The 144,179-nt window shown below is 38.5% G+C and overlaps 3 protein-coding genes and 2 long non-coding RNA genes across 15 annotated transcripts; 3 read left to right on the top strand and 2 right to left on the bottom strand.

Moving 5' to 3' along the window:
* Nucleotides 1–43,928: 43,928 nt before the first annotated feature.
* ANAPC10 (anaphase promoting complex subunit 10) lies at nt 43,929–83,600 on the bottom strand. 4 transcript variants are annotated; one of them, XM_075035504.1, is made up of 5 exons: nt 83,464–83,600; nt 76,330–76,446; nt 74,827–74,917; nt 73,909–74,029; nt 43,929–44,310 (listed from the first exon to the last, which is right to left on the bottom strand). In XM_075035504.1, the coding sequence occupies exons 2-5, from the start codon at nt 76,442–76,444 to the stop codon at nt 44,080–44,082; spliced, it is 558 nt and encodes a 185-aa protein (XP_074891605.1). In that variant the 5' UTR covers nt 76,445–76,446; nt 83,464–83,600; the 3' UTR covers nt 43,929–44,079. The 4 variants fall into 4 exon arrangements, with proteins under 4 accessions (XP_074891605.1, XP_074891612.1, XP_074891587.1 ...); XM_075035511.1 differs by having other exon boundaries at nt 83,338–83,502; XM_075035486.1 differs by having other exon boundaries at nt 83,326–83,480.
* ABCE1 (ATP binding cassette subfamily E member 1) lies at nt 83,504–100,735 on the top strand. Of its 2 annotated transcripts, none has more exons than XM_075035402.1 (18): nt 83,504–83,622; nt 89,575–89,742; nt 90,057–90,142; nt 90,670–90,767; nt 91,163–91,280; nt 93,257–93,394; nt 93,561–93,630; nt 94,787–94,883; nt 95,818–95,907; nt 96,514–96,635; nt 97,325–97,546; nt 98,015–98,074; nt 98,159–98,217; nt 98,386–98,496; nt 98,593–98,735; nt 98,830–98,952; nt 100,087–100,198; nt 100,438–100,735. In XM_075035402.1, the coding sequence occupies exons 2-18, from the start codon at nt 89,640–89,642 to the stop codon at nt 100,483–100,485; spliced, it is 1,800 nt and encodes a 599-aa protein (XP_074891503.1). In that variant the 5' UTR covers nt 83,504–83,622; nt 89,575–89,639; the 3' UTR covers nt 100,486–100,735. The 2 variants fall into 2 exon arrangements, with proteins under 2 accessions (XP_074891503.1, XP_074891494.1); XM_075035393.1 differs by lacking the exon at nt 83,504–83,622 and adding an exon at nt 83,660–83,815.
* A 1,684-nt stretch (nt 100,736–102,419) lies between these two features.
* OTUD4 (OTU deubiquitinase 4) lies at nt 102,420–138,587 on the bottom strand. 7 transcript variants are annotated; one of them, XM_075035364.1, is made up of 23 exons: nt 138,343–138,587; nt 135,523–135,731; nt 135,179–135,382; nt 133,546–133,629; nt 130,560–130,610; nt 128,552–128,598; nt 125,126–125,198; nt 124,570–124,651; nt 123,664–123,808; nt 121,627–121,684; nt 121,125–121,242; nt 120,827–120,891; nt 118,650–118,750; nt 117,205–117,329; nt 116,910–117,090; nt 115,538–115,703; nt 114,048–114,168; nt 111,993–112,048; nt 111,284–111,442; nt 110,572–110,710; nt 109,227–109,496; nt 108,440–108,480; nt 102,420–106,226 (listed from the first exon to the last, which is right to left on the bottom strand). In XM_075035364.1, exons 2-23 carry the CDS (start codon nt 135,535–135,537, stop codon nt 104,979–104,981), a joined length of 3,549 nt encoding a protein of 1,182 aa, XP_074891465.1. In that variant the 5' UTR covers nt 135,538–135,731; nt 138,343–138,587; the 3' UTR covers nt 102,420–104,978. The 7 variants fall into 7 exon arrangements, with proteins under 7 accessions (XP_074891465.1, XP_074891436.1, XP_074891472.1 ...); XM_075035335.1 differs by lacking the exon at nt 138,343–138,587 and having other exon boundaries at nt 109,227–109,341; nt 109,417–109,496; XM_075035371.1 differs by lacking the exon at nt 138,343–138,587 and having other exon boundaries at nt 135,523–135,810.
* Nucleotides 135,225–136,214, top strand: LOC142034395 (uncharacterized). Its single transcript, XR_012651642.1, has 3 exons — nt 135,225–135,400; nt 135,871–136,051; nt 136,159–136,214. It is a non-coding gene; the product is annotated as an uncharacterized LOC142034395 (long non-coding RNA).
* A 62-nt stretch (nt 138,588–138,649) lies between the features above and the next one.
* LOC142034392 (uncharacterized) lies at nt 138,650–143,319 on the top strand. Its single transcript, XR_012651640.1, has 3 exons — nt 138,650–139,009; nt 141,802–141,901; nt 142,574–143,319. It is a non-coding gene; the product is annotated as an uncharacterized LOC142034392 (long non-coding RNA).
* Nucleotides 143,320–144,179: the final 860 nt, after the last annotated feature.

The following is a 144,179-nucleotide window of genomic DNA, read 5'->3' as shown; positions in this document are numbered from 1 at the left end:
AGAGAACACAGGATTAATAACCGCAGGTCCCAGAGCAAAATTTACACATGTTATACATTAATTAAAAAAAAAAATTTCCATACCATTTTATTGACGTATTGACACCACCACCATCACGTCACCAAGTCTCCTAAAACGTGCCACCTAGTGGAGCATATGAATAAATTCTACAACACAGAGGCAGCCAGCTCTGTACCGGCACAGGCTTTGCCGTCTGGTAAAGCCTTCTGCTAACCTTCCGCCTCTGGTCTGGAAGAACAGCGTTGCATTTACCATTTCTCACCCTGCACATCAGCCAATCTCCTTAGCCCACCCTGCCAACTTTGCTCTGCTTCTGCTTAGAATTTAACCGAAAGACTACTAAAATACCTAATACTCGTTAATAAAAACATGTACCCTAAGCCAAGACCAAAATTAGTTCAGCATAGAAAATGCGTAAACAGATGAAATGAAATGCAGCACTGTCTATGCTGTCTAGCTAAGAATGGAATCTGCATGAGATGTTATGCCAGTATAGAAATTCTTGATTTTTTCCCCCTAACCAGCAGAAGTATACAACTGAGAAGATGAGAAAAGAGCTACGCACTGCTAAACAACGAGACACAGGCGTAACTCATACGCCTTAGGAAACAGCCTGGAAAATTAATCTGGAGGGTGAAGAAGAGGGATGAGACCAAATCACATCCAATTTCAGCTATCTAGAAGAGAGTAACTTCTGAGTCTAAAGACTAATTTAACATGCAATTTTCCAAAGGATGACTTTATTTTTCAAAAAACCCCAGCATTTCAGATAGCAGGACTAGTTAATTGCTCCTATAAATTTACATCACAAACCCAATCACCTTCACCTTTCATCAAAAACTATTTGATTTTTTTTCTTGAATTTGAATACTGAAATATAAGGATTCTTTCAATCTTACATTATAATTTGAGCGGATTTTTTTTTATGAAGTGTAATTGTATTAAGTTATAGGAACAAACAAATATTACTTGACTTAAAAAATATGCAAGTTATGAGTTGTATACAATATTCAGTTAAAAGTATGAAGTTCTCATTGATTAATGTCTCTTAGAGTCATACATATAAGACATGTTCATAGATGCTAAAAGACTCTGAAAGTTGTTATGTGCCCTTACCTGTTTTCTAACTGCAACAGAACTTGAGGGTGCTAAAAATAATTGATGATGAGGTGTAATTTCACTATGCGCTTTTTTTTCTCATAAAAATTTTCTGAGTTTAAGTATCTTTATTTTGTGTATTGGAAGATACAGTACACAATAAACCTAAGAAATTTCAAAAGAAGTAGAAAAGAAGTCCAGAGAAATATAAAATAGAGTTACATATTGAGATTCTCTGACAGCTGTACCACCACGCATTTGTAACAAGACCAGACCCATATAGACCTTAGAAGAATCACTTATAGACCATTTCCCCCCTCTTCTTCAAAATTAGTTCTAAGTAAAAGTAACAGTGAAGCAGCAAAGGAACACAACCTACCCTCCAGAAAGCACTGCATGAAATCATTTGCGACTCTAGTCCAACACATTAGTGTTACAATTGTGTCTTTTCAGAAGATGTGTAAGTATGTGTATATGTGAGTGTGTGGATGTGCATTCTCACGTGCATCTATACATTTACATAAGTATAGACATTTGCTTTACTCGTCTGAGATTTATGGCAGTGCACAGGTTTTTAACACAGACCCAAGACAGGCCCCATCACTGCTCTGTTAAACTCTGCTTGTTTATGCTTTGAGAAGGAGTAGTTTGTCCAGAGAAAACAGACTGGGTTTGATGATAACAGGGAAAACCAGGCATTTGAGAAAACATCTATGTGTTAGGATCACAGGGATGGATATTAAGCATCTGGTAAGGAAAATTAACATAAGTTAGATTTTTATCACCATGCCATCTATACTCTGGTAAAGCCCAAACACTCCATTTGATTTGCAGCTTCATTATTCCAAACAAAGAGAAAAAAAATCCTTGCCATGCAGCCAAATAGTCTAAAAGGCTCCATTGGGTGAAAAGCCGGGGAATGCCTTCACACTCTTGAAGTAAAAATGAAACCCCTGCAAAAGAAGGTTGGTTTTGTTTGGTGACACACACCCCCCAAGATACAGCATGTTCTGGGGAACAAAAATAGGCTTTGTCATTTCTTGTAAAAAATAAATTCAGATAGTTATTTTTTCTCACCTGTCTTCAAAAGCCTATGCACTTTTGTTGCCAGGACTGTTAACTTGCAGATTGGAAAGGTAAAATGCTTTCACCTTCGGCAGGTGCAAATATGAATAAGATATTCTATAATATCATGGCAGATGCAAAATTGCCCAACTAGTCTCATGAAGACTAATTTCCTTTGCTGCTGGGTTATGAAATGGTGATTTGCTCTTCTTATAAGAATATTCAGTGTTTTGAAAGTATAAGCAGATCCACAGTATTTTGGAACTTCGTGCATCTCAATTTTCTCCGACGAGAAGTGACACATTCCTCAAGTTTGTAAGAGCTGGAAAAAACTTCTAATCTAAAATGAAGAGCCAATTTTAATGAGAAAGAATCACCAAATTAATCCTCACATCTCTAATGGTTTCTCCATACACATTTGCCCTGAGTTGTCCAGTACTATCAGCCCCCACAGTTAGCACGTGCTTTGAGACACATGCATGTACATTGCATTAAACGTGGACCAGAGCATCCATTAGTAATTAACGAGGGATGAGCAAAGCAACTGGTAACAGTTAAAGCAAGTGTCAGCCGACCACTTTGAATGGGTTGCTCGGCATTCTTTTGCAATGAACAGGGAAAGCTGTGATTGGCTCCATATGACTGGCAAAGGTGATGATAACATGACTTATGAGCAACCTGCCAAAAAAAGTATTTATCTAGCGATATATTATGTGTATAGGACCAAAGATGCTCCTCTAGAGGCACATCTCATGGTAGCTAAACACATAGTTTAGTAAGGTGATTATAAAATCACCTCAATACTCATGTAAGGAAAGAACTTTTACAGCCACAAGGCAATCGCAGATAGCAGAACTGTGAAGAAAGTAGTGGAGTTTACCCACTTCCCACCTTTGAAAACAAACCTCTATTAATCTCAGACCTTGCAACCAGCACAACATGCCAAACTAATTACGCAGGTATCATACTTAAAGAAAGTGATAGAACTTTCCAAGTCAAAAGGAACAATTGTGTTCACATCCTGCTGCATGCCACGTTACCACAAAGCTCTCCTCTTGGCTACTTCTGATCTTTTCCAATCTATTGTAGTCTGGATTCTCTCTTACTAGTTGCACTTTTGGTTGGTTCCTCTTTCAAGTTAGTTTCCAGATGTTGTTGCTTACCCATTTTTTCCCTGCCACACTACATCCTTTGCCTGAACTTCTACACCATTCCCTTCTGTGTTTCCCCCCAGTATTCAACTCACAATCTAAGTCAAGACTTTTGAAACCTGTTGTAAATTACATTAATTGGCAGTTCTTTCCTGCAGCTGTCTGCATTTCTTAAGACCACATATTTACAGGGTGTGGGGGGTATGTCTTTTTTACCTTCTTTGGACAAATTTTATACTGAAACAAATTGCATCTGGTTCCAACACCAGCTGAAGAGTCATGCTGGTACCTTTCAGGGGTCCTGGCAGGGTCAGGTTTATAATTGTTTTGTACAGTATTCAAGTGGAAGAGAGATCCACTGGAAACTTAAAAGGAAAACTGGTTTATGCATAACATGCTTGAATACTTCATGCTATCATGGGTAGCTCACCAATTATTTCCTACTTGCTAAATGCAAAAATACATTAACAAATACAGAGCTTTAAAAAATGTGAGTCATAAGGCTGCCTGGAGAAAAAAGTGAGGCTGCATGAGCATGGGCAAAGGGTTTTATTAGCCCTGCAGGAAAATTTCTCTTTTTATTTAGAATCAACTCAACCTACAGAGTTTAGAAAATAATTTAGGTTACCTTAAAATTACAGTATTAATTTCCACAGATCCCTTTTTAATATGACCTCATAAATTAAAAACAAAATCCTGAAAATATTCAAAGACAATATGATTAAAACCTAGAAGTCAGAGCACAACATTATAGCAGGCCATCCTGAATCTTTGAGTTCTAACAAAATCGTTCATGAAAAGATACTCTGTTTCTATATATTTGCCCTACAAAATCAGTAAGAACGTAACTGGGAAGGGAAAATTAGAGGATAACACTTTTCAGCTTAAATATTATATAGTGACTTTTTCAATTTAAAACTAAAAAAACCCTCTAGCTTTGTTGGAAAGTTATAAAGTGCCATCAGAATACTTCCATTTATACATAGATCTGAACCAGAAAGCTCAAAACCACTGTGGCAGAATGTCTGTAACTAGTAAGGTTGACTGTAGAAGGCACATTTACTCTGACCGCCAATTCATTTTCCCCAGTAAAGCTGACCAGTCTAAAATCTAGATTGCAAGTCCAAGAGACATCTATAGTCATGCAGGAAAACTAAAATTGCCTCCACCTGTTCTTTATGTCCCACATAATTTCCAAGAATGTCTTCCCAGAGTAAAAACGGTCACAGCCTTCTCCTGTCCTCTATCCCCAAACCTGAAAGAGCTGAACACAAGGAAGTAAAAGATATGGAGAAGCTAAGGGTCATACAGATGTGTGGTGGATTGACCCTGGCTGGATGCCAGGTGCCCACCAAAGCCGCTCTATCACTCCCCTCCTCAGCTGGACAGGGGAGAGAAAATATAATGAAAAGCTTGTGGGTCAAGACAAGGACAGGGAGAGATCACTCAGCAACTACTGTCATGGGCAAAACAGACTTGACTTGGGGAAACTAACTTTATTTATTTACAATCAAATCAGAGGAGGGTAATGAGAAATAAGCTCAAATCTTAAACACCCTCCCCCCACCCCTCCCTTCTTCCCGGGCCTAACTTTACACCTGAATTCCCTACCTCCTTTTCCCGCAGTGGCACAGCGGGATGGGAAATGGGGGTTGCAGTCGGTTCATCACACGTTGTCTCTGCCGCTCCTTCCTCCTCAGGGCCAGGACTCCTCACTCTTCCCCTGCTCCAGTGTGGGGCCCCTCCCACAGGAGACAGTTCTCCACATACTTCTCCAACGTGGGTCCCTCGCACAGGCTGCAGTTCTTCACAAACTGCTCCAGCGTGGGTCCTTTCCACGGGCTGCAGTCCTTCAGGCACAGTCTGCTCCAGCGTGGGTCCCCCACAGGGTCACAAGTCCTGTCAGAAAATCTGCTCCAGCGTGGGCTCCTCTCTTCACAGGTCCTGCCAGGAGCCTGCTCCAGCATGGGGTTCCCACAGGATCACAGCCTCCTTCAGGCACTCACCTGCTCCAGCCTGGGGTCCTCCACAGGCTGCAGGTGGAGATCTGCTCCACTGTGGACCTCCCTGGGCTGCAGGGGGACAGCCTGCCTCACCAGGGTCTTCCCCACGGGTGAATCTCTGCTCCGGCGCCTGGAGCACCTCCTCCCCCTCCTTCTTCACTGACCTGGGGGTCTGCAGGGCTGTTTCTCTCACATATTCTCACTCCTCTCTCCCAGCTGCAGTTGTGCAGTTTTCTTTTTCCCCTTCTTAAATCTGTTCTCCCAGAGGCACTACCACCGTCACTGATGGGCTCGGCCTTGGCCAGCGGCGGGTCCAACTTGGAGCCGGCTGGCATTGGCTCTGTCAGACATGGGGGAAGCTTCTAGCAGCTTCTCACAGAAGCCACCCCTGTAGCCCCCCGCTACCAAAACCTTGCCACGCAAACCCAATACAAGATAGAAGTAGAGAATAAACCCAGTGACAGACATGTGTGAGGTCCCAGTCCCGATGCAGCATACAGTATTCAGTGACCAGTGAGGCAAACGAAGCCTTTGCTCACTGCAAGATCTGTGCCCCCTGGCCCTGCTTCCCTTCCCTTCTGCTCTGTAGTACTCTGTGTCTCTCATATACCCTTTCTGCTCTTCCATTCATCACTTACTTTCTTCTCATGTCTTGCTGAACTTCTTATTCTCCTAAATATTTCAGAACATTTTTCACAGCGTTTTTTAAATTTTCTCTCCTATCCCTCTCCCACACATAACTGGAGGTACGTCACACCCCCCATGGCGACTTCCATTATTAGCTGGTTGAACAGTAGCACACGCTACGCTGGCTTGGAGGTACAGCTGTGCTGCTGGAACACATAATACAAATGGCTGTCAAGCTCAAACAAATGCTCGTCCTTCAACGAGAGCGCTAATGGTGGTCTCCATCCTGTTACCAATTTCCACAAAGATTGTAGGAACATGGTATCCTTCAAACCTCTATACTTCTGCCAAACTGATTTTAAATTTAGTTAGTGTTTTAAAAAAATACCACATTTGTTAAATTGTGGAAATAGTGAAAAAGGTAGTATGTACAAATGGTTGTCTCCATGCACAGAAAAATACATTTCATATACACTCTGCTGCATTTCACGATCTGTTCATCTTTACTACACATTTGAAGGTAAATGGGCTGACAAGTAGCTTTCTTTTCATGTCCAGTAGAAGAATGATGCCACTTACCCCAATTCTTACAGCTCTTTGAGCTGTGAGACTTTATTGGCAACCTTTTCACAACTTTTAAATGACAGTATACTAGACAATTTATAGTTGAATACTAAAACGCATCCAAAATAAAAATAAGTTCATCTCAATTGTTTTCATCTGTTTTAACAACAGATTTTATTCACATTTCTTCCAAGAATATATATTATAAAATTAGGGCAACCAGTGCACTATCAAAATGAGTACATATGTCATTGATTTAAATTTTCCTACATACTTTTTCTTTCACTTGCTGCGTTACCAGGTTTCTAAAACAAAGTTCCTGAAAACAAGCAGCTTGGACAGGGTCTTCAGTTTAAATTGACAAATACTTGAATGCAATGAAGCTCCACTGGTTTACACCAGCAGATCTAAGAGTTGTTGCGCACAAAATATTGTGCTTTAAAAAGTAATGTTGTTACAATTAAATTATATGCATTTTTTAGGTTTATATACAAAACCCTGACAAGCGCAACTTATCTGAGGCTTGTCATTGCCCCAACATGGCTTTACAGTGATTCACCAGCCTGCTAGCCAATCTATAATAAATTAGAGAGCTTCAGTTGCATCCAGTGTTCAAAAACACTCGGGTTCAGTTATCATCAAATCAACTAATAAAAAAGATAAATATTTTTATTTTTTAAAAGAACTTGCATTATCGATTAAACTGCGTGGTTTAAATCAGCTTTGGAATTTGGACAAACAAATAAGAAGTGTTTTACATAGCCAGCTGCACATCAAAAGTAATTTTGCAACACAAAAATTTTCTGGCCAGACCTGCCTTTTAGACAGTTATAGATCCCAGTGGAGGCATGGGAAGACCAGAGTTCAAATTCAGTTTACTATGGCAGTTCTCCCAGCTCTGAATCTTAGCCATGTGACTGGCAATGCTTACTGTCACCACAGGGGAGTCTTAAAAGGGAAAAGTGGTAGCTCCAACATTCAAAGAAAAAGCAAATACTACCATACATAACTCATATAAGAGCAGAATGCTTCTCAGTAGAATTTCCAGCTATTTCTTAGCATTGTGCAGGTATCTCATCATTGCTTGAGAATGATAGCAGACATAGAATAAATATTATTACACAGGAAAGTGCATTTGTCAAGCTTGTCTGCCTCACTGATCATAACCTGAATAAACTAGATAGACCATGAGGAAGAAGTAAGAGATAGTACAACAACATCTGCATGAGCAAACAGTGTGGTACCACAGAAGTGGGTCTACTGAAGTAACTAACATTGATCTACTGCAGTAGCAGTTACTATACTGACAGCATCAGGGACCTGACACCCCTGCATACATATGCCTTTTGAGGGTTTCTGTTTCAGAATTGCTCTAGTCTGGGATTGTGGATGAAACACTAGTAGAGTTTGGAATGTATTAGGTGCACTCCTGGAGCACAAGTCTCACTTGAAAGGAATCCAGGTTTTGTCCTCTGGGACTTCACTGTGATACAAACCAAAAATGCAGCAATTCGAGACCACTGTGAGGTTTGTTTCAAAAGCATACTCATGAACTGAACTGTAAAATACACGTACCTGAGGTTGAAAAGCATGAAAAAGTGTTCCCAGGTAAACAAACCAGCACCTATTACAATAATTCTCAAATTGTGGATGTATATCATCACAGCAATGTATCCATGCAATGGGTTGAACACTTCTGTGGCTGTCTTAACGTCAATGCAATATTTGGCATTTGCTTGAATAAGTGGCATTTTAAATTTTGGGGGGATGAGCTTTTCAAGTCCTTTTTTCCCAAACTCGACATTATTCAACCAGTTCTACCAATTGCTGTTCTTTTGTAATTTTTACATTAATTATAATTTAGGGAGACTTCTTTCTTCTCTTAGCTTCTTTCAGTGAATTATTTATACTGTATTCAGTATCATGAACTTAAACATACAGACTACATGTTTTTATCAATATTATGTGAATATTGTTAACCGATCTGGAGTCAAATAAGAAAAGGGAGCCCTGGCATTGCAACCTATTATTGGTCAGATTTACCCTTATAATACATTTCTTTTACAGCTATGCACCAACAAGCAACAGTAACACAGAGGTTAGCTATGGAGAATTTTAAGGGACCAGGCAAAGACGTAGCACCTCTTCATAACTGGGGAGTATCACAGATGAGGAGTGACAATAAATCTACATTCAGGATACTGCCATTATACTGTGCCGGCTGTTTGTGAGATCAGCCAGTCTATACTAAATAAAGCGAGAGTGTCCAAATCTGGCCAGCGCATAATAAAAGCCAAGATGAGTATAAATGCTGTTGTCATAGAAGCTTGTTGAGAAATCAAAATACAGTGTAATAATGCAAATGGTGTAGTGTGATTTGTGAGGGAAAACTGCGCAATTCCCTAGTTGATTTCTATTTAAATTTTTGAGGGAGCTAAGTATACAGCTTTCTATGCCAAAAACACACCAAATATAAGCAGATTGACAAGATACTTATTTTGTAGCAGTTTTTGGGAGCAGTCAACAGTACTGACCCAAATAACCTCTATTAAGACTCCTCAGTTTTACTCATTCATACAACTGGAAGTAATGACCTCTTCTGAGCTTTAGCATAATGGTGGTTAAGCACTTAATCTGAACCTCTGGCAAGCTAGTAAGCATAGCTAATCACAAATTGGAGGAACTGATGTATTCACAGGCTGACCCTGCAATAAGAAACATCATATACTACCTCCTCTGTCAGGTTTGAAACTCTACAAACTCATAAATGCAAAATCATAAAATATAATAGAAGTTTACTGTTAATGAACAAGACAGACACTTCCCATCCAACAAATTGTTGAGATTTTGTACAGGTCTTTTCATAGCCAAATTTATCTAGATACTTTAAAAACAAATGGAAATAATGTTGTCGTATGGCAGCCAATTTGTGCAGCATACGAATAGACTTGGAAAACTCTCCCTGCAACAATCTGCAGCTTTACAGTTTTTTAATAATTCAACATCCTTCTGAACAACAATACAAATGCTATTGACAGGTCTCCTTGTAAAAAAGTGTCTCCAACTCTGTATTGTAGAGTCAGTGACAGCTATGAAAATACGGCTTTGGTATTTAAAGGTCTTTTCGCTATCAAGAGAAAAAAGTCTTAAGCTGAACAGAATGTTTCAAGAGTTTCAGAGAATACAGGAATTTCATCTTTAGGTCACTCTTCACCTCCAGCCAGGCCACCTCTAGCTGGTGTGACAGTGACTCCCGTAGAACAGATTGGTGTTTTAACAGTAACTAGCAGATAATTGAACATACCAATAAAATTATTGCTAGAGTTGCCAGTATTTGTGAAAAGCCAGCCAAGAGTTGAAAGACTGCATGGGCATAAAAAACCCCGAGAGATTATATTTCTTCAAATGACTTTTATAATATATTTTAAATCTACACTGCTGACGGCACTACAGTTTAAGAACATTTAAACTTGTTTCAACAAGCTAACTCCAGGATAAGAAACAACTCTGCCGAGGTATCAGCAAGCATGGTATTTGGTTAATTATCCTGCCAAAAAGCAGAGTGATTAACCTAGCTAAGTGCCAAATATGGGGAACACTGTACAAACACTGCTACGTGTATTGAACCTGTTCTGTACAATCACCAGATTACAGGGCTGTCAGTCTGCTACGTGCAGAGCCTAAATTCATATGCAAAACAATGGAAAGGCTGGTCTACACAAGATATGTGCACAGAATAAAATTATGAATTTTGGCAGGACATAATTGTAATTGCTGAGTCTATACTGTAGTCATATTTCTTAAAACAATGTAAGAGACATATTTCTGACATATAAATTATACATAAAATCATAATTAGGCTATTGCTCCCTATGCACTACTGTCACTTATTTTGAAAACAGTTGCAAAATTTCTTTTCAAAGAGAAAAGTAGACTGCCATTTTTACCCCTCAGATCAAGAAAATTCACAAATCCTGAAGTTCTGTAAAAATATTACAAACATTTCAAATGGTTTCTTTGCATGTTTTTCATCTAAATTAAATTTTCAACATTCCCAAATTGTAAGAGTTGGAAGGCAGTAGGTTCATAAGCAAGGCTACTTCAGGTGCTTCACAGTTTTAGCTATTCTGTGCAGTACAAATTTTTATCTGTGCAAGATTATATTTCAATGATACGGCTTGGTAACTGCACTAGAAAGAGCTATAAAGATGAGAAGGTATGTCACAAGATCATAGTCCTCAGCAAGAAGAGGACTATTACTCTACTACATGTAGTCACCTACCAATCTGATGGCAAAATAAAGCATTACTATTATTTTTAACAAATCAAAAATGTCCCATTAAGGAAAATGCAACTGATTTTTTTTTTCTTTTCATTTCTTCTTAAGGTATTTTCTATAAAGAAAACATTACTGAGAGAGAAACCAAATTTTTCATTCAGAAGACACAAAAAGAAGAATAGGTCTTTCTTCACATACTTTATACTCCATTTTCAGTGGGCAAAATATAGCTTAGATATAGCGTACTTAATATTCTTTTAGATTAGGAAATCCCTACTTGGAATCAGCTCTTCATAATTCAATGGCAACAAACTGAGTCTCCACGTGAGTAAACAGGCTCACCAAGGTATTCATACAGGAAGGAAAGACAAACTCGTTAAAAAGTTAACAAAGTTAAAAGGAGGAGAACATATTTTGATTCATTCCCCTGGTTGCACCACAGCCAAAGGGACTGCTGTCCTCATGGGGAGAGTGAAAAGTCACCAGTTCTATAAAAGCCCAGAGGGCTAGAAGTGGATAACAACCAAAAGTGATGGCTTGAAGCCATCAGTACATTTCCTTCATTTACAAAAAGAACTTCAATATGTGCTTGAAATGCTTTGTTTTAATTTGTTAGCTGTTCTGCAAAGATCTCTTGATAATACAGAATGTTTCCACAATAAACGTTGGCCAGAACAAGTTTACTCTAGAGTTTTACTCTATCATTGAGCGTTTACAAAATAAAATCAATTTAAGTAAGTAAGGTTGGCCAAATTCAAACCACAAATCAGAAAACCACCAAGTAGGACCATCTTCCCTGCCAAAGCTTAATGTGACCTAATGGGAGAGCTGTAAGAGGTTAGAGTTGGTTTTTATGTAGCTTCATGTAATATTTGGCAAACCGAAGGGGCTGGGCCAGGACTCCTGATCCTTAAACAAACATTTGATGTAATTTTTTTTCACTTTTTCATCATAATAATACTCTGCATTCTGCCCTCCTATGACCTCAGCCCCTTTTCCCCAGGGTGGGTCGGATTTAGAACCTCCTTCTTCACTTACGAGTGCCATTTGAATCAGCCCCTTCCAGATGTGTTTCACCTCCACCCACAACAGGCCCTGCAGGTCCAGCAAAGTGCAGAGAGGGAAAGGACCGGAGGGAGAAGGAGCCGTGCCCTGGCAGCACATCAGTTGGCTTGCAACTTCGCACTGAGTTTATTATTCATAGCACTGGTGGGAGGGCAGGGGGCAGGGTGACTCACACAACATCTTGTCTAAATTGAAAACCAATACCAATCCACACCCCTGCAACCGAGAAGCAGAGCTGCGGTGGGTCACTGTGGTCAGTTTTGCTTCCAGTGGATGTCTGGGCCCCAGGGACTTGCTGCTCCAGGCTAAGCAGGTCACTCGCTATCATTAAAACGAGAGAGAATGGCAAGTTTATCTGTCCCTCCAACCCCTTCAAAGAGGTGGTCTCCACTGCCTGTTCCCTCTCAAAGCAGCTACATTAATGCTTGTGACAAAAGTAAGACTCAATGTGAAGTCTCTCAAATTATTTTTTAATTTGTATGAAACATATAGAGAACTGTATAAACCCCCCCAGCATTCCAATTTAGTGCTACTCTAATAATATGTAAAATTAAATAACCACCTTACCAGCATTGATCCAATTGGAAAAAGGAGTGTTACTTAGCCTGAACTCCACAATATTTCAAATGCAAGTGAACAAGAAAATTACAGTCCTAACTACAGATTGAAAGAGTAATGTAGAAAGGCAGAAAAAAAGTGGTACTTTCTTTCAGGTGCTGCTATAGAAAAAACAATAGTTTAACTGTATTGAATTTAATAGTAGAGCATTTGCCTAACAAAGTAAGAGTTAACACGCTGTTCCAATCATAGTTTAAACTAAGAACTCCAGTGTTTTTGCCACCATCAGAGAACTTCACTACCTCAAGATACGTGTGTACCTTCAACAGCAATTATATGACTTTTTTAACTTGCCCTGCTGTCCTGGCTTTCTCTCGCTGTTTAACAATTCTGTATAATCTTGTCTTCAGTGTTATTTTTGATGACCAAATACCTGATCCTGTTGTCGGCACACCCTACCCTGAAGAGGGTAAGGGCAAAGTAAAGAACTACCCAACGCCAGCACCTGGAATAGGTGCTCCTAGCTGGATGGGGAGCTGGGATGGGGATCCATCAGCGCTAGTCCAGGGCTGCCAGGAAACCTGCTTAGCTGAGGAGTGATAGGAAGTTCCCGGGACGCTCGCTGTTGTTTCAGTCACCTGGAGCGAAGCAAAGGCAATAAGGACAGTAGGAAATGGTCCTGTCCATACGCTGCTGCAACTTCTACCTCCCAAGAGCTCCTTCCTGCCTGGGACCCAAGAGGGAGGAGATGCTCCACGTTTCCTGCTCAAGAGTGCCACAGTGGCCCCAAGTGGTAAATAAGGAAAACTTCAAGCAGAAACCTGCAAGTCTTCCTGCGGCAGAGCCAAATCCTAAATTAAAGGAATGTGTGACAAAGCTGCCAAAAGTGTGACACTTGGCAGCTCTCCCAGCTGCCTTCTACTACTTCCCTTCTAGCCCCCAAAGCATCTGTGATGTGAGTAAGGGGCAGTCTTAAGTAGCTGCTGGCCCTTTCCCACTGCAACTGCTTGGAAGAGGGCTCTTGGCTTCTTCAGGCGTCACTGGGTTAAGGTAGAGAATGTGGCTCCTGGGCCCTCTGCCCGATTCCTATTCAGATGGTGGAAAGCAGCATAGGAGATGGCTGGCTCTTTCTGAATTGAGGGAAGCTTCTAACAAAATTAGGCTCCTTTCTTTGCAAAGCTACACAGAAGAAAATAAAGCATCAGCCAAAAATCTCTGCCCTTGCTTTCCCCCAACCCTTATGTCAATCGGAGTTAACTCCCACTGAATTATATACCAGCTAAGGACAGGGATATCTCACTCCATTCACATCTGTTTTGCAAACCAGCATCCACCCCCAGGTACTGACTGTGCCTTCACAACCTTCTTTCAGTACCTTCAATCCTGACGCCTTCAAAGTGAGATATGTAGGCTTTAGCTGTTTTCCCTGTAGGTAGCACACTCGCTCTTCACCCAACTCACAAAAGCCATAATTAGAGAAAAATCTCTCCCACCTCACCCTTGCTTATAAGCTGTTTCCATCTGGCTAAAATTAAGTTAAAATTCTTTCTTCTCAGCTTAGATTGATATTTCTAATATTTCATTTCCAGAGGGGGAAAAAACCAGCAAATTACCAAAGTGTTTCATATTATGTTACACTCTCCATTGAACTGAACATCTCACTGACTCTTTTCCACGTAAGGATAATTGTGTTTTATCCACTCATGTTAAAAAAATGTGAGTATATGCCATCTTTTATCCCCAAAGTAGAACACTGTACAAATATGCAGGTAATGAATCAATACAGCTAGCTATAAACCAATGGAAAATGACTATTTACACATGCAAAAGACACCTCACAGAGGAGCAGAATAAAAATGGAAATATATCATACCTAAGTTATCAAAAGGATAATCTAATTATTCAAAATATAATTTTAGTTGGCACAGATACATGCACACAATATTTATAAAATGTTCAAAATGTGTGGGCAATGCTTTCATATCTTACCAATACCATAAGTGGCACAGGCATGCGATTATTGATGCAGAGGAGAAAGCAGCACTGCATTATTTCACGCCAACTCTTGCAGTTCTTTGGAACATCCCATCCTGCTACTGATCTGATATTACTCTGTTGATTTTGAGATATCTGGCATAAAAAATAGCACACCAAACAAACAGAAGCTCTTTATTTTGTAATTTTTTACAGACCAGAAGATACAGCTTGGTCTAAGGTTTTAGGTTCTTATCCCTACTGAGTCATTGGCTAATTGTGTGAAATCAGCAAAGTCTATTAATCCCCGTAGTAATCCCTACTAGTAAAAAACTACCTTTTGTGACCTCTGACTGAAATGTAAGATATTGTTATTGCTGAGGTGATCTAAGGAATTTACAAATAAGTTTAAAATTGACAGAGCTATGTTAGGGAAACAACTTTTATATTTCTAAACAATAGACAATATTTATATAGAAGATACAGATATATTGAGACCCAAATCCATTCTTCAAGTAGCCTATTATTACAAAGGCCATTCAGAAAGCTGCAGGCCAAAGTAAGACCATTTGTTTTCCATGACAGATGTCTTTGACAATTGGGCACTTCACAGATATAATTTAAAAGTGTTTCAGTATGGAATTCTTAATTGCATCTTGTCAATATATTTTTAATAGAAGTTGTCTTAAGAGGGAAATCTACGTAATCTAGTTTAGTATGGAAGAAAGTCATTTATCTGCTGGAAAGTCCATTGAAGAGTAACTTTGAAAAACCCACACATCTTCCCTTTTCTAGAATTTTGTGTCTCCATTTGGGCCTGAACGCCAGAAATCAAAGGTTTCTATTCCTACCTGTCATCCCTAAACAAGTAATCATACAAAGAAATTGTACTGAATTTTCATATTCCTCACAGTTCTGTAAATGCAGCCTCTTTCCATCTTCCTAAATTCAGAGACTTCACACAAAAGTTAAGGCTGCTGTTTTCCAACAGTCTATCTCCCACTTAGCGACCCAAGTTCCTTAGGAGCATAACTGCTGAAATACTCAATCTCTGTTTGCCTGTTTCCGCATCTAAGGAGCCATTCCTTTTTGAGAGGGATTTCAAAATGGAAAATTGGCCTTCAGTCAAGATCTGACCATTGGCCCTCCATACAGATGGTTCAGAGCCTAGCAGAAAGCTGTCTCACTGGAACGAGAAAGTGGAAACTGGAAATAGGGAATCACTTCCCTTATGCATATATAGCTTCCCTTAATATTCTTTGAAATACTTAGTTAAAAATTATCACCTGCTTATAAATTAAGTATGTTTTTTAAGCATAGGTTGGGTTTTTTTTCTTTCAGAAATTGGATTTCTTCCCTTTTATAAAAATGTATAAAATTTTTGAGGGAATGGGATACTGAGGGGTAGTGCTCTAATACAAAGTGAAGACTACACCATCCTGTACTCAGGTATCTCATGAATTGGTGTTTCCTGTTCAGTGGCCTCCAATGTAAACTTTCTCGTGTAGGTGAAAAGCAGCATATCAGCATAGAGTACAGATGCTTCCCATGAATTCAGTTTGTTTCAGAACCTTGAAAAACACCATAGCTGAGATTGCTACTTACACCACAAATCACCTAGGCATGGCAACCCCAAAGGAGTATTAAAGCACTGATTACTGTTACACAGCCTGCTATTGTACCACAGCACATGAAAGACAGGGACAGAGAACAGTAATTTTTTACAGGTGTACAGAACATTCAAATCTGGTTTAACACAGGGATGTTGTAGAACAGGATCAGAGAATTAAAACTGCTATTCTACACATCCCAAACAAAAGTAGTTCAGCGACACAGTGGTACCATAATTGCATCAGGGGCCCTGTCAGAAAATTATTGAATAGCTGAAGCATTAGGTATTTTTAAATTTACTATATTTTGTGACCAAACTGGCAACTGCAGAGGGGTTGGGACTATATTACAGTGTAATAAAAACCTCATAAAACATTTAAACAAACTCACACATCTGCAGAGAGATGGGAGGTATTATGTAATGTAAGTCATTGCTAAAGTCACCTCTCACCCTACTAGCTGCTGCAGGAGCAATGTTCAGTATAAAGTGCCTCTGTGGTTTCTCACTCTCTGTCTCACTCACTCCCCACCCCCAATACACACACACACACACACACACACACACACACTGTCATGCATGGATGTTATTTACAAAAGTGACACCCTGGGTTTGGGGGTGGTTTGGTGCTTTTTTCCAAAAAAGAAAAAAAAAAAAAAAAGGTCAAAAATAAAAAATTAACAAACCTGGAATGATTTTCGTTTCAAACAAACAAGTGTAGAGGCAAAGGAGACCCAACTCTCATTTTATCTTACTCCCCATAGTAGGGAAGTCTTGGATACAGGTCTTTCCTTTAACTCGTATCTAACAATCTCCAGAGGATTTCACTGGGTTTAATAAAGAACATCCCATGGACAAATCCTTGACCTACATCCTAGGCTGGCATTCCTATTGTGTTTGTTCTTAGAAAATTTAACAACAGTTCTACAGCATTCCTTTTGCAGATTGCCAGCAAGCTTATGTCTCAATTATATGCAAATGTAGATGATAATGTGTGAGGTAGGATCCACAATTTCACTCAAGGGACTACCTCAAAACCAGTCCAACAATCAACAATCCTCTGTCCAAACCACAAAAGACAATGAGAGATGAGTGCTTGGAATGTTTTAAAAAATTATGACCGCCAAAATGTTTGAAGGCAGTCAGGAATGTATACTGAGGACTCATTAGAGTTCCTCCCTGGCTGCTCTCTTCGCTGCAGCATATTCAGATCAGCTCCCAGCAGGCCCTTGATGAAATACTAAGTTACTGAGCTGGAAAAAACAAATATCTTCAAAGTTTCATTTCTTTCATTCTTGATTTCATACTGACCTACTCTGAGACATGACACAACATGGGATATGGAACACTCTGCAATGCAAAACAGCATAACCACCACGTTTCCTACTATTGAAAATATGGTTATTTTTGCCAGCTGGAAGCTGAGCAGAAGCTTTGTAAAACTGAAATCCTTTGTAGCCTGGTGGTTTATGTGAACAGATATTATCTCAGAATGCTGAAAACTTCCATGCACTTTGTTGTTAATTCACTTCTTTTCTCTCCAGCATTTATCTTCTAAATTAAAAATCACATTTTCATTTATAAAGGTGCAGACCAACAGCACCGATAGCCCAAACTCTGTAAGCAGTAAAGCCATTCTGTAACGGGCATTATATGCTTATTCCTCCTCTCCTAGCAACATCTCATCAGTAAGAGAATTCTAGCACAGGAGAAAGAGAAGGGGGTGAATGCCTGAAAAATTCGACATGTAATGGTGATTTCTAGGTTGCTAACTTGTTCCTGAAGAACAATTCAAACACAACAATCTCTTCCCAACTTTGAAAACATTTTTCAGAGCTATCATGAGATAAAACAAGCCATGTATTAAAAAAGCTGCTGAAGACATCTAAACTCTAAATAACTTACCTATGTCTCTCCCATCTACCAGATCAATTTGAGTAATATATGAAAGGATAAACTTACACAGTATCTTTTGTTTACCAATCTACTGTAAAATCATTTTGTGATCATGGATAGAAGGACTTCTGAACTTTTTAATGATATTTTGAAAGAGGCCTTGAAAGAGGAGTTCCAGCTTTATCAGCATACCTAATGAAACCAGATTAGCTCTTCTTGAAACTTTTCCTCTTAAATCCCGAATAGTTTGTTCTTTGCAAAGTCAAGTGAGCTCTGTGCTGCACTGAACAGCTCTCCATTGCATCATATAGTGTAAGAGACACCTGGGTGCAATAGTGTTTGAGGGGCATTCACAACATCTAGTTTTGGGAGTTCTGACTGAAGACTTTTCAATGCCTGTGATCGGTAAAGCTCAATTTCTCCTTCAGTGGTTTTGAAAGATCAATGTACACTTCAGAATTACAGTATAAGACCCATGACAGGAACTGCAACAACTCCAAACCCAGCGATAGGCACTGCAGTTCCTCCAACCCCTGGAAAAACCCATGCGGACATACATCCATTGGATAACTCCCATTTGGGAGCTAGCCTAGCTGGACTCTGTAGGGAATGTGTTATCTCTGCTCAACCCTTTAGGCAGACCATTGCCAGCATGGTTCCCACAAGAATGTAAAATAGTTTTGGACTAGGCATAGCTTCACCAGTTTATAAAGGCATTCAAGGAACCAGTATGCTGGTTTGGGAGTACAAAAGCATAGCAGTGCTGTAGCCATCAAGCCTTCTTTCCTAATCACCTCTTGACATGGCTGCTAAGAGAGTGACTTATATCAATATTTTATGATTATCTCTCAGCAGTCCAGCAGCTCCAAATTAAGCTTCTGTCCAAGATGAAGGCTACATATACAAAACAATAGCTTTAAATTACCTTTGTTGACATTAAAAGATTTGTAATGCTTGTGATGAATTAGATACTTTCTAGGGTCCATGTCATTTTTTGTACTGAATATTTAAAATACATCCTTAGTCTTCTAATGTACAGAACAAAACAAGTCAGATAGACATATATACATGCATATATATATATATACACATATATATATAGCCCAGTACCCTACCTGAAAGCAGTCACGGTGAATGCTTATGGAAAAAAAATAAAAGAAACAGGCAAGCGTAAGTGATACTTCTCAGACATGCTCTCCCACGTCTAGTCATGTGTGACTTAGAGAGTTTCTGGGCTATTCATGTCATCCTCCTTCCCTTTCTAAAGGACCATTAAAAACAATTTGCAGCTCGTATACTACTTATAGTTCTATAGAACAACTTACAGTGATCCACTTCCTGACAGGAAATAGGAGATTTACGGTTCATCATCATATATATAAAGTTGTAGTCAACAGATAATGCACAACACAAAAATTCCCCCTGAATTCAATGGAGATCATGAATGTATTATGGTCCTGTAAAGGAGAGCGGTCTGAATTAAATAAATACAAAATAATTATGAGAAGTATAGTTCAAAACTTTTAACTCGCAGCAACTTAATTTAAAACCTCATGTCAGCTGAGAAGTCTTATGTTAGCTTCAGCGTGAGACGGATCAGGCTCTAAAGATTTGGGTAGCTGGTGCACAACACAACTATTACATCTTAATTCCATAGTAAGGTATGTTCAAGTTATCTCAAAGAATTGCTAACATTCCTAACAGACAACAATCACAGTGTTCTCTTATCTGTGGATAAACTGGTATTTTCTATTTCATTAAATTGAAATTAATTAGTCATTGACTTCCACTTTCTGTTGGAAAGGCCACTTTTTAAAACTTTCAGTGCAAGCTCAGTAAGTTCTTCATATCCCATGTAAGTAAAATGGCATCTTTAGTAAAGCCTCTGATGGAAATGTTTATATATTTTTCTAATGTAGAAACAAGCTGCTTAGATGAATTTTTCTTTTCAATGTAATTTTATCCCACTTCCTGGCTCGGCCCCAAGTACTCAATTTAAAAGTCTTTCTCACAAGTTACCAGTTAGCACACACTTCAAAACATTTGCAGAACTTTTTCTACCTGCTGTCAAGAACCGCATAGAGGCATATAATGCAAATGCCCAGTCATTAGAGAGATGCATCAAATGACGTCAGAAAGAAACCTTTTTTCAGCTTTAACTTAACATTTTCTCAAGAGTGCAAAAGTACAAATAATTGATGTTCGAGTGTGTGCTAAAATATGATTAACGTATATTTATCAACAAAAGCATGTGTTCATTTTTTCTAAGATAGACTAACAATGAGTTGTATCTTGGAGCAATGCATACTCCAGTGATTCATAGGAGCGCAGTATACACTGTTACCATTTGCATATTGAAAAATGTATAAATAGCATTTGTAACACTGAAGTTAATCATAAAACATCACCAGAGCTGCCAGAAAAAAAACCTGAAAAGTAATGTTACATCAAAGATAAAAACAAATACATAGGTATTCAAGGAAAACAGATTTTGCTTTAAAGTGTTTCATCTCCTTTAAGTGAGAGATTTTGCACCCTATTAAGATTGCAGAACTAACTTCAGAGAACAGACTATGTGTAGATTTCTTTCAAACTAAATAACTTAAGCTACATATAGAATATCAGTCAGCAATGTTTTTATTGTGCTCTAAAGAGCAGAGAGAGACTATGTACAAATATTGGTGTCCTACTATTAAAGTAAATGCCATTTATGAAACTATTTTACTAATTGTAGAAATCACACAATGTAGTTTAAAAGACATTTTACAGTATTCTTGGAGGAAATAAATCACTGTTCTCAGTAACAAATCTTGTTCCACTGGTGTGCAATAAGCAGCACAACAAAGTATGACTGTTGTACCTGATCTCCTTGGCTGCTGCAAATTATAGTAATTCTGTTGTAGTCAATGAAGCCACTTCAATCAATATACTTATACCAGTGTAAACCTGGTATCAACTGTGAGAAGATTAGTCTAGCTTAATACTTCTTCAAGTAGGTATAAATTGATATTATCTAAATTAGTATATATAATATTAACATACTTCTATAGGCATATATAAGAGAGAAGTGAGGACTGGAGTTGATGACTTAAAAGGTGTCTTCAATCCTGTATCTCTATCATTACACCACCCCGCCAAAAAGTTTCCATTACTATGATTGTCAACTGAAATCCTAAATTAATATTTAATGATGTTGGTTTGTTTGTAAGTTAGCAATTATGACAGGCAACAGGAACAAAATGAATTATGAACTCTGATTTAGGGTCTGCCTACTCAGTTTTGGAAGGATTCTACAAAAATCTCTTTGAAATTATATTTAAAATGGAGAATGCTATTCCTTCACAGACTATGGAAGGAAGATAAGCACCCCACAGAATAATGTACTAGTCTATTAAATTTTACAGCTTGAAAAAATGCTGTAGAATATTAGATATCTCTATTAAAGTTGTTGGGTTTTTTTAACATCTCTTTCTGCTTTCTTATTTCTAAGCAGTAGAAACATTACAAATTCTAGACTTAATGGCAGTATGTCAGCTTATATTAGCTGAGGACATGTCCTCTTGGGAGAAAATGAGTTCTGGTAGCATCACCAGCTCAGTCTTGCAGTTTCAACAACTGGTCATTACTCCAGTTAATCCAAATCCCAAATTTTGAACTGTTAGAGAACAGCGCTTTACACAACTGAAGAAAGGAAGCAAATCTAGTTTTAAATAGAAAGTATTCAATCTCACTCCACCTACCACCAGTAATTTGAGCTGTTTCGGCAGCTGGTGACTGCTGTGCCTGTATGCCACACCATCTCATTTTTCACCAGTAACAAATCTTACCAGAACTTGAGAAGAGGTGATGCAGGGGCCACTCTGGTACACACGTAGGAGATTATCTATCTAGCTTTTATAGCTGCATAAAGTATGCCACAGTAGTGTCCAGCAGCATATCAGCAGGCCTAATATCTGCTGCGTATGTAAGGAAATTAACATTTAAAAATTCTCCAGCTATTAGTAATATTAGTCCTCTATAAGATGAGAGTCTGACTAGAGATTTGGAATAATTGTGTTGAAAGTGGGAATGAGAAAAGTCTACAATTACAGAAGCTCATCCAAATACCAATTATGCTCAAAACTTTATTGATATTAAACAAACTTGTGAACGAAGAAAATGTAAGTCCATGTTCTGAATTCTTCATTCATATCAATTAGACTAAGTAGTACTGATGCACCAAATTCTGTATGAGTGATGCAGCTAAATCCCCACTGATTCAAGCATATAATCTCAGTCAGCTGGGTCTTCTGCAGCAAGAAAGTGGTTTTTTTTAATTATTGAGAGACTTGTTCTATTTGTACGTAAAAGAGCCAGGACAGATGGTAAGTTGTTAAGTTCAAGCTTATTTAGCCCATTTAGTCCAAGAAAAAAACCTAACTACATCAAAACCTCATATAGCAAGGGACTTAAAAGACTCGTACTTGGTGATTAAATGGCTAACTGTACTCCCACTGCCCTTCAGAAGGATGAGAAATCCAGGGAAAGAGGGTGGAGTAAGCTGAAAAGAAGTTGCTAGCTGCTCAAGAACGGTTTATGCCAATTTGAAAGAAAAATCAGGATTATTTCCAAAAAAAGGGGAGTAAAAAATGAAAGTCACAATCTGTACTTAATCCATTTGTGGGGCATTTCACATTGAGGAATGTATTGCTTACCGTTCAGGAGAAGCAGCCATTGTTAATGTAATCTCAGAAATACATGAACTCTATTAAAACACATTTTAATAGCATGGCCCATAAATTACCACTCCAATTCACAACACAGTTTTGTAGAGTCGCATTATGATAGGGCTTTCCTTCTTCCCTTTTAACATATCTTTCTCCTACAAATAGGGCTGTGAGGACCATCCCCAAGATCCATCCTTGAGAAGGATCTTCTGTGCTTAGTCTTCTGCTCATTTCTAGATGAGGGCTCACTTGCCACTGTAGTAGCATCACCTTTCCTCGGGGCTCTAAACCAAAACAGGGTCAAGAAAATTCAAATTGGTGTCCCTTTTCCAGCTTGCCAGAGCTTGCAAGACAACGACATTGAGCCTGAGTCACAACAAACATGAAGATACAACATCACAGAGCTTTCACAGATAAACAGAGCTATATCACAGAAGGTACTCACTGAAACACCTCCCAAAACTTTGTTGTTTTGCCACCCAGTGAAAACCACAGTCCCAGGCTCAGTTCCCTTCGCAATGTTTTGTGGTAGGCAGGCACTTCAGAAGAGAGTCCTCAAAGGGAGCAAGTTGAGCTTGGAACTGTGTAAGACTTGTCTACAGCAAATGCCTTGGAGATGGATTTGCTTTTCTCCTGAAACTAGAGTATGTTTACACAACGCTAACAGAATTCCAGCCAGCAAATCTACACCACCAGTATGTGCGCTGTGGTTTCCAGTCCTGATAACTTCAGGACTGGTGTGCAGACAGAGCCAACCCAGAGTCTGAGGTGTAGATATGCTCTTACACCCCTAACTCTGGGCTACAGGAAGGGGCAATCCTTGAGAAGGACCCTGCCCTGGGGTTTGACTGGACAGCGGAATTCCCTCGCCTTTCAACCTCACCCACCACCAACGTGCAAGGCCAGAGTTCACTAACCTTTCTGATCCAGAGTGATTTGAATCCATATCTATCACTTGCGCGGCAGGTCAGAGAGGACGCAAGAATCAGGAGAGCAAAGGACGGAAAATAGTTTATTGATTTTTCATGTTAAACTGACTCCCTTGAAGGAAACATTCATTGGGCCAGCGCAGGGAAGAGAATACAATTTTTCCCCATTCCTAGAGACATGCCCAAACAACTAGACTAGAGTATTTTCCTCTGCTCTTTTTCATAAACACACACCTGTGACTCATAATAATTACTAATTAAAATTAGATGTGGGTGATTCCATAGATATCCAGAGGAAATGAACCAGTGAAAATACAGGTCCTGTGTTTTTTTGATACAGCCAGATAACAGAGTGGGCATTCTGAAGATCAAAAAAAGTGTATTAGGAAACAGAGGATGGCTCTTAGATAACATTTAAGCCTCTAAATTGATTTTGTGATCTAGGCCAGAGCTTTCACATAGATATAGGAATAACTTAAGTTCCTGGGGCTTCACAGGGCTCAGATAAGCCCAGTGAAAAATCACTGCAGGTTTTCTGGTACATGTAGCTCTTGGAATTTTGCTCACCTAAACTACATTCCAAAAGATGGAGAAATTGATCCACTGTTGTTATACCTACTTTATATAGCATTTCTGCCAAGTTCTGAATTATCACAGGAGAAGAGATAGCTTTAACTGAAGTACTTGAAGGGCCATCAGAAATCTAGCAAAACAGAGCATTTTTCTGGCATTCTTAGGTTCACCTCCCATGCACAATAAGCACACCGAGACAAGATCCTCTGATCAACTGAACGAAATTGATTTGCTATTAATAGAAACTCTGTTTCTTCCTATCTTCTGAAGCCAGAAGAGCATAGAATCATAGAACCGTAGAATCATTTAGGTCAGAAAAGACCTTTAAGATCAAGTCCAGTCATCAACCCAAACACCACCATGCCCACTAAACCATGTCCTGAAGTGCCTTGTCTATACATTTTTTGAATAGCTCCAGGGATGGTGACCCTGACAATGAATGAGCACTGTCTCCTCTCCTCAAGAAAGACTGTCATAAACTGCACTGGTAATAGCCTGCCTTTCACAGTATCTTACTTTAAATATGTTCATATTACTTTTCTTATTACTTTTATAATTAATTATATTTTTGTATTGCAGAAATTAATTTATTTTTCTCTTGGCTTCTTATTTCCCAGATGTAACTTTCGATAAGTGATATATAGCTTCATATGTGCTATGCACATACTACTAATGGAACAACAGGTGACTCACTCTTTTTCTATCAGTAGATTAAAACTGATAAGGCATTTCATGTCAGGAAAGGGTTGATATGGTGCAATTTACCAGCACTGATCCCTTGTCTTACTCAAGGGTTTCTCGTCATAGTCCCTTCCTCACCTTATATCAGGATCAGGGAGATAGCAGGTATAAGAGAAGGCAGAATTAGTTAGATTTCTGCCATGTAGGGAATATTTTTCCCATGAAAACTTCTATTTCCTAAGTGTTCTTGGTATTGTAAACCTCCTCAGCAGAATGGAAAATATAGTCTTTGGTTTCAGTACAGGTCGGTTTCTGCAAGTTTTGACAAGATTGTCCATAAATGTCAAAGCTAAGCACCTGTAATGTTCGGCACGTTTTATATTCTCTGAATATTTTGACTTCAGAAAATCTGACGCCATTCTATGACCTGTACTCCTTATTTCCAGAGCAATAAAAAGAACTTTCTACTCAATAGCCATCTCTGCCACATGAAGTAAGTCTTGAGCGCAGGCTAGAAATTAGGTCTCTGATATGTCAATACAATATATTAAATACAGATTAACGAGATTGACCTTACTCTTTAAGTTAAGTAATTGATGTACTTGCAACAGTCCTTTAAGACAGTTCTGACAAATATTGTGTGCATTATTTAATGTTAATTTTAGTTGTACTACTGACATTCGTGAGACTGATTCTGCTAAATATTTATGAGTAACAAAAAAAAGCAAACTGTTGTTATTTAGATTAGTATGCCAAGACTAAGCAACTTTAAGCGTAAGATGAAGCATTCAGTGCCTTCTGCATGGTCCTGCAAAGTTCTCTGGGAGAATTAGACACAAAATAATCACACAAATCCTGAAGCTGTAATTTGTAATTAGAAGCAAAGTTCTACAGAAAGGAGCCAGCTTGATTTCCCCTCCCTATAATAACAAGAGGAAATGGTAAGTGTGTGTTTAGGGAAGATTAAAAAACAAAAGTCTGCTGAGTTTCTTTAACAGTCACAAGTGTACTTCAGCAACTGTTTTACTTCCTATTATTTTATATTACAATATAAATAACCTGAAAAATGCTATGTTTGGAGACTTAATGAATAAACCACTGTGGAAAGTGCAGTTCATCATCAAACATAATTTTCATTACACGCATCTGCTGTATCTTCTTGTGTATCAGCCAGCACATCCCTTTATTATTATTTACACAGAAGTCTTTGAGAATGATACAGCACAATGATATCATGTTGTCTTACCCACTCATAGAGTTATTAAAAATGTTTACATTACAGCATTTTTAAAAAAAACAAGTTTTGGTCCTAACCCTTTGAGTGGAAGTGTCCTCAAACACACCATCCCTGACAAAACCCCCTGATTTTGAAAGCTATTTTTTCAGCATTAGCAAAGTGGAGCCTAACAGTGCCTTCACTGTAGTCTTGCATGAAAGTAATCACTTTTCTGTACTTTTCCTATGACAAATTTATTTTTCCTATATGCTTTTCCTGGCTGGTGCAATTGGCATGGCTTGACTGACAATGAGCCAGAAAGATGTGAGTGTAGGGAAAACTCACAGCTCTCTCAGCTGTTGGCACAGTGGAGGGCAAGAGCATAGCAGAAGTGATGCATTCAAGCACAGCCCTGTGAGTTAGTATTACCTGCCTGCCAGCTTGTGAACACTACTGGCAGTGCACGTAAATGCAGATTATTCACACCCTTGTAAACTAAGAGAAGGTGTTGGAAACTAACTGCATAGAAAAATGTAACAAACTTTTGTGAGTATTCCTCAATGGTAGGAGCAAGTGAGTGCTGTTGTTTGATTCCAGGATTTTAAGAGGTAAAGTAAGTTGATTTGCAAACTAAAATGGATCCTGAATCATGCTTGAAATAAAACCTTTTGTTAAGGATGTTAACGGCACATCTCATGTTTTACTGTGTACTGTTACCAGACTAGAACTATAGCCCTATTAGGACACCAGTCTCATGTATTCCCATCATTTGGGAGACCATCTTTGAATCATGATGCTATAGTTGAGTCTTACGGAGAGCATCTTAGTAATTCTATCCACCTACTCTGAAGGTGATACAATGCCAAAGGAAATACCAAAGTTGGTGGTACTGAATAATAAATTCATATGACAACTCATCCTAAACCTCCAGAGTCCCCGTTCCCTACTTGCTGGGCATTAGTGATTTGAACATATCGCTACCTACATTTTTGAGTTTTAAGATGACATTCAAAGAAAGCTTGTGAATTTTCATTCATGCATATGAAGCAGAAATTATAAAATATTTCTCTACTAAACCGGTTCCTCTGCTTTCTAAACAAATCCTAGTTATGCACTTGCCTTCAGAAAAGTAACTTAGAAAAACCTCATGAGTACTGAAAAGACACATTAAAGAATGACTCTCATACTTTGTTAAAGAGGAGGGTGGGGGGTGGGAGGGTGGAAATCCCATTGTCAAGTGAAACAAAAAGTAGTTTTGAATCAAGGAAGCTGATTAAGAATACACCCGTGGTTTTTATGACTTAAGAAAGCCCAGCAGACGTGATAATGTCACAGGGCCATGTTATAGGAGATAGCACAAACATACAAGCAAAATAAGCTCATTATCCGGTCCAACAAATGCCCATAAAGTCTCTTACTTTTTACTTCAGTGCAGCTCAGTAAACTATGAAATCCAGGAGAAAAAGAAGAAATATACTGTAACCAGAAGAAGATACAATTCAAGAATTTATCTCAGTAAACGCTAAAGTAGACATGGACAGAAGAATACGTACATTAAGATCAAAAGCACTTTCTGGAATCAGTGATGACAGAAACCAAGATGAATATGACACTATCTGACTAGCCTAGGTTTAGTTGTAAGCAGCACTGGCCAAAAACTGCATTTAATACAGTACATTTAAGATCCAGTAATGTATGTGGTTGAAAAGGAACGGCAGGGACAAATATAAAAGGATCTGCTGCAAATACCGTCAAGTAGATACCAAAGCTAGAAGTGGAAAAGCTTTAGAAATTAGACTACTTGTGATGTTTTTGAGAAGTGGGAAATGACAAGTAAGTTCTGTGGCACAGAGTTTATTTTAATGGAACAGCAGTAAAAGAAATGACACAGTGGAAGCATTTTGTGTGGTCCTGTTCATATTTTCACTGGATGGACAGAGTGCTGATTCCACCATAAGCTTTTATTAACAGCCAAATCCGACAAAATGTGATTTTAAGCTAAAATATATACATATATAAATTGTTTATTATTTAAATTTCAAAACAATCATAGCATTCAGACTAAGAACTAAGCTCTTGCCAATTTTATAGAACATAACACTAAGAAGGTTATATATCAGTCTAAACATTTTCTCAGTATACTGCAATGAGAAAACAGTTAGGGTCTTCCTCCCTGCCCCCCCTTTCTTAAATGCATTCCTCCCTCTAAAGTTTGCTTAGTGCTTAATTCTCAAATCACAACGTTGCTACTCTCAGCTGGCTTCACATTCTGAGCAAATTTTGCCAACAGCCAAATGTTCAAGAACTTAAACCACTGAAGAATGTATGAATGGCAGCATCAAGTAAAACCACAAGGTCCATTTAGTTCAACAACCTGTCCCTGATAGGAGCCCCTGGGAAGTATCTGCCGGGTCCTTAGATATTTTGAAGCACTTCCCAGTGCTTTGGAGGGTGCTCTGAACAGCGTACCCTCCACTCCGTTGTTTTTCCAGCTTTGATACTTTGGACCTAACACCCCTTCATCACATTTGTTGTCCCCTGTAGTCACTTCATTTCTCCAAGCTTTTGCTTCCCTTATCCCTTCCACCTTTTCCAAGCAAAAGTTCTTTGGTCTTGCTAGGGCTTGACACCATCCTGTTCCTAAAAAGGTACTGGTAGAGACCAATAGCAGCAAGCAAATACCTAGGGAAGAGTGTAAGAGGACAAGCATGAAATGGTATTTCACCCAGTACTATAGAAATTGCTAACAATTTATGGCCTATGTCTTTTGTATTTCATAATCTTCTGTGGACATTTCTCCCATGAATTTGTTCAGTCATGTTTAGAAACCGTGCAAGCTTTACACGGCTCCCACCTGCTGTAGTCAGGAGCTACACAGCTTAAATACAGCTTTGAGAACAACATTCTTTTATTTATTTTGAACTTCTCAGCTCCTGACATAACTTGATATCCTCTCATTCTTGTACTGAAAAAGACATTGAGGGGAAAAAAAGAAATAAAGTCAATCCCTACTCACCCCACAGTATTCATGATATGAATCAACGAATTTGAGAGTGCTCAGTTTTTAGCAGACTGCTTTTTAACAGGTGTGTGAAACAAGAAATTACATTCAATGGAGAGATTGTCTTGAGGTAGCACTCCTCTATCCCAACTCACCCATCCAGATGGTAATAGGAGCTAACAGGAAATAGATGGGGAAAGACTTTCTATGCCTTAATTATCTTCCAGGGTGAACTGACTTTTTTTTTTTTTTTTTTTTTTTGGCTGCTTTCATTTTGGTTTGAGTGCTTCAGGACCACCAGAGCACAAAAAGGCTGCATATGATCAGATTTGTCTTTGTCAAGTACTTCCTTGCCTTCTATAGAGCTTTTGGGTTTAGGGGGTTCAGAGTTTAGAAACTCCCGATAGCCCTGATGTGCAGTATTAAGTCTTGTATTGGAAGGCCAGATAGATAAAGTACATGACGTTTGTACTTTGAGACAATAAAGATGGTTGGAACATCTATCTAGCAAAGACAACCTTGCATGACAGAAGATACTGGCTTTTTAACAGTTTTGAATAGATTGGGCAGGTCACAGCCATACAACCAGGAATCAAGAACCATTAATTAGCCCAAAAAGGCCTGCAGTAATGAATGTAAGCCTGGGTCAAAACCCAGTGAAAAGCTGGGGGGGGGGGGGATGTGTGTAAGAAAAAAGAAAGAAAAGTTTAATAATGACAGAGCTTGAAAAACAAGAGCATGAATAAGTCTGGCTCACACAAGTAGTTAAGGAGAACTGGGCAGGAGGAGTGTACTTTGCTTCTTTTATTACCATACAGACTGCACACTAGGGAAGCAGATTCACAGCATGGTGCTACAGACAGTGGTAGGCTAAAACCGTTTAAGAGAGCTAGCTCTGTGACAGTGCTACTCTAGCACAAATCCCTGGTGTAAGCTATAAACAAGTATAAAAGAACCAAGATATCTCCAACACAATTGCCCCTGACAGACTACACCTATACAGAAAGCTACTTCAACCACTCTGGGGAAGCAAATAAATTCTTTTAAAAACTCTTTGACTCTATAAACCCCAAATAAAAATAGCTCTTCTACTGTACTGAAGCTTAGCTAGTTACTATAGAGAACAAATTTTAAACTAAATGGGAAGGTCCACACAAAGTGACAAAGCATATCGCCCACAAGACGGTATTTGGTGAAACGTGAAACATTACCCAGGGTTAATTCCCTCACAAATCTTTTCCGAGTTTCTTAAAACTTAGCCAGATTGCAACTCTTTTAGCTGAAATTTCCCATACCAGCTGTCTGCCTTGGGCTGAATTTATTTTGGAAAACTCCAGCCAAAACTATTCAGCCATTTCAGAGAAATGCTCTCACAATCTTTTATTTGGAAACTTTTAGCACTCTAATACTTTACAGTAGAGTTTCTGAAATTAGATGGGAAAGGAGAGAGAATAGAAGATATACCTATGGCCATTTATGAAAGTCTGCCCAATTTTGGCCAAGCCTAAAAATGCACACCCCACAAAACAATCACGGACATGATCCGGTGTGAAGCTATAGGGCAAAAATCAACCTTTTGCTATAATAGCTGCTTCCAGGTATTGTATCCTTGGGCTGGGTTGACTGTTACAACCAAAACCAGAAAAATCTCTCCCCTGTGCTCTCAATGATCTCATCATCTTGCTACTTCAGCAGGATGGGAAGAGAGCTCACAGGCAGAATATGTATTATACAACATGGGTAGGAAGCACGTGGCATTAGTTGGTACTAGCTGGGAAAGGAAGGAAAATCTTCAGGATTGGGGGGTGGAAATGGGAAGGTTAGGGGATTCAGGGGGGGAAACTGAGGAAATGGGTATTGGGTGAGAAAAATTATGACAAAACAGGATACAAAATGCTGCAACAGTGAACCTGGGAAAGGGACAGAGACAGATGAGAGCTCTGGGGAAGGAGAACAGGAGTGAGTGGATAACTAAAGGCTAGGGTGGGAAAGCACTCAGACTTGAAGATGAGTCTGGGCCCAGTTTGAAGACTGAGAAGGAAATGAGCACCGCAGCTGGGTGAAGCAGGGTGCAGAGATGCCTACTTCTAGAGCAAGAAATTTAGGGCTGCCACCAGAAGCCAGAGAAATGGACTGAGTGAATGCAAGCTTTTGTCCCCACTATAAGTGAATTACATTGTTTTTAAATTAAAGTTTTTTGTTTTTTTTAAATAGGCCAACTCTTTAGTGGAATAGAATGGACAACGCAAGCAAATCCCTGCCTTCAGCAACATCCAAGAACACTAAATACTTTAGAAAATCTGAACCGGGGGTTTCAGAGTAAATCATCCAAGAAACAGACAATTAGTTATCACCTATGAAAATATTCAAGTGACTTTGCTAGAATCATTGTGTGAGAAGCTAAAGATGGAGTCCAACTTTCCAGAACAGCAATCTGTCTTAATCAAAAGACCATGTCCTCCCTTTCTGCAAGACTTCACCTCATTCACTGTATACTTTTCAAATTTCCAGATGAGCCAGAAGTAACAGACTCCTTTCACTATGCTATTTTGATTCATTCCTAAAACAAGGTAGGGAAAAAAGAATACATAATTACATAAAGACTTCATCATAATTTATGGGAACAAGAAGATGGCACAATGTAGATAACCCTAATTTTTGACAAGATAAACCTATTTGTCATTGCAACCTTTGCAAGATAGTTTTATCAATCTTTTTTTCATTTAATATGCAAGACCTGACTTTCTCCTCACTTACGCTGTTCTGCTGGTTTAATGAGGTTGCCCTTGCTTTATGTTAACATGAGAGCACAATTAATTCTTCTGTCTGGAAGAAATGAAAACTACAGTATCTGGAGGAAAGCAGTCTAAACAGATATTTGATGGGAATGATATACTCAGCAAATAGTATTTCTGAGAGTGCCAGGGATGACACAAACACTTTGTTGGTAAATACCAAAGACAAATCATGTGCTGTTTTTTCAGGTATACCCAGATAAACTATCTCCTTTTAGAAGTACCACTACTGGATAACAAGCCTTCATAAAATCTGAAAAAAGTAAAAGAGGAAAAAAAAAAATCACAGACAGAGAAAAATCAAAAGCAAATTGCTACTGGAGGCAGAAAAGGGAGCTTAGGGAAGATGACAAAAACTTAACAGAAAAAATGATTTTTTGGTTACCTACATCACTGCTTTCTTGTAAGGTTTTATAAAAACCACATTGAATAAAAGTATGAAAATACAGTAGGATTGGGTATGTAGGATACAGCAAGAAGATGTGGTACGTGTGCTTCCACTGAGGTTTACATATCTACGTACTAGGAAGATGTAGAATAACTTGAGACTTAGCTGAGAAGCAACACAAAATAAAGACTGTCTCCTGGTTGTTCAATACATTGAAGGGCAGAAAATCAGAACATAATGAAGGTATACGTAAGTCACTGAAAGATTAGGTAGCTCTGCTAAAAGATTAACAATAGCCCATAAGCATTTCCATGCACTAAGATTTTGGTTTAAATCTTTGCCCCTTTAAACTACCAATCACATTGGTGGTTTTCCAATGGAAAATGTACCTTTAGAAAGTGCTGTAATTCCCCATGTCACCTGTCAAATAATGGGAAATAATATCTGCAACAGACAAAACAGATACACCATAATGTTTGAAATATTTAGGACTAGTCTTAACTAAAAGCAGGAGAATAAGCTTTAATACTGAATACAAGCTATCACAAGATCCTGGCCTAGTAAGTAGGTATTACATTAAACATGACATTGGGTTTAAAGATTAAAAAAAAATAAAAAATAAAAAAATCATACCAGACAGAACATGAGGATTAATTAAAAGACAACTGAAGGATTAGATTGTGTGGTTTTATTTGTTCCTAAGAGTAGAAATTCTCTTAAGATGTGTGGTCCAAGATTAGATTCTACCCTGAAGCACCAGAATGAACACTTATTTATTTTACAACTGATTTTCAATGGTTATTGCTGGCAGGACAGCAACCTGAAGCAGTTGTATTGAAAAACAGACAAATAATACCTTTATGAAAGAGCAGTAAGAGTTTATAGTTCATCTTTTACTTGAAGTTTCTAATCAGTTTAAACAGAGTGAGAAACACATTTTTAAAGGAAACGCACAAATGCAGAAAACAAGACAAATCCTTTCATGACGTGTTTTCCGATTAAAATGCCTAGACATCTAGACATTACTTTTTCATAATTCATTGCTTGTCATGATAGCACTTGTTCTAGGGTGAATGAGAATCAATTTTACAAACTGCTTTCTCCTCTGCTGCTTCAGATTACAGATTATATGAAACTCCAGTACAAAAATATGGTAAATATTGAAATGCAACAGCTATTAGCTATTTTGTTTGGTCAATTCTGTAAGCCAGATATTGTCCCCCAGGCAATGTTACAGTCTTATATTCAAGAAACCTAGGTAACTCCTTTTGCTAAATATTCCTTTTAGTTTAGTAGCACCTTCAGTTAGGAGGACATGAGTTTTTCCTTACAAATCTCATTTTCCTTGAATTGATTAATTAGCTAAATTTACATTAGCTTTAATTTTTTTTTTTACTCAAGTTATAAATATTATTTCTTTTGGAAGTTATTTCCCTTAATTATTAAAGAATAAACTGATGAAAACTAGATAATTTAATTGTTCTTACTAGCTTGGCTTCAGTAACCAAAATCAATTCAAGGAATTGCACAGAATCCCATATAGTTCTCTCAGTGAGCTTTTTACTGATATGTAGTACGAGGCTCTCTGTAGAACCCAAACCCCATGCTTTTCCTTCCCAACTTGCATTCAACTGCCAAACTTCAGTTCAAACAAGTAGCAGTGAAAAGTTTAAACACTACTAATGCTAAAAACCACATCTCCTAGCGCTATACACAGCAAGAGCAAGACTACTGCATCCATGCCCACCCTCAGCTGTAAGTCAAGTCACTCATCACAACCCACCCCACCAGCAGTTACTACCCTTCAGGTATTCCAATTACACAAGTGAGTCATCCCATACATTGAAGAGCAATCCCTAACTCAGTCAAAAGCAAGTGACAGTCGATATAAACTGTGTTTGTAAATCAGCTGGGGGCGGGCTGGGGTGGGCAGCATGGGGAAATCACACTGTTAGCTCAGCTGCCGGATCTAAGTCATCTTTGGGCTTTCCTGAAGATGGGGGAAGATAACCAGTCAACACTGTGATGATGGTAAGCATCTTCAGTCAACACTAGAAATTAATCTATAGCCATAAGCCATCTCAAAACTTAAGTGTTGCAGAGCTCTGATGTTCCCATCTTAAACAAGGACTTTTTACCTTCCAATTTTAAAAGATTTCAACAAATGACATGTTCAATGCTACATTGCATGTGTCTGGAATTCACTCCTAAAGGAGTTTTGTATATTGAAAGAAGCATTCGAGAAAGAAGTTTTCAAAACTGCTCCAGGTCAGCCTGTTTTTATTTACATGGGAAGTCACTGATCCCATTTAATTCACTTGAATTAATGTATTAAATATTGGCTTAACTGTACCCTACTATAATTAACAGTGGTAATTCACTTCAGTGGGATCAGAGTTCAGATATTGAATGCTTTCAGTGATCCCAAACTTACTTTCTCATTTCATATATAATTATGTATGGATTATATCCTCTAGCAGCATCCAGTATTAGCATCATCTTAATTACTTGTGGGTTTTTTTCCCCTCTTCCATTAAACTAAACCACGCTAATACTGTTGACTAGCTGCAAGAAATGTTTATTCTGTGGTGCAAGTGGAGAAACTGTCACAGGTAATTGTTAGGCTGATGTAAAACAGCTTGTTGAAATGTCAGCCTGGAACTACAGCAAATATGTCACGTGAAGGATTACTTAAAATTTACTTCAATGAACAATGTTTAATGATGGTTTATACAGTTTTATAAAAGCACCTTAACACCTTTCTGATCTAAAACAGAACACTTAAGTATTCCAAACCAACAGCAGACCACCCAATACTTTTGCCTGGAAGCCTCAGCAATCCCATCTTTGGAGGGCAGTGTACATACTCTTAATACTATGAACATTTTAATTGCATTTAGATTATTATCTCATGCTCTGGCAAAAACCTATTGCATTTAATTAAAGTAGTAAAATAGTGTGGTTGTTAAATATTAAATAAACAGCTATTTTTGTGTATACATGCAAAGGAATGCAAAGCGTTCTTGTAATCAATCGATCAGTGTTTAATAACCACTTACATATCATGACAAAATTTAGGAATAAGAGCCCAAAGTTACCACTGATTAAACAAGTCAGGCTCTTGAAGCGTAGCATTCTACTGCATGTTATAACCATGTACTCTTCAGAGCCCCAAACCTGCACTTCCCCCATGTAGGCAAGTATCCGCTGATGTCAATCTGGGGTCACTCCGATGATTGCAAAGAATTCTGATGCATTCCGCTTAAGCTGCAGAGCTGGATGGTAAATTCAAGAAAAATATCCACTAAAAACAATCTCCATAATTCATTCACATACCAAAACTCAGTAACAGCAATGATGAACAATTATGCTTTCAGTTAGACCTGGCATAGCAACAAACTCTTGCTTTTTGTGTTACTAATCCAGATCCATCCTGAAAATAGGAGCTATAGGACCGCCCCCCCCAGTCATTTTGAAACAAAGACACATATTTATGGTTGACAATGTGTGAAGTCTTCAGGATTTCCCAAGTTTACTACACTAGCTTCTGACTCTCCTTCTTTCTTTATAGGACATAATGTGATTCAGCCGCAATTACTAGGTCCAGGCTTGTCACCCTGACTTACTGCAAGCGGCACTGCGCCCTGTAGCTAGCCCAACTTACTTCACAAGGTGGCCATATAAGTTGCCTGAGCACCTGTTTCACTTGCAGTTCTTGCCTTAAGACAATTACAATTATAGCTGGCTATTGCTTTGGGAGAGGTGTGGATTTTTCAAGCAACGACCTGCTGCCTAGAGATGTGGGTCACTTTGTACTCGGTGAAGCAAGGATTTGCCTTCCCAATAACCAGTAGCTCTCCATGGTCCTTCAGTCTCTTCAATCGCTTCATTTATTGCACACGAGTTCATGCAGTTTTACTAATCAGTACTAGTGATCTGGACATCTGGTGCTCTCTCTAGTGTATAAACAGATTTCAAGCCTAAATCATGTTTCAATCATTTCCCTTAAATTATTATAACACAGATGAAGAAAAACAAGTCCCAAGAGTAAGACTCACTTCAGCTCTTGATCTCTCTTCGTTCATGTCAGATCAAGCCTTTGATTCTCAGAAAACAACCTACATGCCAACTCTACAATAAACACCTAGTCTGGCAGTCTTCATGTTGGGTTATCAATAACTTGAGCTTGAATTAGAGCTCGGAGCACTCCACAGCCTAGTAGCATGCCTATTTGTGAAGACTAGGGCAACTACAGAATTAGATAGCAAGTGATGCTTTAAGCAGGTCACACATGTCTAAGTAACTGAGGGTCTGGGCAAGAGCCATCTGAAGTCTAAGTAATGTACAGAGTAGCTATAAAAAAAGAATTTTTTTTACATCAATAGAAGTCCAGTATTCTACATTTACACCAAACAAAGCATGGAAAATGGCATGTACACAGATCTTCAAGCCAGACTGCAAGCTAGTATTGACACCATGTGAAGCATCCCATATGAAACGTAAGGTAGCTTATCTCTCTTCCACTAAACAGTATGCTATGCCTTTTTGGGAAGATGAGAGCAAGCACCAAGGCAGCAACTGAAGAGCTTTAGTTGTGCACCTACAGACACAGTGTTGGCACACATTTCCCCTACAGATTGAACTAGAACAGTAAAACCCAAAATATAGTTTAAATTTTAAATGGTATTACATACAGAAATTGCATTATCGCAAACTTTGTGTTTAAAACAGTATCATTATCTGAAAAATCTGCTTCACGGTGAAAGAAGATAGACAAAGGAGATATGGCTTCAACTTCCAGCTCTGCCAGAGACTCCCTATGTGAGCTTAAGCAAAACATAAATGTTTTGCTGTTCTCCATTTTAGAAACCAGGAGCAGCAAATACCTCTTTTCTCCCTCTCCTGCCATCTGCCTTTTTTGTTTACACTGCAGTACTGAGAAGACACACAGACATGACTTAGTCAAAACACAGTTACTCTCATTCATTTCAACAGGAGTTTCTCAAGATCCTGGTCACTCAGTTATGTCCCTCTTCTTAGTGTCTACAAAGAGAATTAAGCCAAGGCTTAATTAAAAGAAAGGCTTTTTCACTTATGCTAGGAATCAAATTTCTGTTCTGCGAGGCAGAAAGGCCTAGTGTGATATCTTCCAAAAAAAGTTTTAAAAACCTTAAATTACTACTATTTGAAGTGATGATTCAGATTACTGCCAAGTCATGATTTCTTAGAACAAATACGTCTTCCATTTTATGTCTCATTTATTTCAATACTACCTTAATCTTATACTACTCAATATTTATCAGATGTTTCTCATACAAGAGAAGAGAAAGACTACTTAGCAATAACATCTTAGATGACAACACAAAAGGTATGGAAAATACAATCCAGTAATCAAGGAGTGATATTTGCTATATAACACAGCTAATCATAGCAATTCACACATAATGTACTAGTAGTCTGTTATTTATCCCTTTTTATGGTAGTCTAGTTTTCCATTAAGTCCATTTAGGATTATAAACTGCTGCCTGCTTTGACAGAGAAGGACAATGCTCCAGCTACAGCTTGCGGGGGGGGAGAGCAGGGAATAAATCCACATTGCACAAGTTAAAACAAGATGATTCCTACCTTTCATTTCTCATCTACCCTATAATTCTGCTTTTGATACTGCAATTAAACATAAAAGTTCAGGATATACTTTTATACCTTGCCTGAAGTTAGAAAACTGCCAACTTTTCAGCCAGGGTGCAACCTGCAATTCTCTTTTTCTTTAATATTAGCAAGTGAAGAAAATGTAAAAAATGCAAAATTTAGAAGATTGAGGTAAAGTTATCATGAAGTAACACTACTAGTCAGACTACAACAAAAATCTGAAAACCTAAGACTTAAAAGTAACTGTAATTCAATATGCAAAAGGACCTAACCCATTACTCTGTTGAAATTAATGAGCACTATTCCATCAACTGTAACCAAAAACAAGTAAATTAAGTGCTCATCCACTTACCAGAGTGCATCTTCAAAAAAGCAAAGAAGGCTTTAGAGATAGTGTTTTGAGTCTTAACTTGAATTTTTCTATAATTCATTCTTAAACAAAAGAGAAAGTTCATGCCTTACTAGCTTTTATAAATATCTCTGTAGTTCCCTTCAGTTTTCACATTAGTCACAGGGGACTATAAATTATTAAATATTTTAAGGTATGGCCACAATAGGCCATCACAGAATAAAGGTGGTCTCCTGGCTACCTCTCCCTTCCCTGATAGCATTACCCTCAGCATATAGCTCTAAAGAGTTTTATAATGCTTGAGAAACAAACAACTCTGAACTCCCTTGGTTAAGTTTCTTGGATTAGTTGCTATTCGATAAACTAGCTGATTTTGATACTGCTGCAGTAGTAACACAAAATCATCCACTATAATCTCAGTCTCCAGCTGAAGAGTACCAGTGTAAAGAAGGTATGTGTCTTCAAAGACAAGGTTTGTAAAAAGAAATTGGGACATTACTTACGGGTCTGCTGGGAAAGTCTTGTGATTTAGGGTACAGGAAAAGAGCCAAAGCCTCTGAAACATCTTTCACACAGGGACATACCTATAGCATACTGCTCGGATCATTGTTTTAGTTAAAAGCTACTCGGGAAGCATTTAACCTTTATTAGCCTAAAGTATTGGCCATTACTGAATACAAATATACACTTTCTTCTCCTAAAACCTTTAGATCCAACATGTCACTGATTTGAATTCAATTCTAAACTTTAAGTATCTTCAGCTAGCAGTCAGCTTGCTAAAAACAATGCTAAGATTGTTTCTATTTGACAAATAGGAAAAAAGTATTTTCTGAGCATAAACCTTGTAAAATGTTTAGTTTTATAAAAGCTCTCTTTTTTCCATGGATCAATATTATTTAAGATCAGTTGTCTTTGTAACCAGTACACCTTACCCTTTCAGATTTGGAGAAGCAAGCCAAAATACTCACATAACTACCCTAACATTTAGGCACAGAGTTGTAATTCTTAGCAAGCCGCATTTGTGAATATCTGATTATTTTTTATCTCATCACTTTGAAGAAGCAGTCTTGTTTGCTCATCATTAAAAGTATGCTTTAAGCTGGCAACAAGTTGAGAACTTGTCTTTTCTTAGCACCCCCTGAAGTTAACATTTGTAAAACCACCTTGTAGGGCAAATTGGTCAATTGCTGACTTTATGCTTTTAAGAGATATAGCACTGTATTGATTTCTACTGAGAAGCTGACAACTCTGACACACTAAAGACTACAGATTCCCAGGACTTGTCTCATTCCAAACAGCAGCCAAAGTGTGCATGTGGGGAAAAAGAAAACAAAATAGTTAACGAATGTAAGATAGTGTTAAAAGATGCAAAGGAAATTTCATTTTCAGACTGAGCAGGAGAATATGAGAGATAAGTATATCAAGCTAAAATACTATTCCTGTTTTCACTAAAGCCTGCAAATTCATGATCAATATCAAAACAGCTCTACTATTCCATCAGCATTATTTATACTAAGAATGTTTGTTTTTGTGAATTTTCACTGCAAACGTAACTCATTCTGGCTTTTCTTTAGGTTTACCATTTTGGATCTCTAGCACACATTAGCAGTTAACTGTAATTCACAGCACTTATTGACACCTTCCAAAGAAGGATGCGGCTAGGCAATATATAAGCTTTAACTAAATTAAGATTACAAGACCTTTCCGTTCTCAAACTCAAGTCTTTGGAAAAATCTGCACCTTCAACAATTTTGGTGCTTAGTCACATAAAATTGCTCTTTCAAGTGATAAGATCCCAGTCAATTTTGTGTCTGAAAAAAATGAGCAAGGAAAAAAAACGTAGCAGCTAAGTACAATGTATGCGTAGTAACTTCCTGCAATGGTTTGGCAGGCCATTTTGTTTACCCCAATTCAAATACCAAGTACTATATCAATACACAAAGGCAGTAACTTGCTTTATTTTCAGACACAACCCTCTAGAATCTCATTGCTTAACTATGAGAAGCCTTATATGACTAAGCACCAAAAACATTAAAAAAAAACAAACGTTCTTGCACAGATATTAAATACCAATGCAACATACCTACAACAGTTACAAAACAACATAGAAAAGATTTAAGATGGATTTAGAATGGCCACTGCACTTGTTTTCAAGTAACAGTGAATATCAAAGAGCAAGACACAAACTCATTAGTAATGAGTTTGCATTTTTATACTGCCTTTCAGACATGGTCACATATTATTTTGTCAGCAGCAGTTGAAGGAATTACTAGTTGTACTCTCGCTTTTAATCTACTCCCTCCCTCATCATGACTCACTGTTCATTCCCACAGTCTTACCACAGATTGCTTGCTTCCACCCAATAATATGAATATACTTATTTTAAAGGACCAAGGAAGGACCAAGGATCTGCTTCACAGATTAATATTTAGTGAACAGCAATGGAAGCATCGAAAGAGGCTCAACCATGGAAATGGTAATTTCTGACAATAAAGTAGAAACGAAATATTGGAATGCACAGCTTCAGATTGGATCTGCTGTTGATAGAAGAATAAACTACAGCCTTAACCACTAAAGAGCCTTGGGCACCTTAACATCTACTAAAAGACTGCATTAAATTTAATTTGTAAATACAGTTTCCCTCCCTAACAGTAAAGCTTAACATCATCCAGTTTAACATAGGTATCATAGGTTCTTAAAACCTTGAACACCATCTGTGATTTCAGAGTAGCAGGATAAGTAGTCAAGCTAGATTTCAGCTTATTCAATTACACTGTCAAGAATAACAATTCTGAATTTGAAACAAATACTGGCACCTATCTTGTATGGACATAGGAACCCTGAAAAAAAAAAAATTATAAAACCAGGAATAGGTCTCTACAGATCCAAAAATTATGCCTACTGAGGCAGGGGCAGAATAAGCAGAACAAGACTGCGCGGACAAGGCTGTTCCTAGTCTACTGATGTGCTGGTTTTGGCTGGGATAGAGTTACTTTCCTTCATAGTAGCTAGTACGAGGCTGTGTTTTAGATTTGTGCTGGAAACAGTGTTGATAACACAGGGATGGTTTAGTTATTGCTGAGCAGTGCTTATACAGAGCCAAGGGCTTTTCTGCTCCTCACCCCACACCACCAGCGAGTCGGCTGGGGGGGGCACAAGGAGTTGGGAGGGGACACAGCCGGGACAGCTGACCCCAACTGACCAAAGGGATATTCCAGACTGTATGACATCATGCTCAGCATATAAAGCTGGGGGAAGAAGGAAGGGAGGGGACATTCAGGGTGATGGCGTTTGTCTTCCCAAGTAAGCGTTAAGCATGACGGAGCCCTGCCTTCCTGGAGATGGCTGAACACCTGCCTGCCAGTGGGAAGCGGTGAATGAATTCCTTGTTTTGCTTTGCTTGCATGCATGGCTTTTGCTTTACCTATTAAATTGTCTTTATCTCAGCCCATGAGTTTTCTCACTCTTAGCCTTCTGATTCTCTCCCCCAACCCACCAGGGGGGAGTAAGCAAGCAGCTGTGTGGTGCTTAGTTGCCAGCTGGGGTTTAAACCACAACAACTGAATAATGTTCTTCATAGAGCAGTATTACTTTGACTTCCTTAGCCTAAAGATAACGGGTGCTGCTTTGAAATATGTACCCTTAACTTGGACACATTTAATTGTTTATGTAACCTTTGAACTCCTACCTGAACCATTCTTGGGGATGGTTCATGCAGAATGTATTCATGTCCACAAAAGACCAGTCCTTGAAAAGAACTGATGAGAAAATACATGCATATATTATTGAAGCATGCAATAAATAACGTAGCATGACATGGAAGATAAAAGAAAACTTCAAAGTATCTTTGAATCAAAGTATTTTAAGTGTTACTGACCAGAGTTCAGAATTACCACAGAATTACCTGTGGTAGAATCATTAAGCAGGGAACAGTGGCTTAACAATACAAAGCTAGGATGGATAACTGCAATCTTACCTTCTTGGAGAAAAACAGGAGAATTACACACCTAATAAGAATAACTGGATAAATCACGGGAGTTTTGTGGGTTGTTGTTGGGGGGGGGGGGGGGGGGGGGGGGGCAGGAAAAAAAATGAAGTGGTACATCAAAAGTACAAACTGTGCTTCAAATAAGTGAATAGGAACATGCAACTCCTTGACACTATATAATAAAATCCACTGAACTGATGGACTTGGTGAAAAGCACGAGTTCAACCAGCTTCTGCTGGACAGGAATTCTGCTGTTGATACACCCTTTACGTGGAAAGGTAAAGTACCATTAAGGTGCTCCTAAAATGATTGAATCCACATTTAAATAGAGAACTCTGGCTAGTCAGGGACTTCTCTACAAGGTTCATTATCAGGAAATGCCCATTTTAATTACCCTCCTAAAGGCTACAGAATTCAGCCAGAGGACAAAACTGTTCAGTAAACAACAGCTAGCTTCATTAAGTATATAAAGGATTTCCACAACTGAATCTTTATCCTTCTTTGACAACCTTCCCATCTTCCTCTATTTCACCTTCTTTCTCCTCTGGAGGATGCTGTATCATTGTTTGATGAGCCTCCACTACTATTAGCCTTTCCTTGCTCACTATTAAGAGTGTCAGAAGTTTTCCTTGGCTGAGATTAGTCTGGATTGAACATCAACTTTTACAGTGCTAGGAGGAAGAACGGCTTTGATCAGTACTGAACATTTTAAAAGAAACACTTTACTTCAACAGCCTCTCTTTCTAAAATCTACTTAATTTTTTTAAAAGGTGAAATAACTAGTAATTAGATTACGAGACATTAGTAGAGGTGTTATATATTCCTACCCATAGCAAGTAGACAAAGCATACATTTTCCTTGCAATGTTCTTTACTTCAAAACACATTAAAGAAACTCCATGCTATGAGTCTGAGATTACCTTGTGTTACACACTTGAGTTCTCAGTACTTTAGAAGGTGCATTGGACCTTCAGATTCATTCCTACTGTTATTGTAGGATGTTGGAGCATTCCTAACTCTCCTGTTTTGAACAGCTATCACATTTAGATGACCTAAACTCAGTATATCTATATTAATGTATATACTATATTGAGTAATTTGGAAAGGTTCAGTTTTCTTCATGCCACTGTCATCTTCGTTGCATTACTGGTCACTGGAACAGGCTCCCCCAGGAAGAGGTCACAGCATCAAGCCTGTCAAGAGTTCATGGAGCATCTGGACAGTGCTCTTAGTCATATGGTTAATTTTAGGTAGTCCTGCAAGGAGCAAGGATGTGGACTCTATGATCCTTTTGGGTCACCTCTAACTTGAGATATTCTATGATTCTATGATCTACTTGACAGTTACAAAGAAGGCTAAATCCATGCAGACAGTCATTAAGCAGAGGGAGAAAAAACCTATACAGAAAAGGGTGCAACACATTAACATAAGCAATGATGAGAAAATACTACTGGTAATGTCTTTAAAACTTGTCTGTTCAAGAAGAATGCTCTTTAAAAAGAGCAACTTTTAGGTAAAAGACTCAACAGTAACACTATAGAACAAACTATTTCAATACATAATCATTCGGGGAAGAAATCACCCCCACCCCCCCCCCAAGAACTGTATTATATCAAATCAATTATTGATTCTCGGTCACAAATACATTCTTTTAAAGTGCCCAGGTTTTTTTCCTCTCAGATAGTACAAGGGCACTCAAACTCCAAGCAAAAGTAATGCAAAATTACAGACTACAATATACTGTAACACAAGATAATCTTTATTTCAAAATCGTACAAAGTATAAACACAAAGATATAATTACACTGAAGTAAACCCTGCTCTTTAAGTATTTAAGTACTTAAGCAACGATACTGCCATCAAAAAAATGCCTTTATTATTTCTCAGTAGGAAATTTTATCTTATTGAACGATACATCATGAAATCTATTGTTGTACATCTAGGAAATTTACCAATAGAGCTCTCTTCCACTGGGGTGTACACTTTGATTTGTCTCATGTGAGTGTCTCTTCCATTTTGGTGATTAGCTAGAACAGCAATCTGAATCATAAACGTGCGAATAGGCTTCTTATGAGTATCTGTTAAAGGAACATGAATCCAGCCGCTTGGTTCCACTAATTCAAGTTGCTGCCAAAAACAAGACAAAAAAGCAAAACATTCAGAAACAGTTAACATACTTAATATAAATGATCACATAAACCTGTTTAATAGAGCAGAGTCTTGCAAATCAGATTTTAGTTACTTTTTCAAACGAATCTGAAATAGTACAGTTGCTCATAGCTAATTTACTGCTCGTGTAATTGGATACAAATTAATTTGGTTGACTACAGTTGTGTTTGCTTTTGCTTTCCAGAATCTACCCTTCATTTTGTGCCTTAACCTTCAAATAAAGATCAATATAAAAAAAATACAGACTTGAGTACAAATCAAAGAAAGTCAAAGCAGTACTATTTGGATCTTGTTACTGAAGCACACTGCTTCAGAAAATATGACAGAAAATATACATCTTAAAGTGAAATTGTTTTATCTAGGTACTCTGAACTAAAATATGCTAGAATGACTTATACAGGAAACTAAATCCACACAAAGTCTGGTTTTCAGAAATTCCTTAGATTATTAGGGGGACTGGGGAAGAGGAAAAGGAAGGTGACAGAGGAAAAAAATACAGGATAACTCACAGACTTCATCTCACCTATGTGGACAAATGCCTGGCCAATTAATAATTGCTGCACAGCCATTTAATCACATTCTAAGGTCCATTTTGACTTGGCTTTTATACAACAAGCCAAGTGTAATATGATTTTTTTTTTCCTTTTTTAATTTTAATCCTACAGAAACCAATGTCAAAGCAAGCAAAGAATTGCATTTCATTAACTCTAAACCACATCACTGACACATCAGCATGCTGAAATCAAGCTAGATGCTATGCAGAAGTGTGGTAACAGCTTTTGTTTAAAGCTAGTTGCCCAACTTCAAAGCACAGCTCAACACACATATGGAAGAGCACACAAGTAAGCAGAAGTCGGGGGGGGGGGGGAACAAAACCCAAAACAGTTGTCCACAAGCAAGTGAATTTCACACAACTAAGCAAATAAGAAAGCTGTTCTTAGCAGCTGAGTTCCTCTAAGGAAGATCTACGCTTTGAGCAGCTTAAAACTCCTGACTTTCTCCTGAAAATACTGCATGACAAGCATCCTGTCAAATGCCTTGCCTTTGCTGAAGCTTTCAAAAGACCCATCTGAGATCTGCTGTTTTAGAGGCAGCAAAACACCCTGAGGGAATGACCCAAGAAACAAGTATAAAAAAAGGTCGATAACTATAAGTTTAAAGAGACAAAAAAACCTCTCACACCTCCACCTTAAAAAAAGAAAGAAAAAAAACCACAACCCAAAACTCTCCACTGCTGTAGGCTCTCCAACAGATAATTTCCAAAGCATTAAATTCCTTAAACCTTAGCAGCAAATCTTTTCACTCTGGAAGCTAGACACTTCCAAACACACATTCACTTATTTCTTGTAACCCTGTCCCTTTCAAAAAACCTACAAAATCTTTTTTTGCCTAGGAAACTTCAGGTAACAGCTGGCTTTACAAAGTGAAAAAAAAATATGTACTGTTGAAGTGGCTTTACAAAGGGGAAATTTATCATGCTGAGGTATTAATCAACAGTTTGAGCAAGTATACTTTCCATCTCCACAGTGAACAGAAAGGATGAGGATCCCAGTAATCTTTTATTCAACTAGTACTAAGGTAAAGTGGCTATGATTTAGAAGAGAATTAAAAGGCTATTGCTAATTAAACTTGCATATACAAAAAATGTACCACTTTCTATAGGTTGACATCACTGGTTTCAGACAGTTCCAACATAGTTCAGGTTTGCATGCTTTATTGGGAAAGAAATGGCAAAGACTGAAATGATGACTCCATCTCCAGAACCAAGAGAGCTACCAAGGGATTGGCAAAATTGGACTATTTGTACAAAAGGAAGTCGTATGCTTATTAAATTCACAGAGAAAAATCACATCATTAAGAGCCTTATTAGGGTCATAAAGGTAAGCATTGGAAAGTTATGAGTTGCAAAGGTAATTTTACTAATGTAATAAGATACTCGTATCTTATTACATAAATAAACTTTTGATTAAATATTTATCAATGCTTTGTTTCATCCCTGTTCAATGGGACATGGTCATATGTTTTATTTATAGCATGTTATTTTTCAGTCCTGCTACAAAGGCAACCAATTATTTTTCAGTCCTGCTACAAAGGCAACCAATTTCTTCACAAGCCTTTCTATAGAAATGGGACAAGTAATTTCTACATCTGTAAAACAGGCAATCAAGGCATTAGGTTAATTAGATTAAAATATTCCCTAGTTCCAGATGTCAGATTTCACATACTTTGAACCCGATTTTTATTGTCCTTATTAACACACAGTATTTTACATAATGTTTAGCTCCCACCAAGTTCACTTGCAATTTTAAGTGTCTGCATTTCTGCAAGTTGATAAGAGTTCTCAAACCAGCCACTAGAACACACAGTATGAGCAGCCACCTACAAACAATTATTTAAGTGCAACATGTAAAACCACCACAACTAAGCACAGATTGCAAGCAACATTCAATTGCCTTAGCCACAAAGCCTTTTTTTTATTCCTGAAATCTCTGCTTCACTTACTCCACATGTTCCAACTTCTGTAACAGATGAATACACATCCTTTATTGTACAAAACCTGGACTTATCCTCAGAATAGACCTCTTTCCAATCAAATAATTGCTTCTTGGACAAAGCATGCAACACTTGTGATGAAGTTGGAGACTGTACTACAATGTATCAAGTGCAAGAGGTCTGAGTTAGACTTAAATGTTCAAAAAAACTTGATATTTTCCTTCTAAATAACATTACTGTACTGTGAGCTTTTTTGAGTAACTTTAAATTGATGCCTACATAGCTCAGTAAAATGATTAAAACCTTCAGATCCACTCAAATACTGAAGTCTAAATACAACAAAACCTAACAATTATTATCTGAACATCCACTAGAAAAGGAAGTAATAATTTGCCAGTATGACACACATTTTCTGTGACCAAAGGAATGGTACAAACCAGACACACACACATACTCCTAAATTCTTCTCCTCCACATCTGTCATGCTCTTTCAGATGAGTGAGACAGTTTCTTTTTCCAGAGGGCCCAGGTCCTTCACCAGGGAGAAGGAATAGGACATGGGAATAGGCAGTGGTGGTATAAGACAAAGTACTGCCCACTCTTAGTTCAATGTCAGCACCCAGATCCAGCCGTTACAATTCCTAGCAGAAGTGGGATGAAATATGCAGCTCTACTCTGCCTGGAGCATTCCCAGTGTGAACAGAATCTAAAGGAAACTTACTGTGAAGTTTTAAGAAAAATCCTATTAAGCCCATGCAAATGGCAATCTTTCAAAGCCTTGTAAACCGGTCTGGAAATTTGGGTGGATTTTTACAGGGAGGCAAAAGGCACATCCTCAACACAAAGGCTGAACTATTGCCAAATTTCAAATCCTTGCTTCAGAGCTTGGGGGCACTGGAGCATCAAAGAAGGACACCAGAATATTCTCACACAAGCAAAATAGCATACTTTTCACTAGCCTTATTCTTGGAACAGAACTGCTTTGGCTGAAACTTTCAAAAAAAAAAAAAAATCAACCCAGAGCAGACATCTGGCATGGAAAAATCTGTCTGAACTGAACTTTGGCAAAAGTTATAAAAGTAACTAAGAGTTAAGCCTTAAAATGGAAAGGGTCATGCAACCTTAAGTACAGGTAGCACTAGCAGCTCTACCTATAGCAAATACTATACTTTAAATCCATTCTGCTTTGCATGACTTTGCTGTCAACCCTGTTCTTCAAAAGCACTAGTCACTCTGTATACATATATATATATATACACACACAAGTTTCACCCCAACTCTACAGTGCAAGTCCATTATGAGAAAACACCAGATTAAGATTCCTCCTGCATTTTTTCCTCCTATGTAGGTCATTAAGAATCAGTCACAATTAACTGGATTTCCAGGACAGTTTTGAAAATCAGCTATATTATTAGTTATCTGAGTGAGCAGAAAGAAACTTCCAACTTTTAATTGATATGTTTTACCAGAAAAGGTTAAAAAAGGGAAACAAAGAAAAGAATCAATGCAAGTTCAACATTTGTAGCTTGGGACAGTTCCTGTGGCTCTAGACTAATCTTACATACAATATACTAAAAGCCTAGGGTTTGTTTGGGGGTTTTGTGTGGGGTTGGTTTGTTGTTTGGGGTTTTTTTAATTTACTTCTAATACTATAAATTTCATGACAATTAGCAAACAAGAAGAGCATAAGAGTCAAAATAAAAGAACAAAGGGATAAAAATTGAAATGGAAAAGTCACTCACTTGTTCTTTGCTGCTGTTATATACTCTTATCTCTCTCTTCTGCTTTCTCTCTGCTGCTTTCTGATTTTTCCTGTCTTCTGCATGCTACAGCTTTACCTTTGAACATATACTCCCACTCCAGTAATCCATGTTATTTCGAAAGCCAAAGCAGAAATAATGTTCTCAATGGAAATCTCCTCCCCAGCCCATTTAATAGCCCTGTTTCTTCACTTTATTGTACAGTCCAGAGGTTCTACACAATTCCATATGCATTTAGCAAGGCTACTATTACACTAATGGGTGTTCTACCATAGAAGATGCAAACCACACAACAAAATAAAAATAAAATTAAAAAAAATAAATAAAAATCAAGGCCAAAGCAACTTGAGGCTACACTTCAGAAAGATGACTGAACATAAGACCAGAGCTTAAGAGGAAGCTTGTTCTACACTGGTATTGTTTGCCTCCTTATAGGATGGGAAATTATTTATCCAAAGACAGCTTTTCTAGTGTACTTAATCCTACTTAAATTTAATATTGACCTCTTTTCCACTTTACTCAGTGATAGTCTGCTTAAATTCTGTGGTGTCTTCAAAGTAGCATATAACTCAAACTGCCACTTCTACTAGGCTTACAAACCCAACCCAAGTTGTTTGCTATACTTACAGTAAGCTAACATCCTTGAAACAATACATGATTTTTGTTGCCCTATAAAGATATCTCTTGTGCAGATACAGAAATCAAAAAAAACATTTTAAGTAGTTACATTTTCAGGGTCATTACAAACACATCCCAGAATGTATGCGAGACAGCGCTCCCAGATTTCAGGGGAATAAGTTTTTCTGTGCATATATAGGAAGAAAAAGCAGTCTGTTTTCTTCCCCTTGAGAAAAAAAATCCTCTTCTCCACACATGTACTGACAAAAAGCTGAGAATTACTGCTGCCATCGTAGCTTCAGCATGATACAACATGATTCTGAGATGTTGGTACCTCATCACATTTCCATTTAATCATCTGTACTACCACATCCAAACGGCAACATGTATTTCTAGTGGCTATCTCTAAAACAGGCTGTGAAACCAAACAGCATTTGATTTTTATTCCTTCTGCTTTTCTCATAAAACTGTTAAAGCTGCTTCTTTTTATTTTAGTGACTTAGCCACCTTTGAAATTAAAATTAGTTGCTAGACTCTTCTTCACAAATATAATTTTGCCTTTTTATGTGCTGAACTAGTTCTTACCATAGGTATATAAAAAACCCTAAGTTTTTCAAAGCAGGTGTTCTCAATAAATAATGTATTCTTCCAAGCAGAAGATGATCATACAACTAAGTTCCAGAGGAAATAAATGCTATTTTCAGAAATTAAGTATTTATCAATACACAGACTTTCTCCAAGTGATCAAATATGGGAAAGACTTTCCCTTTTTAGCCATTGTTTTTTTACAGCTATCCAAATATGTTTTCACAACAACTGGCAAGGATAAAGAAGGCTGGCTGAATTTCCAAAATTCTCTTTCCATAACTGCCATGTCCTACCATATAGCTACCAGAATTCAGAATCAGTAGACCTCTGCATAATTCCAAGTATTGGAACTGTCAACACATGGAGTAGCAGAGCTTGGGCTTCAGCCATCACTTCACTTAGGAAGGAAGAGAACCAGTTAATAGCAGTGATGCACCAGTTCCAGCAGAAAAATGAAGCATGTCCAAAAGAAACTTCGCAAGTTCCAAGTGAGTCAAAGGAGGGACACCACATCAGCAGCTTAACAAGAAACACAGGAACATGCTCAAAGGACCCACTGTGAAAGGCACACTTCTTTGCTCTAACGAGGCAACGGCCACCTAAGGAGGTAGCTCTGTGGTCTTAATCAGTCACCTCCTTAAACGGTCAAGAAATCTAACTTCAGTCCATTAGGCAAGAGAAGTTTTCCATTCTTCCAAATAGCAGTTCCTGAAGGGTCTAGAGGAGCACAGTCCCTCCCTCAGGAAGATTCAACTATAGATTTGGGCAGACAGGAGACTAGTTGAGAATAAGCTGTATTAGGCAGTGAAACCTGCAAATACAAAAAATTCCTATCATATGTAAGCTTTTTGTTCAAATGAGCTGAAAAAAAAAAATAACTTTTGGGAAGACTGGGAAGGTTGAAAAAGAGAAACATCAAAAAGATCCTTGCAAAAAGTTTTATAAAACATCCTTCTTCAGACTATTCTGCTCCAGATTAAAGCAGTAAAAATTAACCAATGCCCAGGTGTTAGAAAGTTGTATCCAATTAAAATAAAGACAACTAAACACACAAGCCAAGCTAGAAAAAGTAAAGTTTACTGATACAGATTACCAAAATAAATATTTGTCACAGAATATGTATCTGAGCCTAAAGTAGCATAGAAGTCAACTAGACCACAGAGACTCTGAAAATATACTAGAGAAGTGCTCGATCAGCACAATGTAGGAGAGAAACACTATAAAAAATGACAAAATATTAGACCAACTTTTCACGAATGCACTAAATTTGATTTTGTTTTGCACAGATCAGTTTTCGACATCTTGCCAAGTTTCTCTCAGAATCATTTGTACCCATATAAATAATCAAATGCAAGTGTGCCAATTCAGTTTATGCAATTAAGCTGTTTGTAAGTGACAGTGTATATACGTCCAGAATCACCCACAGCTTGTCTTCATTTCACTCATTTCTGAACTGTTGAATAAAGAGGTAAGAAGTCTTGCAAAAATTAAATATTCTTTAAAAAAATGCTCTGTAAAGCAACACTTCTGCTTTATTACGTCAAGCAAAAGCAGCTCACCATCATCTTGAGGATCTTTCGCTGTGAACTCCTGGTAAAAGGCAGACATCTAAAAACTGGAGTTATAGCCTATGACGGGGAAGGAATCAGCTGAGACAATGTTATCCCTCTACAACAATCTTATCCTTTAGAATATGATTGGCCAAGTTTTAAATACACTTAAGTTGTGAAAGAGCAATGGACTGAGGTACAAAAAGGATTCAAACCACAGAAGATTTTTTTCTTCCCTCCCCCCCCCCCCAAACAATACTTGGTAAATAGCATAAAATCATTAAATTGGAGGCTAGTGTAATGCTTGGAACTAAAAATGTAATGCTTCTACACAGGTGTCACTGAAAACTTGCAATTAATTTTTAAATAAGACATGCAACTGGATGGATGAAGATCTGCAGACAGATCACTGATAGAATGCAAAAGCTTATTGACAAACCCGTCTGAGGTCTCATCCTAAATTTATTCAAAACATGCCCCCTCTCCCTCCAGCTCATTGCCATCATTACCAACCTGAGCATTAGTATGAGTTTGTCATGCCTCTCCAACAGGAACTCCGATATAGAATTGCCAGTGGGCACCCCCTTTGGGCATCACCTCAGGGACACAAAAATATGTTTGAAGAACAGGAATTCCTCAAAACAGCATCATGTAGAAGTGCTACACTGCCTAGTGGTCCCCTACATAAAAACAATCTTGATCCATTCTCACTTCTTTATGATTTAACACCTAAATTCCTACGGTTTTTTAGAACAGTGCAGGTTCAATCATGGCAGCTAAATTACACCACCTCCAAGAATCACAGTTACAGTAAGTAAATAGCTACTCTACAAAAATGCATTGATAGGTTCCCAGTGCAGGTAACCAGCAAGCCATATCCACCTTGCATGGTGGGCCAAGGATTACCATCTATGATGCTCAAATAGAGATTCTTATGCCGCCTTTCCAAATTTCATATTTTGATTACATAAGCAGCACAACACATGTTGGACAACGTCAGTGGGTTATATCACATTGCCACCTTGTAGGTCGCAAACAGGCATGTTTCTGAAGTAAGCAGATGATGTCAATTGAGCCATGATGCAACCTAAATTTCATTTAGCAGAAGCGATTGACCAGCCAACTCGTGAAATGGTTTCACTGACTGGCCCATTCAGATATTCTTTAGAATGAGGTGTCCTGATCAGAATTTCCCCATACAGTAAAAAAGCAAGGAACCATTGATTTGCTTCTGCCGATAAAACAATGCAATCTCTTCCCAGATGTACTTCATTGGTTCAGACAGAGTTTCAATACTACAACAGGAATAAACTGGGAAGAATACAGCATTGAAATTTAATCCATGAAGTGTTAAACAAGGGAAGTCAGGGTTTGCATTATTATAGCCCTCATAGTTTGTCTTTGAAATGTTCTGAAATCAGATGAGGAGCACAAAAAGAGGACAACAGTTAAGTCTTAGACATGAGGGGAGTCTCTGGTGAGTAAGCACGCACATAAGACTATTGTCAAATGGAAGAAAACGGTGTACAGTTGCTGACAGGAATGCTATGGAACACCAAGAATGTTATGATGCAGACTCACAGGAAAAACATGTGTTTCAAAAGTATCAAGTGATAAAGGATCATAAGTACTGATGCCTGCAAAAGGGTCAAGGGTGTGCTGAACTGGCCACATGAAAAACTCCTGACAGATGAAGTCACTTTGGTGGAAGTCCCACAGGTTGATACACAGATGGTCGGGACATGCCTGGAGGGGCCCCTGTCCGTGGTACTTAAGCAACCACTACCCTGCCCATCACTCTCACACTACTGCATGCGCTCACAGTACTTGCCAGCAACACTTGTGTGATCAGGGACATGCAGCCTGAGAGACAAATAAATAGCCTTCCAAATGCTCAGTTACTGTGGATTTGTCAACCAAAACTGTCTTAATTGTAATTTCAGAAAATGTTGTCTGCTTAACTCTGAGTGGCAGAAAAAGCAACCAAAAGAAAAGAAAAAATAGACAACAGTCTTAGAACAGTTCATCCTCCAGAATGTGGCTGAAAACAACTCTTCATTCTAGAAAATGGATCTGCAGAAACCATTAGGACTTTGTCACAAATTGTTTGCTAGGAAAGTCTCTCTGGAAAGAAAGGAACACTTCTTTCACATTTGTTGTGGCATATACACTTTTTTTTTAGTATGTTCTGTGAGGGACAACGCGTAGGCAGCTCAAAATTCAAGCAAAAATATATGTCTCGAGATGTATACAGTGTTTCAGAGAAGGCCAAAAACATTAAATAGGCTTGGACAGTTTGATCTCAAGTCCCACATCTTTAAAATCCTATTTTTTTATTGAGTGAGGTCTCTTGAACTTTTACATAATAGAGTTCATGCTTGACGCATCCATAAATTAAATCTTATTAGAGAAGGACTGCCTGTGTATGTTTTAGGTGGCATCCATCCTATCCACTGAAACTTTAGAAAAATACAAAACCCTTCTCCTTGTCCCTTTGGAGAGCAGTGTGATCAAATCAGCAAATACAGAGTGACAACGGACTCTAGCATGGCGTTTCATATGTGCATGTATGGAAACAAGGCCTAAAACTCCAAAGCAAACCTTCAACCCACAGCAGGAAGTCATCTAAGTTTAGTTTGGTTTCAGCTAAAACAGATTCCATCTTTACAGGAACCTGTTGCTCCAGAAGAAATACTGTCTCCAACTGAAATCAGCCGTAACAGCTGTGAAATTTTGGATCTCTGATTTAATGAAAAATGGTTTTCATAATTCATTTAAGAATCAGTCAAGAGTGGAGGAAGGGAAGGCAAACATATCCTAAGCTCATTAGTGTTCTCCTGCTGGGACCAACATCTCATTAACCAGCTGTCACAATAGACAGGAATGCCATAGCTTTGCAGGTGCACTGCTATTAAACTTTGAGAAGACTGCTGGTATCAGGGGAAATCCTTCAGACCTACAGGGACTTGGCTCCAACATGAATCTCAGTTACTTCCCTTGAGCTTGGCAGATAGTATGCTGAAGCTGAAAAAGCAACAACAAAAAAAATTCTTGAGCTTATGCTCTAGAGTGGTGGCCTGGCTGACAGTGTCAAAAATAGGTAATGCAGCCCAAAACAAACTTTCAGCTTCAGTTTGCCTACTTCTGACACACTGGAACAGACTGCATCTGGACAGTCTGGTCCTAAAAATGAATGGTAGAAAAGCTATGGTTTGCTGCAAGTCTTTACACTTTCCAGAATTCCAGTATTCTGAAAGAGGGATGGGATCTTTTTTTTGTTTGTTTGTTTACTATTATTGTTTTGGGGCTGTGTGGCAGAGGTTTTGGTAGCAGGGGAGGGGCTGTAGGGGTAGCTCCTGTGAGAAGCTGCTAGAATCTTCCCCAGCTCCAAGTCAGACCCACCTCTGGCCAAGGCCAAGCCCATCAGTGACAGTGGTAGCACCTCTGGGAGAACAGATTTAAGAAGGGGAACCTGCAGTGAGCAGGGGGATTGGAATGTGAGAGAAACACCTATGCAGACACCAAGGTCAGTGAAGGAGGGGGAGGAGGTGTGCCAGAGGAGGTGATGCCCCTGCAGCCCATGGACGTGAACAGTGGAGCAGATGCCCACTTGCAGCCCATGGAGGACCCCACGCTGGAGCAGGTGGATGCAGGTGGCCAAAGATGGCCGTGACTCAATGGGAAAGCCCACGCTGGAGCAGTTTGTGAAGGACTGCAGCCCATGGGAAGGACCCACTTTGGAGAAGTTCGTGGAGAACTGTCTCCCATGGGAGGGACCTCACACTGGAGCGGGGGAAGAGTGAGGAGTCCTCCCCCTGAGGAGGAAGGAGCGGCAGAGACAACGTGTGATGAACTGACTGCAACCCCCATTCCCCGTCCCCCTGCGCTGCTGTGGAGGGAGAAGGTAGAGAGAACTGGGATTGGAGTTGAGCCAGGAAGGAGGGAGGGGTGGGGGGAAGGTGTTCTAAGGTTTGGGTTTGCTTCTCATTATCCTTGTTTTGATTTGATTTGTAGTAGATTAAATTGATTTTGTTTCTTCTCCAAGTTGAGCCTGTCTTTTGCCTGTGACCATACGTGGTGAGTGACCCCTCCCTGTCCTTGTCTGGACCCACAAGTGTTTCTTTATATTTTCTCCTCCTCATCCCACTGGGGCCGGGGGGGATGAGTGAGTGAGCAGCTTCATGGTGCTTTGTTACCAACTGGGCTTAAACCACAACAATTATTTTTTTAAAAAACAGGGTACGATCCAACTGAAATTATTAGTAGCTCAGAGTATTAAAGATACAAACAGAAGAAAGGAAACAGTACACTTAAAAACCCACAAAAAACTACTAGAAAATATATAGCCAATACTGCACATTTAGAAAGTGCAAATTTCATTTAGTGAAATCAAACATTTTGCACCTTTTGGGAAGCAATTCAAATCATAAAACCTTATCTCACCGCAGTGTTTTTTTCATTTTACAGACAAGTAACTAAGGAGGACGCCCCATATACACAAGGTAACAGGTAAAGTATCCTACTAAATAGGAGTCTAGCAGATGATTACCAATTGATACAAATAATTTGGGGTATGCTGTGTGACAATACAGAATAGACCAGAAGATTCTCCAACAATAATATGTTTAAAGGATTAACTGCTGTAAAAATGGAGCAAATGATGGCATAAACATGGCAAATGTGATCCATAGGACTTTCTTTTAAAACCTTTCCAGTAACTTTTACCTGATCAGAAGAAGACAGGAAAAAACAGGGAGTCTGCTTTAAAAAAACAAAGTGTCAAACACAACAAAACAAAGACAACCCTACAATTTCTCAAGTTAATTCCAACAAATTAAAACTTTCTAGTCACAAAATACAAAATAGTGACAGAACTATCAAAAAAGCCATCTGGTTAAGTATGTGGACTAAGGTTTTCATAACAAAGGCAACAGGGCACAAAGTTGGTAAAAACTGCTTAAGATTACACATTACTAGCCTTTTTATTTAAATTCTTATCTTAGTAATGAATTTGAGATCCCCACCCCCACAAAGCACTGAAAAGCCTTAAGATTTTCCAATTCCTGTACAAAGATCTAAAAACCTTAGCCCCTCTCCAAAGCAACATCGATCCAAAATAAGGACATATCTCCTACAATTTCCAGGTGAGTCAGGCTGCTCTCAGGGAAGATAGTAGCACTTCAACCATCTAGTGAAGAGAGGTAGGGAAAACCAGGAAGTAGGATAGCAGAAAGTAAAAGAGCAGACAGCTATACAAAGAGAACAGAAAACAGACTGAACAAGAACAGCAGAACATGCTACAGAGCAAAGAAGTCTGAAAATATATTAAAAAAACCCCTCTGAAGTTCAGGAGAATTTACATTACAAATGGGACTGCTGACCAAATAATGGAACAAGCTGTTAATATTGGCGGCTGCCTTTTATGAAAGGTAACAGAACACCACAGAATCCTACAAGAAAGGAGAGAATAAGCAGAATTTCCTGTAAGCAATGAAACAAGTGCTTTAAAAGAAAATCCTACAATAGCTACTTGTTAAGCAATGGCCTTATACAAGATGACCTTAAGACAAATAGAATTAAGACATCAGAAACCAGGAGATAGAAGACTATAATGGAAGAGGGTCCCATCAATTTTTCTAAACCAGAACTGCTGGGTACAAGCAGAAACAATATAAATGGACTGTATGGATGCACTGCACAAATTTATTGCAAATGGAAGCTAAATGACTGAAAACACTACTGGGAAATAACTAATCTTAGAAAAGGTGCAAAAGTTTGCAAAATGGATGAAAACTGTACTTCTGATGTCTGCAGTTCCCATTTGTTCTAACATATATAATGGAATGATATTATGTTTGTGTGAAAGTGCAAAAAAAAATCAGCTCATAATTTACTTTCAAAATTGTTTAGCCATATCCAGGAAATATGTCTAGACATAGCTACAGTTAAATTATACAAAGAAAGTATCTGAAAAAAATCAGATTATGCAATGAATATTAAAGATTTAAGTGTCTGAAAACTAGCCACACTGAGTTAATCCTATGTCAAATCATCTTGAATAACAGCAGAGATAGCCTAGTCATTACACTTCATAACTTGCACTTTGCATCCCAGAGAATGCTGGAATGCTTCAGAAAATTAATATGGGAAATGAATAAATATAAGAAAATGGGAATATCATGATTTTTTTTTTTTTTTTTAAAGTCAATAGTAGTAGCAGCAGCCAGCTGCTAGCTTTCAAGCACCCATTATAGGTGAGGGGAAGAAGGTACATCTAGAACAAAAGAAAAACATTCCCCTCATCGAAAAGGGCTCTTATTACACATTGAAGAGAACTAGATTTCTGATCTACCAGAAGACAGGCCCAGAAAACTGCATGGCTCTAATATTTTATCTGTTACACAAAAACATAGTTCCTGAGTGACTTTAATTGTTAGAAAAAGACCGCAATAAATTATACCCAAGTGCTACCAAATTAAAAAATCCTACTTATTCTTTACCAGCAAGAGGACAAGTTGTTGCTTTGTAAAGACACAAAAACCACAAGGGTTAAGCGAAAGCATTTCTCCTGGTTCCACAGGAAGGATTTGTTTCTGAGGAAGTAGAGAATAGAAGAGGGTTGCCTCTCCTAAAACCAAGGAATTTAAAGACCCTAAACCTATGTAAATAATCCCCAAATCCTATAGAAGTATACTACAAACAAGTAAAACATTTTTGCATCTGGATAAGGAGTCTGTGGATGCAGATGCTCAGTAAAGGCAAGTGGGGCAAAACCTGATAAACTGTAACATTACTCAAGTTCATTATAGCTTGCCAGATTTCAATAAGCAAATGCAGAGTAACATTTCACAGGATACAGAGCAGATGTAATGCTCAACTCAAGGAATATTTACTCATTGGAAACAAATGCAAAAGACTGTTGTGAAAACTATTTGTGTAAATTTAAAATGCAATGTCTCATCTGAGAAAGATCCCAAACTCATAAACATGTCTCACTGGAGATATATTTTTGTACAAATGAACTTTAAAAGAGAAGAAATAAGAGTATATCTGTCAGAGGTTCAGCTGGGTAGTTTTATATGAGCCAGAATACACTTTCATAAATTTGAAAAGCTGGAATCAGGACTGTTGCCCAATGGAAGCATTTAATTTTACATCTACACACAATTTCTTTTTCTTTAACGTACTGGAACAGATGCAGTAGAGTTTTTACCTTTTGCTTGTGCCTTCTTACAAAGCCATATTTAAGTGTGTCCAGAAAAACGCAAGGCTATGCTTCACTGTTTAAAGTGGAGGTCAGACTCTGGACTCTGCTTCTCTCAAGCTACATGAATTCTATTTCTTGACTTCCTTCTAGGAGTCAAAGATTCTTCAAGTCACCATTCACTCAAAGAATGTACAGTTCAAAAAGATATTCAGATGGAGCTATACAGTGTTGGGCTAATGACTACCTTACTGCAACAGCATGTCTACTATAAACAGCAGTCTGGAATAGTCTTAATGCTACATTCAACAGATGTAAGAATATCAGCTCTTCAGCATAAACTGTATGAAAATCAAAATAAAATTACATGTACGTTCCTGAGGAATGAGGAAGCAGTGGAAAAAACAAAACACAGGAATGACATAATTGAAAACTTGCTTACCAATAGGCCTACTAAGTCCTAAGTCTAGAGCTACTGTTGAATATCATCTTACCGCTTAGAGATGTGAAGTCAGTACAAGCTGATGGAATTGGATTACAAATGTATGTGACTTACTTTATATCTTTAAGTCCTGTGGGTACATATGCTCCTCTGCTTAATTTAATTCTGCTATGTGAGTAAATCTTTATCTCCTCACGACAGACAGTATAAATAAAAAGAAGTTTAATAATTCCTCAACAGAAGTTCTTAACCCAGCAGTGCTGGATTTACCCAAAGCCAATTTATGAAAACCTCTCCATTAAACATGGCAACCATCACAACAAACCTGTTCAAACAGAAGGAAGCCTACTTGAAAGTTTTACTAAATCATCTCTCCTAATACAAAACTGCAGCTCTTTTTACAACAACAAAAAAACAAAGTATGATTTGATTTAACCTTACTAATTATCCTCAGTAATATCATCTTGCTAAGAAGTAACAAATGAACCTCAACATAAGTGAAACAAATTAGGATTTCCTGCATTTGCTAGTAGAAGTTATCCAAAAAAATCCTTCATACACATAGTTGAATTTGACCTCTAATAGATACAGAGGAGGGGGGAAAATTTAAAAAAAAAAAAAAAAAAGCATAGTAAGTATTAGGGGCTAGATTTTCATGGTTCACTCAAAGACTGAGAACAGCGTTCATAAAAAGCCTCGATAAAAACTGTCTTTGCTAACATTCCTTTAACATGAGACATAAAACACACCAGAACTCATTCTGAAATAAAATAGAAGCATGAGATAAACCTAGTTTAGGAATTGGATGAAGAAGGCTAGAGAGCACAGGCCCTCAAGCCAGACACATAGGCTACATTATTGCTCTCATTTCACCCTGCCTCGCGTTTTCCTGCAGAAAATGGGAAAATCCTGGGAAACGTTTTTCTGATTCAACTGCATGATCTTGGTTATCTTATGACAGATTAAGACAGAGAACAGTTCTCACAAAGAAATAAATTATCCTTCAGATCTATAGAAACATTTCCATGCACTACTCGAGATGAGGAACAGGATAAAACCACATTTGATTCTGTCCTGCCCACCCCCCACCAAAAAAACAGCAAAGAATACGATGTAGACACTGTCTAGCAGTGTTCTCATTGAAGCTCCTAGCAGACACATGATCCCCGACCAAAATAACATTTCAGCAATCAAAGGAGCAAGATGTAACTCTAGAAAGGACTGTCATGATAGCAGCTCTGAAGCAACTGAATCTCTTGCTCAAGAGCTCTCTATTTGTTCTAGATACCTATCACTTGCCAGGTAGCGTTTTCTTCCAAACCTCAAGGATTGCTTTAACTTGTCACTTTAACAGCATTCCTTTCCATAACTACTTTCTTAATGGCCCTGTGAATAATCTCAGTTTTCTACTAAAGTGTTAAGCTTCAGGAATAACAATAATAATAATAAAATAAATTAAAAAAAAGGATGATTGTTATGAAACCCTCCTATATACCTACATGAAAGACATTTGTTCAGCTACTTTTCCCTGAAGAAAAAGCCTGACTTTTCATTTTTAGAGATAGAGAATAATATATTCTTACTACTGTTAATGCATGCTAAAACTACTTGTGAATTCATGGATATTTTTGGTTGGTTGTTTTGGTGCTGGTCTGACAAAGCATGGCACATCCAGTGCATTTTATGGATTTGTTGTGGGGTTTTGTTTCGGGTTTTTTTTGAAATCTTACTTAGTAGCAGCACCTGATAACTTTACCACAAGGCAATACCTACTACGAATAGTTAAATCTGATTGAATTTGTACTGATGAAAATAGAGATACTTACAACATAGAAACCACACATAGGCCAGAAAATAATAAGTGGTGGACCAATTAGCTCCTAATTTCTTCTACATTGGGGCCACTTCCTCTCCCCACTCCATTGCTAAACTGTTAAAGAAGACGGGTTAACATAGGCATGGGATGTTCCCAGCAGCTGTTGCCTACAAGTTAAGTGAAACAGAAAATAAGGTGTGGTGCACCAGTTGACCAGCACCAGCTGAGATGACATCACAAGACTTTCTTAGTTCTTGGGTATCCCAGAAAGTTCCCATTCCTTTTCCCTTCTTTTCTTATGCTTAAATGTCAACTGCTGGCTATCCTCTTTGAAGAGCTTTAATACGGTGTTAGTAGTAGCACCCAGAGGGATCAGAATCAATCTTTGATTTTACCTTTCTGCACGTATTTAGCACTTCTCACCGTCTGAAATTATCTAGTAGTCCCTCTAAGGATTACCTTCCACAATTAAGTCTGTGAAGACAATCGGGTAAATCAAAGCTGATTATTTATAATTCACTGACTTTATCCTCCCAATCCTGATCCACAGTTTATGGGAAAAAAAAAAAGCTCAGATGCCACTGCAAGATATTTCCAACTAGCTAGCAACCTCTCCAGAAAGAGAAAAGCAGGAGTGAATGAGCAACATCTTACTAACACCTTTGACAACAAGGAACTCGGTTTTAAATCTTTCAAGGAAGATACTGGCATTCAGTATCGGACTCCCACGGTGTTCTTTTACATATAGGATTCAAAAACAGAGTAGGTAACTTTGGATTTCTCAGGTCTAGGGAATGTCAAGGATGGGAAAGAGCAAGGTTGTAGAATGTGGTGGGAGGAGAAAAAGAAGAGGAGATAGGTAAATAGCCCTCTATTTAAAAATTTCCATGTAGTATGCAGGGCCCTTCACCACAGAAAAAACATCATTTCCCTTTCAAATACAGTTCTGCTGATATCAGAAAGCACTTCTCTGAAGTCCCTTGTTCCAGACAGTTTCTTCAATGGTACCTACCTTCTTGCTCTGCTAAATAACTGGTAAAGGCAGGTGTCTGGACTCCTCCCAGAATACTCATCATTCCTCCCCCAACTTCCCCAGAAGCCAATAAATGATACAGTAGGCAAACAAAGAAAGCAAAGATCTTCAGCTTTCCTTAACTCAAACCTTGAAGTCTTATGTGACCAGGAGCCTCTTCAAACATCCAAGAAAAAAGCTAACTGACAATCCACTCAGCAATTTCCCCTTGGGGACACACACAATTAAACTTGTTACCAGAAGCTTCCCTTCACATCTTTACAAGCAAGGAAAACTAAGAGACATGCATTGATGTTGTTACAGCAATTAAAACTGTACAGAAATTCAGAGTGCAGGCATTCCCCTTGTCAATGATCAAAAAAATCTAATTCTGTGCCCAAACAACCTGTTGACCTAATTTCTGCAATGGATTGTAGCACATTTGTTCACAAGAAGTTATAAAAACAGTAATATAAAGTAAGTAATTTGCTGTTTTAACATAGAAGACCACACCTGGGTGGAAAAGCATTATGCTTTAATCTGAAAAAGAAGTTAAGATAACCTACACCTAAGAACTAGCCTACTATCATATTGATAACAGTAAAAAGCAAAGACATACGCTTCTGCAATTATTTCACTGAACAAAAGACACATGTATATAGTTCTGTGGCCCTATGACATGATCTTAACCACAGTTGAGGAGGGCAGGAACAAAAATAACCCCACAAATGAAGTCAGTCTGTAATATTTTTTTAGATAAAAAACCAAAACCATAATTTCTGTATTGGCAAGCATACACTGACATCATTTGCCACTGGTAATTATACTAGTAGAAGGACTTCAGGAGTGTTTATTCAGTCAGATAAATAGATAATTATCTTGAATATCAAGGTAAACTATCACACTTTACCTAGCTTGAACCTTATAATCTGGTTTAGAATAATTTCCTTTTCTCTTAACTTTTACAAGTCTAGCAAAAGACTAGAAACCGTAATCATCTGTCCCTGTCCCTGCAATAAACAGTTTGCCTGCCAGGGTCTCCAACAATATGTCCAAGTGAAGAGAGATTAAAAACAAATGAGAAAATAGATGTTGCTGCACACTACAGTTTGCAAGTGAACAATATTACACGTTTCATAAACTACAGTTAAAATGAATTCTGATCAACTGAGGGAGGTGATCTAATTGAGCACCATGAAGATATTCTAGATGAGCCTGCACACTGAAATCCAGTATAAGCTGTAATGCTGGATACACTTGTACTGTTTTGAAATGTCAACTAGACAAGACATTTACATTAAAAAGATAGTGGGAGCAAGGGGAGGGGAAAGGAACAGAAGGGATTAAAATATTGAAGTAGGGAAACTAAGTATTTGAGTCTCTTCTGACATGCTATCACCTTCACCCACCTTATTCCTCACTCCCATGTTCAGTCTTCAAGCAGAACGCTTAAACGAAGGGAAGAGCATTAAGCTCTTTCTTGATATGGTTTTTATGTTGCCAAAACCAAATCTCTGCTTGCTTCTCTTACTTCTGAAGCATTTATGATTATCTGCAAGAAGTATCTAGTGAGCCTACACTGGTAAACTGTAATTAGAAATCCCTACAAACTTTGAAACACCATTGACCAGCAAATGTCCCAGTACACTCTCCAAACACAGAACCTTTATTCCAACAGGAACTTTCAGTAAAAAATGATGTGTGAACAGCAGACACTGATGTTCACACAAGCATACTGCATACAACCCAGCAGGCGATTTTTCTGTTTTTTTTGGATTATGCCCTGGAGGTGCTGGCACAATGGAATTTCAATACCATAATTGCTTATTTCTCTGTGTGCCAGCCTCTGAAATAACAGGTAAAAAAAAATACGCATAAAACAAACATTCTCTTTTTTAAATTACAGGAATCACAAAATAAAGTGTTTTTAATTCTCTAGTTCAAACGATGTAATTTATAACCATGACACAAATAGAGAAGAAGCACAAAAGAAGGGAAAATATAGAAATAACATAACGTTCCCAAGGTTCAGTTTACAAGGACCTCACACAAAGTTTTTTTTTTTTGCAACTCTTACTAGAAACAGTATTATTTGCTAAAAATGCAGTAGCTGCCAAAAGCTATGATCCATCTAAAGCAAACATGTTTAAGATGGAAATAGAGTGTTAATGCTGAAGAAAGACAGAATTGAGTATACAAGTTTTCTTTTAAAAGCATTGAAGCAACTGCAGTACAGTCTTAAGTTTGTTTTTCATCTTTCTGAGCAAAAGTTGATTGCATTTGCAGATAAGCACCTAAATTAGAGAGAAGTACATTAAGACAATAACAGAAGTAATCAAATTTCAAACTTTCTAATTAAACCTCTTTTTCCTGCAGAAGGTTATTGGGAATTCAACACTAGCCTTGGTTCACATGATAGAACAATGGGAAAATTTTCCGAATGGTTGAACGCTAACCCTGACAAGTGTTGAGAGCCAACTACAATACATTATATGGTAGCATAACCTGCCACCCACGTTGCTGAGAGAACAGCTTTCAAACACATGCACCGAGCTGTAAAACCACAAAATCCCTTATTACACATTGTCCCTTACTTAAGGTGAAATACACTATCCTCCCCCCCCACCCCCCTTTTACAAATCCTGGTGCTTTTTTTAAACCTTCATCTCTGAAGTTTATTTAGCAGTTAACTAGACTGTTTTTCAGACTTTTCTTTCCCAAATGCCATTTTTCCTGTTTTGTTTTCTAACCAAAATAAAATCATGTTTTTATAGTACACAGTGAAGCCTGTTATGTCTTTCACTGTTGCCTTTTTTTTTAATACTACTTCCACCTGTGTGACATTATCCAACTTTTTAAAAGGAAATGTCTGATATATGACTAACTCATTTGTGAAGACTTATTTCTGGAGTGAAATACTTTCCTTTTTTTAATAAGATGATACATGACTCACCACTGGTAAAGTGAAAAATGGTCCGTCATGCTTTTGATTGGAAGACCAGATATTCTGTTATTTACTGTGATTCTTTTCCATTGTTATGCAATTTGATTATATTCAAAAAGATAAACTGCCACAGTATGTGTGGTTATAGACACTGGCATTCATGTAAGTCAACCAGGGCTGTAGAATGACAAACATACTCCACCCTCATTACAACATGCTGTGGTTACTAGCCAAACATCTTTGCCTTTTCTGAAAAGAGTATGTTATAATAAAAGCACACCAGCAAAACAAGTAATACAAGGGGACCTGAGATATGGTAAAAGTAATAACAATTGTGAGAAAACATAACTCTGAATAGGGAAAGTGAACTACTTAATGATTTTAGGAATGCATAAAACCTCATGCTACAAAAAAAGATTACTGAAAAATGCTGGTATATGAAACTTTCTTAGTTAATGATTCCCCCCTCCTACCCCCCTACCACACATATCTGCTGCTTGAATCATTGCATTCCAAGATAGTTAGAGGATATACACAGTTTCTTCAGGGGTTTTCAGTTGCAACTTTGCTGGCAATGGTAATTTTATTTGCAAGTGTTTCTATTCTACTGACAAGGTCAATTAGTCCAACGAACTATTGGTTGTTCTGTCTGATAGCTCAGTGTACTTATTCAAGCAAGCACTTTCATAACCCACAATTGAATGCAGACAGTTACCCTTGTAAACACGACTGTCCACAGGGATTTTCACTACATTTTGGACATGTAAAAGAAAAACATGCTTTTCTTCCCTCAGCCTGATAGCACATAAGTTTGATTACAACTTGAATTTCAGGGAGCAGGGAGCGAAGGGCAGGAGGGGCTACTGTTTTAAATATATGATCTATTGTACCTAAACATACATATTTGGACCACTTCCTAGGAGCTAAAGAACACAGACATTTGATTGATCTCTCTAGGAGCTCCAAAAATTTGGTAATGCTATCAAAGAGAGTCAGATCAGCATCTCTTCTGTATCCAGGCATTAAAAAGAAAAAAGCCATAGTTTAAAAGAAACAAAAGAGATGCTATATGTAGCACTAAGGGTTAAAGGCTATATAAAATGCTTTCACAAAAGCCAGAAGCACAGGGGTGGGTGGAAATCAGCTGCAGAAGTTAGTAGAGTTAAGAAAAAAAAAAAAAAAAAAAAAAAAAAGAAGACTATTCCATAGCTCTAGCTAGAATCTTGTATGTCAACAGCATGGCCATGCCACTGACAAAATATGCCAAGAGGTAAAAAGTGACAGACCCTAGTCTCACAGAACTTTTATTAATACATATGTGTACTCCCTTCACCCTTCTTCTTGCGAAGAAGAGATTCTTCATTTTTACTTATTAGGAATGGTAAAGGGGCTAGTCTATTAGTATACTGCTCTTCATGATTCAAGTCTTCCCTGAACAAATCCTTCAAGAAACTACCATGGAAAACCAGCAATCTTTCATGGCTGTATTCTACCACTTTGGGTATTATACAGATACTATCAGAAATTGAAAAGCCTACTGAAACCATCTGGAAAGTCTGTAGTACAGGAGACAATCACAGAGGTAATCAATAAGGAAATACAGATTCCATAAAGCAATAAACTTGGTGAACAACACAGAAGTATACACAGTATATTAAATCTCTATTAGCTATTTAATCAACATTACAGCACCACTGAAAAGAAACAGCTTTTCTGAAAAATGTTACCAAGAAAAGTCGAGTCAGTATAACAAATTGATGAACAAATGGGAACAATAAGTTTTTAAGGACTGGGAGTGCTTTACTTTGGCTTAACTGAAGAAGGAACTTTATACATAAGTGTATATGGTTGTGGGGGTTTTTTTCAGGTAGATGTAAATTATACTAGTGCAAATCAGGCAATTCCAGACAGAATTAATTCATTTGAACAAGTGTCAAGCATTCACAGTCTGGTACCAATGAACATCACAATTACAAGTTTCAGTTGGTCAGGTATAAACTGGACACAACCCGCTGTGGACTTTGACTTAGGATATTGGTTCAATAGCATAGGTAATCTGCATAGACTACAAACAGATCACTTAACCTTCCTACAAGATGACTAATACTATTACCATTCTACAACAGTATTATCATACTTCGTACAAAAGAAGTTGGAGAATATGCTCATCTAAATTTGCAGTTGGTTTCCTATACTATTCTATACTTGCTATAAGGCCACAACTCTATCCCTACTTTTTTAAAAAATACTAATATAAAACATTCAAGTATTTGGCTCTGTCCCTCTCGCACACAGAGCACTATCTGCAACCTGTTCCTGTCTGCCAGAGAAAGGACTGGATTTGTTTATAGTATTGCAATTAAAATGCACTAGTGCAGAGTTGCCTTAAAGCCTATCAGAAATCCCCCATCACATTGGAGGACATACTCCCTGCATTGATAACGTACTGGGTTTTTTTATCTGAAGTTTTAAGCCATCCATACCGGAAAGATTTTTACAGAAGTAAAATATGTAACAAACAAGCTTTTTAAGAAATCTCTTCAAATCCTCCTACTAGAACTTCATGCACAGAAAAGAGATGTAACCATGTAACCAAACACTCCCTACAAAACAGATATTACACAGCATAAACAATTAGTGTCAAATTGATTAGTAAGTTATCTTGCCTTTTCTTATTGGCAGTGGAGAGAGAAGCTCTTTCACTTTTACATGAAAAATCATACACATTTTCCAGTTCCTTTTCCATGGTGGAACTTGGATCGAATAATCATGAAAAAGGTTATAATTCCAGGCAAGGCTTTCACATATATGCAAAATTTTGTGCTTCTGTCAGTTCCTAGCCTCTATATACTCGAGTTCCCTTGAGGAAAGCTCTGTACTTCATCAAGTTCCTGCCTTCCATGAAGCTGTTGCCACTTTCTTTCATATGGCTTTTCCTCTGCTTCAGAAGGTAAAGTCAGACTGACAGTATTAAAAATACAGGGCCTCTTTATGTACCCTTGCCTAATTGAGTCCCTCTGTGGCAAGAAAAGGTTCCTTCACAGATTTGTTTTTGAATGCTGTGATACAAAACAAGAAAAACTATCTTTCTACATACAACACATGCCACGGCATAAAAACAATGTTTAGTTTTCCTCTTTTTTCTTTAAGATCCAACAGAAAAGATGTTTATTTCTCTTAAAATACCATTTCAGAGCAAGGTAAGATAAAAACGCTTAACAACTTTATGATGTGTGGACCAAAATAATCTTCCATTCTTCAGAATTTTTCTAGATCTAACGGGGATCTCGCTATTTGTACACAAATACCTCATATGCACAAAAGGCTATTTCAATAACTGCATTTCTCACGACTACATAGTAAGCTCCATTCCAATGTATTACCATTCCAGGCTGTAAAAAGCAGGAAAACTGCAATCCTGTTCATAATTTCCACAGTTTGAAGCGTATATTAGTTGATTTACATAAGCATAGGAATGATAAGCAGGTCATATAATCTACAGTGATGATGACATTGGAGGGAACAGTGATGTTATGTTACTAAATTAGCCTTTCTTTTGTAAAGAGGGGTTCATGTGAACATCCTAATTGGTGACTCACAAAATGCCCTCTCTGCTGGAAGGTGGAAATACAGAGTACCAACCACACCAAATGGAAATAACACTACTTCCCAAACTTGACTCCTACCCTTGACATCAATCACAAGGCTTAATAACTAACCAATACCAGTGGATCATTCTACTCCCTTGCTTTGCAGATTGCCAGTACCAGTAAATTTTAGAAGTAAGGAACCTCCCCAACTAGCATAACAGCAAGATAACAATCAAAAAGAACTGAAGTGATGACCTCATCTGCAGCACATCCTAGAGACAGACAAGAAAGACTACAGCTTAAAATTCTATAAAACTAAAGCTTACTCAGTCTTTTCTTAGCATCAAGTGTAGTTTGCAGATAGCAGACTAAATAATTTTATTTGACATTCTGAACCCAAGGAATAATTAGGGGTCAGAAATGCATCTTTTCTTGTATAGAAGAAAGAACACAGAGGAATGACACTTGAAGCCTAGTCAGAAATCTAAATAAAGCAGTAACAACTCAGTACTCCCTCTTCGGACAAAAGCAGTTTAAAATGCACCTTAAGAGATGTTTGATCAGAGACTCAGAAGCAGTACACTTTCTTGATTCATTAGCTGGCAACAGTCCTATGACAAGTTAGCCTCTTCTTGTACCTCAGTATCTAAGTTTACTCCACATACAGAAAGCAGGTCGAGATTCCTAGCTGTTGAATTTCAGAAAATGTCCAGAGGAGTCCAGCCTCTTCACTACAATCACAGGACAATGTAGGAGTAAAGAGACGACAATAAGGTCAGACTTCCTTAACTACCTCTTAGAAAAGCCCCCCAGTTTGGGCACTCCTGTGGTTGAGATTTCCCTGCTCTTGTGCCGAATCTCTTAAAACAGTGAAGCAGTGGCCCTGTCCGTGGTGCTTGGTCACAACAGCACACCACCAGGGAGACTGCTCTCTGCTCATGACAGCTCTGGAGCACCTGGTTACAAAACACCAAGCAAGACCAAAAGGGCTAGAAAACAAACTGAAAACAAAATAGACATCAACTCAACAGAAGACAACAAAAAGCCAAAACAAAGGACTCCCACTGTTGCCAGCAAAGACATATTAAGATAACAGGGCTTTCACCTGAGTCTTCAAAATCATCTTCAGAACTGAGTCTTGTTGAAAAGGTTAAGTAGGCTTTTGTTCCAGGAGGAAAGTGTACAGCAACTGTTCCAGGAGGAAAGTGTAAAGCAGGCCTCTTCCAAAGCAATGTTTAATACTTCGTATCATTCTTTGATGCAGTCTGCTACATAGGACCTCCAGTGACAAAGTGTCTTTTTCCTAGGTATCCATCCCTGCGCAGTGACAGAGCATTGCATACCTATAAATGCTGTTAACCAGGGGAGTTACCCTGTTCCAGTAGCATTGCTTCAGACTGAATGGCTTCCAAAAGAAGCTGAGAGCAAACATCTTGCTTCTCTAGGTTACACAAAGCCACGATGCTATCTGTGTGCAGATTTTCCCTACTGCATAAAGAGAGCACATTCACAGCCAGAGGCTTCCTGTCCCCCCCTCTAATGGGGTACTTCTGATCTTTCCTTTTAGGCCTGAATATTAACACATCTTACCTGCCATGTGGATTATTACTACCCTTAAGCAACTTGAAAAGCAAAGCACACATAGCAATACCATGCACTAGCAATGGTTTGGTCCTATGACAAAGCTTGCCAGTTTCTCTGAACTACACAAAAAACTAAATGAAAAACATGACATACTCCAAATCAAAAATCATGGGGAAGTCCAAAAACTATGCTGGAAGAACTAACTCTTACTGGAATAGGAAGGAAATTATACCTATCTAGTCGCATCTTACCAGTTACAGCCAAGACATGTACACCACATTCTGTTGTTGAGTCCTCTACAGGGCACAGCAGAATAGAAGACTTTGTCTCTTTCAGAAGGGGTTCTGCCTCTTAACGCAACTTTAATTTTGGGATTAAACACCAATGGATTCTCAGATGTGAACTAATGCAAGAAGTGAGTAATTATTTTCAGGAAGTCTGACCCACACCCTCCCAGAGTGTCTTTTATATCCAAAGATGTAGAACTGGCTAATACAAGAGTTTACAGGTGTCTTGCTTTGCTGTGTAAAGTCCCTACATTATAGGTTGACAGCAGAAGCCATTGAAATTACTAGGTGAATATAAGCTGAAATTCTGCCTGCACTTAGCATCACAACACTTATACTTTTTATGGCAAGATGAACTGCTGATAACCTAAATGTCTTGGAGAGGTACAAAGGCAACAAGCAGGTGAGCATTATTTGAAGAGACCAGAGATCTCTTGCAGCCAACATCTCACTCACATTCTTTACAATGGATTACTTTTGTATCATGAGAAAGAGTAATGACTTAAATCACATACTGAAGAGTCTGGATGCTGTTCCAAAAATGCCTCTGTAGGCTATCTTGTCCATCCAGACTGTTTGGACCATTATGTGGGAGAACTCCGAGACTGGAAATGAGAAAATATTTGCTCTCCAAGTTTGACAGCTGTGATAAAAAGGCACTTAAGTCAGAGGAGAAAGCTTACTGCACACATCTTAACTGTAGTTCCTCCAGCTGAGCAAAGGAATAATACTGCCAGATTATGATGTCTGTTCTCACCCACAGGATGGGGTACAAATGACTTGTTTCTCAGATGGAAAAAAAAAAAACACACAAAAAAACCCCCACAACTTTTATTCAGAAAATAATTTCATCTTAGGTTCCAAAAAGGCCATGCCTACATACTAGACCATAAACTAAAGCTAAGCTTATATTAGTGATAAAACGTAGCCTAACAGCACATTGCATTGTTTTGAAAATTAGACCATTAGGAAGAAAACACATGGAGACATCATAGGACTTCCATCAGACACTAAGAGCTGGGCAAGAATCCATGGAAAAAATATAAAATGATTGAGCTGGATTTTCCACCCAGTTAATCAGTCCTGAAGCCAATGGAATCATTGTATAATTAAGCAGATTTCTCTAAAGAGCTCATAACAGTTCACACTGCTTTAATAACCCACCTATGTGTCAGAGAAACTGAAGAAAAGAGAAAGTTGCAGGACTGAAGGAAAATTTAAGAAACACATTCTGAATATCAAGCGGTTTAGGAAATATGAAAATAGATAGCAATATTTAACATTACAGTGGCAACAAAAGTTAGTCACCAGTATTTAACAGCATCAAAGTATTGTATCTCATTAGTAAGCAGCTTGACCATATTGTCCTCTCAGTTTTGAAGTAAAAAAGCATATGAGCTTGTGGTATGCATAAGAATTACTGCTCTCATGCAACATATTACAATCATATTAATATACTATAAAAGATACTAGTAACTTGTTTCATTTAGAAGTGCCTTTTTTAACTAAATACATTATATATAGAATCCTGTGTTTAGCAAGAAAAAGCTGAAGAAATATTGCCTGAGAAACTGCAGAAGACTAATATGCTTAAAGATCTATAGAAAAAAATAAAATGTATAATAACACATATGCCCTTAAAAGTGGAAGTTTGCCACTGTAGAAGAAACTCAAGTTGTTGCAGTTATATGTATAATGCTGTACTAAACATTATTATAAAAGGATAATCATTTAGGTATTGGAAGATTAGACTACAAGCACAAAATCAAACTGATAATTAAGGACAACAATGACATCTAGTGGACATTCGGAAAACAGACCCATAGCCTAACAAGGAAAAAGGTCCAGCTGCTGTTACTGTTACACAATGTGCAACTCCCAAAAATTGCAACGATGCAATTCAGAAGATTAAAAGACAGACTTTGCAGCTGATGAAAGCCAAAGTAATGTGGTGATTCATTTTTTTAAAATTAAATATTCTTTTGAAAGAACAGAGTCAAGACCCTTCCATTTAAGATTTAGGATACAAGTATAGGTCAAAACTTGAGGGAACATCACAAACCATTGAAAAGATATATATAGATAGATACATAGTGCCAACACAATAAAAGCATACGCATTTACTATACTTTCTACTCCCACTGCATCTACAACCTTCTACTTATAAGTTGCACTTGCTGGGAATTCAAATGCTGAAAAACAAAGTGAAAACAATTAAAACCACATAAGTAAAAATCTAAGCCACCATTTAGCACCTCCCTTTTCTCATCATTCCAATCCTGTTACTGTAATACCTGCCATATAAGGGAGGCAAGTTAAACCTTCCCAATTTATCAGCCAGTTTGCTGCTGAGCTCTAGAGAAGAGGAATCTGAAACACGAGGCTACCATAACTCAAAATTAACAAAGATACCTGCTCCTGAGTAACCTGATTAGTTTACAAGGTGGACATCTACAAAGATCATATTTTAAACCTGCTTTTACTATTTACCAAAAGGCTAGCAAAACCAAGCAGTTAAAGCAACTCAAATCTGATCTCAGTTGTTCCAAAGAAACTTTTTCTGTCCAGAAGCGTCACCTTGAAAAGACATTGGCTTTGACTATTACACTTTTGTAAATAAAAACATTAACAAAACACTACAAATCTATGTCTCATTTGAAGTCTTAAGCATCAAATGTCATATCTACAGAAATGGAAATTGGATTTTGCATCGTACTGTTAAAAACAGAAATACTGCATCCCTTCCAAAATTTCTACATCTCAGTGACTCTCCAGTATAAAAAAAGCATTGCAAAATATTAGAAACTATACTCAAAAGTAAAACACTATTTATGAACACAACTGATTATAATTTACATTAGACTTCCAATTTAAATTGGTATCTTGCTTGCTTTGTATATGATTTTGGAAAAGTTAGTGTTGCAATTCCGCTAGCTTTCACCACCAGTACTGGCTGGAGTCAGCTGTTAGCAAATATGAAACAGATTCTCACTTACGTGAACATTATCTAACCAGTAGAATACAAAGAAACTTCTTCATAACTGATCATCAGGCCTTGTGTCCCAATTTCTTTTTGCCAGGGTCTCAAAATGAGCTTTGAATCAGTTGCTACTAGTTAATAAGAGTATAAGCAGCCTCGAAAAATGAAATCCAGACTCCAAAGATATTTATGCACCATACACAGCCATAACCAAAACCTGTAGTTTTAAATTCTGATTCCTAGTGAGACTCAATAGCTGAGTAACCCATTCATGAAAAAAAAAAAAAAAAGCATGATTTCAAGTTAAGTCTAAAAATGCAAATATTTAAAAGCCAAGTCTCCCTTTTGATGTATGCAGTGCATAGTGTTTGCAGATATTTTAAGTGAGATCAAAGTTTAACCAATTCTAAACAGCCTGTTCTGGAAAGCCCCATTCTTTATTCCATTACAGAGTCTATACATTGAGTCTGGTTTTAACCATGATGGTACTGGAGCCCGATAAAAACAGAAACCAGCCTAGTAAATTTACAAGATAAAGCTAAAAGCAAACATCAAAATAAATGCAGCCATTTTCCCCCTCCAAGCAAGCACATTGCCATATTTTACCTCCAAAACCAATTTTACTACATTAGATGTCCTAATGAGAGAGGACTGTTTTAAGACGAAAAGCAAAGCATCATTGACCTACCCGGATTTCCTGGAGATTATGAAAGTTATTTCCTACTCTGACAGAGATTTTGCTCGGAGTGTAACTTTCATCAGATTTGTAGTCTGCATAAATACATAACGTCTTCACTGTTGTTTTTCTTCTGCAAGAAGCAACAAAAGTATGTATGCATTGTAAAGAAAAATATTCAGGATGAGTTTGTTGCTTGTTTGTAGTAGCTAAGGATTTAAATGTTCTAAAACTTAATACAAGTGTGTTTACTGATTTATAAGAACCCTGCTGTCAAAGCGACAAGGTGTTTTTCCACATTAAGTTATGCACAGAGTTGATTTTCACTGTTCTCCTTTGTCTGCCTTCCGAAATGCCAGTATACCAAGAAATACAAATGAAGGCCAAGATACCAAATAAGCACTTGTATGCAATAAAGCATATGTTTAGCTTATGAAATACGGGCTCTATTACTATACCAAAGAGTTCTCCAGAAAGCAAATAAGAAAAGGTGACAAACATCTAACCTTATCTTAAGAGTTTTGTTAACAAAAAAGGACTGAAAGCATTCTACACAAAATTTAATAGGAAAAGGTTTCTCAAAATAATCAGTTGTTAAGCCATACAGGACTACTTTAAAAACAGTTATCTACCCCTCAAATTACATTCAAAGACAGAAAGTCAGGACAAAAATGTCACCTTAGGTGGGTAAATGTTAAACTGTTACAAATTACATACTATTAAACATTCCTTCTTGTTGCTTATTTAGGCATTTAGTAACCATAACATTTGAAAATGTCATTTTTATAAATGCTATCTAACTGGCTTCTTACCAGTTGGGTAAGAGCATTAACCCAGGAGTCCTTGCACTTCCAAAATTCCTATCTTGGTGAACAGTAATCAATAAAGTTATACAAAAAACCCTAACCCATATAGAGTAATTTTTAATACCTAAATTGGATGTTCACCAAATGAGGCTGTGATCCATCTGACTGCCAGTAAGTTTCTAGATTATCATCTCGTAACTGATCCACTCCAAATCCTAAGAAAAAGAAAATGTGATAGTCTTGAAAATCCCATTTCCGTGATGTAGATATCACAGACGTAACTTTTCTTCAGCTGTTACAAACTAAAGTACATGTCCTAAGTTATAACATATACGGCAACATTTCTAGATATCCAAATTGTGCCTATGCTTTTGTGACACAAAACTGAATCACGGGAACCTGTCAATCAAAGACACTTGAGTGTCTTTACATTCTTATCTCCTATTGAAGCCTGTGGTGTTTGAAACCATTCAACATGTCCTAGAATTCCAAATGGTTAAGTAGTAATTCATACTATTTGCAAGAACAATACTTAATGGTTAGACTTTTCCACCTAGTCTATAATCTTAAGTGCTGAACTAAAGGAAAATCATTAGCAGAGACCATTCATTTATTATAAAATTTTAGCCAAATATAACATTTTCTTTTCAACTAGTCTCCTGAAATACTTTTACATTTCAAGTTAGCAGCTAGAACAAGCACTAGATGCCAAAAACAGTATTCCTGAAAGTTAATGCTGTCACATTCAAAGGAACAACTCCAAATCTTTATTTTTCCATTCCCTCATTATCTGCCCTTTTACTAATCACATCCTTTTATTGATTGCCCACACTAGCTGCTGTTTTAATTCAGCAGTTGAAGTTTAGTCTGCAATAAAAAATTATCTTCACTCTGAAGCAACTAAACCATGATATTTTTCTCCAAGTAAGATACCAGGATATCGGACCAAAGACATTCAGCCTGAGCACAATATTGTGACATAAAGGGATCATTGACTCTAGGCTGCAGCAAGATACCCGATCAATTCCCAACAGATATTTCTGAAATAGCAACTCAACCACCTCAAATGAAAAGAATACAGATTTTCACATATTTTGAGCAGGTATAAGCTATCATTAACTGCACCTCAGGACCATTTACAATAATGTCATTTTACTTGCACTATTTTAGGGAGCTACACTACAATGGCTGAGTCCACACAAAGTTTGGACAGAACATTCAGGTTTCCCAGCTGCATGAGTTTTCTAAGTTAAAAATCAAAGATACCCAGGCAAAATGCCAAAGCATAGAAACAATTACACAGCGCTGGGTGTGCTTCTGCTCACATGGTTTAGTTTGTTCACTGTGCAAGTAAAAAAACCAATTCAGTATAAAATCAGTAAAAGGCCCGTTTTGTTAATATGAGATATTTCCTCATTGTAGGATCTCTGATACAGCTATAGCTTTCATATTGCATCAAATATAGACTAGGCCAAAATTATTTGTAGTGGCTACCCATACAGCTTACACTACAGCAGTTTTACTGCTACAGTCTGTATGTATGTCTTCTTGCCAAAACATAAACCACTATATATTCCAAGAAGAAAAATGTACATTCAGCTTTTTACATCACTTATTGTGATTTTACCTGGCTTACAGGATGAAAGAGACCAAACTGCTTGTGAGCCTATTTCTCTAACAGTACCAGTCCTCTCTAACTGCTTTGGATCAGCACCAGGTGGTGTCTTGTTTGGGGTAGTCATTTCTAGTAAAAGAAAACAAGCGAGTTAGTTGATACATTTTTAGCTTGATGGGAAAATTAAAGGGTTGTGTTTGTTCATATAGACACTTTAATTCTTTGGCCTCACACTTACATAATAGTCTACAGAATATGTGGTTTATACGTACACACATATATTCATATAAGTATACACTTCTACATGTCTGTAGAACCTTTTATTTATATATAATAAAATAATATAAAGTAAAAAAATAAAATACAACTTTAAATAGGAGGTTCCACATACATGTAAATTTTGTGTCTTTAAAAATTCAATACACACTTGGAACATTTATAAGGTATTTTGCTTGTATCATTCTAATTCATACATATAGAGCTAGTCAGGGTTTCAGGATTTGTTTTTTTATGGTTTTCTTTGTTTTTTAAGAAATTAAAACAGACCCTGTTGATTTAAAGGCTAGCAATATAACTTCATTTCGCCCCCCACATACACTTAAGAGTTTTCTTAATCCACACATTCAGAAGCCTCTTCAGAAGCTAGAGCAAGCCTGTCCTCCTGGAGATAACTTCTCTTTAAAAATAGGAAATGAGAGTTTAAACAAATCACTTAGTCTCTAATTTGGTAGGGATTGGTTATTGCCACATTTATCCATGTTCCATTTCCTTAACTTCACAACTTCATCTGGAATCATTAATATGTGACTTGCACTGCTCAAGTAATCACATTCAGTCTCAACACCTAGACTACTGCCATATATACTACAACATAATCATGTTGGGTTTCATATAGTATAGAGCACCTCACACTTCCTAGAAAGTAGCTTAAAAGACCTTTAAAAAAAAAAAGAAAAAAAAAGATTCCAAACAAACCTAAGTTCCATGCAAGGAACTACACTAAAGCTTAAATTAAACGTAAAGCACTCAAGAGTCAGGGAATTAAGAGTTGACTTCTAATCCTTTGCTTACATGCATGACATCGTATTACACTCTGCTAACCTCAGAAGTCTTCCAGTCACTCGCCTAGATAGTGAATGAGGTACTGAACTTGACTGATATCCACAGGATCCAGACCTTACCCACTATAGAAGTGATATAAGGCAGAGACAAGATTTTCTACGTAAGGATAACTCTGCAGTTAAAAACTTTGTCAGACACAGGAAATCTGAATTCTGTAGTGTACATCGCTGTCCGCACCAATCACTTTCTATTGGCCCTTGGCTAATTTTTTTTTTTTTCTTCATTTGGCAAACAGACTTGAGACAGACTTCCAGGGTTTTTTTGCTACTTTCTCATATACAAGACTACTGCACTCCTGACTACCATAAAAAATCTGAAGAAATAATTACACGTGTAGTAAAATCTAAGTATTGACAACAGCAAGTGTCACAAAAGACCACAAACAGAAAGCCTTGCTCAAACACATCCTCTCAGAAAGCGAGGTGAACACTACACAGCTAATCCTACAGATATCACATATATATTCATATAATTCACAGTTATACTAATCCCAATGCCATTCAATTAAGAAGAAACTCGTGCAACAAGATGTTTTAAAGTCCTTGCCCATGCAGCAAAGTTTTGTTCAAAAAAAAATCGACCTATTAAAAAAAATTAAACAGGCAATCCATTTAGCCATTCCTGTAACAAGACACTAGCACATAAATCTTCTCTAGTCACTGTATTTAGGTGTTGCATTGTCTGTTTTAAACTTTTATCAAATATTTACAATAGGCTTTCTAAAATGTAGTTGTGCTATATTGAATTGGCTACACCATAAACCTATGTATCTGAGAATATAGACTAGAATAGAAAATAACTTACTCTAGTTGCTACTTAATGCAACTTTAAATTTATTGATAGCAACAATAAAACTCAATGTCACAAGTATTCTAGTCTTCTAAGAATTTAAAACAGTCTTGGAAAAAATTACAAAACACTTAGTTCACAGCTACCTGAAAAACAAACATTTTTCACAGAATCACGGGATGGTTTGGATTGGTGGAAGGGACCTTCAAAAAATCATCTAGTCCAATACCCATCCTACACCAAAATTCAAATTATGTTTATTAAACACTGGGGAAAATATTTTCCTGGACTCATGAATTTTAAAGCTCAAATCACCTACTAGTCCAAACTCTGCGCTATTCTGTTACTTTTGTGACAATGAAGCAACCAAGAAAGGTTGAGTTGCATTCATTTTAATTCTCAGATTTATACAGAAACCAATAATGCTGTTCTTCCTACCTCTAAAAACATACATAGAAAATTCAACTTCAAAGTAAAACCAAATTACTCATTTGATACAAAACATCTTTTGAATATCATCACCAGCTAGTCTTCACACTCCTTCATTATTTTGACTTCAAGAGAAAATTAAAAACTCCAAATCTGATAGTCACATCTTCATTCCTAGAAATAGCTATTGTCAGATTAATGACAAACCCAACCTTAAGACATAAGGTGTATGCAAACATCCCATCAAAACCCACCAAAATAAGGTAAATGACAGAAATTACATTGTACAGTCAGATTATCTCAGAAAGTTGATTACACATGTTTTTTAGAAAAATTACTAGAATTTTAAAGTATGCATAATCCCTTAAGACAACGATGTTGAGATTTCTTACAAGCTTCAGCACACACAGGGAAGTTCTAAATAACTTAACACTGCCAAGATTTGTATTGCACTGGTTCACAAAAGTTTGAGGCATACATTTTGGGGGTCTGAAACATACTGCGAGAACCACCATCCAAGTTTCCTACTGTCTTACACTGAGCTTGTTTCCTCCCATCTAACAGGCAAAGCTACTCAAGATCCAGATTTCAACTCCAAACCACTGCTGGCAAATAAGTGAGGCACTAACTGTGCACTGGTAATGTCAAAGACTGAAAATCTTTAATGTTTGAACTAATGAGTTGAACTAACCAAGTCAGTTTTTCATGACAGAACTTCTGTTTAACCAGCTTAGTAACAATACGTTCTGGATAGCTTTGCTGAAGCTTCCAAATACTCTTAAGAATTTTAAAAGCAGAAAGCTGATGGAAGTACTAAGGAAAAATAATATAGAGCTCACTCAAGTAACACTTTTGGACATATTACTAGCAAAAGTACAAGTACCTCATTTTGGACAAGAGACAAATACTTACCATTAAAAGTAATTTAACTCACCAAATAAAAAAAAAAAAAAAAAAATCTTAGCCCAAGAAGATAATGGAATAAAGAATTGTTTTGTCTCCGCCCCCCCCCCCCCCCAAGGCTGTGTAAAAACAGGTAATCTGTCTAGAAGCCCTTCTCCTTGACATGTGCTGAAAAATGGAAAGACAGACTGCATCTATAGAAGCATTGGCTGGACACATCTCCAATTTTTCCATTCAGCTATTCCAAAAGATCATTAGTAGGCTGCTGTTTCCTTATTAACAATGTTAATATATTAATGCCTTGATGACATGATCAATGTCAAACTTTCATTTTGCCACTTTCCACTATATGGTATGCATATCCTTTGATCAAGACAAGCAGCTAAGCTTTTCTCCCCCCTCCTTGAACTCTTTATCCCTTGGCATCTTTCTTAGAGAAGTTTGCTCTCTTCCAGAGAACATCCCTGTGAGTAGCAGCCCATAAAGATGTTTTAACAAACATACAGTTTATAAAGAGGGTAGAATGGATTTAAACAGTTCAACAGTTTACCTTTCACAATCAGAACAGACAAGTCATTCTCAGTATACCGGTGGAAGACACTTTTAAAAGGTGCATACCTGAAAGCAAACCCTTCACTAAGCGCACACACACACTCTTCCGCATTACACTGAAGAGGAGATAGATAAGGATCCATCACAGTCCTTTCCTGCTAAAGCTCCATAAAAATCCAGGCTCAAGGAAACTTTTGCAGATTCCAAAGCAGTTTTCTCAAATTAAAATTTCTAATTCCACCACGTTAGAATGCACAGAACTGTTTGAACGCACACCTCTAAGGACCTTTGAGAGACCAGACTGTCCTCAACAGATGTCTGTCAGCAATTTATTTCAACAAAAGAGATTTCACAACCTTTGTGGGCAGCCAGCTTCAGTGTTTCATCAACCTAAAATCCAAACATTTTGCTTTAACATCCAACCCAAGTATTACCCTTCTAAAAACAAGCATGATTTCTTCTCTTGCTCTACAGAGAACTCGAAGACTAGTTAATCACTAACCTTTACATAGCAACACTTTTATAGATGAGGGCACTCATCAAATTTGCTTACTTTCTTCTTTTCTAGTGTGCCCATGCCTTTCAACTTTCCCTCACAAACCAAGTTTTATAAACCTAGAATTTTTGCAGAGTCTAGAGATCTACCTATTGTGGTTAAAAAAATAGCCATACCATTTTAGCCAAAGCCCTTATTCAACAGAGCAATCACTTTCCTCATCTTTATATTCAGTCACACCAGTTAACTTGCCAAAGTAACATTTGTCTAGTCAAAAGGACATCATATTATCGATTAATATTTAATTTACTACGCACTACAGTGCTCAACTGCTTTTTTGGGATACTGTTTGCTGTTCAGTAATACCCTTTCCACTAATTATGCCTTTGATTTTTTCTCTCTGTGTTCTCTTCCTCCCTCAGTTCTTGTTAACTGAGCTTAATTACACTGATTTCCAATCTGCTATCATTCTTCTCAAGATCATTTTGAATTCTGACCCTGAGCTGTACAGTGCTTGCAATCCTTCCAACTTGGCAATGTATCTATTTTGTTTTCACCATTACTGAAAACAATGAACATACATTCAAAACAGAACTCTCCAGGAAGACGTGTCGTGACATCTCCATCTCAAAAAGAATTATATACAAGTCAGCTTCAAATGCAATTTTTCAACCAGCTGTACAAAATCTCACAAAAATTATTTTTAGACCACATTTCAGTAGCTTGTTTAACATCAACCTGGACAATGACAGAAACCCTGTAAAACTCAAGACAAACCACTTATATTCCCTCCTCACTGACTTCATTGACTACTGTTAAAAAAAACCAACAAAACCCAACAACTTAGATCCAGACCATTCTCAACAAACCAAACTAGTCCAGTTTCTGTTTGCGCATTGTCTTTGTCTTCTACTTACTGACAAATTCTCTTCCCAAGCCACCTCCTCAGAATCTTTCAGGAGATCAAAGCACAGCTAGCCTTGATCTTTATTTTTTAAATTGTTATTCTGGTTGCATTCCCATCATATCAGTTTATTCAGTTTTAGCAAGTATCCGACTACAACTTTTCCAGTAAAACCAAACCAAGGCTGCAATGACTAGTCCAGCATTTTTGCAACATCCATGATCCATGATTTCTAAGACTGTTTTTCCTGTTCTTCTTAACAGAAGAGGATTTCATACCTTAGATGCCCTGATTTTCATACTTGCACTACTCCTTTTGCCTCACAAGCTCTCTTCCCTGCTCTCGTTTTCTTTGGATGAACCCTTGTTGGTTTAAGGCCTTTAAAGATCTCAAGATATATCCAGAAACTAGTCTCTTACTATGCTTCCTGCTTTTTATTCAGATGGAAGATTAAACAGTAACATTGAACATTCAAATTACTGATGTTTAATTAGTATTTCAAATTACTGATGTTTAATTAGTATTTAATAATGATAGTAAGCATTCAGTAGCAACCTATCTTAACTAGCTCACCCATACATTTGATCTCTCAGATTATTCTCTCAATACAATCTTAAACACCCATTACTTTTACTCTGCCTTCAACATATTGCTTTAAGCCTATTAGTGAAAATGACTTAAGTCTTTCATTGTCACAAACACACTTCATTAAAATTAAGGTAATTAGAGCAACTGCACAAGAGAATTACGTTAGCAATTTTTATACATTTATCCCTAATCAATCTAAAATAAATACTTTTTTAAAAAGTATTTTTGTACAAGCACAAAATTCCAAAGTTACCTAGTCAGGATGCAAGCTGTTCTTTAAAGGATGCAAGCGCTTCTTTAAAAGTGCTTCTATCAAGTGAAAGCACTCTTTAAAAAAACACAGTAACCAGAGGATTAAGTCAGTTTGACAAATCAAGCTGCTTTCACTCAGGCTGCTTGGTAGCCCTCCCCCCACGACTTCTTCGTAGGACTTTTAATCACGATTTGGAGCATAATTAATTAGTTTTACAACACTGTATTACGGCCGCGTCCCCCGGGCTTACAAAGCACTTAAATATTGGAAATAAATCAGCAACACGTACTCACGAAAGACATCGGCTGTGCTTAATCACCAGATCCCGCTCCCCTCTCCCGGCTGGGGCGGGGGGGGGACGCGTGTGTCAATGCAACCACACAGCCACGCGCTGAGGGAGGAACCCGGAGGAGATACCCGGTTAAGCAGCCCCCTGGCCCCGCCACCGGGAGCCGGCGGGCGCTCCGGACGAGCAGACCGCACCGGCCGGCGGAGCTTCTGCCCGGCCACGGCCACAGCTCCTGCGGCTGCCGTGACACCTGGAGGCGAGACGCGGGAAAAGCCGTGTCCCCCCCCTCCACCGGTCCCGGTCCCCGTCTGGGAGATACGCTCCCCCCGCAGCTCCCCCCGGGTCGGTACGGAGCAGCGTTCCCACCTGATCCTCGAAGCCGCTGCAGCGGGTAACGGGGGTGGGGGTGAGGTGAGGGGGCGCCGCGCGGGTCCCCTCAGCGCGAGTCCCCTCAGGGCGGGCACGGGGCAGGCGCGGGCCCGAAGCCCGCCCGGGGCGCTGCTGGGCCGGCTCCCGCCGCCCGCCCGCGCATGCGCAAGGCCCCGCGCGAGCTCAGTTTGAAAGAGAACGGCGGCGGGAGGGGGGGGGAGGGGGAGGGGGAGGAGGGGCGGAGCCCGCCCGCAGGTGCCCGCGTGCAGCCGGTGGGGAGAGGCGGAGCTCGGCGCGCGCTGGGCGGGGCTTGCCTTTTGCCTTGCCTTGCCACCCCCGGGGGCTCCCTTCAGTGCTGTAGCCGGTGTGGGCCGGTAACGGCCCGGTCCCTCCCTCCCTCTCTCGCGGAGCGCCCCAGGATGAGGGTGGGAGATCCGGGGCAGCGGACACACCTCGCGCGTAACGCGCCTCTCACGGCGGCGGCGTCACCCGGAGATGGCGTCACCAACTGTCGCGCCCCCAGCGCGCGGACTGACGCCGCCAGTGCCGGGAGGCGCCGCTCTCTCTCTCTCTCGCTCGCTCTCTCTCTGAATGGACGCGCTCTCTCTATGGTGAGGCTCCCTTCTTTCCCCTCTTCTCTATGGTGCGCGCCCAGGCCCCTCCCTGCGGGGGCGGCGGCCATCTTGGCCGGGTGGCGGCGGCGGCGGGAGCACGTTGCGTGCCGGCCCGCGGGACGGGGGACGCGGTTCGCCGCTGCGGCCCGGCCGGGGAGCGGGGGCGCCTCGCTCTCTCCCCCATCTCCCGGTAAGCGGCCTCTGAGGGGGCGGGTGGGGGGGGGGGATACCGGCGTTCTCACACGGCGAGGGGGAGGGGAGGGGCCCCCTCCCCCTGCCGGGAGCCGCCGCCGGCTTTCCGTGCTGCCGGCTCTGTCCCCGCCGCCGGGCTGGGCCCGGGGGTCGGTTCTCCTCCTGCGGTGCCGGGGCCTGGGGCTTGCCCTCACCCACCGCGGGAGCGGGGCCGGCCGACCGCTCCTCGCCCGGGCCTCGAGGTCGGTGGCTCCCGGCCCGGCTGCGCCGAGCCGCCCTGAAGTCGTTGTCGTCGTCCCCCCGGCTCGAAGGGAGCCGGGCCGCACGCTCACTTGAGTCCGGGACTCGCTCCCGGCGTGGGCACGGCCCGGTCAGAAAGATGGGCCCGTGTGGGGTGGGTGGGAGGCCGTCCCTTCCTTCCCTGGCTGGCACTGCCCGCACATGCAGTGCGTCGTCTCTGGCCAGTTGCACGTCATCTTCCAGTGCTTTGCCTTTTTTTTTTTTTTTTTTTTTTTTGTTAGACGTTCTGTGCCGTGCAGCAGCAGCGGGGTGTAAGGAAAACGTTTCCTTCTGCGGCTGGGTTCAGCCGCAGGAACCGGTTTGGTGCGGGCTCCCTGCGCGGGCTCCTCGCGTTTTGGGGACCGGGGAAGGGAAACCCGGTATTTTACTCCTGTGAAAGCAGGGGACTTCCTCTGCTGGAGGAAAATGCCATGTTTTGCCTTATTTGGGGGGAAAGTTAATATCCACGTGCGTGCTTGTGTGGTGAGGAGATCAAGACTTCTTGCAGATTTGAGAAGGTCGTAGGATAAGGTTGGTTTTTTACAAGATACGTGTAAAAACTAAACAAAAACTCGGCAGGGCTTTTTTCTAGGACCGTGGTACTGTTTCCTCTCTGGAATGAACATAGTTACTTCACCTGCAAGTTCCTGTGAGAGTTTTCAAGTTCTAATTTAAGCTGCTCTGCTACAGAGTCTTAAACTCTAGTCCTAAACCAAGTGGTTGTGAAATACTTCTGTAATTTTCATGTGGTAGTTTGCTAATTTATGGGCTTATTCCCGTGCATTTTACTTCATGTTAAAAGGAAATATTAAAGATTGAGTGATAATTAATACTGTTCAGCACCAGCTAAACACACCCACTCGTTATGCTGCGTCAGTATATTTGACGCAGCATAACATATGCTTTTCATGTTAACATTATATTTATTTTCATATTCATGTAATGCCTTATGAGTAATATAATGAGTTAAGTACTGTAGGGAGGTTTGGGGCTTGTTTAAACTTCTTGTACGTTGTCTCAGTTTCTAAGATGTCAAAATCTTAAGCATAAACTAGTTCTTAATACTTAGTAGATTTCGTTTGTACTTGTAGCATTTACTGTTATATCTGCTTTGACACTTATAAATGCAGTGATCTCCCATATGCAGTTTGAAAATCTGTTCTTTGTCTTTAATTTAAATTTCTTTGGATATTCTAGTTCTTAACTTTCTTGTTCTTGTTATGGAGTGACTGTACGTAGTCCATTAGCAGTGGATTGAGAGGTAATTCTTGAGGTTAATTATTTTCAGAGGAAAGTGCAAATGCTACTCATTTTCACTTCTTTCCACAATATTTATCTTTGAGGTCTGATGCAATGTAATGTAGAAAATGTTAACTGCTTTTCTGCAAGGTAACTGAAGTATGGCTCAATTCTGAACGCAGATTTCGCCTTCACATCATTTAATTGAATTGTCTCTGGTTACGTTTCAGTCTTCATTTACTTTTTTTTATGTTTCTTTGTTTAAGTCTGAATAATTCAATGCAATTACAAATCCTTCTTGGTCACAATTGATGTAACTTAGTAAATTCTAATATAACTCTAATGCCTGTGAAAGAAATGAATATTGGTATTTCTTAATGCAAGTACATTACATTTGTTCTACAGACTGTACATAGCTGTTACCTTTTGTGACCGGTAGCAAGGGTTGCTTAACTGCTTTTTTTTTTTTCTCTTAATTTCTTCTGGAGTGTCAAAGATAGCAGCAGCTGTGTCAGAGAGCCTAAGAACACTGACTTAAAATGCTTGTGATAACGTGTTTTGTGTCTTATTTTTGGACATGTTTTAGTGTTTGTATTAAGTGTCATAATTGGACTTAATGGACAGCTTTTGGCTTCAATAAATGATACTGTTAAGGTCTTTAGAACTTTTAGAATTCCCTAATTGGAAATAATGCTTTACTCTGTAGTTAGTAACAAATTAATATTTTCGCACTTTGTTTTTGTTCTCTTCTTCTTGGTTTGGAAAGCAGAAATACAGACATGAACTTAAATGCTTCTGAATACCAGTTTCTCCTGCCCTTAAACTGCTGACTATACTTAACAATTACTGGTATGCTGTATTGTAGTGTATGCATATTGTATGTGTTGCTGACCTGTGTTCAGTGTACTGAGAATTCTGCTGTCTGCACCTTGAAATCAGGTGATCCTATTTCGTATGTTAAGTTAAATGCCACCAAAGTAACGGCATATAAAATACGTAACTTGAGTTCAGTCTGGTTTTGGACAGTGTTGTTTAATTTGCTCTAGACTGTCAGTTCTAAGTAGAAATTAGTATTTGCTCTTGTGGACAATTATCATCAGAGACGTTAGGACAGTCCTGGAGATATTGCAAAAGTGACAGAAGTCACTAATATTTTTTACTGAAAATGGTTTAAGACCACTGCAGGGTTTGGGATAAACTGACACTTCTATCATGTAGATGGGAGCAGGGAGGCATGAGTGAGTGTATGTCTCCATGCCAGTTCATTAGTTCTATTCCCCCCCACCAAGTACTGTTTAAATGCTTGGTGTGCTTACTTCTGTGGCCCCTTCAAAGCTCTTTACCACAGACAGGCACTTTCCCCATATAAGTAAGTTAAAAGAAAAAAAACAATCTTATGCTGTTTTATTACTTACCAACCACAGTCTGATTCAGCAGTGGGTAGTAGTGTTAACTTTAGCCTGATTATCCCACCAAGACTGGGTGGAAAGCTTGCAGAGGTAGGTGGCAATAACTGTTTCAAGCCATATTTGACTCAGTCTTTTAGAGCAAACCCCACCCCACACTCCCGCTTTAAGCCGAACACCAGACTGGAAGGGTGGATAGCTGAGGGGAGAGTTTGTCTGGTCTGCTATCTGTACTGCTCAGGCAGTAACCTCGACCAGAGGTTTGGGAGGTTGGGCAGGGGAGGCAAGCTCCTGAAGTATGGCAGCTTTGTCTTCTAGAGCATGCTTTTGTACCCCAAATAAATAGTTTACATGCTAGTTAGAGCTACGATCACTAGCAGGGAGAGCCTTGCCCAGAAGATAGGCAGTGTGGTCTGTCTGCTCAGGGTACTCAGTCACACAGGCGTCGTTGGAGAAATGGCTGACCCAGATTAGGCACTTCCCTTGGGAAATCAAAGAGAGAGTGAGTGATTCACCCCCAAATACTCTGTGCACTGCAAACTACAGGACTTCCGTGAAAAGCACTGGGACATGTTCCCAAAGAATGTATCTTTATTTGAAGCACTGACAAAAATCCAGTATTTGTCTCCTAGAACATTATTACCCTGACTCAAACATCCTTGTAGTTTTTAAGAATAAGACTTTCAGTTTCTTATTTTCTTAAGTAAGAAAAATGTATTAACATGAGAATTGCAAACCCATGATTCCATATGTCTGTTGGCCTGGTCTATGGATGTAATTGCAGTGTTCAGCCATACTTTGTCAATCTGGTCTGCCGATACAGAACTGTAAAATCACTTCTTAATTTTTTTAAAAAATATTCAATCGTTTATTGAAAACATCCAACTATGTTGTTAGGACTTTTTGGCTTAGGAAATGTTAAAAGAGTAAAGAAAAAAAATTGAAATATTAAAAGTAGAAACTGCCGCAGTAAGGTTGGAAGCATGACTAATAATTACGTTCATTTATATCTGATGAAGAATGTCTTTAGACATGAATTTAAAAATACTTTGGAAATTGAAAAGAGAAATAAGACTACCACTTTTAAAAGGAACCACTTAGAATATTCATAACTGTGTAATAATGGCTTTAAAGATACAATAGCATCTTCATTTCTGACCTTTGTTCCCTGTTAGATGCCAGTCTCTTCCTTTCTTCTGTGTTACAGTAGTGTCAGTAGGATTCCTTCCAACTAAAGTTCACAGGTGGGTTTAGGGGAAGATGGAGTATAACATGATGAATGTGCCATACACCTATTTTATTCCTGCTTCTCTCAGGAGATTGAAAGTCAAGACCTTTCTTCATATAATAGCCGTATGTAATAAACAGTCTCTAAACCACTGCAGGATACTTTAGTGGAGCAAAGATGAACTGGGCATCCAACAGAAAATACTTTCTTTAATAAGAAATGTTGGAATCCTTTTCCTGGAAGGAAGTGCACGTGCGGACGGTGTGGAAACCTGAAGTATTTCAAGACTCTGTCCCAGCTACGTCTTTGAACTACTGAAAAGTATTGCATTGAATTGAAATGATTTTGAATTGGCATGATCTGTAGGGCAGCCGTCACTTTATTTAGTGGTGTTGAACTGGAAATGCTTTGTACTTTATGGTCTTTCTTTAGACCTAAAAAAAAAAATAAATCTATTTGTCGTCTGTAATATCTTGTAAACTTCCGAGAGCCTCGTAATTCAGTTGTCTTTGTTCTGGAGTAGGAGCAAATAGAGGGAGCTGTCCTTATGTGTGTGTTGCTCATAGGAAGATAAAGTCATTATTACCGTTGTTCTCGGTACTATGTGTGAATATGGCAAAGGAAATATAAAAGCACTTAAAAATACATTCCACCTTTTTTTATCTTTCAAGACTTAAATTTAAAATTCTTTGTTCTTCCCTCCCTTCTGCTACAGTTGTTGACATAAATACCCAGTACCATCCAGTGCTTGTCAATGTGCATTAGAAATATCTAAGCAAGGGAAGAGACAGTTATGTAGAGGAACACAGGTAGTAATTTCACTTCTTCAAGTGCCTTGATTTGTGATTTCAAGAGTATTTAATTGTCTAGTACTCCGAGAGCTTATTCTTCTAAAAATAAAGTAATTTTTAAAGAATCTTGTTTATTTTTATTGGAACGTATTATAGACATTGATGCCATATTAGGAAATGCAGAATGTAAGTGTAGTTATTCCAATACTAGTGAAACTCAAGATAGAAGAATCAAACATCATCACGTATGTCTGTTCACATTGCCTGGATTACTTTTTTATATGCAGCTACAAATTTTCGCCTTGAAAACTGGTTTAAATTTTACACTATTTTAATCATTTGATGTACAATATTGCCATACAGTTTTCAAAAGGAATATTATAGCCAGATTCTTGGAGTAATAGTTGTAGTCATAATTTGACTTTACCAGACACTCTAGCATGAACAAGGTTACTTTACACAAAGCAGCTTGTGGAACTGAAATTTGCAGCAGTATAGGTTCTTCTGTTCTTAGTACAACATGCTTTTCTTGGAAACAAATACGTTCCCAGATATAATCACAGTTTTTATTTTACAGTGGAGAAATAGTAATGGAATGGAAAGCTGATGTTAAAGTTTCGTGCAGTTATTTACACATCAGTACCCTTACTACTTGTATCTGAGACTGCCCTGTTTGCCATCTTGCTTAAAAGGAAAAAAATTAAATCATTTTGCTTTTTTCATCTCTGAACTCTGGTAATAATAACTTCAGATATGTATGTTCTTCTCTGTGCTGTCAGTAATTATGTTATCTTTCGGATTTTTTTTTCTTAAGATCTGGAAGACTCCCACTGTTCCTCCTCATAATTAGTGTACGTGTTTAACCCTGAATTGTGCATTATGGCAGACAAATTAACAAGAATTGCTATTGTCAACCATGACAAGTGTAAGCCAAAGAAATGCCGTCAGGAATGCAAGAAGAGTTGTCCTGTGGTTCGAATGGGTAAGAGATGTAATTTAACAAAGTATTTAAGCAATTGGAGAAGTTTTAAATAATGTTCTATGAGAAGGAACTAGTTTTTTATAATTGCTAGTTTTTTGTTTTATCATTCATGCTTTCTTTCCTAAAGCCTTTAGAAGTATCACTTGAAAGCATAAACAATTCATAGTAATAATGCCACTTTTCAGATCTTTGGATGATCTGAAGCTTCAGTGAATGTTAATCAGTTACATGTTCCCCTGTGGAATTTAGTAGTACTGGCAAGAATTCTGATTCATCAGAAACTTTCTTGAGTTAATCTTATTCTTTTTCACCAGGAAAACTTTGCATAGAAGTCACATCACAGAGCAAAATAGCATGGATCTCAGAAACGCTTTGTATTGGTTGTGGTATTTGCATCAAGGTAAAAGTTAGGCTGCTGTATTTAAAGTGATAAAATCCCCTTATTATGCTATTATATTTAGTAATGCATGCTGTAACTTCAAAAGGCAATTTTGTTTCCCTGAATAATTAGACCTTGCTAACTGTTATTGTTTATAGAAAGTGAAGTACTATGTCAGTTTACTGAACTGGTTGGGTTGGAGGGTGTGGGTTGTAACTTTTTGTTTGTGGCTTTGATTTTCTTTGATTTTGTTTGTTTGTGGCTATGAACACCTAGCAGTAGAAAGATGTTTTTGTAAAAGAGCTAGAGAATACACGCAGTGTGCCTTATTTCTATTGTAGATGGACGGTCTAAATTGCTAACTATTTAATTTAAAAAATGTGGTATAGAACTTCTTGTTGAAATTGACTATGTAAATGAAAGTGAAGTAATTTGGTAAAAGTTCTTTTAAAAAGTACTTAAATGCACAACTGGGTGCACTACAGAACATAGCATTTTGTTAAATTGTTTGTGTGCACTAGTAATCTATAAAATTATTTCAATTACAGAAATGTCCTTTTGGAGCCTTGTCAATTGTTAACTTACCTAGCAACCTGGAGAAAGAAACAACGCATAGATATTGTGCCAATGCCTTCAAACTTCACAGGTATTTTATTTTTCAAATCAATGTTAAAAAAAAAAAATTTCAAAGTTTTTGATAGTCTAAACATAGTGCACATCAAGGTGTTCTTGGTTATTACCTCAGTAGTTTCCTTTTTGAATGTTAATTACTTTTTTCTTATGAAAACATATTATAATGAAATAAAATTATAGTTCTCATTGTACAGACCTTCTGTTTAAAGAACAGACTGCTCTTAAATCTTCCTTAGGATCTTCTGTTTTTACGGACTATTGATTTAACTTGAATTATATATTGGCAAGTTAATAAAGTAGGCTGGAATAATCAGAAAGTCTGAACACAGGTTGTAACATTTACTTTACCACCAGATGCTGGTGTCTAATGGCATTAATGTAATCCAGAGTTATCGATGTTGTGTACAGGTTGCCTATCCCTCGTCCAGGTGAAGTACTGGGATTGGTTGGAACCAATGGTATTGGAAAATCAACTGCCTTGAAAATTTTAGCAGGAAAACAGAAGCCAAATCTTGGAAAATATGATGTATGTATCAGCAATAAAATAGAGTTGGCATTATAGATAGCTGTGTTTATATTCTTTTTTTTTCTGCTGAATTTTCATGTCTGTGAATGCAATAGAATTTGCAAGGGCATTGGCACTTTCCTTATTAACAGCCAGTGACCTACTCCACACAGAAACAATAGTAGAAGGATGTCGTTAACAAAGGCTTTTTTGCAAATTCTATATATCTTTCAAGAAAGATAAGGATACTAATTATAATTGTAACTCACTAAAGATAAGTTTCAGGTTTCTGTCTTTAAGTCACACTTAAGGTTTTGGGTGTTTTGGTTTTTTTTATACCAGTCTTTTAAAATCTCAGCTTTTTTTCTGGCACAATTTACCTGTTCCCTATCAAGGGATTTAGGTAGCTCAAGTTTGGGAGTTTCTTCTCAGTTCAATATTGCTTTTGTCTGAACAGCTCTAGTGTCTATGAGCGCTTACCATGTATCCTTGTGATCTCTTAGGCTTTTTTATCTTTGATTCTTTTGAAGATGATCTTTTAATATGTTGTTATTGTACAGTGGGAAATATCTTCAACAACAACTTACACTTCAATACTGAGTTCTGAAAATCCTTAGTTTCTTTATATTGCTAGGTACTTAGAAATTTTGATAGCATTTTTTGAGAACCAGACATAGAACAACTTGTAATCTGCTGGTCTTTGTGGGATATCACAATCCATTTTCCTATGTATTTACACTAAGTCAAACTATGCAGCCAGCAAGCAAAATAATTTACAGAGGTTTGTTTACCTAGCAGTACTCCAAAGAGTGAACATTATTAGATAATACATAGATAATAACTATTGTGACTCTTCTTATCGGACAGTATTTCATTTATCACCTTCTCACCTTCAAATCACGCGGTGACACTTGAATTCCAATGCTTACTTTTGTCCTTCGGGAAGGACTTGTAGGAAGGAGTGTGTTCAAACTTTCTTCATCAGTTTCTTTACCTGAAAGAGTAATGTTTTAATAAATTGTTCGTTTCATGGCTGCCACTTAAAACTGCAAAGAAATAATCATTTCCCAGCTACATTTCCCATTCACTTTCAAGTTTCATTTATATTATTTTGTGGACTTCTTGTTTCAGGTGGTAGTATTGCAGAAATAGCAAAACTTTTGACTTTCTGAATGTGTACTTAATTGAATTACCATGCTTCCAAAATCAGACTTTCCTGTGAAGAGCCAAATCATTATGACCACAGAAACACGTGGTATGAATTGAATCTTCCATGTTGCTTCTGCTCTAAAACTTACGAAGCATTTCCTCTGTGTATTTGCTTGGTTTGGAAATATGGCTTTGTCACTCTGTTTCCGTACTGTTTACCATCAAAATAATTAACTCAGCACCATTCAGAGTAGTATGCTGTGTAAAACAAAACTGTACAAGTTGGGACATTTCCTGGGTGATTGCTCTGAACAGTTCCTTCTTTTTTTGGTCATTTTTCCTTTGTCGTCTTCTGTTTTCTTGGAAATGTTGCTAGAAGTGGAGAAAATGACCAGATTTTATTGCATCTTTTGTGCAAGTTGATTTTATCAATTCAACCCTTTTCCTTTGGATTGGCTGGATCAGATAGCTAATAAGTGCAGTTGCACTAATCCATACTATAATTTTCCCCATGAAGTAGTTTCACTCATAGCTTCTCAACTGTCTGAGGACAGTTTTGGATATCCTAGGTGCAAATTTAAAATGCTTTTTCTGGAAAGGGCTAGTGATAGTGCACCTGGAAAAAAAAAATCTAAACTTCTGCCTTCCATTTTGCAATTTTATAATTTTTTTTTTAATGGAAACTTTGCAGAGGCAACATAAGTTTGGTAACTAGCTTTTATCCAGGCTTTTTTTTAAATCTTGCAAGCATATTCTATTTGCTGTATTGATTGGAATTTTAAAATTAGATATTTTTGGTGATGTTTTTAGAATGGTGTAAGTAAACACAGGCTTTAATTTTGTCACAGGATCCACCTGACTGGCAAGAAATTTTGACTTATTTCCGAGGATCTGAATTACAAAATTATTTTACCAAGATCCTGGAAGATGACCTGAAAGCTATCATTAAACCTCAGTACGTGGACCAGATCCCTAAAGCTGCAAAGGTGAGAAATTTCGTCAGCTAATAGAAAGCTGGGAACTTCTCCTGTAGTACTTCTCTTGTGTTTAAAGATTTTATTTAGCAGCATAATTCAATGTCAAAAATCCACTACTGTCTGAAATTTTTCATGTTGAAATAATGTTTTGGGGTTTTTATTATTTAATGTGCAGGGAACAGTGGGATCAATTCTGGATAGGAAGGATGAAACTAAGACGCAAACTGTTGTATGTCAGCAGCTTGGTAAGTAATTTTGTAAAGTCAAACTTCAAAGCATTTGAGAAATTCCTATTTACTGAAAAAATAAAGTTACTACTAATGTAGTAGTAGATAGTAGATTTTAAATTATACCAATTTACTTTTTTTCTCTTTTTTTTTTTAAAGATGCTTTAGTTTAAAGCCTAGGGCTTGCTGTAAACATATCTGAACCAATGCAGTCTAGTGGCAAAGGCAACAGAATCTAATGCAGTTTCTGTTTCATGGTAGAAAGTGTTTCATTTTTAAATCTGGAAAAATTCCAGCTACCATCTGCTGCTCTTGCTTGCTTACAACTCTGGCAAAATCTTGGCATCCTTTCTTGTGAGAAGCATTGCATATGGAAAATATTGATCTAAGTACAAAAAAACCTTTTTTCTTTTTTTTTTCTTTTTTTTTTTTTTTTTTTAACCAAAAAAAGCTGTATATAGCTAATTATAATGGGAGTAATACTGACTTCTGAGTCAATTCTGACAATAGACTTCTGAGAACAATGCAGTTAAGAAGAACATCTGCATAGTCCAGCCCTGGTAATCTTTTGTAGGTGTTTTGAATTGAGTTGTTACTAAATATAGGTGTTAATTTAGGTGTCACTAAATTAAGAATAGGATTCTTTTTTGTAGATCTGGGTGGTAAAGGTGGGGCTGCATTATGCCACCAAGAGCGTGGTCTTTGGGTCCCGCTTAACTTGCTAGTGAAACTATATTCTTGAAATGTGTATTCTGATGAGAAAATACTGGCTTGGCTCATTTGCTGTAACGTTTGGGGGACTTGATTTTCCTGAAAATCAGAACTCTTCAGCCAGGTCTAACAAGAAACGCTTTTAAAACTGGTAGAGTTTCTTTTTAGGGCCAGAAATCTTTACCAAATACATGGTGGAAAAACAAATAGAAATGTAATCCTTCTGGATGATAAGAAGGAGCCATACAAATTAATCAGCTAATGCTGCAGAGAAGCTGTAACTTGCTGTGACTTAGAAATAGCATTATGATACTTCTATATAAACTGAACACTTATTTTACTTCTTTCTGTTTTTTTCCTCTGTGTAGGATGTCTGCTGTGATTATACATGTTTCTGTAGGTAATAAAAACATGAATTGTTCTGTTGGCTGTAACATATCTAAAATTAACCACTTATTTGCAGACTTAACCCATCTGAAAGAAAGAAATGTTGAGGACCTTTCAGGAGGAGAACTTCAGAGATTTGCTTGTGCAGTTGTTTGCATTCAGAAGGCTGATATGTATGTTTCGTTTACTTCTGTTACACATTGCTTCTATTAATCTGTCTCAGAATATGGTCCTCTAATCTACATTTGTTGTTAGAAACACTACTTTAGTTTTAATATTTAAACAAAAGGATTTTTAAAAAAAAATATTTTTACCAACTCAGCAGCCAAGATCCATATTTGCTCCATATATAATCCCTGGGGTTTTTATGCTTTAATTTATCTGACTGGAAATAGCTAATTTCAGAGGCCAATGATAATTTTCAGCATTACAACTTCATAACCTTTCCCGAATCCTACATAAATGTATCCTGTTTGACAGCGTACCTCGCTTAGCCTCTCTGAATAAGAAATGGACAGATCCTTCCCCACCTCTGGGGATTCGTGTCCCTCTTCTCCTGTGTTGCAACCACGAAATTACTGTCTAGTCTATGCTGTTTCCTGACTCCTTGGGACAAAGAAAGCAAGATCATAAGAGTTATGGGGGTTTGGTTTTTTTGTTTTGCTTTGATTTTTCTTTAATTGTTTTGTTTGGGTTGCAGAGTTTTTGGTTGGTGCAGTGGGTTTTCTTGTTTGTTGTTTTGGTTTTCTCTTTTGGAAGATGTCCTTCTTCCAGTCTCCTAAAGTATTTTTGTGCTTTTCGGTTCATGTTAAATTTAAGCTGAATCAGAACTGAGTGCACAGGATTCCTAACTGATTGCTGATTTCTCGTAACATTTGATAACTTTGTCAGAGCTTTTGGCAAAGTAATACTTAACTCGAACCGTTTAACAATTTCACGTGACAGTTATCAGAGATTCAAGGCAGGTGTCAGTACATAATTCCCATTTTTGTCTCAATATAAATAATTTTTTATTTCTGTGTATTTAATGATTGAAATGTTAGTATTAGATTTGAATATGTAGAAAGCTTGCACTCATTAAGACTTCATTCTTTCTTTTGGGGCTAGCTTCATGTTTGATGAGCCTTCTAGCTACCTAGATGTCAAGCAACGCTTGAAGGCTGCCATTACTATTCGATCCCTAATAAACCCTGACAGGTAAATACAAACTTTAAACATTCTGCTAGACTGTAATAACAAGTGACTGTTTCCAGAGGGAAGAAGAAACATCCAGTCCATCTCCCTAGAGCGCCGACTTCTCAGTATGGTACTATTAGATGTTTAAAATACTCTAAGTCAGTAATATTGTATTCCTTTGCATTTTGTAAAATTAGTTCCTATAGTTTCTGTACTGTTTCAGCATTGGGGTAAATTTTATGATAAAGTGAAAATATAGGTGGTTATTTTTCACCTGAATATTGCTGTTCCATCCCCTTCTCACAAAGATTTTTTTTTTTTCTTAAAATGTGCTAAGTATTTTTTGCTCCAGTCAGTCAATATCCTTCCATTTACTGTACATAAAGAAGCTGCCAGTTTACACTGAAGATGGACTTTCAACTTGTCATTCACACTATCTGTTTATTGGACAGTTTAAAAAAAAATGCTTATCAGAGATTTGAACTCTTTTATTTAGTGTAAAGCTAAGAAACCGTACTAAATGAAAATCAGGTTGATAGCTTTTGCTTATGCAAGACTAGACTAAGAAAGAAAGAAAAAATGTTTTGTATTGAAGTATAAAAGCATCTCTCTGGCTCTATTTTTCAGGTACATTATTGTTGTAGAGCATGATCTAAGTGTGTTAGATTATCTCTCTGACTTTATCTGCTGCCTGTATGGTGTGCCAAGTGCTTATGGTGTTGTTACTATGCCTTTCAGCGTAAGAGAAGGTAATTCTTGCCATATTTCTCTTTTTAAACATACCAAAAAAAATTCTGTGGAAGAAAAAAAATGTGCCAAAATGCTAGTTGTCTATTATGTGAACACGTCCTCCTCCTGTTACAGTTCAGTAACTAAAAAAATACTGGTTTAGTTTGTGCAGAATTTCTGTTTTACATGATCGTAAATTTGTAACTCAACCCAAAAGTCTTAATTATGAAATGCCCTTTGTCTCTTGCTATGGACATAATTTTGATACTTGCAGGTGTTTTGTAAACAGTGTGGAGTTACACAAAAGACCCTATAAATAGTAGAGAAAGGGCAGGAGACAGTTTGCACAGTACAGAGGTACGTAGTGTTCAACTGAATTGACTACACTTGTAGCACTGAGACTCAGTAATAAATGTTTTTGTGAGAATGGGTCCAACAGCAGTAGTTTCTTTAAACCGTACACACATTACTAATACTAGGTTTTCAGTAAGAGCTTCTATATCCTTCCTGTAATTTCAGTAAGGTTTTTCTTCATTCAGTTTGCATAAGGTATATGCTTTCAAATAGGAGGTTTTGTTGCTTCTCTTAACATGCCATTTAAAATCCAATGTTCTCCTTATCTGATTGGAATTTACAGCCAAGAATTGAAATTCATCTTGTCTTGCTTTGTTGTAGACCTTTTTTAATGATCTTTTTCCTCCTTTCATAGGCATAAACATTTTCTTAGATGGCTATGTTCCAACAGAAAATCTAAGGTTTCGAGATGCATCTCTGGTATTTAAAGTGGCTGAGACAGCTAATGAAGAAGAAGTTAAAAAGATGTGTATGTACAAATATCCTGGAATGAAAAAAAAGATGGGAGAATTTGAACTATCCATAGTAGCTGGAGAATTCACTGATTCTGAAATTATGGTGATGTTAGGGGAAAATGGTAAGTGCAATTCTTGTTGGAAACAGCTTCTACAGCCTGAAATATGTTCCTGAAGCCTTTTTTCAGTCTGGGAGCCAGGCTTCAAAATTACTGGTTTTGAGTCAGGTTGAACTGCTTGTTTTCTAGTGAAGATGTCACGCCATGAGCTTGCTCTCTAAATAGCGGGAACTTGAAGTTATTGAATGTTAGTGATGTCATGGTGTTTGTCTGTTACCCCATTTTAAGAACTTAGATTGGCAGGATGATGATTGACCTGGTGAGCTTAGCCACAAGTCTAGACTACTGTAGCTTTAGATGTCTCTTCCATTTGAAAAAGCAAGTAGTAGCAGGTGCTGCTTGCTGGAAGTGAATATAGGAATTCTCAAAGCAGTCTAATTTTTTTTTTGTGTCAGTGACTTAATTGTTAATTGTTAGAGGTCTAAGTTACTAAAAAGTCTGAAGTAATATGTAACTTGCATTTTATTTTAGGAACTGGCAAAACTACATTTATCCGAATGCTTGCAGGAAGACTTACGCCTGATGAAGGAGGTAGTGCTTAATACCTTAGTTGAAACCTATTTTGAAGATACTGGAAAGGCTCTTGTTTCCATTATAAATTTTATCTTTTTACAGGTGAGGTCCCGGTTCTAAATGTCAGCTACAAACCACAGAAGATCAGTCCTAAATCTACAGTACGTTTTAAGCCTTATTTATTAAGTATTGTGTTTGCTATAAAAAGCACGTTCTTACTACACAGGTAGAATTTCTTTATGCCTGGAACAAAAAGCTCTATTAATTCTATTCTTGTTTTCTTGTGGTGTGGTGCATGAAACTGAGTGGCAGCCTTTTTCTTTTAATAGGGAAGTGTCCGTCAGCTACTGCATGAGAAGATCAGAGATGCCTATACGCACCCCCAGTTTGTAACTGATGTAATGAAGCCTCTTCAGATAGAAAATATCATTGACCAGGAGGTACTGATTGCCTTAGACAACATCTTAACTTTTCTTCTTTAATTCTCTACCTGTACCTGAACTAAATATGGCCTTATTCCCTCTCTGCCCCAATAGGTTCAAACATTGTCTGGTGGTGAGTTGCAGCGTGTTGCATTAGCTCTTTGTCTTGGTAAACCTGCGGATGTCTACCTAATTGATGAACCTTCAGCATATTTGGACTCTGAACAACGTCTAATGGCTGCTAGAGTCATTAAACGGTAAAGTATACATGATGGGGAAAAAGACCTGAAATTTTCAGTAGTTTCACAGTAAGTTTACATTCAGCTCTCATTTTTTTTATTTCTGTTTCAGTTTCATTCTCCACGCTAAAAAAACAGCTTTTGTGGTAGAACATGATTTTATCATGGCTACGTATCTTGCCGATCGTGTGATTGTTTTTGATGGCATTCCTTCCAAGAACACACTTGCGAACAGGTAAGAGACTTGTTTGGATTAGTAAGCAAGATAAAAGAGGACAACATAGAAATAAATTGTTTATCAGAAGCATCAACAAAAATAGGGAGGTGAAGCATCCTTGCCTATGGAAATTTAAGCTACGTTTAAAGTTACCCAGGAGTGTCTTGGGAGTTCTGGCTTTTGTTTTGAAGCAAGCAAAAGAAAATGGGATTGACCCATACTTAGAGGCTGCCTAGACACAGAGTTGGGGCGTAGTTGGAGGATGTAATCAAGCCCTCAAAAAATAGCCCAGCTCCTGGCTTAAACTAGCCTTAAGCAACCACACACCAATTAAATTACAATCAGAGGAGAACAAGTAAGTGGCATCAATTGCGAGGAATGAAAAAGGGCCAACTGTAAACTAAGTATGCTTATGGAAGTAACTTTCAGCTGTATTAAAAGCAAGCGAAGGGTAAATGTATGTAAATATTGAAGTGCAAGGCTTGACAGCAACATAGAATGTACACCATCTGATTTTACTCTTTCAAAGCTGTCCCTTTTGGTACATCTACTTTTGTTCCTTTAAATAATTTCATGTAAATTAGAGACTTTTTGAGGAGCAGCCTTACTAGAAACCAGGCTTTTAGAACAGTGTAATTACCAAGTACTTAATGTGAGCCAGAAGAAGTAAACACACTGGTCTAGCAATGTTGTTTACTGTGTTTACAACACAGTGCTAGCCTAGTTTTGATGGTATTCCTTCTAAGAACACACTTGTTTGAATTAAAAAATCATGATCATGTAACTGTTTCTCAGCATCCATGTATGTTATGGTCTTTATTGCATCTTGCTAATGGTGCCACTCTTGGGGTTTTTTTCTCTTTGAATGTAAATAACTCAGTGTGCTAGCACACCCACGTACAGATACAAAGTAAAACGAACAAGTCTGAAGACTTGTAGTGCCATGCTGAGATACTGCTCAAAGATGAGAGTAGCAGTTATGACTTTATCTGAGACATAACTGATTGAAAGTGTAGCCCATCCTAGTATGTCAAATACAGATCACACTTGTGTTACCAGATTTGAATGAGCTTAGGATGGAGATCAAAGCTGCCTGTAATCTGCATAGTATAGAACTTCTGAAAATTTAGCTGGAATGTTCTCTCTTAACAGTCCACAGACTCTGTTGGCCGGAATGAATAAGTTTTTATCCCAGCTTGAAATCACTTTTAGAAGAGACCCCAACAATTACAGACCAAGAATAAACAAACTCAATTCAATCAAGGTAAGAGAGAAGCACTTTTACAGTAAAGTAGCTATGACTGTTTAATATAAAGCCAGGTTTTAAAACAAGGAACAAAATGAAGACTAACGTGGTAGTTTTGCTGTGCTGGAAAAACAGCATGTGAAATGAGTAGTAAGAGTAATAAGGAAACGAGTATAAGCAAGTGTCTTTTATTTCAACTGTGTTCAAGTCTGCCAAAGACTACTTCAGGTAACATTCACCTTTTTTCTCTTCCCAAGGATGTGGAACAAAAGAAGAGTGGAAACTACTTTTTCCTGGATGACTAAATGTTGAATCTGAGCATCTTTGTAACTGGCATATAGGAATGCATATTGGAATCTAAATATTTGCAGATGAGAAGGCTCAAATCAGGTTTTAGAACACTTCATCGTTTGGAGCTTAAACTCTTGCTGCGTGTAACATCCAAGACCAGTAGCAGTGTAAATCCTAGTCTGAGTAAAACTGCCACTTTCTATATTTTGGTGACACAGCCCTATTTTCAGTGTAATAATTTCAAAATAGACCATCTCAAAATTGCACGAGTCTCCAGATTTTTCAAAATTTAAGGGAGGTTTTCAATTCAATATATCCTACTCACATACCAAGTACTGACTGCACTTCTTCATTTTAAAAACTTTGAAGCTGTTCTCTGCATAAGAGGGAGGCTTACCAAGAACGTCAAGCTACAGAAATGACTATTTTAAAAAGGCCGAATCTCTGATGAGCGTTTCATAAATAAATATCCTCCTAACTTACAGCTCTTCTGTGACACAGTGCAAAAATTCTTGAATTACTAATTCAAAAGTGTGTATATGATGTTGTCATGCACACTTTTTCTCATACTGTAGAAAGGAACACACAAAAGATGGAGTACAAACTACATATAACAATATAAAGGAAGAGTTCTACACCTTTTTCAGTCATCTGTCCCTGTGCATCTTTGCAGACCTAGTTACAGAAGAATAAACATAAATAAAGTACTAAAATCCTTTCATCTTCTGTAACTTAAACCTGCATAGAAGGTTAGAAGAAGAAAGGTTAAGGGCTTTTTTTTCCAGTTGCTTGTTCTACAAACTCGACAGTATACATAGGAAGTAGGTTTTCGAGTAATAAAAGCCATGTGTTTCACAGAGTACTGACACCTTGTCAGCAAAACCCTTCTGTACTGTGATAGAGCCACGTAGAGCTAAAAAGAACGCTTACCTAAAGCTTGTACCAAATTGGTATCTAGATACAGCTTTGTCAAGGATTGACAAGTGTATGGCAGCTCACCTCTCAGCACAGACTATACCTTAGATTTTGGGATTTTCTAAAAACCTAAACTGAAACCTTACGCTGTTCATATGCACACAGCAAAGCATACTTTGTCTCTAAGGGCTCTAACAGCACCCTAACTAAAAGGGGATTTACAGAACCAAATCAATGTTTCAAGACAGGTAAGAGAAGCCCTTGTGTTGTACTGACTGAGGAGAAAACAAGCATGTTCCACTTTGCAGCCAGCTAGTGAGCTTGCTTAATAAGCCATCCTGTTTCTGTATAGAGTTCACTTTAACACATTAATACTGCTTTGTAATGTCATAGTAGTACTCTGTTTCTCCACTTTGTGATTCTCAGTTTTTAGAAGCAGGTTAAAATCAAGCATCATTTAGTAGATTAAACATCCTACAAAACTTACCATTTTCAGGGACACATCTACAGTGCTTCCAGCAACAAAGCTGCAGTTTCTAGAAAGGTAATCAGTTCTTGTAGGTAGGGAAACTTGAGACTAAAGTGACCCCTTCAGACTTTCTAGCAGGTGTGAGAATCCTGACCAGCTCCCTCCTCCAGCTGTAATTACTGGCAATCACCCTCTTTCTGTGGCAAGATTTAAGTTTTTACAAGGCTGAGATGCAAAGTACTTTTGCCTAAGGTGAAAGCTTTGATCCTTACTATAGACAAAAATGAAGGTAAATAAAAAATAGCTTGTAAAAAACCAACTCCCATACAAAGTAAGGTCCTCTGGGGAGACAGGAAAAAGTGCCTATATTTAAGGGTTCCTAAACAAATGTTACACAAGTAAGTTTCACAGACATGTAAAAATAACTTTAAGCTACACCTCTTAAAAGTAAGGAACAGCATTTTCCATGCAGCAGTTGTCTGTTCTGTCTTCATTGGTGTGCGACAACTGCTACAAGAGATGAAAGAACAGATGGCTTTGTTCTTTTATTTACATTTTGGCCTCTTAAGTTACAGAAGACAGCAGTGGTTTGTCTTTTTTTTTTAAGCCATTATTTGTATTAGTAATGGGTATTTTATAACCTTGGCAGTATCAGGTGCTACATACACTCTACCTCGCTATGTCTAACCAAGAAATAGAAATCCATCCATATTATGCCAACAGAGGTACTCCATGAAGTACAGGCAATGAACACAGCCTTACACCACCACTGTGTTTAGAGTAAAAATGCCTTTGGACTTGAGTTCTGCATCTTCTGTCCTAATGGGGACAAGGTAAAGATGTTGTTTAGCAAGTATCTGAACCTATATATCTCAGCTCATTATATGCTAAATATTACATATAGGCCCATACTAATCCGTGGGAGCCTGCAACCTGAAATATCTTGCCCCAGGTAAAGGGTTGGCCAATCAATCTACAAGTCCTTCAGCAAAAACAGGAACCATACTTAACAGTGAAGGTGGAGAAAATACTACATCTGCACATTTCAGTTCTTAACTGTCCTAGAACAGCAAGGCGGGGCATAGGCCCAGCTTAAATACTTTAAGTTCATTTTTAAAAGTAAATTCTAAAAGCACAGCCCTACCAGTTATTACCTGGCCTATGTTTTCCATCATTTCCTAATAAGTTTCTGTAGAAAGCACACAGCCTTTGTTCTTGGAACAAAGCTCACAATTAAATGCCTGCTCTAGTACCAAAGGATTATTTTGGTGACTGCTGAACAGAATGGGGCTACAACTGGAGCCAGAACCTCCCAGGAAAGATGACAAGAAACCCCTTTAAAGTCTTTGTAAGTAGCAGAGGTAAACAGAGGACCAGAATGGTATCAACTGTTAAATCCCTCAGTGCTTGCTTAGTTCTCAACCTGAAAAACTGAAGATTGCCTCTTGAAATCCTGAATACACTGCTAAATGGAAAAATATTTAGATTAAAAAAAAGAAACCCACAGCACAGCCCCTACAACTACCATTTTGAATAAGAACTAGAAATCCAGTTTACATCCCCTTTTAGTTTGCAGCTATGCCTGCATATTAATTGTTTATAGTTCTGCTGCTGTCTACAAGTGGCTCTATCAGAACAAAACCATACATTTGATGTCATTGCAACAGTTTCAAATATGTAAATATAATTTAGAAAGAAAGTGAAAAGACAAACATTTATTTTAAGTAGGGTTTTATACATGGCATGCATCTGAAAAGGAATTCTTTACCACATAACTATCACTCAAGTTTCCTGATCAAGGGTGTACAATCTTGGGCATGAAGGAAAGGGTACCATCACCTACACTAGTATATACAGAAGATATAAAAATATACACAACAGTTAATTTTACAGAGCAACAGAGCTGAGTGAATACTGTGCACACTGTATTCTCTGAGTTTGGAGAGCTGAAGATCCAAACTGCAAAGGCAACAGGAACACTGCAGAGATCATTATCAGGGTCAGAAGAAACAGCATCAGAACTCTGACACAGTGTAAAAATATAAGGCAGAAGCCACTTTCTTCTGAATCGTAGGGAAGAGCAGAGCACACCGTGACTCTCCATCTTGCTTTTAAAAGTTCCAGCAAGGAGTTGTACATGCAAAACACAAATTTGCATCAACAGTGCAACAACAAAAGAATACTGAACAGTAGCTCGATCATACAAACTTAAAAAAAACGTAACATGTACTTTATGCATCTCTCCTCACAAAATATCTAGGATTTGTCAGTGCATTAGTGTTAAAGTGGCATTAAAAAAACTTCTGCTATTACAACAGATGCAGAATTATTTTGGAAATGCATAGCATCTACATTTTTATTGTCTTTGTAATTATTCAGTTGGCATAGGCACCATTCTAGTCACACCAGCTTTAAGAATTCCTGGTGGAAACAGCCATTCTTACCGATTCATACACAGCTATTCTTGACTGCTTGTCTTGATTTTGATTTCAACAAATAAATGCTTTTTAAAATTCAAAAATAGACCCTATGAATATGAAAAGAACTATATACAACATACCTAAGACACAGGGTTAGCTGGCTGCCATAGGTGTAACACACTGAAGAGAAACATTCAAGTTTGACAGATTTTTTTTTTTTCTTTGAGATGAAAGGCCTTTGGGTTGGAAGCATATCAAAGACAACAGTGCAGTAGGCTGAGAATTCCTTTAGCTCAGTTCAGAACTAAGGCATTGTATGATAAAATATACATTTATATTTGGTGCAATGTTACTGTCAATTTTAAAATCTAGATCACGTCAAATGCTATAATTCATCACTCTAGTAAACGTACGTATCCATCTTCTATCACAAACTCAAACCTTTGTGGGGGAAAAAAAAAAGTTATCAAAGACTAAACCTATATTGGTTTTTTTCTAACTTGACATTAAGGAAAAAATGCTAAGCCAAACTCTATAATCCCCCCCAAAAAACATATGGTAGGAGTTCACATCATCCTAGTCTTTACTCGCCAAAAGTTACAACATACCCTTGAACTTTCCTAAAAAGAAAGAGATTTAAGATTTTTAAACTGCTACTTCAAATTACTTCTTGCATTTGAAAATTTTCAATTATCCGTTCATTCTATGCTTGATGCCCCCTCTGATTATCTCCCAGTGTTGCCCTTCTCCTGTCATTCCTATATGGCCTCCCTCTAAAGTTCCGCTGATACTGGTAGCTGTCATCTCTGCTTCTGCTGGGTGGTCCTTTCCAGGCTTCCTCGTTTCTTTGGAACTGGTATCCTCCCCTACTGGAATAACCCCACTCAAGTCTAGGCCTTCTGCCTCCGCCGTAAGTCTGGTTATAAAATTGCTTGGATCTACCACTTCTCAGCATATCGGAAACTTCACTCTCATCTTCAGAGCTCTCCTCCCTTGTTCTCTGTGCCCTGCTTTCTGTCTGCAGATTACCAGCACCCTTGGAATCTCTACCTTTATCAGTCTTCTCCTTACGACTGGGAATGCTGTTTTTCAGTTCATTTTTCAGTGGTTCTGCCAACAGTGGTGGAGTGTTGGGCACCGCGGTCTGCCTCTCGGTCCCCTGTGTTTGCAGGGAACGATTTTGCTGCCCAGCTGTTTTTTGCTTAGCTGGAGAAGAAGCCAAAGGACAAGTTTGCTCCAGCTGAGGTGCCCTAGCTGACGTTTCTTTCGGCACACTGCAATCACTGCTTGCACCAGCCACAGGGAATGGTACAGTGTTCGAACCGCTGCTGCTGTTAGTCTTCTGAAGCTGTTCTGCGCAGTTTACTACAGGAACCGGAGGGCTGCATTCTTTAGCCACGTACATGGTCGCAGAGGTGCTAGCTGTTGCCTCTTTGTCCTCAGGTGACATGACAACATTAGGTCTTGCTACTGAATTTTCAATGAAACCCTGAACTGGGTACCCATACCAAAAGTGAGGAAAGAAAGGAGGTGCTATTGGAACAGCTCCTAGAAAGTGATTGTGTCCAAAGGGTGGCTGTGGGAACATATTTTTCCCTCTCAGGGACTCCTCATAGTTTGCATGAAGAGCTTGCACCGGATTCTCCGTTTCTACACAGACCTGTCCTTGACTTTCTGACACCTGAGCTGTAGGTATAATCAGAGGCAGTGATGGAGATCTACTATCAACCTGTGGAATCTGACCGTTGGATCTGGCCTCGCTCAGAACAGGAAAGTGCCTGGTTGTTCGTGCAGTTTCGTTTTCATTCTGAGTCGGCGGAGCCTCCTGGAACCAGGGGTTGTGCGGATACACAGGAAGGGACACGTTTGGGTACATTCTACAAGCAGCTAAATAGGCCTGGTGCAGGGGGTACAAGTAAGAATGGGGTGCCCACATGGGACAACTGTATGCCTGCAAGACAGGGTGGGGGAAGAAAAAAAAAAAAAGTATTTGGTCTTTTGAATGTTCAGACAGACATAACAGCACACAGGTCATTTACCATTTTGAAACAGTTAATTACAGGAAGTAACGGTTAATTTTATTTACAGTGACTGCCCTCAATTCTAAATATCTAGGACTCCAGGATGATGTTCTCATTTTTTGTTTTCCTTCCAAATGCAGCTGCAATGGGCAACAGCTCTGACCAGTAAGAAAACTTGGTAACAATTTCTACATAATTAATTTAAACACATGATGCTTTAGTCAAGTCAAGCTTTAGCTATGCATCTGAAGACACATTTCAAATTCATTTTCAAGAATCACAATTACTGATTGGCAATTTGCCCTACTAGCTCTCTTTTCAAAATTCTAAGGGATAACAATCAAAATAACAAGTCGTCACACCACACACATATTTTCACCAAAAAAAAAAGACTACACTGACACCTGAGGTTAGATCATTTCCCCAAGGACAATTTGTAAAGATTGAAATCCATATATGTGCACACAAGCCACAGATGAGCTTTCGTAGAAGCCGTTTCATAAAGTAGGGGGATAGGTTTCATTAAAACATACAACACCCTTCCCAGCTACTGGTGGGAGTCACACACCAGACACACCATTTTCAGCAGCAGCTTTTTCTGTGCTGTTACTGAACACAAGCTACATTCACAATATTGATGTTGTCCACCTCAGGTGGCGACCCCCTTCCCTTCTCTCTACTTCCATGTTAACTGACTAGCACAGAGTGGCTTACAGTTACATTGCTCAGAGTTAAAAGTTTATAAACACAGACTTTGTGTTTGTACTATGGTACATAGCAACTGGCCCACGAGCAACACTGTAGGATGTTTTTCTAATACAATGTGCCAAGTATGTATATTTCAGGCCATACAGAACACCATGCAAGGCTGCTGGAGACAAAAGGCTGTCTAAGAAAACATTGGAGTAGGTAGAGGGCAAGGCCCAAAACCTGGCACAGTCTTGGCTGTGCCACCTGTAGAAACAGTCCCCAGAGCAAACCACCCTGAGAAGCCTACCCAGACCTCCTCTCAATGGGAACCAGTCAGTTCACTCCAAACAAGCAACTGGCAGGGTGTGGATAACAGCATGGCAGGATCTGGGACCAAAGCAGTAGGCATGGTAATGCAGAAAGTAGTTCCCAGGTTTACCATACATACTATTTGGTCACCCACTGAGGAACACAACTATTAGAACACGGTACTTTGACCAGTAGATGGAGCTGAAGCACCAAAATGACAGACTATATCCTAAAAAATACAAAGGGCCAGTAAGGAGAGTCCCAAATATACATAGGCTTAACGCTGTTTAAATATATTGCAGTGACACTTGCTAATAACTTATGGATTTTCTATTAAGCAAAGAGACTTGTATTAGGCACACAGTTATCAAATCTGAATTTACTTTGTAAGTTGTGCTGAACATTCCCTCTTTTCATGCACAGACACCAAAGAAAATCATTCCACAGTCATGTGGAATAAGCCTGAGAGCTCTGAGCACCTTTTCCAAAGTAGTTTGCCTGACAGAAGGAGTAAGTGAAGGTAAAATAGGAATATTTTTATGTGCAGAAGGGAGAAACTAAGCAAACAACTAGTCCTTACCAAGAAATGGAAAATACTGCCTTTTTGGATGAGCCTCCTCTCCAAACACACACACAGATTTGCACCACATATACACATCAAGCGCTATTACAATTACTTAGAAGGTTAAAAGTAAAATACTGTTGTCCTTAACCTGAGCAGAAAGGACAGACATGCAGGTTACTTAAGGGAGTGTCTGTCCACAGGTATACGAGGTATTTGTACTGCAGTGGCTTTACCGGTACATGGACATGGTCAAAGTCAGAGGGCCTTTTCTCTTACTATACGCTGCTTCTGAAAGAATGCATCTTCAAAGTACAATCTGTTGACTGTATAGCCACAGTTGGAAGCCAATAGTTCTCACTATCACTGTTGAGTTAAAATTTATTTCTGTTGACTTGACCTGCAATGTGGACCACTTTCGGGATCCCAGTTAATAGAAGACAAAATAAGAAAGTATTTCAAACTTAAAGACAAACTTGAAGTGTACACCTGCAGCAAACTTCTGCACTCTAGGTACTACCAAATACAGGCAAATTTTATGGTTTAACAAACACAAAAACATAAGTAAGTTTGAAGAGTTACCTTCACACCAAGGTTGAAGAAAAATCTAAGAATATTCTTATCTAGAAAAAAAAAAAAACACAGAAAGAGATCTATGAAGACCTAAAATATTACAATTCATCCGATCGAAAAATTAGTCACTGCATAAAGTTCCATTTCAGTAGAGAAACACTGGTTGCTGCTTGCATGTCTTTGATGATTGGGGGGGGGGGGGGGGGGGGGCGGAGGGGTTGCCATAGTAAGATAGCTAGAACACAACTGCAGTTTAAATTTCATCTTTAACAGTTTGTTGGACTGAACTGCTACTTTTTAAAGAAACAGTTCTGTAAACAAACCCCACCGTGCAGTCAGACATGTTACGTTCTTTATGGGCATATTCCCTATTTGTAGTATGCCAAAATCCGGAGTATGCCAAGTTTTCCCAGGCCAGTAAGGGAATTCTCAACAACTTCCAAGCTTTTGATTACAAGAGAAAACCTATTGCTGTAAAAGGAAGCAGTTCTCCAAAGAAAATCCCATACATGCACAAAACCTAAAGTTATGGTGGGTCAAGCTAAGAACCACAAAATGATTGTATCAGATTTCCAGGTGTAACCACTTAAAATCATTGCAATGTTAGCAAGGCAAACTAGAGTTACAACTCTATTCAGTATTCCCTCCCACACCTTAAATCATGGAATGACAACAATTAGATCTTTTGACACAGACTAACAATAGGACCAAAGAAGTCGTCTTTATCTATATTTTAAGAAAAGAAAACCTATTAAGAAAAATGGTATAAAATCCAGACCTTCTTCTAGCTTCTCACCTTTAGGTAAGTCTTCCCCAGTATTGCACAGGGAGTAAGAGGGTGCAACAGCTCTTTCTCCCTTTTCACTAAATGGGAATCCAGGGTATAGCGGATCCTGGTAAGGATTCAGAGTCTGAGGCAAAGGCATTAAAGGCTGGTTAACTGCTTGTAGCGACACAGGAACTCCAGCAACTGGAGCAGATGTTACCTGAGCCTGTGATACAATAGAGTCAGGTCCCGTTGCTGGGGCTGGCATCAGTGAAGAAGCAGGTATTTGGGCTGGAATACCTAAGGGAAAAAATTAGTAATAATAAAAAAAATACATATATATCTCAACTATATACAATCACAAAAGAAAATGACAGTGGGAAAGCAAGTTTCAAAAGACAGAAGAAGGAGGGGAAAAAGAAAAAGGTATTCAGGAAGATATAGGAAGAAATCTGGAGTCAGGAAGTTACAAACAAAAGAAGATTTAGCTAAACACAGAGTATAGTTTCAGAAAGAGTGAAACAGTTAAGCTTTCCAGATATAACTAAACTCTTCCCATATTTATTTTTAAAATTATGAATACCAGAAGGAAATAGGAGGGGGGAAAAAGGGGGGAGGAACTGAAACTTACATGTTAATCTCTGTAGTTCTCATTCTGACTAGTCATTTACAGCCAACTCTGAATCTGAGCTCAGATTAACTGAGCTATGCATCCTCTGTCACAGATGCAGTCAAGTATGACAGGATTATTACCATATCATGTGAACACAGTATGCCAATTTGAAAGCTAGTTCTTGTACAGAAACACAACAGTGGGAGAGAAAATACTGCACCTGATCTAATGAGGAATATTGAATCTAAGCTAATTCCATGTATCAAAAGATACACACAGCACAGAAAAAACACATGCTGGCTTTGCAGCTCAGGTCCAAATGGATCTCACTAGTTCCAGACATACCAGACCCAAGCTAAGTCCTTAGTGAATCAAGGAGCTTATTACATGGGACACAAAGCACAAACACATATCAAGCTTCAACATGCTGACAATGTGTTCTACCTTAAACAGATCCTCAGAATAAGCCCCCTCGAAACTCAATGCTATCCCACCCAGGACAAGAAAAACAGAGAATTGAGTACATATTCCTCTTCCACCTTCAGGCACAGAGTAAAGCAAACTATGCATATGGGCAATCAAAGTTCTACTAGAACTCTCACTAGCTTTCAGCAGTGAGGAACTATATTCCTATAAATGACTGCCTTTGGAAACTGCTGTGATATGAAACAGTGTCTCCTGGAGGCATCTTCAATGTAGCAAGACAGTTAAAGCATTTTTCAGGGCTAGTAGTTTCTGATTTATGTTAAAATTTATTCAAACCTGCTGGTCCATAGGTTGTTGGCTCACTTGGCCAAGCTGGCACAATGGCTGGTACAGAAGGCACTGTTGGAGGTAAATGCACCTCAGAAAAGACTGGTGAGGGTGTTGGAGTTACGCTTGGTAAGCATTCTGTCAGGTTCTATAAAAACAGAGATCACATGAAATTACTCTAAATCACCGTTGTTGGTGACCCCTAATGTGTCTGACTTCTACCAAAAAAGGCTTGATGACTCAGTATTATCCAGACTACCACTACAGTGAAATAGTAACTAGTAACATATCAGGCTGTACACATAAGAGAGATCTGAGATACATTACATCACTGTGTGAAGAACACTGCACTGAGCTCTATCCAGAACGTGCCTGTACCAGAGATAGCCATCAGTGTTATAACCACCTCCACAAGCATTAAATTTAAGTATCTCCCATCCAAAACAAAATCCACCCTTACAAACGATTACCAATAACCTTGGAGAAACCTGAAAAATCAAAGGTAAAGAATTTAAAGTGAAAAGCATGGTTATCTTAGCAGAAAGATATGAAATAACCCCTCTCTCAGCAAAGAAAGGATATACTTTTACTTTTATATCAAGGGTTGTCATTTTACATTCTTTATGTTGGACATAAAGATTTCCTAACTGTAAATACAGAATTTTAGCATTATCACCCTTGAAATGACTACATAATTAAAAGCCAGTATTATAATACATACGTGGCTGTGATGAAGCTCCCCTTTGTCTGAAGTCTCCTGACTGGAAAACTTTGAAATCAAACAAACATTTCTTACTTGCTCAGCAGGAATCGGAGAATCTGGTTTTACTTGTTCCAAAGGAGATGAAGCTTTTGGATAACTCTCATCTTGACTATTCTTCTAAAGCAAAGTTAGAAACAACAGGCATAGCTAGTCTAATAGTAAGATTTACTTTTCAAAGAGGCATTCAAAGATATTAAACCACACTACATACAAAGTGGGCTAAGCACCCAATCGCTATTATACTAGTGTAATATTTTGCTCATTGAAAGGATAGCAAAGATTAAAAGCCAACAAGGGGCCACAAATCTTCACTGAACTTCAGAGATCGTGGTCTGTTAGCACAGTAGCTATTAGTAAACATCAAATCTTCTGTGGTCCCATTATACTGAAAGTACAGACTGTACTAAGCAATTACAAATCCAGATTCGTAAATGCTCTCAATAGCCCAGATTTGAGAACTCAGATTGCAGAGAAAGACTGTAAGTATGGGTTACAGGGGCTGAGGAAAGCTGACAGCAATACAAGCCTCCAACCTTAGAAGTATTTCACTAAAAGCTGTAAAGCAGCAGCAGCAATCACAGCTCTAAAGGCAGCTATTGCTCTGCCAGTCATGTATCAGAGAAGCAATAACATTTAAAAAAAAATTTGGTCTTTTCTTTAAGATTACCTCAGATGAATTTGGCTCAAGCTTCTGACTTAAGTGGATCTGCCTGGAATTTGACTCTGTAACACCAAGACATAACCTAGTAAATGAACCATTACACCATTTATGGCTATCATAACTTAAGCCAGTTAAAGTTTGTCTTTCCAAAGTTAAACCTTCAAAACAAAACCTACCTCAGCACATATTACTTCAGAAAACTTAAGCTTCAATTTTTATCAATCATCCTAAAATAAACAGTCATTAGGGCAGTAACAGAGCAGCTACTTCAACCTGGGTTTTCAAAGCTCTACAGGAGTTCTTTACTGATTTTTGTTAACCATCTAGGCAATGCTTGAGGGAAACAGGAAAGAAATGTAGCTGTCTCTTTAAACATGTATCATTCATCCTAAATCCTTCCTAATGAAAAAGAAATGTTTGTACTATGCTTAAAGTGAAAAGTTTTGATCTGCATTTCCATATACAAGTGTTAAGATAACAGAAGCTTAAAGTCTTGTCTACTTTCGACGGAGTAAAAGATAGATCAGTTTAGAAGGTTTCAGTGATTCAAAAGATCTAGAAAGTTTTCAGACTGATGCAGAAAGTTTAATGTCTCAAGCACCAGCAAACACTTGGTGGGGTAGATGATGCTGAAAAACAGTCATAGCATATATCTTCATTACATGAAGATCTGTACAAGTTCTTGACATTCTAGTTTATGTTCAAATCTGGTTACCACTGCTTGTCAATCAAATTCAGGCATATAAGTTTAATAGTAGCCACTAAATAGATACATACTTTTTAAAACCTTAGTATATGTACCATCACAACTAGACAACAATGTAAATTAAAACAATATTGATTATGAGAATTACTGCCAATTCCCCAAGCACCAATAGGAAGCTCTGGATAATGAGAAGGAAGTACAGCTTATTCCCATAGGATTTTTATCCTAGTTTCAGAAGAGGCAACACAATCCAGAGCATCACAAAAAACAGGGAAAGCTGTACATGCTGTGCACTTCAACAAGATCTATCATGACAATGTAGTAAAGAGCTTTCTCTACTTGAACATTCTTTCTGGCATTGCTGATGAAACAAGTTTTCAGATGTTTGGAGAATGAAAAATAGGTAACATCAGTCCTTGTGAGACCATTCAAGAAGGCATTACATGTTGTAAGAGGGACTAAGGAGCACAAGTACCATAAATACACAGCAGCAATGTCTCTGCTGTTGCCAGAGATAAGGGAACAAAAAAACATTCAAAAACTGGAGGGAAGGAACAGCTTCTAAGAGGAGGCTAGAGTTGGAATTTTGTTTTAGCTGGGGGCGGGGGAAGGGGGAGCAGGGAAGGCAGAAGAAGCCAAGATAAAATTCAGTGTTTAGTTATGGCAAAGCTGACAGGACAAGAAAAAAAAAAAAATTACAAATCAGTTGCATTTAGGAAAGATTTACTACCTCCTGACAGCTACAACTTTTATCTATTACTGCCACGTTCCACTTCCTAACAGAAAAGGAAAAGCTTAAGAGTCAATGAAGAGAAGCTAAAGAGTGTCATAACAGACTGGGGGGAGGGAGAAAACCCAAATTTTAACCACGTGACAGCTCTTTCTATTGTAAACTGGGGGGGGGGGGTGTGCAACTCTTCTGCACACCGCCTTCTCCCCTCTTTCTGTGCCACTGTATGCTAATTCTCAACATGCCACATTCTCTTAACTGACTCCAGTAAGCACTCTTAATACTCCTCCCACTGGCACTTTCTGCCACGCTCACTAGAATTTCAACAGGACATAATTTAGGGTAGCTCTGATAGTCTTTTTGTTTCTCTCATTCCTCTTCCCATTTACTACAAAAGTTCCAGCAAGGAGCCTGCTCTCTCAGCCACATTCACAAAGCAGGAAAACATATACCTTCTTCCCAAACCACACCTTTCTTACCTTGAGCCTAGCTCAGTTTGGCACTATTATTTACAATAATTTTCCCCTCATTGCCTAAACAGACGCCCCATCTTGAATAAATTCTGAGGCTGGTAATAAAAACAAGCAAACAAAAAAAGCCTTGATCTAAAACCATTCATTTTTACCTTTATCCTTCTGCTCTTCCACCTCTGCTGTCCACTTGCTGTTTCTTCTCTCATTACTTGAGAACTTTTTCTGGTTTAAATTATCCACAGTCTGTGTAGCAGCCTGACAGACCGACTGGTTCTAAAGAAGTTTACAAAAGCAGAAATATCAATTTATATAAGAAGTCCAATGACACTTTGTCATCATCTGATACAACACTATTATGGCACCATGACACATAATACTTATCTCTATGATAGGCAGAAAGGTGGGGGGGAAGCAGTCTTGATCAGTATCATTCAGACTAATCTACTCTTTCATTCATTGCTAAATTTTGCAAAGTGTCCTTTAAAAGCATTCATGTCATTAGTTTACATGACAAAGAAAACCTGCTTCACTCAGACAATATCCACTTTAAAAGTCACATCCTCTTTCTGCAGGTGAGCAAATACAGCATACTGTTAACCCCAGCTCAGAGACAGAGAGCAATCTCTGTCTGTCACGCTTCAGTCTTACTCTGCTCTTTGCAGCGCAGAAGAGCTGTATATTTCTTCTTGATTACACCAATATAAGTAATTACTGCTCAAGAACTGAAAGATACAGAGCAGGAATTCACTTCCACAAAGCAAGAGAGTTAAGGCCCACCTTTCACCTACTCATTCTTCCCACCCTGGTTCTTGTTTCTGTTTGCCCTAGGATTTAAATCCAAGAAGGCCCACGTCTCTAGAATAAACCTATGTAGACAACAGCTGTTTACCCACAGAATCTACTCGCTCCCTGGATGTACTGAGACTCCAATCCACTTTCTTTTAAAAATTGCATCAGTAGAATAATCTCTCAAAATCTAAAGGCTACATTCTTCCTTCAGACATAGACAAGTCCACTGAAGCTAGCTCAGCTCTACAACGGAAAAAGAGCAAGTCTGACAAAGAATTTGCATTACTTATGACACCAGGCAAGTTCTCACACCAGTAAGTTCTCAGGCAAAAAAGAAAAGTAACTTATAAATAAAACAGGTTTTATGTGAACCAAATCAGAAACAATCACCTAGTCACCTCTGATACTAATTCAAGCACCACAGTGCCATTATACTGAGCTATTTCTCAGCTAAATTAAACTGTACTTTAGAGCAAGTTCTGTCCCCACCTTGAGGTTTGATCCCACCATACAAGAAAAAGACAACATCCGAGTAAATGTAAGGGAGTGCAAAGCCTTTCAAAAGACAGGAGGAACGTGAAGAAGCCCACAGCTTCAGAAGCTCACGTGTCTACTGTATTTACATGCCTAAAGAACTGTGTATGGTGGACATTAATTATTCCCAGGGGAAACTATTACATATGTGTCTTATCTTCAATATATAAAGCACTGTAGATTCACATATTTCTATGTAGAAGGTGAGTGTGAAGAAAACACCCTTAACTTTTGAATTGTATTGTAATGCAAGGACCGCGAAACAATCGCTAATTAAAGGTTTGTGGACAAGTATGAAAAATGCACTATTAAAGCATACATTGGAAAGAGCAGGAAAAGCTTGTTCATCCCTCTGCTGGATCTCATAAAGTGAACGAGATTCTTCTATAGCCTGTTTCTCCCTGCGTTCCTCTGGAGACAGGCCAAAGTAGTTACAATCTCTGCTGCCATGGTTCAGATCTTCCGTTCTCTCCCGGTCTGGTTTTCTGTAAAGGAAAAAATGAAATGGGATCAATTTGACAAAGAAATTCACCAGTAACAAACACAATACAAACTCATGGTTTAGAAGGAAGAAAGGAGATAATTATATAGCACTGCTTATGTGATTCCACATATACCAGATCCCTTTCTGCCTATTGCAAGTTACCCATACACATAAAATCTAAAGAAGGGAAAGAATGGATTTTGTCCATGATTTATTCTGTTCAAGACAATTTTGAAAGACTTTGTAACAAATGGTAATTATTACATCATAGTTAAAAAACAAATGCCTGCATCAAGTGATCTAATCCATTTCTGTGCCAACTGAGAACTGACCACCCCCATCTCCTACCTATGAACATGCAAGAGAAAGTTGGGGAAGATTTCTGTAAATACAACAACAAAAGGGAAAATGCATTATAATTTTCAATGTCTGAAGCATCACTACACAAAATTAACATCACTATTTCAGCTTTCCAAATTACTTAAACATTTTAGGATAATTATGTATTTAGGTTAAAGGTGAAAGAAAAATGCCCTTAAAATGTTGCATGTGGCAGACTCCAAAGACACCCTAGCCCCATTTATTTCACAAAGAGTTATGATACAGAAGAGTAATGGAATAGACCATGAAGAGTTTGGCTTTGTAGCCAAGTACAGAACAGTCTTTTAAATAGGATAGAAGAAGAGTGGCAATGATGAAAAACTCTGCTGCAGCAGCACAGTGAATCAAAAAATCACTACCAACAAACGCAGGCTAAATGCTGTTCTCATACTCCTTCAAGTGTTGAGTCGTAACATGAAACGGTCCTCTATGACAGGTTCTGCAGAAGCTGAGGGAAGATCTTAGCCATGCCCAGGAAGTGCTACATGCAACAGTACTTCAGCCCAACCAGAAAAAAAACCAATATCCACTTTCCAAGAAGAAACTGCAGTTTTCTGTACAGTGTTTCCAGGGGAGATGCTGCCATGCAAGAAAAGAAGTGGGAGCTCATGATGGCAGCAATTTTGGAAAAGGTTTAAACATTTAAAAAAAAAAAAAAATTGTTTCTCCTGTGCTTGTGTGTATTCTTCAGGACTTGGAATGCTTCTTAAGAGCTCAATGGCAACATATTTCAAAAGAGCAAGTTGGAAGTATCTGAAGCAGGCACCTGGGCTCCAAGAAGCTCAGCTAGCGTTCAAGATAAGCAAGATGTTATTTGCAGTTTTACCTTACAGTTTGGGAAGGATTCCTGCCTGGAGCTTTTTGCTCAGTTGAGGTCTGATGAGGTTGAGGTCCAGAACATAAGAACTGATGCTGCCTGGTTCCCACAGTATGCTGAAGTCGAGGAGGTAGTGCTGACTGGGGTTTTATTGACTTGCTCTGATTCTTTGCCCCTCTGCAATCTGCATCTGTGATAAAGATGTGAAAATGGATTTTTTTTTTCTTTAATCATTTTTTGAGCTCTTTGGGACAAAATATCTGACAGTAAAGATTCTGCTACACAAAGACAGGTACAATCCTACCGGGCTGAGCATTCTGCCCCCATGTTGGGAAAAACTTTTTTATCTTCTTCCCTGGCACAGTGTTCCAGCCCTCCATAGGAGAGGCTTGTGGAAGAGGTTTAAGGCTCTTCAGTGAGACAGCATGCCTACAAAACAAGGAATTACGGAGGGAAAAATATCTTAAAGACCACACTGGGGCTTGCATAAATTAATACCACATGTTTACTAAGACTGATGGATCTTTCCATTTTTGAGAACATTGCATTCAAAGTCCTTTGTTCTTTATGATTACACTCAAGCAATGTGTAGAAGAACAAACCTCCTGGTTTTTTTGTGGTTTTTTTTTTTTTTTTTTTAAATAAAACTCTCTCCGATAAGTTGATGCAAACTTATCCAGTAAAGAATGAGCAGCCATTCGTGAAGTGAGTATTAACATGTCTTCAGGGCAGACAGAAAAGGAGAACAATCAGAAAAAGCAATATACTCAGATAAACTTATCACAAGCACTGCAATAGAGGATGCTGTAGGATGTCCAAGCAACTCTTTACATTACTTGAAAGGAAGACATTCAAATCTGTAACAGTTCAAATCAGGTTAAATCTCAATTTAAAAAGGTAACAAATTGCGAAACAATCTTCAGATCTCACAACATTTTCATTTATTTAACAGAAGGAGATCACATGAGATTAATGGGCATCCTTCTCCTTCCCTCATTTACCTTGACTGAAGGTGTTTCCTCTTCCCAAACTATACTCAACTGTGGGGGTTTTTTGCCCCAGTAGAGTTACAGAACTTACAGCAGAGCTCAAGAAGATGTCTCAAACCACTCCCCCCCCAAAAAACCCAACAAACAAAAAAACCCCCACCACCCTCCCAAACAACCAAAAGCCCCACCCCAGAAAAAGCAACAAAAACAGCCAACCAACAACACACAAAAAAAACCCACAACCCCCAACAACTTTAAAAACTTAGTTTGTCCCAAGGTAGGACAAAGATGATGCTGATCTGAACAGCAACTTGGCAGTCTCTGTGTGAAATCAGGCAGAGCTACTCAACCAACAGAGAAGCTAGGTGCTTTGATGGATCTTTTAATATGAAAAGCTTGTCACAAATCTAGCATCTAATTACTAAGCACAACAAGCAACACTTAATTAGGATGGCATTGATCTGCTTAGGATTGAATCTTGTGTAAAAAAAAAAAAAATAAATTAATACTAATGTAGTTACTGTTTTACTCTGCAAGTAATATCCAGACTACTAAAGAAAAAAGTCTGAAGAAGTGACAATCAATGCAGAACTCCTTTTTCCTTTTTTATTTAGCATGTTGTTTTCTTAACAATTTTGTGGTAGTACCGCTTCAGGTAAAGTAGTAGATACACTTCAAGGGCTGAAATTAACTCTGAACTAAAGTAATGCTGCCATTATCAAGGTTCATTTTGGCACTCCAAAATAGATTAAACACTTACTTTGCTCCGAGCTCTTCTACAAATACAACAACTGGCCCATTCTCTGAACAAACTTCTTGAATATGGGCATTATAAAATTTCCCATTATGGTCTAAGCGCACCTATAAGGGGGGGGGAAAGGTGCATTAGCTTCAGAGAAGACAATGAGAGGACGTAACTCTTTAAAGTATCAGCCATGTTAAAAATAGAACTTTTCCTCTGGGCAACAGCAGACCTGAGAAATAAACACCACATAATTCAGTAAATGTATCAAAAGCAAATCTTCAATCCATATCGCTCCTTCAAAAAGAAATAAAAATACTATTAAAAAACAACAACAACAAAACCCAGAAAGCTTGCCAGGTAACAGTACTTAGTGAAACATGGCTTTCAAAACTACATGAGAAACTTAAATGTAATCAGTGTATCAAGGCTTTTCAGCTTTACTGAAAACACTTCCTCTCAGAATAAAACCCAAAGCTTCTCCTTGTTAAAAACAGTGATCAATTTTTCTCTTCTTTATGTGTAACTTCAGTGAAATCTAGTTGAATTAAGAACATGAACACCAATTATTTCTGAAGTTATTCTTCAGAAAGCTTTTTAAAACAACCAAAAAAAGTTGTTTGACGTGATCATAGTGTTATTTGTCTGAATGACATTCCATGTTCTTAAAATTCTTCTGTTAAATATAAAATAAATTTCGTAACGTTCTGCTACGTTTGGCTTTCCAGTTGTATTAATTTGGTCAACCTCACTTTTCACTATTTACTTCATCTTCCCTTCCCGTGTTTTTATCCCATATATTTACTGTCTTGCCACGTACATATAAAATTTGACAGAGAGAGTATGTCAATTACCACAGTTTTTCCTACTAATAATATCTGTATCCTTTAGTAAATACTACACAAGACAGTCTAAGGGTCTTAAATACAAACTTTAAGCCTGTACTATTAAGCAATAAATAATGAACTCCATGGAGGTTTTGTTGTTTGCTTTGTGTGGGGTTTGGGGGGTTTGTGGTTTTGGGGGGGGGGTTGTTTTGTGGTCTTTTGTGTTGTTTGTAAAGTTTAGAGATGTGTCTTCCCTGCAATTTATTCACTATGCTTAATTCCATTACACAAATAAAAAAAGCACAAACTGAAAGAGCCCCCATGCTGCATGATAAACCTAATTGAATATTTTCACATTAATAATTTTAATAGGTGGTCAAATGTCCTAGAAAGAAGCATATTTAGCCAAGCACCAACCAGGTTTAGTTAACACACCTAAAGAGATTAATCTAAAATTTGAGTACTATAGCATCTAATGACAAATCCTATTTCTTCTTAAGCAGCAATGCACATTACAAGTTTTAATGGAATTTAAAGAGCAATTGTGTAACACTTCAAATACTTCAAGAGGAAGAATCACCCAAAACTTCAGGATCTTCAGTAACTAAAGTGAGCTGTATTCTGTTACTTGAAAGTAATGTGATTATAACAAAGCCAATTTACAAACAGCAATCATTATCTCCGGAGTTGAACATAAATACATGAAACTGATGTTGGTTTTGGTCTCTCCAAAGAAAAGCCTGTATGACAGAAACACTAAAATTTCATTCTTCATCACCTAACCGTATGCACACAAACACTTTATCATGCAGCAGTATGATAAAGCAAGTGCTGCCATCAGCAAAAGATGCAGTGGAGATAACGATTAGTTTTATAAAAACAGACCTACCCCACACATTTACACATCACGGGATTAACTAGCTTGCTTACGGAGCCCACCAAGAGAAGAACTGAGCTTAGCCTGAACCAAGTAAACTGCCCTAAATGCACCCATTTACACAGAGGCTAACACTCTGCAACACCAAGCAAGGACTCACCATGGAGGCAAGTCTGCACAAACTTATTTGCATACTTAACATTAAGGTCCACAGTCATCTTATTAAATATACTATTGAAGTTAACCTTGTGACTTTTTAATGCAGTAAAATCGCACTGATCAGATGTTCTATTACATGCCTTTTCTACATGTATGCTGTAAGTCATGAACACCACCACCAATTAAATAATGAGCGTATCAGCAGTTGAAGACACGAGCAAAGAATAGTTAGAAAGTAGCAATCATATATCAAAATAGTTAACAAAGGGGGAAAATTGGCATCTTGAGCAACATATTAATGTTTCTATAATCTATAATTCAATGCTACTTACTTTACATTTATCTCCAACTGAGTATTGCATGCCAGCAGCAATAGAAAAATCTTGTTTTTGCTGATCTGTAAATACATTAGTAGTAATACACTGTTAGTTTAGATACACCAAAAGAGTTACTTTCCTGATACAGTAAAAATGCAAACCAGAAGTTCAGGCCCTAAATCTGCACACTGACCCATGTGAGGAAGACCACTGCCTAAACCCAAACTCCCATTTGCATCACTGTTCCTCAAGAGGGCTTCACTTTATACATCAGCTTGCAGAAGTTAGAACTTTTAAGTATTTGGTTACTTACCCCATTTGGATTGGAGCCAAACGTCATATTCAACATTTCTGTAAACTGATGGATTGAGTGATTTAAGAACTTTTTTAGGTAAGACCAACAAGGTAGGATTCCCATTGCTCTTAAGGTGCTGTATGAAACAGAACAAAGTACTAAACGGTCAACTGCATAAAGATGTACAGTTTTCCATTTTTCAATTACAGTGCTCAAGCTTTAAACTGAAATATAAAGAAGCTGAAAATACATAAAGCATAAAGAGCTTTGAAAAAATAATTCAGTAGTGTTCTTTTAACCGTAACAGAACAAAATTAAGAACTAAGCAGCATTAAAAAGGACACTATCCACCTTTTGGCACATCAAAAGCAAACATTACTTTTCAAAGAAATAAGTAGTTTTTAGGATATTACGTGTTAGGAAAACTAGAACCTGAAGATTCTCTCGTGAACATTAAACACTGAAAAACATAGCAGAGTACAAGTTATTAGGAAGAAAATAAATCTTAACATATAAATACCTTGTTGCCAGAAAGAGATTTCAATCCATTCATATCACTAACTGTTGTAGCTTTACTTCTGCAAAAGGACAGAAACAAGCTGTGGTAATATAGTAATAGTAAGGCCTGGAAATCAAGTAAGAAGCATCTTGGAAGTGGATAAAAATACTGAAACTACCACCCTCTACATATCTTTCCACAACAAGCATACTACAGAACATCTTCATCTCTTAAAATGAAAAAGCTAAGACTAAAACAAGAACTACATTTCTGTATCAAATAAGACTTTTGTTTTTAAGTACAAGTTTTAGGAAGTCTAACTTATGTGTACTGACTTAACCATCACTTAAGAAAAAAAGGAGCAGAGAGGCAGGCAAGGGAAACAAAAAATTCCTCTAAAATTTTTGCAACTATGCAAGGAAAACATAGCAAATGCAGACATAAAAACAAAACAAAAAAAAAAACCAACCACCCAAACAAAACTCAAAACCAAAATCCACTCCATTAGTTAAGCGGCATCAGGCACTCTAATTTAGCCTTATTTTCTACACCTGACATTGCTGGAAAATTACCTTCCACAGAGAAAAAACAAGTATTTTTCCCTACAGCAGTTGTAGGCAACTGTCAGCATTAACTTCTCCCAAAACCAAAATAAACTATTACATTTAATAACAACATAACTGAAAAGTTCACATTTATAAAATGAAAAAGATCTTCTGGAAAACTAGGTAATGAAACAAGCTGAAGTAAACTTTTAAGATAAGCAAAAAATGTAAAGACTTCATAAACACAGCAAGGTGTTTGTAATTTGTGTTAACTAGGTCAAGAGTCACACACACTAGCTCTTGCATCATAAGACATATGGTTTAAATCAAAAACATTGAGTTTGATAGTCTCAAGTGAGTTTATGACCTTCATTTACAAAGGTGCTATGGAGGTTAGCAGTCTATTTTCTTATGAATCCCAAAGATACAGAGTAATGCTACTGCATATGAAGCCCAGGAAAGCTCTAAGAACAGAAAGGAATAAAGAAGGTTTCCACTCTCTGACATTTAACTACAAAAATTGTTCCCTAAGGCAGAAATACTTTGTATTTTAATTGGAAATGTTCCCTAGTACTTTTTTTCCAAGCAAGAAAGGAAGCTAATCCCTTTCCCAGAACTTAGTTTTCTTTCTGTGGCGATTTCCATCATCTTCCTTTCTGTTGTTTTCAGCTTGAGGAAAAAAAAAATCAGCTCCCAACATCTCAAAGAATTTCTTCTGCCACATGCCACACAGACTATAGCAGAGCCCCCAGAAAGGACTTTAATGACGTTCAGCAGGAAGAGGGGACATGATGCACTAATACAGCATAATCTCCATGGCTTCAATGGAGTTTCACACAAGCCAGGATTTTAAGAACAATATTAAACAGAAGAAAAACTGCCAATATATAAATGCAAAAATGGCACCATGAAAAGACTTACTGTGCAAAAGGAATCAGTAGGTCAAAGTCTCAAAGCTAGCTAGAGCATCCAGGTCCAGCAAAAGGAATACAAACCCACAAATATAATCACTTCATAAAGATCAAGGAATGAAATGGAGCAAGCTACATCTGTATTTCTCCATTAGCTATACCTCAAGCAGGCATTTCAGCCCCCAGACGCTGAAGCAACACAAGTTGGATTAGATTCCTGTAACTCAGTTGCAACAGCCAGTCAAGTAATTCTCATGGAGTTTACCATGCCAGACTGGCACATTGACAGTTCTCCCAGGGGATTCTGCTATTTTAAACAGGAAGAGGGACATGTTGCAATGTCAATATTCCATTATGTAAAGAGACCCAAAGCTAGACTGCAGGAAAAAGAGGAACCAGAACCCTGTCCTCAGGTACAGTGAAGATTACACATTTCATTCTTTCATAGTTCTAACTTTACCTCTTTGTGTTTCTTTTCTTCATAATTTGTAAAGGTTTTTCAACCCTAACTGTTACATTCTACTACCCACTAGAAATTCAGAAAACTCATTTAACATGTATTGCACATAGGCATCTTACATTAACTTTTAAATCCCATTTACCTGTAGTTATCATCTTCTGAATCTGAAGCAGACACTTCACTGCTACCATTACTTTCCTCTGTTACACCAACAGCACTAAGTTCTGCTATGATTTTCTTTACATCTGTATCAAATACTTTCTCATAAAGCAACTCATACAGCAGAGCTGGGAAAGAGGAGAAAGTAGAAGGGCAAAATCAATTACAAGGTAAATGAGATTTTGTATCACATTTACAGATGCATTTCAAATTACTTTAATCAAAGCAAGCAAGCATTTTGATGTGTTAACTGAAACAGTGAAGGCATTAGAAGCAAAACCAGCTGCGGCTACTATGGCTTAATGGGTATGCGCGAAACTGCTAGAAGTCAGGTCTCTTCACAGGCAAATTTGGCCTTAGCCTTGTAACTCTGCACATAGGCAGAGATTTCATGAAGAATTAGAATCCTTGTAGGGATTGCCACAGTGACCCATCAAACCTGGTTAGGGCCTTCTGGCATTTCTGCAATCTAGTAAAGAAAACAATCATCCAAGAAGACAGTTCACATGCATGGATAATTTTAACATAAACAATCAGTTTGCTAACATAGTTTGAAATACAAAATTAAAAACAGAATGCTGACCAAAGACAATGAAACAGATTATAAATTAGTACACCAACATTTTCTGTTTACATTAGACCACCCAGATTCAAAGAGGCAGATAAATCTTCTCCTCTTGGCATATGATCTGCTTTGTCAAGGAGGACACAATAAGAACTCATGCTCTCGCAAAATCATACAGTCATTGACAACTCAAATGGAAAACTAAGCTGCTAGAGAAATGACTGTAATAAAGTCTCATACAGAGCCTTTTCCTGAAACCTGATGTGATCATTTTAAGATTTTTGGTAAAAATACGTGCTTTTAAGTAACCAACATAGTACTTACACTGGCACAGAGCAGCCTTTTCTGAATACTCTATGGGATACACAATATCATAGTGGTTTCCATTTGAGAAGCACAGCAATACCTATTAAAAAAACCACACAGATATTTTAGGGTTTGCATCTCACTTGCTTTTTCATATGACCCACCTTTTAAATTCAGTTTAATGTACCAATGCGCTTTGTTATCTCTCAGGATCTCAAAGTATCAATAAAACAATGAAAATCTTCAGTGGATGTCCTTTAAACCAAGAAGAATTTGACCCAAAGTCAGGAGGAATTAAACACAAGAGGTAGCTATGTGAGTTAGCACTTGTAAATTTATTGTTACAGAATTTTAGATTACTAGGAAGATATACCACACCCCAAATATGGGCCATCTATTTTAAAAGGGCTGCATGTATTAACAGAATAGCTGCCTTAAATATGTACAAAAGAAATTGTTAAAATTGAATTCTCAGAACATTTGTGTGTGTGGAATAATAAATGAAAATATTTCCTGTTTATAGTCTTAATTCAGCCCTTCACAATAGCCATATTTTTTTTATTTTTTTTTTTACCTTATCAGAAAAGCCATTTTCAGTTACATGTGAAGGAGAAGCATTTGGTTCCCGATATATTATGAAATCTTTCCTGACAAAAAAGAAGCAGTTAAGAGTTAAAAATTAATATGAATAAAAATTGGAATATTCAAGTCAAGTTCAAAGAACATACATAACCACAGAAAACTCCTAGTGCAAAAGAATACTGAAGAAGATGAGTACAACTATCACTGGTCCAAAAAAAAAAAAAAGGCTTACTTTTATGAAAGAATACACTAGGATAAGATGTGCTGGCACAACATGCACAGAGCCAAGTAAAACAAATTTCCAGATGCCACTTTCTGGAGCTGTGTCTAGAAAGCTGATGGCTCCCCAGTCCTGGAGAAATTCATTACACTTTGCCATTTGGAAACCGACCAGAACAAAAAGGAGGTTGGTTTTATGAACAGAGACAGGAAAGAGTTATAAGTTTCCAGAAGGTAAGCCATGGCTTAGGCTAAAACCATACTAGCTGACTGATTACACGCGCATGAGAACCTTTTTGGGCATGGAGGCCAACTACTAGAATGGCCCATGTCTGTGCTCAGAAACTCTTCTTGCCTCCCAAACCAAGTTCTCGTGCTCAGAAGGGCCCACACAACATTTCTGCTCCCAAAGGGTAGCCCAGCTGCCACAGCATGCTAAGGAACATGCCAAAAGCCCAACAGACCATCAGCAGCCATTGCCTGAGGATCAGATATTGTAACCAAGTCTCCAGCACCTCTGAAAATCATGCCCTCCACATGCCCCAGTTTCTTCACGTGTAGCAAGAAGAATCTTTTCCTGCAGTTTAAAATTGATAATACACTGGAGGAAAAAAAAAAAAAAAAAAAAAAAAAAAAAAAAAAAAAAGACATTTGGAGGGCTCAGTTTCCCTTTCTCTTTGGATAAAGACTATGAAGTGTGGATTCTAACACCATGGCGTGTTTGCTAGACTTGAATTGCTGGATTAAGGTGGCAAAGAAACCCCTCTGGTGTCTCTTCAACTGAGAGAATGGAAACAAACTTTTAGGGAAGCTTGGACCAAACCAGCAGATAGTGTGCCGTTGCAGTGTTGGCAGACAGATACTCATCATCAATGGTACAAGTCTAGTGTAGTTTTTCAAAACAGGTTTAGAAAATTTTTATCACTGCAAACTAAGTTTGCATACCTCATTACATTTAAGAGGATTAAAAATACAATAAATGAAGAGTTGAACTACTACAGTTAAGCAAATTTAAAATTTACATTCCACATTTATGATTCTTTTTTTAGCTTGTTAGATTAAAAAGCATAAGAAGTTGAACTGGATATTAAGTGACAAATACAGAAAAACCAACAACCAATACTGACGTGGCATGCTATTTAATTTTTTTATTTTCTAAAAACTGAAACACTATCAGTCTTTGCTACTTGTTTTTCTGCTAGAGTCAATCTCTGTCATGATCTCAAATGTAATTATTTTCTCTCTCTTTTATCCATAATCCTCCCTTTGAATTCTTTGCTCAGAAACCTATCACTTCCTTCAACTTCTTCCTTGCTCACACAAGCAGTTTTTAGTCTTGCAACATGTTTAAATATATTCACAGGTGCAGTTTTTGTATTAAAAAAACTCAGAAAAAGCAATTCTGAGAGGAAAAGAATTTCATAGCTCAGAGACCCACCCACTTCAGAGAGGCAAGGAAAATTTACTAGATAACCAAATGATACTTGTGACAGATCTGAGGAGTGAAAGTGAAAACAAACCTATCCATACTATACTGCTATTCTACAGTTGAAAAGCCTGAAACTCTCATTTCTCCACTTGGCACAGAACACGAAATTCAAACTTCTGCTTTTCTTCAGTCTGCTAGCACACAGGAAGGAAAGCAACTCTTTCCCCCTACCTCCACCACCATTCCTACTTTGCCAGGGCCTCTAAATTGCCTTTTTAATAACAGCCAGTCTTCCCAAAACAAGTATGCCAATAACAATTCTTGCGTGTTCAACTCTGCAGTGAAATACTGTGTATAGTTGCAACTATGCCACAAGCCTCCTCATGCTTCCAACGGAAATTAAAAAAAATACTATCATCAACCAGGATTTGTCTCTCTGTTGATTTATCAGCTGTGGTCCTGGATACTGATGTATCATGACTTCAAAATAAACTGTTTCTATTTCATGAGAATACATTTCTCATGGCCAGAAATACAACAAACAGAAGATCATGACCAACCAGTTCCGACGTAATTAAGTCAGCAAAATTGCATGCTTGACCTGAGTTATGTCCCTCTACACCCTGGCTCAATCTAACCATTACACCTTCCCTCCAAGCCTCCTGAGCCAAACTTTACTCTGACTTTCAGTTCGGTCCTCATCTACCCATGCAGCACATGCAACTCTAAACTGTCCCAGTAAACACATAAAATGCAAAGATAGAATTTCATGCAATTTCCCACACTTAGCACTCATTTAAGTACCTGAAAGGAATATTTAATTAGTTTGTTTCTCTCCTCTTATCATATGTCTCATCAAGAGTCAAAGGACAAAGTCATTAATTTATAGTAAGCATTTTGAAATACTGAATTTAACCAGTTTACAAAGAGCAGAAAGAGATGCTGTACATTGCTCATTCCCTTGCACAGTAATTAAAAAGCAATTATGAATATTCAGAATATTGTTTCATACTATTTTGTGAAGAAAGATTAATATATAGGATTACATTTAATAAAAAGACATCAGCAAAAGCCTTCATCACCAAGAGGAGTGTTTATCTATGCACAGATACTGAAATATTTCTTATGCATAGCTCAAGCTATGGCCCTCAAAAAACTCGTACTATTTCATCTATACTGATACAATGGAAAAAGGAAAATTTATACAGAAAAGAATAAGCTACAGCAGTACACCAGGTAAGTCTTATATCAGCACATATAACCTCCCACCAGGGAAGATGTGAGAACAGCCTTCTAGCGTACAGACTACAATACTCACACCACTCAGCTACGTCAGAGCATTTGTACAGAGGTAATAAAGAAATGGGTACAGGCCACGGCTTAGCAATAGAGTTAATATCAAAGCCTTGGCAAGAAATAGGAAGAAAAGGAATTTTAACAGAAAAATTAAGATATGAAAATTAACAAAATACAAATGGTATGACTCTACCCACAGTTAGTTGTGCAAGTGAGATGCATGATATTACTGCAAACCTCTATTCAAATCCCAGATTAAACATCATTTTCAAAGCTCACTATTCTAATTTTATTTAATACCTTGACAGCTGCAATTTTCAAAGCCTATTTGTAATTTTCTGGAGAACTACAGTATAACATACAATTCCATCTTAGCTATTCCAACTAATTCACTAACAAAACAACTGAACTAATCTCAAATATGTTTTAGATATGTTTAACATGTTTTATTAACATATTTAAAGGTTTTCTTACTTGTACATAAGAGAAAGGGCACTTATTTCTACTTGTCCAACCCATTCCTGTATTGGAAAAAAACAAAAAAAAATTAAGTTCAAACACACAATTATTATACTTCCTCAGGTGTAGATCAAGAGAAGCAAGAAATCATTGTCAAAAATAAATATATTAATACTGAGTCTGGAGTTCAGCAGACACACTTTGATTGCATTTGAAGGCTTTTTTGAAATAACAGTAACTATTCCAAGTAAGGTGGTTAAGGGGTACAAGCCAGAGGGATTTTTTCCCAAACTAGTTTTCACACAGATACATTTCTGAGAGAACTAAAACCAATCACATAAATGCAGATCTATCATTAAAAGACTATGATTTTGAGAGGTGATACAGTGTTTCTATTTTTTTCTTTTGTTAAATTTAAAACAGCAGTCTAGCTTTTCAAAAGTGATTTTTATTTTTTTTTTAGAAAAGTGAGTGTCAGATTTACCAAGTGCTTTTAAAAATGTTACTCTCTACCTTCAAAACTTTCTGGTTTTGTGGGCCTTTAGCTATAGATGAACTGGAAAAAGAATCTTGAGGCTTAACTCTCATGACTAAAACACATATAACTTCCATGCAATTATCCTGACACAGTCTTGCGAAGTGCTCCAACACAGAGTAGACAGACCACTTCCAAACAGCCAAAATAAACTTGTGACAGTTGCATTTCTCATGCAAGCAGCTGTATATCAATACCTGAAGAAAGACCAAAAATCTGCCCTTTAAAGCTGTTCAACAGTAAAATGTCAGCAACACTGTAACCCAGACTCAAATCGTAGAAAAGTACAAGTTGTTGCTTCCATTACCAGCCTAACTGCTGTACTGTGCTCCAGTATAATGTGACTAGACCTTTCTTAGGTGGTTTGTGGTGGTGGTGTTGTGGTTTGTTTTCGTTTGGGGTTTTTTTACTTTTTTTTTTTTCTTTTCTAAATTCTTACTAAATTAAAAACAGCTCTTAAGTTTGGTGCAGGAATTTGTAGCAGTCCCGATTATTTTTAATCATTTTTTAAATTCTCATGACAATTTTAAAATCTAGAATAACTTAATATTAATTTGTCTGATCATGTAAAAAAGCTACTGTATTATTTTTCAAAACTATTTTTTTGAAATATTAGCAGCCATGTATGAAAGACATTTTCTCTACACACACACTGCTGTGCTGTAAACCATTTACATTGGCATAGTTCAGTGCAGCATAAGTTCTGCTGGAAAATGGCATGATTTACCACTTAGCATAGCGCATAACCTCAGGATTTGACTAACAAAGCTTTGCAATTAAAGATCATGGAATAAACAAAGCAAGACAGAAGCAGAATAGGCTAACACCCATGTTCTTCCCCCTTCTACCATTCATTTTGGAAACTGAAATAAAGAACCATCTGGTTAGCTATTCTAACTAGGGATGCTGTAGGCATGGCAGGGGAAAAAAAAAATAAAAATCATGCTTTAATTTCTAGGAGGGGAAAATTTAATAAGGTTTATGTACAAACACTTACAAAAAATTAACAGATTTTGCAATGTTGTAGTAGATAGTCCTCTTCCCCTCCCCTCAGCTTACATGAATTTTTAACTCCCTAAGAAAAATACTAAAATTAAATGGGGAGGGGGATAATAATTTTACTTCAAATCAGTATCTTCCCAAGAGCCTGTGGCTAGGCTACTATTCATAACATCCCTTACATCAATAACTGTCTTTTCCTCACCTAAACTTTTAGGCCTTTATTCAAGGCTGTCTTCAAGAAAACAACAGCCACGCTACACTTGTTGGCATTTGCAGATGCTAGAAATGTTTGGATACAATTTTGAGGAATAACAGGTTTAAATCAAGAAACAAAAAATTCTCCAAATCATTTTCAATAGAGAGTACATGCATAAAAATATAAATATTCACATCATTCTAAGACCTCAAAAACATTTGTGAGAAAAAAAAATCCAATTACCCATCAACAAAAGTAGTGCTTTCTATTATAAATCAAGTTTAACATACCTGTGGATTTTCCAAACATTTTAAATACTCTTCAAATGGCCCCTCTATGAACTGTATTTAAAAAAAAAAAAGTAACAATTAGTTATTTTTATTACTGTAGTATACGGAATCCCCGGTCTATGACCCACTGTAGCAATGGGAACATACCATTGGAAATTTAAGACTATCCTGCCCTCGAAGAGCTTACAATCTAAGTATAAAGTGATATAGAGATGAGGGAATAAATGGTCAAACATATAGGTGTGCATTCCAGAAAATAACCACATAAATAGCTTTTAGAGTTATCACACAACCCGAAACAAAAACAAACAAACAAAAAACCCAAAAAGAAATCCAGCAGCCAAACAGGAAATCTGAAAGAAAGCAAAGATGGTGTCAAGTAGATGTTTACAGGCAATTAATCCCAGGCGTGCACAGCATCACTTGAGAACATGCATGGGCTTATTCAAGTATCCTGTTAAATGAGCAGCAATGGACAATCAGAAATGGGAGTCACATTTCTGTAGCACCCAAGAAGCAGTAAGATATAGCATAGGCAAATCACAGAGCACTTTTTCCTCCTTTCTGTATCACTTCAAACAGTTTTTACTTTCAGTGAAAGGGTACAAACAATCAGGCTACACTAAGTGCCAGGTTAAGAAAGTAATCCTTCAGCTGCACTCCTTAACACGCATGAAGAGGCCAAATTCACATTTGTCAAGGCCAGAGAAGGGTGCTGCAGTAATTGAGATGTGTTAACTTCAAAGTGTTTCAGCCATGCTGGCCAACAGAGAGGCTGTATTTAAAAAATGCTATTTAGACATAATCTGCCTGATTTAGTTAAGATCCAAACTTTAGTTAAGAGGTCCAGACAAAGAATTAATTTCTTTTATGAACTTAAGCTACAAGCTAGGTGGCCTCTCTACCCATAGTGATTAAGAAACAAGGTATAAATGAAAACCGAGTAGAGTAGTGAGATTAAAAGTTCTGCTTTAGTCATTTTGAACCTGGCTGGACACTGTTGTTCATGAGAAGAACCAAAAAGTCTGGCCAAAATTTTTAATTTAGACAGAAGCAACCAGGTAAGAAGTTAAAAGGTGGATCAGTAAAACGTGATCATAGACAGCAGTTGTTTTGTGCGTCAAAATTAAATGAGCTAAAGATAACGCACAGAGGAAGAAAGGAGAGGCACCAGAAAGTTCTCACAGGAAACTGAAGAGTTGAAAAAGAGGAGGAAAGACAGCAGCAAAGATAACACTTCAAGAAAGGATGAGGATGAAAATGAAGATGGTGGTTACACACAGTCACCTGAAACTTGGGTTATAGCAGTATCAATGGAATGAGAGAGACAGAAATCCAAGCTGAAATGGTTACAATAGACAGAGAAAAGGAACTTCAATGAGTACCACCAGTACACATCAACAGAGCGTAACTACTAAGGCAGATGAGCAAAGAGTTGAACTAAGAGGCTAGGGAAAAAGGCATTTGTTGTTTGTGTTGTTTTTGGTTTTTTTAAGACAGGTAAGTTAACAATGCTATATTCCAGATGGAAAACAAAGTATAGTAAGAGATATGGGGAGCAAAGGAGATCAGCAGAGCTGAAGTGAGGTACCTGAGGAAGCAGGAACATTAGGAAATGAGAACAGATATGAAACACCTCAACATTGTACGTGTACATGAAACACTTATTCCGAAAAATGGCAAAAAACTTAAAAAAAAAAAAAAAGACTTTTCAGAAGGACAGCAAAAAAGAAAAAAAAAATATAACAGTGAAACCGTAGGAGAGAGACCAAGATAGTAAAACCAGCCAGCGTTGACAAAGAAGTTACCCGGCTGAGAGGATGCCAGAACTGGGGAAGGGAAACGACACACTTCTAGAGTCAAGAAGGGTCACAGTATTTCCAAAAACTAACCAATGCAACAAGAAAACAGAAGTAGAGAAGCAGATATTGGAGTGAGTGGGGTAATTCTGGAAAGAAAGGGATTAAAAAGTCAGCAGTGAAAAAATAAAATAAAAAAGAAAGGAGAGAGATCTAAGAGTTGATAAGTCCTCACATGGACTGGAAACAAGCAAACAGTCCTATGTCATTCATTCTTGACAACTTTCACATTAAAAGCGATCAGCAACATTTGAGCATAGGGGACTTTGTCAGAAATTATAGCAAATACACACACTCTTATTCCTGCTTTCCTTCTCTTCCCTATGCCAATGTGCATCTAAAACAGTCTTTTTATTTTGGGTCCAGGTAAATTTAGAACAGAAAGAGAGCTGAATAATAATCCTCTAGTAACAAATGCTTACACATACTCCTGTTTCAGCTATCCTGGAAATTAGTTAAATAGTATATACACTAGAACACATACATACACAAACAGGAGCACCGTTATTTATTATTGTTCTTTAAAAAGGAAAAAAAGAAAGGATTTTATAATATTAACACTGAAAACATTGGCCAAATATAGACCAATATCAAAATATTTTATGTCTATGGTTGATGGAGAACTTCGTTACAGATGTTTACGAAAAAAAACAACAACAAAACCACAGCAGCAATGCATAAGAAATTGTAGACCCTGAAACAAATTTCACTAATCTCATCAGTCAAATCCCTATATATTGTAAAAGCAATTAAATAGCACAGTAAGAACATTTTATGACCTTCACTAAAATAGGCATTATACTAAAATAAAATCCAGATTTTGGCAGCTCCGCTACAGACTATTAAAGTTTAAGAAAGTTTGTTTTGTTTTTTAATGAGCATTAAAAAACTCTTCCCACTCCACTAATCCTCCAGTCCAAGCAGTATATAGGTCTTTCTCCAGGCTTATGAAAATGAGTTATTACCACACATGTGCCAATTAATTTAAAAAGCGCTCAATTTAAAAAGCATCAACTAGTACATAGCTATGCTGAATACTGTCACAAACAGCAGTATATACCTTAGAAAAGTGGAAGGATTAAAGTAACATTTTTTCAAATGCTCACAAAGAAAACAAAAATACTTACTGCTTCAAATTTCTCCCTATGTTTCCGAAGGTAGTCTACACAAGCCATCCTAACATCAATATGCCGAGACTGAGAGTGTAACACCTACAAAGGGAGAAAGAGAAGAAAGCGACACTGGTTCTGAGGAGTTTTGATGATGGATCACAAATAATTAATGACTGTTGTCTAAATACAGGGTTGGAAATACTCTAGTATTATTTTTAGGAATATTTAAAATGCATATTCGTTCAGTAACAACACCTTTATGCAGGTGAAACCCCAATTACTTAATAAAAAATTTAGTTAACTGCAGAATTCACAGATTTACTCAATTCAAACATTCAATTTTATAGGGATTTACTGAGCGAAACAAACAGCACTTTTTGTCATTCTTTAACTGACTCCTTTGTAAAGGACTTCAATTAATGGAAGAAGTACGGTACTGCAGGAGTGGGTGAGGAAATCAACTGCCAACATGCACTTGTTCAAATGAAATCCAAACAAATCTAACAGAGTGCACATTTACTTTCTCTTGACTTTTGGAGGTGTAGGTCTGTTGCCCAAATACTGATTTGGAAGCCAGGAATTCAGATCCCAGTATGACACCTGCATTCTACCTCCTGTTCAAATCTCTACTGGAAAAACACTACTTCTACCATAGGTTCAGAGTTATCTCTAATGCGACTTTGTCTGCATCCTCACTACTAGGGAAGTTCTAGTCAATTTAAGTCGCAGCCTCTCTTGCAAACCTTACACACTAGCCTCCATTTAGAACACCTCCAAATTCAGATCAGTTCAGTTTTTCTGCATGAAGAATACAGAGATTAGGCCAAATTTGTGGATAAACACCTACTAACTCTGAATTAAAGACCTTTCCTTCAATAAAATAAGAATGGTATGTTAAAAATTTAATTAATAGTTGGAAAAAAGTTCCATATACACTGGAGTGTGAGAAACCTTCTCTATATATTAATTAAAAAAATCAGAGTATCAATGTATATTCATTGATTATTCCCTTGAAATAAAAAAACCCACTCACATCAGATCAACAGTGTTTGCTTGCCTGAACTTACAAAGTCAGTGGGGAAAGTAATTTTTAAAAAAAAAGTTAACTGTGTATAATTAGCACAGGAATCTGGGCTCCCACAATCAGAAGCACCAGAGCTCCCACTGCTGTTTGTTTGTATTTAAGACAAGATGACGCTGTCACTTTTTTCCTTTATCAGTAACACTGAAATGGGGGAGGGGAATTCAACAGGAAGAACTGAAAATAAATTACTCACTTTCTCTAATTTTATAGTAAACTGATTAACAAAACTAAGAATGCGGCGGCTTTTCAGCTCTTGCCACTAAATTCTGTTTCCTAAACAGTCTCATACAAAGCAGTTGTACCCAAATGTTGAAATCTTACGCTGAAAAAAAGCTTTAGGGAGGCAGTGGAAGGTCAAAACAGGTAACAATTTCTTCATGACAGAAGGCAGCTTTACGCACAGAACTTCTCCCACCTCACAAGACAGAAATGTTTTCTTTCCCCTGGCACACGACTGCGTGCATAACCTTAACCTATACTTGTCTGCATGTTAACGCTAATTATCATCCACTAACCACTTCCCACGCTTTCCTGAGAAGTAGCTTTGTTTATGTAAGCAGTTACCTGCTCGGCCACAGCCCTGAAAAGACAAGATCCATCCTTGGCAACTCTCTTTCTGTACAAGCCCTGAGATCGCAAGTAGCAGTCCATAGAAGCGTCCCCAGGGGCGTCCATGCCGCTGCCTTGATGAGTCTGCTCCCCGCCGTCGGGTCTGCACGCCGCCTCCATGTTTACCGCTTCACACCGTGGAGAACCGCCGCACCTCTCCTAGCCCCACATGGCAAGGTAAAGCCCACCGAGCAGCTCTAGGGCCGGGTAAAGCAAACAGCGGCAGGTGGGGGAAGAGAGCGCTGGCCCCCCCCAGCACTGGAGGTAGCAGCAGCAATAAGAAAAGCAGCCGGTCTCACGTTATCAACTCGCATGTGGGAATCGCGGGGAGAAACGGCAAAGTTTTGCTCCGCAGCCTGGACTTCCAGCTCCCCAAAACCGTCGCTTCTAGGCTTCTCTAGAGGGCCGGGCAGCAGCCCCCGGACACGGCTCCGGCGGGGTCCCGATCCCGCTTCTCCCTCGGGGCGGCGATTCCCGGCGGGTTCCGCAGCCCGGGCGCGCAGCCGGCCTGCCAGGCGGAAAACAAAAGAGAAAGGACATGTGCTACCGCCGCCGGGGAGAGGAGGGGAGGGGAAGAGAGGAAGAAAAGAAAAAAAAAAAAAAAAAAAAAAAGGGCAGCGTAACCTGGCGTTTATTTTCACTTTCAGCCCGGGCGCTTCTGGGAGCGGTAGTCCCGGCGGAGGAGGAAGAAGAGGGAGCCGGACCCCCCCGCCTTCGGGGTGCTCAGGGCTTGGCGGTTAGCCCCGCACCCCGTCAGGCTCATGCCATTCCCTAACAGCTTTTGTAGTTTTTTAAGTAACACCGGGATGTCTGACACCTAATCCATAGGTATGTGGGGGCTGTGGCTTTGGTTTGGGTTGGTTCGGGTTCTCCCCCCTCCCCCCCCCAAAACAGATTAGATTGTAAGATTATTTTTGAAATCCATCCACTTGCAGGAAAGAAGATGGAAATAAAATTGGGATAGTAAAAGGAGGCTTAATTAAAAAGGGATTTAAAAAAAAAAAGCCATAGCTGTTCAATACTTTTTTTTGTACACCGCTCTTAGTGGTAAGAAGCGGCAAATATTTTTATTACAATTGCATGACTAAGTTTTGCTTGGCATTGTAAACATGCTTCAGAAGATTTTGGTGCACAAAAAGTGACAAGGAAGGAAGCTTTCCAAACTTCCAAGGCTTCTTTTACTGTGGGTGTGTGACTTACCTAGGAGGGAGAGCTACAAAGCTCTCAGTAGCTCTAGCAATAAATAAAATGCTACCAGCTACTCCTTAGCTTAAATGAACAAATTTAGATGCAAGAAAGGGAGGCAAACACAGAAGGAATGAAAACCCCCATTTTTACTTTCAGCCAACAGTAATAAGACCAGGGAGGGTGGTGACTTGAGCTGAGATCTGGATATAACAACAACTGATTGAATAAGCAGAAGTTACAAGCCAGGCTGAATCTAGTGCTCCAGCAGCTCTGCACAAGCAGTATCAAACCCCCTTTTCCTAACAGAAGCCCAGGTCTGCCAGCAAGGAGTTGGTCTACTGGAAAACAAAAGCAAATTCCTGGCAATATCTGTAGACAAGAATAGAAACTGAGAGAAGTGCAAGTAAAGCCCTCATGGCATCTGAACCTCCAAGATACAGAGAGCTGGTTAGGCAGCATGGGGATGTTTGGGAGAAGGAGCATGAGGTAAAAATACTAGCGAGGGGCTGGAGGGAAAGCTCAAACCTCTCACCAGAAGATGGCAAAGGTCATCTAACAAGACTGAACTATAAACTGCCACTGACTCAGCTACCATATTCACTTAAGAAAGTCAGACTAGCAGAGTCCTGCATGTGCGAGGTACTGCTTCCGTAGATAAAAGTGATTTGGCAAGATGCTTTTGAGACCTATCAAACTGGTGTCCAGTTACAGAGTTTCTTAGAAACATTCCATTTTTCCTCACCTTATTTGTCACAGTTAGAGACAGAACTATCCTCCAACACGTTCACAAATTTGTCTTCCCTCACATTTCAGCCTTTTGTCATTGTGATTCTAAAGGCCAGTTAAGGGAAGGGCAAATGCCTTTAATCACATCTGTTAGATTCAGGAATGCCTATACACATGAGGTCATCCAGTATGTGACAGAATGTAAATGTAGTTCTGGTAAGTGAATACACTGAGAAAATTAAAGTCATATAGTTGTCAGTTTCCTAAAAGCCTGCTCTTTTTGCAACTGACTTCTGAAGACAATCAAGCAATGGTGACCCAGTGTTTGGGGTTTTTTTTTCTCCAAGTACTGCTGTACAAGAAGCAATCTATTTCTAAAAAGGTGAAGTCCTCACTGAAGAAACCTAGCCTGTACACACACAGATTCTAAGGCATAAGGAGAAATGCCTCCACCAAGACACGTCTGAAATACCTCAACATTAAAATAAATGCTCCATCAAGATAAGAATGGCCAAATTATAACTCATAAGTTATTACAGATGTTCTAATTAGGCAGGAGCTTTATTAACACTTTCAGCCAGCACTTCTACCACAAGCAGCAGCCCCAGCCACTAGTTCCTCCTCTGCACCAACCTCTGTTGCCCACACAAGCGCTTCTGCTGCTCATACACTGAATCAGCTCAGGAAGCTGACTCAAGCTAAACAAAAAAAAAAAAAAAACCAACCAACACAAGAAAACCACAGCAACTTTTTTTTTTTTTAAACCAAGACTAGTTTTGTCATTCAGTTCATGGCCTGCCTGTGCCAACACCTGGGCCAGCAAAGGGGGGGGGGGGGGGGCAGCCTGTACTCATCAACCTTGGAGAGAGGAGACCGGTTTTCGCCCAGCTTCACCGCCCGCCCTTTCCCGCCTCAGACAGCGCCGCTTCACCAGACGCCTCCTCCCAGCCCGCAGCTCTGGCACGGGCGACTCGCCACAGGCCGGGGGACAAGCGCCCGGGCAGGGGCGGCCCCTCGGCCTGCAGCCCGGCGGCTCTCCGGCGCCGCAGCAGACCCACGAGGGCCCTCTGCCTGCCCGGCGGCCTTCCCTGCGCGGGCACACGACCCGCCGCCGGGGCTGTGGGGCCGGACTCCCCGCCCGGAGGAGCCGCGGCGCGGTCGGGGCCCGCACCCTTCCCCCCCCCCCATCACTGACTGGCACTTACCGGCGGCCCCCGCCTCCTCCTCTCCTCCCCCCGAGCAACGGCGGCGGCGGCGCCGCCCCCTCCCCGCCTCGCCTAGCCTGGCCTCGGCCCCAGCGGCGGCGCAGGCACTTCAATCTCCCGCGGCGGCCGCTCTGCTCGCGTCGCTCCCCGATGATGCGGCCGCTGCCAGCCCCGTCCCGGTCTCGCCCTCCCGCCTCGCCGCCTCTCATCACTCTCCGGCGCGGCGCGCGCACCCGCGCCGCTCCCCCTCCGGCGCCGGCTCTTGGTTTGGCCCATCGGCCACACCTGCTGCGGGCTCGTACCATTTGCCGCACAGGGGAGGAAAAGAGGCGGCCGGGGGAGAACGCCCCAGGTGCTGGAGGAAGGAGCGGCGTTTCGCGCGGGGCTGTTTCGCTGGGCTTCGTCGCTGGGTGGTCTTAAGGAAACGGATGGTTGCCGAGGCGAGCGGCAGTCGCCTCACGTCCGTCCGTCCCGTCCCGTCCCCCCCGCAGGGGGCACGCAGTGGTACAGCCGGGGAACGTCTCCCCCCTGCCCGGCAGGTCCCGGTGTTGGGGTCCGCCGTGCGCGCGCGCCCTAATGGCTCCGCTTCCTTCACCTCACAACGTGGTTGTAAACCCCCCCGACTGTGGGGTGCAAGGCGAAACGTTTTTAAGAGTTTTTCTGACAGGTAATTTTTTTTTTTTAACGAGTTAACAGCTCGGAGGAACAGGTGCGGGACAGGAGAGAGGGGAGCCGGCAATCCCATCGGCCGGCCTCGCTGCCGAAATTGTGAAACTGTGCCCTCGCTATGTGTGGGCCGTTACAGTAATGGTGTGTGCGTACCGCACTGCTCTTCCTCAGAAATGCAGTAACAGACATGAAGAAATACGTACAATGTCTGTAAATCAGTAGTGGGAAGGTTGTGAGAAGAGTAAGTAAGAGTGTCGCAAATTCAAATTTGGTTTGGGATTTTTTTCCCAAATAAAGTGCTTATTCAGGCCAGAAAATCACTCAAAACACATGATCAAGACAAAGTGTTTAGGGGGAATTAATAAAATAAATTAAACAAATAAATGACTTCAAGTATTAATAGTGGTGATAAAGCCTGATGCTTAAGGCGACACAGAAAAAAAAAAACCAGAAGTGTGGTCTGGGTAGAAAAAAATATTTTTAGGTCACCTGTTTGCTTAGTAGTCTATTATGAGATTTTTGTCTTTGTCTGAAATGACCATTTTTGGTTGAAATAGAATACAAGGTTATATAAACCATTAGGCTTATCTGGTAAGGTCCAATTCAGTCTACCTTTTCTGTGCACAATAAATAGAAGTCAGCATGTGCACAGTACTTTTGAAGACAGTAGGCTAAAAAACAATCCAGTGTAAGTCATTTATCCCTATCTGGTCTTAGGTTTTTAAAGTTACAGTACACTACACATTTAAACTGGTTGTGCCTCCGTGCGCTGGCTTTTGTGCCGGACAGTGAAGCACACTGAGAAAACTGACCCGGCTGACAGCCAAGCGTTCCCCTGCAATATTTTTAAGTGAGACCAGGTCTTCAAACCATTTTGCTATGCACTTGCTGTGCTAACACCAGCACAAGAGCAGGAGAAGGTGGGAAAGAGAAAATACATGAAGAGGAGATGGCAGCTTTTGGTTCTGGTGTAGTGCCAGGCCAGATCCTTGTCAAACTTCAACCTGAGAGACCAAGGATGTTAGAGTTGTCCCCAAACCCCTTGAACCAAATCTTAACAGCCTGTTCAAAGTTTTAGTTTAATACTTCCATGGTAAAATTGCTGCCCCATCAAATGTGTGCATTCTGACAAGTCATCATTACTTGGTTTTGGAGTCTTTTGTGAATGTTTACAATTCCTTATCCATGTTGTGTTCATACTGACATCTAAAAAACAGTTATGCCCCTCATGCAGAAGCTTTAAAAATACATATATACAAAATAATTGAACAGTAAGTAAGAGATTCTGTTACCCGTTGAAAGGAAAAAATAAACTTTTCCTGATATCAGAGGTAGCATAAATAGTTGAGTCCGACATTCAATAGAGTCGGTGGGAAGACTTCTATTGCCATTAGAGGGTGATGGATCAGGCTTAAATACAGGGGGGTAAGAGCATCTTCAACATAAACCATTTTATTTATGGATCTCTGTGTGTAGATAAGCTTGTTTTTAATTCTGCTGATGAAGAATAGACCTGGATTTCATGTCCGTCTTGCAGAATAACAGTGCAATCATAGCAGAATACAGTAATGGCTGCATTACTCCTGCATACTATTTATAGCTGACTGCATCTTTGTGCTCTATGCATGAGTCAAAGATCATCACTCCCAGGATCATTCTTTCATTACATCTCAGGGTACTACGGAAATGCAGTCTACTTGAGTTCAAAATTATTATTATTCAAAAATGTAGTAATCATGTAACATCTCACCTTCTGGAGGGTTTTGATCAAGGCTAGAACCCCAGCATGATATTTTAACTGCTTTCCTCCTGTGCAGATTTAATACCACATCAGATGTGAGGTGCTTAACATTCAGGAGGGCAGTACCTGAAAAATGATGGGCTGATGGCACAGTCAGCAGCTTAATACCTCAGCACAATAAAGCAAGCAACAGAAGGGTTGGTTTGAGTTTGTGGAATGAATTCCTGTGAGAGCAACTAGTTAGCACTGTCCCCCATAGAATGAAAAAGAAAGGATAAAAGGGCTGCATGTGTCATGGTGGTCACATTTCTTAATTCTCTACTAGAATTACTTTTGATGCTGCTGTAAGAGGTGTATTCTGAGATTCTGGCCAGAACATCCCATTGCAGCCTCTAATTTGGGGAAGAAAATTTTCCTTGGTTGGATTTTTTTAGACAAATCTTTAACATTCAGTACAACAGAAATGATAAAAAGCACATTGTGGTAAAAGCTGTTCCTTCTACCCTTGAGGAACACTTCTTCATAAAGTGTCTTGAAGATGCTGGTCTGAAGTCATAGGACTGTGTAGTCAAGAAATACTGAGAAGTGAGGCAAGAAAAGTCATTGACAAGGTTTCAGAAGTCATGAATGGTTTCATTCTAAGCATACCTCATCTTGGAGCAGCAGAAATACTGAATCCTGGTTTCCCACAGTTTTGTGTCTTCTGTCTTTACATCACCTATACCACTGTCCTGCCACAACAACAGCACGAGCTTCCTGCCGTGTTCCCTTATTTCTAGATGCTCTGGTACCCCATTAGACTTTTAGTTCTCTGACATGCCCTGTAATATGTTCATTTTCCCTCTGTGCTCCCAAAGTGCTAGCCAAACAAGAGGTAGCAGGTGTTGTGCCTGATTCTGAAATACCCTGTGGTTTTGTGCTGAGGGGCTTGGCATGTGCTCGTTATCCAGCCAGGAGGCCAAACAGGACAGGTAACGTCAGTGTTCAACAGCTACAGTGATCTGGGTCTTTCTCCTTGACTCAAATATTGATTTTCATGATACTTACAGAATCTTATCATCGCAGAGACTTCTGTTCCTCCGTCATATTTGTTCACAATTTGCGGATTGATTCCAAACATGTATGAGAGAGAAGAGAAGAAACCAACAGGTAATCAAGCAGACATTATAAATGATCCTTTTTTGCCTTTTTTTTTCTTTTTTTTCTTTTTTTTTTCAAACTAGAGTAAAAGTGGTAGCCTTAATGTTAAAGATGAATGAAGGGTTTGTCTTTATGAGTTTAATGCTTTTCACAGTCAGGTTTTGACTCCAAAGTGGGAAGATGTAAGTCTATCTGTAAACCTTCAATTAATACAAAGCCAATTTGTTACCTGAGGTATCGGGTGATCAGAAGAGAACAGAAGACCACACAGAGAATTTTGTGAGGTAGTTGGTACATATGTAGAGAAACATTACATGCATTAATATAGGATTCTAGTATAGCTGTGGAGTTAGATGAGGGGTCGGGAGTGCTGTGTGGTATTGAAGTATGCTCTGAGGCCAAGAAAACTGATACAAAGGAAGATGGCAGAGCCATATCCATTTAAAAGAATGGCTTTAGTTTTATAAAGATAAAACATGAGTAATTGGGTTCAAATTGGTGTAGGATATTACTGTAGATAATGTGAACAGTTACACTGTACCCAAAAAGTGTACTCTTTCCCCAGTTTCTTTATGTTAACAGAGACTTGTGTTGGGTTTGCATGGCAAGATTTTGGTGGCTGGGGGGCTACAGGGGTGGCTTCTGTGACAAGCAGCTAGAAGCTTCCCCTATGTCCGACAGAGCCAATGCCAGCCAACTCCAAGACAGACCTGCCGCTGGCCAAGGCCAAGCCCATCAGCGACGGTGGTAGTGCCTCTGGGATAACAGATTTAAGAAGGGGAAAAAGAAAACTGCACAACTGCAGCTGGGAGAGAGGAGTGAGAACATGTGAGAGAAACAGCCCTGCAGACACCAAGGTCAGTGAAGAAGGAGGGGGAGGAGGTGCTCCAGGCGCCAGAGCAGAGATTCACCCGTGGGAAAGACCCTGGTGAGGCAGGCTGTCCCCCTGCAGCCCAGGGAGGTCCACAGTGGAGCAGATCTCCACCTGCAGCCCGGGGAGGACCGCATGCTGGTGCAGGTGGGTGCCCAAAGGAGGCTGTGACCCTGTGGGAAGCCCACGCTGGAGCAGGCTCGTGGCAGGACCTGCGGACCTGTGGAGAGAGGAACCCACGCTGGAGCAGGTTTTCTGGCAGGACTTGTGACCCCACAGGGGACCCACGCTGGGAGCAGACTGTCCCTGAAGGACTGCGGCCCGTGGAAAGGACCCACGCTGGAGCAGTTTGTGAAGAACTGCAGCCCATGGGAAGGACTTATGTTGGAGAAGTTCGTGGAGAACTGTCTCCCGTGGGAGGGACCCCACACTGGAGCAGGGGAAGGGTGAGGAGTCCTCCCCCTGAGGAGGAAGGAGCAGCAGAGACAACGTGTGATGAACTGACCGCAACCCCCATTCCCCATCCCCCTGCGCCGCTGGGGGAAAGGACGTAGGGAATCCGGGAGAGAAGCCATGCATGGGAAGAAGGGAAGGGTGGGGGAAGGTGTTTTAAGATTTGGTTTTATTTCTCATTATCCTACTCTGATTTGATTGGTAATAAAATTAATTTTTTTCCCCAAGTCGAATCTGTTTTGCCCATGACAGTAGTTGCTGAATGATCTCTCCCTGTCCTTATCTCGACCCAAGAGCCTTTTGTTGTGTTTTCTCTCCCCTGTCCAGCTGAGGAGGGGAGTGACAGAGCGGCTTTGGTGGGCACATGGCATACAGCCGGGGTCAACCCACCACAAGACTGTTACAGAGTCCAACCTTTTCCCCAGGCTTGTTCCAGCTCCCTCCTCTTGTGCCTAGACTGTCCTTCATAAAAAGTAGTTTGTTGTTGTTTTCAACAAATTTGTGACATGTGGATCAGAAAACTGATGTAGCTGACTGCTTGGCTGCAAGTACACTGGTGTCAGTAAAAGGTGGACGGGGGCGGGTGCATGATATGGGTTAGGAAGTGAAGGGACATAACCCTGTTTACAGAAGTAAATGTGTGACTGCAGCTAGAAAAAGTGAGTAGTCTGGAAGCAATATTTTGTTTCAAAAGCAGAAAACAATATTTTCTGTAACTCAGAATGAGTAAATAGCATATATTAGAGGAGTGATTTAAATCAGCCATCATGAAAATGAATCAAATCAGTGAACAGGAAACTTTGATTTGAATTATTGCTTTTAATCTTGAATTACAGTTGTATTTTTTCTTAAAGACTGATTTTTCACTGATTGGTAACCATTAAAATGTGCTGATTATAGTCTTTATGCATAATTTAGCATTTCTTTTTGCTAACAAAGAGGGCACACTATATCTACATACAT

This window comes from Buteo buteo, chromosome 1 (genome assembly GCF_964188355.1).
Source record: "Buteo buteo chromosome 1, bButBut1.hap1.1, whole genome shotgun sequence".
Classification (NCBI taxonomy): domain Eukaryota; kingdom Metazoa; phylum Chordata; class Aves; order Accipitriformes; family Accipitridae; genus Buteo; species Buteo buteo.
This window is presented reverse-complemented; position numbering and strand designations above follow the sequence as displayed.

What these genes read in the sequence shown, in the direction of transcription:
- ABCE1 (XM_075035402.1), top strand. Translation starts at nt 89,640, where the DNA reads ATGGCAGACAAATTAACAAGAATTGCTATTGTCAACCATGACAAGTGT. An exon ending in TTGTCCTGTGGTTCGAATGG is followed by an intron (nt 89,743 to 90,056) that starts GTAAGAGATGTA and finishes CTTTTTCACCAG; the next exon opens with GAAAACTTTGCATAGAAGTC. An exon ending in ACTTACGCCTGATGAAGGAG is followed by an intron (nt 98,075 to 98,158) that starts GTAGTGCTTAAT and finishes ATCTTTTTACAG; the next exon opens with GTGAGGTCCCGGTTCTAAAT.
- ANAPC10 (XM_075035504.1), bottom strand. Translation starts at nt 76,444, where the DNA reads ATGACTACCCCAAACAAGACACCACCTGGTGCTGATCCAAAGCAGTTA. An exon ending in TCTTTCATCCTGTAAGCCAG is followed by an intron (nt 74,918 to 76,329) that starts GTAAAATCACAA and finishes TCTTTTTCTTAG; the next exon opens with GATTTGGAGTGGATCAGTTA. An exon ending in ATAATCTCCAGGAAATCCGG is followed by an intron (nt 44,311 to 73,908) that starts GTAGGTCAATGA and finishes TGTTTTTGGCAG; the next exon opens with CAACTTGAATTAGTGGAACC.
- OTUD4 (XM_075035364.1), bottom strand. An exon ending in TTGGCTCCAATCCAAATGGG is followed by an intron (nt 120,892 to 121,124) that starts GTAAGTAACCAA and finishes ATGTATTTACAG; the next exon opens with ATCAGCAAAAACAAGATTTT. An exon ending in CTTTTCCTGCTCTTTCCAAT is followed by an intron (nt 114,169 to 115,537) that starts GTATGCTTTAAT and finishes AAACTTCTTTAG; the next exon opens with AACCAGTCGGTCTGTCAGGC.